This window comes from Orbicella faveolata, unplaced genomic scaffold (genome assembly GCF_042242905.1).
Source record: "Orbicella faveolata isolate gen_17 unplaced genomic scaffold, um_ofav_v1 contig_26, whole genome shotgun sequence".
Classification (NCBI taxonomy): Eukaryota; Metazoa; Cnidaria; class Anthozoa; order Scleractinia; family Merulinidae; genus Orbicella; species Orbicella faveolata.
The window spans coordinates 1700213-1808079 of record NW_028301554.1 but is presented as its reverse complement, the minus strand read 5'-3'; the positions used below and the strand labels follow the sequence as shown (position 1 = coordinate 1808079).

The window sequence follows — 107867 nt, the reverse complement described above, 5'->3', positions numbered from 1 at the left end:
AGAGTTTCTTAAACCTGGCGAAAACTCTTTCGATTAGTAATCTGAATCTAGCTGCAAATATAAGTCTGAAGCGAGCGACAGAAATAACTCTGAATATTGAGCGAAAATTAAACAACTCCCAACGAAAAGCAACAAGGTTAAATTTTTTGTCCGGCGACAAAACTATTTTGAACTCAGCGCAAAAAATAAATCGAGCTGTTCTAAGCGACAATTGCAAAAATATTGAGGAACCAATCAATTGTGAGGCCAGCGACAAATATAATTGGAAACTCACTGGCTAAAACTGTTATTCCATTATGAAATGAACGGCAAATAAAATTCTGAATAAAGCAAAATCCATTTAGTCTGATGGCGAGAAAACCTGAGTAATTTGTAATCTGGATTTAGAGCTATTAAACTGCTACAAGTTTTTGAGGCGCAAAAAAAAAAGGACCAGGCAGTAAAATCTGGAAGCACTTGTTTATCACTGAATCAAATTTAACTATTAAATGGAAACAATGTATTGAAATTCTTCTTGAACTTTGCAACTAAAATATAACTAGATTTATATTAGTTCTATTTGAGTTAAATGGTAAATAGAAGGTCTGGAGGAGGTTTAAATTATAGCAAAGGAGTGATTAAAATTTGAACTGTCAGCTAAGAAATGACGCGATTTTAAATCGATAGCTCAGACTTGTGACCTGCCAAATTCACTGATCGTTGAGAAATGGGCTGAAAAAAAAATTCCCCGAAAACGTGACTAATAACTGAAATTCCAGCACTTTCATCCAGACCTTTTAAATACAGATGAAGAAAATACAATGTCAGTTGTACTTACCACGCCAACGTAGAAACGCAATACTGAAGCTGATTCAAAAACTCGTATTCCTTGCATGGAGTAAATTACACTCAGTCAAGTTCATTTTATTCTGTTCTCTTTGGAAACTGAAAAGACCGGAAATCCGTGAATGTCAACGTCAGCCGTTCATCTGAGAAGTTTGAAAATGACATTTTCTAGGTGGATTTCTCTTTGTTTTCTACAAGAAGAATGAACAACAATGTGTTTCACTTTCCCCAAGGACAATGAAGCTTTAAAAAACCGACCTTTATAGCATATTTTATATAGCTTATTTTGTCGAGATTAGAAAATACAATTTTCCATGCCTCTAAATAAATTGAAGGCGTTGGTTGTGAATTTTTAGCGCCGGACTGCTGTACAGAGTAGGCAAATATGTTTACCCCAGTCTCGGTCAGTTTCAAATCAAGCTGAACAAATTTTCATCTCTCTTTAGAAAAGAGCAAGGATAAAATTAAAATAATATGGTCTATACGATGGGACTGAAGTCAAAAGCGAAATTTGCAATTGTCACGAGCAATATTTTGGGCGAATATACGTCAAAAATAAGATGAAAGCATTTGGAATAGTGTTATTAAGAAAAAAACAGCTATGCAAAATGATGGCGAGAGTATTTTTAGAAATCTACGGTGGCAAGGAGTGAGAGGGCGGTTTCAGAAGATTTTAAATTTCGTTACTGCCACAAAATTACTAAATTAGAAAGAGAAAAAAATACTAGATGATACAATGGTCTAAATAACAACACCGCAAGAACACCAAGTAGGTTGAAAACTAAAGGCCTCCCTGAGAGGTGGCATGTTGCCCTAAATATTGAGAAAATTTATATTTTCTTCCTAGTTCGCCATTAATAAACTCTTTTGTTCTTGGCAATGTTTTACAAAATCGCGGTGATTGAAAGAACATGTGTAAATAAGACTTAAAAACGTGTTTCCAAGCTAATAAATGAAAAATGATTTATACATGTATGTAAACCACGTTTGTTATTGATTTTATCAATGAATGACATTTTCCTAGCCCAGAGTAAATTAATATTGTAATGTAAATCTTATCATCCTATCATTGTATGTGGGTTTTTTATTTCGTCATCTCTTTACTTTTGTAATATTTTTTTGATATTTAGTGACAGGTCCACGTTGGCTATTTTTACCTCATGGTTAAACAAAGGATATATGTTCAGCCTTTCATTTCAAGAGGGAATGTTGAAAACTTTATTTTGGCGCATTTAAAAATGTTTAATTTTAATAACGACGTTATTAGTATGTTTCTTCTAAAATTAACAAAGGAGTATATATAATAATATGTAGATCGAAATGTTGTTTGATTGCCCTCTTTTGTGGGAAAATGAATGATTCCTATCACGTGACATTCCAAGGAAGCAGATTGTGATATCTTAGAAGGAAACCGAGAACAATGATTATTGCAGAGTGTTACAAAGGTTCTAATGAGAGTAAAACAATTTATTTGGATTTTTGTACGTTCGAATTACAACAATGAGACAGGCTTACACAAAAGTTGAAATTTTCATAAATACATTCTCATCTTCGGATTAAGAAAAAGAAAAGGTCAGCTAAGGCTGGCGTGTTTCAGAGAAATGTTTTGGTTTCGAAGCATTATTATTGTGCCTTTGTTTAGCCAGCGTATGGTTTTGGTGGAGGGATAGGGGGAGGGGGTGGGGCAGTGTTGGGTGGGTGGGGGAGAGTACCAGTGCGGGAGAAAAAGACTGCATGAAAAAACGGTAGAACGGCCGATAATGAAGTTGAAAATACTGTTCTTAGGTTTTTCTACCTACACCTGTATTATACCGCATCGTACTCTTTGATATTTCTTGCGACAACTGTACATAACACAAAACAAAAACTGTGCACTTTCTTATAGACAATGATAGCCTTTATTTTCACGGGGTTTAGAATTAGCGACATCGTCCAAAGGTGGCCGTTAAAATTTTCGTGATCACGTTTTCAGGTGCGCTCTTTTCTGTGAATCACGTTCAAAATCTGATAGAAGCACAAAGCCTCAGCTGGAAAAATAATATTAAAACTACAAAAAAACACGAATAACAACGGAAAGTGAATGTTATCGACTGTCATTATCTTTGCAATATGGCCAGCCTTTGTGTCACAGCAAGCTAGTGTAATAATAGAATCAAAACGGTGACATTCAGTGGATAAGTTTTGGCGGGTTAACTGTCGTAAACGTTTTTAAATGATTGCACGAAAATAATGAAAATATGCCAAACCCACGCCAAGATTTAACGAATTTGGCATTACGAGACAGAAAACCCTTAGGTCGGCTGAAAAGTCGTGTTGAACGTGGAAAAATACTTATTGGTTGTACAGCTTGCTACATTTTAGGGCAGAGAACTCGTTGTAATCTCTTCACTGTAAACTTACGATAACAGGGGAATGTTTGTTTACAATACTTGCCTCGTTAGCATAAGCGTTTCAGTTTTCAAACGAGCAAAAGTTTCAAAGATAAAGGCATGACGCGATTAACTTTGCCAAGGAATTGCTTAAAATACTTGCCGTAAATATTCGAAATTTTACAACGAGCTTATTGGCGCTTTACTTTTGCCGCCCAAAAATCTTACATTGTTTAAGCCAGTACCTCCTTCAATATAACACTCAAAAAACAAGAAATTACAACAATTACCAAGGTTTAAAAGCTATTTAAATATTTGGAGGCTTTTTATATCTGGCATGATGCCTTCACTAGCGAAGTCGTTTACCAGTGGTCGCCCTACAAACCCCCAAATCGCAGAAGAAAAAACCGTGGCATTAATAAACCCAACTTATGATAATATTATATTTAGATTTAACTCTCTAAGAAAGATAAAACTTTTACCGATTATAAACCTTCTATTGGAGAGGATGGTGGTATCTTACGTTCTTTAATACTCTCAAGGTCGACTTCAAAACGAGATGTTCATTTGTTTAAGGTAGAACTTGGCTTCATATCATTATTTTTAGAAAATCTTTCCACAAAATCTTGCACGCAACTTCAATTTTCAGACGCCATACCCATTTTAAGCATAAACCGAAACATTAATTTTTAAACGGAAAATTCTTTGTAGGTGTAAGCCTGCCCCCTCCCTTTACTGTTAAGCCCTCCCCCAAAAAAGAATCCCACCGTTAAAGCCCTTTGAACAAAATCACTGAGATATTAATACCCGGGGTTTATTCTCAGAATTTCACGGTATGCGAAAACCATTTAAGTTACTTTTATTTTACTCTAGTCTACCTCTTTGAGAACACTTACAAAATGTTGAAAACACTTGCTTACGATTGTACTTTCTACACTTGCCATGTTCCCTGAAAATGCTTTCCTTTATGAAAAAGAAATGCATTGTTCTTGTTTCTTTTTTTGTGGATATGGATTTTTGCCAATGTGACATGAATTCCCGGCCTTGATAATCCGTGATAAATAAGAAGTGCTGACATCGCTGGTTGTCTCCAGTTCCTCAGCATCTCTAACATTAGAACAACCTTTATTATTGAAACAAATTAGTTCCTTGCTTTTCTTTCCTGGGTGACCCTGTGGGTTTTCAAAATTAACCAGACTAACTTGTGAAAACTTTGTTACAATGCTTCATCTTCATCCAAGACCGGCTTTGAGCGAGTCTAAATGTTGTCAAAAAGATTTTCTTGGCTTTGCCTAGTGTTTTAAAGATCCCTTTTAAAATTTAACAAATTAAGATATTAATTTCTCGGAGGCAACTCGCTTACTTTTAGACCAAGACCGGTATTGAAAAGAGACTTATAACAATGAGTCTTATAACAATGAACAAAGCAAGTTATATGCAACATATGGAGACAGACTTCTCGCCTATGAACTTCTTTTTACATCATCAGTGTAGAGTTGTTGTGGTGTATTTTGTACTCTCGCCTCATAAGAGTCTGGGTACGTCAGTAGCCTCGTTTACGTTCTGTTACGTCAGATCTAGGCGCCCTTGGATTAGGTTCGCCATGTGCTCGATGTAGCGTTGTATTTGTTGTTTTCATTAAAGCTTCAGTACTTAACAGTTGTGAGGGTTTCTGGAGGATTTGGTCACTTGCATTTTAATCAATTTCCTTATTGTTGTGGATAACAAAGATAACAGACTACTGTGTTTTTAAACTTTTAAGATAAGTACACCAGACAAAAAGAATTGTGCTTTACACCATGGCGAATTTCACTTTGTAAAGTGAATCCACGAAACACTCGGCAAGGGACTTTCCCAGTACTGTCATATTTCGTCACGCAAACAGCACCTGCTACAACTGTTACGCCGGTTTTCCAGCCTCGCCTAAGAAAACGAACCGTTAGACTGAAGCTATCTAAATGTGGAGACACTTAATAAGTATTACACGATAAAATTGAAGTTTAACTTGTTTTCAAGATGCATATACACTGAACAAATAAAACTGTACTTTATACCATGAGGAAATTCTCTTTGAAAAGTGAAACCTCGAAAGTGTCGCTGGGGAATTTCCCAACGCTATATGTCACCATATTTTGTCACGCAAGTAGCATCTGTTATTACTGACTTCGGACATTTTCCGGTCTCGACTTGGAAAACAAACCTTTGCACTATTCTGGAGTTTTTTCATTACTTTTTTTCCTTAGAAAACAAATTTTGACACAGAAAACAAATTCCACGAACAGCTTACACTCTGTAATGCCAAGATATCTTTCTCTTTTGTGCAAAGTTCACATTTGTCATTCGCAATCTTCATGCATTTTGAGGGTTGTTGTTGTTGTTTTTTTTCCAAGCTATTTTTGCGTCTGCGTTAGTAAACAAACTGCAGTAAACAAACTAAATGTTAGAACGAAAACCATCAACTTATGAGTAAATAAGACTTAAAAACGTGTTTCCAAGCTAATAAATGAAAAATGACTTATACATGTATGTAAACCACGTTTGTTATTAATTTTATCAATGAATGACATTTTCCTAGCCCAGAGTGAATTAATATTGTAATGTAAATCTTATCATCTTATCATTGTATGTGGGTCTTTTATTTCGTTATCTCTTTACTTTTGTAATATTTTTTTGATATTTAGTGACAGGTCCACGTTGCCTATTTTTACCTGTATTGTTAAACAAAAGATGTATGAATGTTCCACCTTTCATTTCAAGAGGGAATGTTGAAAACTTTCTTTTGGCGCATTTAAAAATATTTAACGACGTTATTAGTATGTTTCCTCTAAAATTAACAAAGGAGTATATATAATAATATGTATATCGAAATGTTGTTTGATTGTTCACTTTCGTGGGAAAATGAATGACTCCTATCACGTGACATTCCAAGGAAGCAGATTGTGATATCCTAGAAGGAAACCGAGAACAATGATTATTGCAGAGTGTTACAAAGGTTCTAATGAGAGTAAAACAATTTATTTGGATTTTTGTACGTTCGAATTACAACAATGAGACAGGCTTACACAAAAGTTGGAAGTTTCATAAATACATTCTCATCTTCGGATTAAGAAAAAAAAATACCGAGATCAGCTAAGGCTGGCGTGTGTCAGTGAAATGTTTTGGTTTCGAAGCATTATTATTGCGCCTTTGTTTAGCCAGCGTATGGTTTTAGTGGAGGGAAAGGGGGAGGGGGTGGGGCAGTGTTGGGTGGGTGGGGGAGAGTACCAGTGCGGGAGAAAAAGACTGCACGAAAAAACAGTATGAACGGCCGATAATGAAATTGAAAATACTGTTCTTCGGTTTTTCTACCTACACCTGTATTATACTGCATCGCGCTCTTTCATATTTCTTGCGACAACTATACATAGCACAAAACAAAAACTGTGCACTTTCTTATAGACAATTTTCACGGGGTTTAGAATTAGCGACATCGTCCAAAGGTGGCCATTAAATTTTCGTGATTACGTTTTCAGGTGCGCTTTTTTCTGTGAATCACGTTCAAAATCTGATAAAAGCAGAAAGCCTCAGATGGAAAAATAATATAAAAAATATAAAAAAACACGAGTAACAACAGAAAGCGAATGTTATCGACTGCATGATCTTTGCAATATCGCCAGCCTTTGTGTCACAGCAAGCTAGTGTAATAATAGAATAATCAAAACGATGACATTCAGTGAATAAGTTTTGGCGGGTTAACTTTCATAAACGTTTTTAAATGATATGCTCGAAAATAATGAAAATATGCCAAACCCACGCCAAGATTTAACGAATTTGGCATTACGAGACAGAAAACCCTTAGGTCGGCTGAAAAGTCGTGTTGAACGTGGAAAAATATTTATTGGTTGTACAGCTTGCTACATTTTAGGGCAGAGAACTCGTTGTAATCTCTTCACTGTAAACTTACGATAACAGGAGAATGTTTGTTCACAATACTTGCCTCGTTAGCATAAGCGTTTCAGTTTTCAAACGTGCAAACGTTTCAAAGATAAAGGCATGACGCGATTAACTTTGCCAAGGAATTGCTTAAAATACTTGCCGTAAATATTCGAAATTTTACAAAGAGCTTATTGGCGCTTTACTTTTGCCACCCAAAACTCTCACATTGTTTAAGTCAGTACCTCCTTCAATATAACACTCAAAAAACAAGAAATTACAACAATTACCAAGATTTAAAAGCTATTTAAATATTTGGAGGCTTTTTATATCTGGCATGATGCCTTCACTAGCGAAGTCGTTTACCAGTGGTCGCCCTACAAGCCCCCAAATCGCAGAAGAAAAAACCGTGGCATTAATAAACACAACTGATGATAATATTATATTTAGATTTAACTCTCTAAGAAAGATAAAACTTTTTCCGATTATAAACCTTCTATTGGAGAGCATGGTTGTATCTTACGTTCTTTAATACTCTCAAGGTCGACTTCAAAACGAGATGTTCATTTGTTTCAGGTAGAACTTGGCTTCATATCATTATTTTTAGAAAATCTTTCCACAAAACCTTGCACGCAACTTCAATTTTCAGACGCCATACCCATTTTAAGCATAAACCGAAACATTAATTTTTAAACGGAAAATTCTTTGTAGGTGTAAGCCTGCCCCCTGCCTTTGCTGTTAAGCCCTCCCCCCGAAAAGAATCCCGCCATTAAAGCCCTTTGAACAAAATCAGATATTAATACCCGGCGTTTATTCTCAGAATTTCACGGTTTACGAAAACCGTTTAAGTTACTTTCATTTTACTCTGGTCTACCTCTTTGAGAACACTTACAAAATGTTGAAAACACTTGCTTACGATAGAACTTTCTACACTTGCCATGTTTCCTGAAAATGCTTTCCTTTATGAAAAAGAAATGCATGGTTCCCGCTTCCTTTTTTGTGGATGTGGATTTTTGCGAATGTGACATGAATTCCCGGCCTTGATAATCCGTGATAAATAAGAAGTGCTGACATTGCTGGCTCTCTCCAGTTCCTCAGCATCTCGAACATTAGAACAACCTTTATTACTGAAACAAATTAGTTCCTTGCTTTTCTTTCCTGGGTGACCCTGTGGGTTTTCAAAATTAACCAGACTAACTTGTGAAAACTTTGTTACAATGCTTCATCTTCATCCAAGACCGGCTTTGAGCGAGTCTAAATGTTGTCAAAAAGATTTTCTTGGCTTTGCCTAGTGTTTTAAAGATCCCTTTTAAAATTTAACAAATTAAGATGATTTCTCGGAGGCAACTCGCTTTTTTAGACCAAGACCGGTATTGAAAAGAGACTTATAACAATGAGTCTCATAAAAATGAACAAAACAAGTTATATGCAAAATATGGAGACAGACCTCTTGCCTATGAACTTCTTTTTACATCATCAGTGTAGAGTTGTTGTGGTTTATTTTGTACTCCCGCGTTATAAGAGTCTGGGTACGTCAGTAGCCTCGCTTACGTTCTGTTACGTCAGATCTAAGCGCCCTGGCCTTGGAGTAGGTTCGCCATGTGCTCGATGTAGCGTTGTATTTGTTGTTTTCATTAAAGCTTCAGTACTTAACAGTTGTGAGGGTTTCTGGAGGATTTGGTCAATTACATTTTAATCAATTTCCTCATTGTTGTGGATAACAAATATATCAGACTACTGTGTTTTTAAACTTTTAAGATAAGCACACCAGACAAAAGGAATCGTGACCAGACAAAAGGAATTTCACTTTGTAAAGTGAATCCACGAAACACTCGGCAAGGGACTTTCCCAATACTGTCATATTTTGTCACGGAAACAGAACCTGCTACAACTGTTACGCCGGTTTTCCAGCCTCGCCTAAGAAAACAAACCTTTAAACTGAAGCTATCTAAATGTGGAGACACTTAATAAGTATTACGCGATAGAATTGAAGCATAACTTGTTTTCAAGATGCATATACACTGAACAAATAAAACTGTACTTTATACCATGACGAAATTCTCTTTGGAAAGTGAAATCTCGAAAGTGTCGCTGGGGAATTTCCCAACGCTATATGTCACTATATTTTGTCACACAAATAGCATCTTTTGTTACTGGTTTTGAAGATTTTCCGGTCTCGTCTTGGAAAACAAATCTTTGCACTATTCTGGAGCTTTTTCATTATTTTTTTCCTTAGGAAACAAATTTTGACACAATAAACAAATTCCACGAACAGCTTACACTCTGTAATGCCAAGATATCTTTCTCTTTAGTGCAAAGTTCACATTTGTCATTCGCAATCTTTATGCATTTTGACGGGGGGTGGGATTAAATAGTGTCCCAGGGTACTTTGCGTTTTCAACTATATTATTAAAATTTGAAGTAATGTCTGTGACGTCTCTTTGCGTCTGCGTAAGTAAACAAACTGTAGTAAACAAACTAAATGTTAAAACGAAAACCATCAACTTATGTTTCCAAGTTCGCAATAATGGTGAAAAAGCTCCAGGGGCGGATCCTAGATTATTGTTAGGAGGGGCTGCACCACTAAGGAATGGGGTAACTGACTGATCAAGTAAACAGATTGTAAATTTTTTTTTTTGGCAGAATACCGTTTGTATTAGAAAGCAGCAGGTCATCTCAGGGGAGCGGGGGTGCGCACCCCTGCACCCTCCCCCTAGATCGGCCCTTAAGTTCTTAGTTCAGGGTTAGTTTCCCACTATATTTCTACGCGATCGCTTACTTCGATGTCAACGTCCGCTAAGTTCCTGCGTCCTACAATGTGCAAGTCCTTGACTGGTTCTAGTAATTCTCGGACGAAAGTGCTGGGTCGAGTTCGCGGACGCCATCTTGACGGAATCTTCTTTCATCCTAAACAAACTCAAAGATGAGCCAAAAACAAACCCCAAGTGACTTTCTGAAGCAAATTATAGGCCGCCCTGTGGTGGTGAAGCTTAATAACGGCGTTGATTATCGAGGTAAACAGCTTTCTTTGGCATGTACATGCAAACCAGCTGAGAATTGATCCATTCGTAAGTTGCTGTTTTCGTTTGACTGTTCATTCTATTTGTTATCAGCTGCAAACGTAAGCTTAAACAACAGGAAATTGTTGTTAGAAGTCTGAAAAAGAAAGGGCGTTCAAAATTCCCTTTAAGTTGTCTGCAATATCTTTGTAAGTTTTGTTGATATGAAAATAATCTTTAATATTTAGTCATTATTTGTACACGGTAAAAATTCATCAGGTACTATAAATTCCCATAAAATGTCCTAAACCTAAAATTCTAATCCTAATATTATATTAACTTACAGCAATATTCTACTTATAAACCTGATTTCCATGAATGCCATGTGTTTAAAAATTATGATAGAGAAAGCGTTTACAAAATTGATTTAATGAGTCAAACTCTCTAATGTTACAGGGTAAGCTGTTCCAAAGGTTTGCGCCGCTGTAACCAAAACTATTTTTCATGTAGTTAGTTCTTGGAAAGAGAACAACAAGCTTGTTAACCAAGTCCCTCAGAGCATAATTTGATTCATTTTGCATTACAAATTTAGAAGTGAGGTATGTGTTAAGTAATGCAGTAATTTCCAGTCTTTATCACATTTGAAGACTGAAAAATGCACCAGTCATTTGACCCCCCCCCCCCCCCCCCCCACCTCCTTATTGGAGGATACCTTTTCTTGTGAGGAAGAAATTCAGAGTGAACTCCCCTGTCCTCTCCATGGCTTCAAAAAAGCAGGATAATTTATGCGATTGAAATCATACAGTCTTCATCAGTTGTTCAGCCTCCATTTTTTCTGCAAACATGGAACTTGAACCCAGTCTTCTAAAAGAAGTTGCAAACCACAAGCGAAATCCCCGCCAAACCCCCACTCAGCCCCCGCATTGTATAGCAAGCTGGTGAAAAAAGGTGCGTTTCCCGACTACCAAGGAAATCAAGTGAAAACAAGGTGAAAAACCCCCCGGTTTTCCCCAGGTATCCCCCAGTGGTGGAGGGGGGAGGGGAGGGGGGTTCAAATGACTGGTGCATTAGTGGAAGTCCTCACTGTTGACCTTCCTTTCTCAGGAGTTCTTGCCTGCCTAGATGGTTACATGAATATTGCTTTAGAACAAACAGAAGAATATGCCAATGGCCAGGTTAGTTGAATTTTACTGAATCATTTCATTTAAAATAAAGTGCAAATATAACAAGCACTCTGATTGGCTTGCTTAACAGCATGCTATTTGGAGTATGTACTATACATGTACAAAGCACAGGGAGCAGCTCTAGGAGTCTTATTTGACCATATTTCCAGTTAAATTCACCATAGAATTGTGGCGCAAATCGATTTGTTGATTTGAATACATGCAAACTGTGTTATGCGTCTGTTAAAAATGGTCATCGCCCAAAGAGCAATGATTCCAGTAAGCGAAGCTTTGTGTATGAGGCATGAAATGGTGAGAGTAAAAAAAGAGATGTGCGCGGATAAAAGTGACCATCATGTGACTTGTTGCATGTGGACCGTAGCATACTTGTGTCCTGTGATCTGTACCACTCACTAAGAACATAAACCGATCATGACTGTCCAGTTGTCCATCCTGTGAGCGGAGTCTCTTTCATCACGAAAGACAGTGAGTCATGATCATGCGTTTTAAGGAATGATTTTTGCATAAATTACTTACAAAAATCACTTCCAATCCTATGTATAAAGTATGACGCTACCAAAGTGACTGATCTTGTGTTTCTGTCACCAGCATCCTCTGGCCCACTTTGTATGAATTAAAGCCAACAACTACACTAAAATTTGTTGCCTGAAAACTGGATATCAAAAGCTTTCTGGTAAATTTGTGTTTAAGACTGTGGAGATAACATTATTTCCACAACACTTGCTGGAAATGAGGCATTTTAATTTAAATTTTAGTGAATGTTGGGCTATCCAAAATTTGACTGAAATCAGTGTCATCCCTTGTCTCTTTCTGTAGTGTTAGTTGCCACGAGTGATAGCCACAGTCATTACTGTATGCAGCTTTTGTCTTGTGGATAGGATTTCAACAGATTTGTAACATTATCACCTTTATACAGCACTTGTGATCATGTACATTGATTTGAATCAACAAGGAATCAATACGTGCCACAACTGTATGGTAAATTTAATTGGAATACGGTCAAAAAGGACTCCTCCGCTCCCGGTGTACAAAGCATGTGACCTGCGAGTCACTATGAATGACACTCATCCTTGGTTCATGTTTCACCTTTCACTTCTTTTGTGCGTTTGTCACTTGCTTCTGTGCTTTATAACAAAACAAATATCAACCATGCCTTTTTCATCTGTTAATTCCATAGCAGTGCCAATAACACAAGTGCTCTCATTGGTTTAAACAGCATGTATACGGTCATTTATTATATGGCTGAACCAACTGTGATGAAAAGGCAAATTCTGATTGGTTCCCTTAGTGGTCCAAATTGTGCGATATGGACTGCTAAGATGGTCACTGTTCTCGAATTGATTTTACCAAATTACTTTTACCATTAATTGCTCAAAAATACAGTTCCTTGTTATATAGAAATCTTTTTACCTTCGTGTTTGGAGAACAACTTGAGTTAAATGGTCACAAGAGTAACATGAGAAACATAAATAAATGCTTACCTTTTGTATTCCATTAAGCTAAAATGGATTGCAGGGATTTACCAATTTATGGGCAGATTAAGAAATAGCCATTTATTATTAATAATAAGTTACTTTATTGAACTAGCTAATTTGGTCTGTTTTGGAGATTATCATTTTTTCCTTACTTTTTTTTGTAATTTTTGGACAACACCTGGTCCATAAACCTGTTTTAAAAAAAAATCTGTATGTGAAGCAAGTGGCCCATCAGGCTGAAGCTTATCCTGGTTTCTGTAGGATGAAGAGACTAGGAGTAGTGCAACTCCCCCCTGGATGGGATGCTAGTCCATCGCAGGGTTACCCCAGCATTAAGTTCGTTGGTACCCATTTATACACCTGGTTAGAGAGACGCACTGTGAGAGTAAAGTGTCTTGCCCAAGAACACAACACAATGTCCCCAGCCAGGGCTCAAACCCGGACTGATTGATCCGGAGATGAGTGCACTAACCACAAGGCCACGGCACCTCCCACTGAGAGCAATATTTCTCCATTTATGTACCTCACACCAGTTCTGAGAATTTGGTGGCACATCAAGGCAAGAGTGAGTGTAGATATAGGATGTTTTGTCAGCAACAAATTCAAGGCCAACAACAATGTCATTTTCGAAAAAAAATTAAAATGCTATTCAGTGTCAGTTACAAAACACAAGAATGTACAGACGATAAACCTAGAATTTGGTCATTTCATTTGTTGTATTGAATATTTTTAATACAGAATCTCAGCAAGATTTTCCTGAAGAATGTAGTACAAACTGGAAAAAATTTCCTTCAGTTGAGTGTCAAAGGCAGCAAGAGCACAAAAATTAGAAGATAATTGTGTACTAGAGCAGAGAAAGCATATTTAATTGACTTATTCAACTACACATTTGCACATAAAACATTTCTGTTTCCTCAGTTTTATCCATTAATCCTTAAGATTCTGAAAGTTTGCTAGACTTGTGTATTTTTCCAAAATTGTTATTTTTTTGCCTATTTATTGTCAGTTTTGTTACAGATATTTTTGTTTTCATATGTATGTAAAAAGAGTGTTAATGATTGGGCCAGATTCTTATCCCATGATGTTTCACAGACCTGTCCAAGGTTTCCAGAAAAGTCTACAATGTATGTTACTGTACACTCACAGTGCAAAGTTCTTTATCATAATTTATAATGTAGATAGGACCCTGCATGCACTCTGATTGGTCAAAAACCCATGTTTTATTAGTCAAGAGTATAATTTAAACAAACATGGAGAAAAAGCGTGTTTTATTGCTTTTTGCCACATGACCTCTATATCATAAAGCAAATCAAGAAGTCTAAGCCATGTATTACACTGTGATAAAACACTCTGGACATTTGAGAACACTTGAGAATTATTTGTAGAAAACACTCACTTGTAGCTCATGTTTTCTACATTTCCTTCGTGTTCTCAAATGCCCGTCGTATTTTATCACAGTGTAATACACGGCTTAGGCTTCTTTATTTGTTAATTATAATTAGCAATGCATCAGCCAGAATTTCTGAAAAAAATCACTGTCAGTGATACTTTCAATGAATCAATCACCATGAGTACACTTGTCATGTTTTGCCCTCACAATACAACCGAACATACATGTACTCAAGGTTACGAGGCTTGCAGTCCTCTGTTTTGTGCCGGCAATAATAATATTAATTTTATGTCAAACTGATTATTACAAATTACATTTTGTAATGAAGCCAAGCGTGATGAAATTTTCTTGCTTACTGTGTTTTTTTTTTTTTTTTTGCATTTATTAAATATGAGCATTTTAGCACAGTGAATTAAGGTTACTTCAAACCTTCGCGGGACTACATTGGTCAATTTTTTTTTGGTCAAGAAAATTAAAGTCCGCAATGCTCAAGATTTCATACTGTGAACGCTAGGGGTTCTGTTATTTCGTTGGCTCGCGGCTTTTCAAGTTGACACTCGCACTCGTTTTTCGAGAGAATCCCTTCTCTTTAAATGAATTAATAGGGTATGCAGATTTGAAGGTTTTCCACGAAATTTGGTCAGAACATTCACAGATAGATATGGAACAAAAAAGTGTCGGCGAATTCCTTTATTTTAAATACTTTCTTCGTGACGGCCTTTAATGCAACAGGTTACGCGAATTTTTCGATAGTCGAACTTGACAGATCTATAAAAAGATAACCAATAGAAATAAAAGAAAATGCTGACACGTTTTTGGAGTTTCAGGCTTTGTGGTTAACACTGCACAGTTATTTTGCATGAACGATCGCATTTGCCCCCGAATAATTCGCTGGAATGTCAGTCGGTCATTTTGGAGTTGACGGCCTCTGCCACCTTTAAAAAACAAAATCCAAAACAAAACATAATTTTATCGAATTCTACAGTTTATAACCTTTCTGTTGATATGTAGTTTCTGGGGGTTTCCCTGAAAACAGCACGCATACGAATTTTTTTCTGGAGGACACCCGCTAAGGATTGAAGTAACCTTAACTAAATTTTCCATCTTGATTACTGACATCTTGAACCCTGTAGTCTTTTGATCTTAACCAAACTCTTTTTTCCTTGGCTTCTGTTTTATCATTGTATTATTCAGTGTTTACATACCCATCTTTTCTCTCCTTCAGCTCAAAAACAAATGTGGAGATGCTTTCTTGAGAGGAAACAATGGTAAGCTGTATTAACAATGTTAGTCTTTTTAATATGACTTTGTCCGTTGTCATAAAAATTGTAAGCTTATGTATTTGGTTAAAAACAACAACAACAAGCCTTAAGATGGGGATCAAGTTGGTATTTATGCCAATGTCATAATCACATCCCATTTCATGTAATCACACTACCAGAGGTGGATATAGGGTAGAGGGGGTGGGGGTGCTGGCATAAAGTTGAAAAAAAAATGGGAATAATAAATTAGCAGAAATGAAGGGAAACTCACTGGACATTCATCTCACTGTAATTTCTACTCTGTGGTATTGCTAGTAATTGTGGTGAAGAAGTTTTAGATTCTAGTTCTCAAATTGAAATATTTTGGGGCATGCCAATCATTAAGTCTACAATCCCAAAGTACCCTCCACCCCCCTTAAAAAATCCTGGATTTGCCCTTGCACTACAGTGTTTTGATTTTTAAATACTCCCCCCCTTGGATATGCTCTCTTCCTCTAAACATCGCTCCCCTTATTGTATGCCTTCTTTGGTGCAGATATGTTTTTAAAATGATTGAGCTTGTCCCTCAAAATGTTACATTTAGGTGCAATTACGACAACAAATTTAATTTCTTGACTTATCTGTATTTTGTACATGTAGCTGCCCGACTAAGTGCTGAGCCACTTCTTACTTTACAGGCTACCATTCTGCTATCAACTGATGCTTTCATCTTTCTCTTACAGTGTTATATATCAGCACACAAAAGACAAGCCGAAGATAAAGGCAACAAGAGCTGGACAGAAACTTAACTAAAAACAACCAAAATATTGTTTGTTGGTGATAACTATGTGTACATAGAGTTGTTTTTGTATTTTCCTGTAAAAAAAACTCATTCATCTGCTATTCACAACTTGCTGATAGATTTTTGCTTTTTCTTGAACATGTAGTTACATTAGTTTCTGTATATGTACATGTATAGGCAGATAGGCAGGGAAGAGGAGGGAAGTAGTACAGTAGCTAGGTTTGAAGCCAGAGTTGTAAAATAATTTAGTTAAGTCCCGTGTCAAGATCTATATCCCTGGCACTAGCCGGATCTGTGACTGCATTCAAACCTAGTGCTCCCCTAAGGGAGGAGGGGGGTGGGGGGGGGGGGTATTCTGAGAAAAATTGGGTGGAAGTGAGCGGCCAGCTTCCCAAAGCCCCTACCCTAATTATGATAAAAATCTGTGATTGTCAATAGCCTGTTTATGACCTGACCCTAAATCAATAGCCTGTTTTAGACCTGCCTTATACTTAGTTCCCTAGTTTAGGCCGATGTTAAAGACTTTTGAAGGGCTTTTGACGATCGGTGTTATCATCACTGATGAAAAAGTAGCTTCTTGTAAAAAAATGTCCAATTTAAGAACAAAAAATAGACCCTATTAAAATGATCAAAATCGCTAAAATCGATACCCTATTTGTGACCAAAACGGCTGCAAAACCATATCCTTTGGGGCCGCACATACCCATATGGGTCATACAAGGGATTACACTTCCGGGCTAGTGCCCCGTCACGCCAGGGAATTATCTCCGGCTTTCAGAGCATAAAGTGACTGGTCCATCACAAGGCTACTACTAATTTCATTTACGGGTCAGTATCCATTTATCAACCTGGGTGAAGAGGCAAAGCAAGAGTTTGTGTCTTCATTGTTTTGCCCAAGAACACAACACAATGACCCCGCTCAGCTTTCGGACTCAATGTGGGGTCCGTTGCCTAAAGCATCAGGACATTTCCCTGCACAAAGATTTGTGATTCGTGGTTCCAAATTCAGTCCATCCTCACTTTGCACATGTAAATAGCCAACTGGTCAAAGGTTGTTATAAAGTTTTCTGTGTTTGAGATGTCAGGGGATTATTTTGGAGAAGTAGAGAGGGCTTGTCATCTGAATTTTACAGCTGCAGTAGCTGTTACCTCTGCATGTTCTGTTCCAATGGATATACTAAACAACAGTAAGGACGTTCGCGCTAATTGCTTCTGCGCATCCTTACTGCGCACGCAATTTCACACGCCACGTCATGCATCGAGCGCGCACTAAGTAATAAAAGGAACAATGATGGGACAGACGGCCAATTGGCTGTTGTTATAGCTTTGCCCGGATTTAACGATCTTGGACATTCGATGACCCCTGTTTTTCTTTTCATGGATTATTTTCTCTACCGATTTTCTACGTTTAGCGAGAAAAGGAAGGACGTCTATCGATCAGAAGTTTTAATTTTTTGCAAATTCTTTTTAGCTCTTCGTTTATCTGCTGTGCGGCGGTGTCAAATGCCTCTTGAAGGGTTACGTTTTGTGAAAACGTTGGAAACGTTTGGGATTTTTAATGCAATGGATTAACTAATACGAAATATCATTAGGATAGTTTGTCTCCGTTGATTCATCACTGATATTTTAAGCTAAAAACCCTGGAGACCACTGCTGATTTACGCACGCCAGTTTTTCAAAATCATTTGGTTTTCCACAAGCTTTATTTCTGAAACGAAGTCCGTGACCCCCCTTTTTTTTATTTGTGAAACAAGTAATTCATTATCTGTCCGTAGAAGAAGTTTGAAGAAGGGCATTTTCCCACGAATGTCCTTAAGGGGGTAGCCTGCGAACGCAGACGTATTTCCGGCTGTCACTTGGTTCCGCCGAAAAATAACGTCTGCGAACCCGAGCCAGGAAACGATTTCTGTTACGTAATGACTTTTGTTTCTCCGTGGCCAATCAGATTCCATGATAGAATGAAACTCGAGTGCTCCTCACAGCGAATACCTCGCGCAGTAGTTCTGGGGTTATCTGAGCTAAACTGTGACTGGCTTCGAATTCCTACGTCACAGAAATCGTTTTCTTGCTCGGGTTCGCAGACGTTATTTTTCGGCGGAACCAAGTGACTGCCGGAAATACGTCTGCGTTGGCAGGCTATTAAGGGGGGGGGGGGTCCTTCTTAACTACCAATTGGTCAGGAATCTGTTGCTAAAGAAGGTTTCTAACAGTCATATGTTGAAAACCAGACCTCCTAATTTGCACAGGTTTGATCCATCGAAGGGTCCTGCAAAAGTTTCAAACCACAGCCATATTTGACCAGTCACGTGACCAGAATAAAAAACCCTAAAAATTAAGAGGCATCTAAATCCGAAAATTCAAATCAGTGTCAATACATTAAGATCGTCCAAGTGCTTAATGCTACGTATGGGTTTCATGAAACTACAATGTAGCGTTATCATAAAAGTTATGAGGTAATAAAAACCTGTAGTAACAGACTTTCTACCGTAACTTTCTTGTTTTACGTGTAAACAGCAATTCCATACGTACGATTATCAAGAAGGCTTACTTATTTCTGATTCATAAGAAAAATCGGAACTCTTACTCTTTTCTTCAAGTTTTAGTGATTTAAAATTCAAACGCGCGGTTTGGGACTGGCACTAGTTAAGCAGGCGAAATCATTTTTTTTTTCAAAGCAAACGTTCCCTCACGTAAAATTCACCATTTAGCACTGCAAAACGTTCCAAAATAGCTTTCTTTTAAATATAACTTTCAGCAATCTGTCAGCAGCTGCTCTAGATCTGTAGTTAAGAAGGCAAAAAGTTCAAAATTTTACCTAAAATTTTTTATTGCTTCAAAGGTCCACATTTCACTTGGTATTGACGCCACCGTTAAATTTTTCATAAAAATGTTCTTTTTTGTCCAGTATTTACTCGTTTTTGAGACCAGGCCTTTGGTTGCTAGGGGCAAAGGGTTTGTTTTTTATCTTGGTTACAGTGAAGAAACAATCCCGCAATGGTTGATTTCGCCCGCGCCGGAAAACGATCGCTGGGTGACAAGGAACTTTCTGTTCTGAAAATTTCACTGACACGAGTAATCTATTAGACAACGCATAAGTGAAATCTTTATTTATTATTTTAACACTATTTTGGGAATGGTCCGTAGAGGGGGTCCGCAGGAGTAATCCATGGACCGGTCCGTAGGGTAGTCCGCGGACAGCTCTCGATAGAAAGGCGACAAACTAGGTTCGATTTCCGCCGCTTTCTCGAGTCCGGTCTCCTTTCCCGAACAGCGGCTGGTAATCTAGACTGCAAAACAGTCGTTTTCGGACGTTTTTGGAAGGCGCGATCCTCGCGTGTGAAGCACGCGAGCCTCGCACGCCCGTCTCTCCCCATTCTCCCTCGCCGTTTTTACACTCGCGTTCGCAAAAAATACGACTGTTTTGCAGCCTACTGGTAATCGAGGCTAGCGATAAACGCGCATTGAAAAACCGAAACATGTGACTATCTTATGACGATCCCGTAATACTGAAGGTACTCGCGTTGGGTTACCTCTTTTCATGTTGTACAACTATGGCCGTAATACGAATTGTACTTCTTGTGTGCCTGTTGCAAGGAACATGGGCACTTGTTTCTGTCAATTCAAAGATGAAGTCTTTCTCCTATGCCATAAAGAACGGTTTTATACACCCAAACGTAGAGAAAACGCTCTACGAACACGACACTGGGGAACCGGGTGTGATTACGGAGCAATGGTTTACCGGTCTCACGATGAATCAAGATACAAGAATAAGAATCTACATCGACAGTGAAGTGGAGGCAAGTTTGGATTTTAATCTCTTCCTCGCTCATGGATTAGGATTCTCCGAGAGAGACGACCTCGCAAACATTCCATGGGGGACACGGCGAATCGCTCATTCGGCTGATGGTGGAATCTACAACACTTTTCGCATACCGTTCAGTAAATCATTCCGAGTGACTGCCACCACAACCGATTCTGGTCACTTTTGGTACATCATCCGAGGGGTGGAGAATTATCCTTTGGTGTTGGGTGATCTGATTCTGCCGTCACATACAAGGCTGAGGCTCTATAAGAACGAAGACGTGCACCTGAAACCGTTGGAGTTCCTTCGTTTGGCATACGTCAATAACTCTGCAGGCGCATTGTTCATGGTGACGTTAGTTGCTAGTAGTTCTAATCTTGTTTTTCTAGAGGGCTGTATGCGATCGTATATCGATGGAAGTAACAAAACAACTTGGCTATCCTCTGGCACTGAAGACTTCTTCCTGTCTGCATATTACTTCGATAAAGGACTATACCATCTCGACAATGCTGGCTTGACTCATTTAGACAAAGACGGACTTGTGAGCGCTTACAAGTTTTTCGAACACGATCCATTGCTGTTTACAAAATCCTTCGAACTTTGGTGGAGGTGCAGTGATATGGACATTAGCAAAGATAAGTGTGGCTGTCCTAACACCTGGCCAGATCCCACCCCTCCCAGAAATGAGCAGTTTTTCACCAAATATTCTTCCATGAAAGAAAAACTGTACAGCAAAGAAGAGCCCTCCATCAAGGGAAAACCATCCAGTAAAACAAAGTTCGCTGGGAACGAAGGGTTCTTCACCAATGACAGTCGTACACTTAAAGAGAAAATTGCAATGACTGGAAACTCCTTTCTATTAGACAGGGGAATTATGCAGCCTGCTATTGTGACCACATACACCTGGGTGTATGAATGGTGAAGATTTGCTAGGCTGCATTAGGTGAACAAAAATTCAGATAGACCTCTTTCACTCATGCATTTTGTTTTCATCATGTACATCATGTGTCAATACTAAAGAGATTATTGTCTTTGAAAACAGGTAGCCCGAAAAAACTGACCCCCGGTCTGCGGACCCCCACTACGGACAAGGTCCGCGGACTAGCCATGGACCAGTCCACAGACTCCCCCTACTGACCACCCCCCAAAATATAATAGAATTAATAAATAAATATTTCAGTTACGGGTTGTCCAATGGATTACTCGTGACGGCGAAATTTTGAACGTTACATTGTGCAAACATAACAGACCTGGATTCAGGCTCGGGTGCAATTTAAATCATTACACATTGCCATTTCCTTCGCTGTGGCCATACAGTATATGAAAGACGCGTACGGGGAAGCCCCCGGAAGCCTCAAAATTTGTGTTCTTTCTCCTCTGCCATTTTGTTCAGCCCATTCTCCCGTGGATTCATGAACTCGTTCCAGGCTTCACAATTTGCTCAGTGGAATAACAGATACAAACAACAATTGACAGCCTAAAAATATATCTTCCATAGCCAGATTGAGCCACGAATGGAAGGTAAGAACTTTCCTTCTTACCATCGGCATCTCCTTACGCTGAAAACAGCTTTTAGGCATTTTTTGGGGGAGGGAGGGTGGGGTGTTAAAAACCCAAGTCTGTTACATTTGCACAGTGTAACACTCGAAAAATCACCAGCACGAGTCTGAATCTATTAGACAACCCATAAGTGAAATCTTTATTATTTTTACACTAATTTAGGGTGGTCCGTAGGGAGAGTCCGTAGGGGTAGTCCATGGACCGGTCCGTAGGGTAGTCCACGGACCCGGTCCGTTGTGGGGGTCCGCGGACCAAGGGTCAGTGTTTTCAGGTTACCCTTTGAAAACTGTTCACAATCATGCTGGTATGCATTCATTTCAGTAACCGAGACAAAAGCTCAAATCACCTGCGAGTAATGTCACGCGGTCTACAGTGAGGAAACAAAATGTACAAGTGAAAGAGGTCTCACATTGATTGGTGTTTGTCTAACATGTAAATACATTACATTGTAATGCGACTGCACTGCTTCAATATCCACAGGTTTATTCAGGCTGAGGGGAGGGGGGGAGGGTGCTAGGTTAGCAGGTGCAAGGGGACAACTGTTACTCCTAATTCTAGTGTTCTTTTGTAATGAATTGCGCAAAGCATTTTATTCTAATGCTCATGAGTGAGGTCATATTTAAGGCCCGCTTGTGTTGGGATGAACTGTTTTCAGCTGGTTGTTGTTGTTGTTGTTGTTGTTTTTTCGTACTTTGTTGGGGGAAAAAAAAAACTGTTTTTGCTTGCCGTTTGGTTGATTGTCCATTTCAACCGGCTCAGAAGTATGTTGAAATGGTTGAAGATGATAGGAACCATCTGCTGTTGATCTCAAATGTTGAGAGATGCCTTGGGTTGACTGCTAATGAGATACATAAACCTCATGTAGAACACAAATCCATATTACTAAGCTGTTATGCACAGAATTGTTTTAAAAAGGAAGGGACATGAAATTGCCAAATCTCTCAGTGAAATATCAAGTACCCAATTAAAAATATCTGCACTGAGTCAGTTCTGGGCATGAGTGGAGAAAGGAACTAGAAGTGTTCCGGTGACTGACAAAAACTGAATTGTTCTCTATCTTGGTTATTACAGCAGTTGTGGATACATCTGTCTGTCAAAAAAGGTCCATCTTGGAACTTGAGAAAAGCTAGTTTCCTTTCCTGTCCTTTTGTTTACATTTCATATGCCTTAATTTGACTTAATTAATGCAGTAGATTATTAGTGCATTTCAAATGTATCCAGAAGGGTGTTCTTGAAAACACTTGTTTTGGTCACCACAATAATGGTTTGAAATTGTATGGTACGAAACTATTTGTTTAGAACATAGGTTTTACATGTAATGAAAATAGTAGTCATTTCTTTTGATAATTAGAAGTTTTGTAACAACAATTTTCATGGAATATTACACCAAAGAATGTAAAATGGCCTTTTGTATCAAATGTTCTCCACGTTAGTAGAGTTCACAGAGTTTGCCTGCTTTTGTAGCCTCCTACACAGACATTCTCTTGGCTCGTCACGCAATCTTTCTTCTCCAACGATTGCATGATGAGCCAAAAGAATGTCTGCATAGGAGCCTATGCTCTTTTGGGCTTTTCAAAATTCCATGACTTTCCCCGACCCTTCCCAGTTTTCCATGAGCTACACACACCCTGTAATCAATGGCAGTGGTGGATAACTCCTTTAATATCCCTAGCAACACAAGATCGTGACACTTTTTTTACGATTCTCTTAACCTGCTTTTGACTCATCCTTTTTTCAACCCTGAACATAAACAGGACAAAATCGAGTTTATTCGTTAACTAATACAGGATTCAACAAAATATCAAATCTATATTAGCAATGACATTAATTTAGTGTTGATTATTGGCAGTTATTGGGCATCACAGACAATAATTACAGTACAAATACTAAACATTTTTCTCTCGTCTCTCCTCGTGTAAACAACAAAATATGAACTGACTAACATATAAAAGAAGATCGACTCTTAAGCGGTACCTAAGAGGACTTAATGACCAAAGGGTGTAGACTTTCTAGGATAAATAAAATTTAGTTTACTTTTACCTCATCTAATAGATCGTTTTCACGTGACGTCATCACTTTCTAAAATCCAAAACTAAAGAGTCACCAAAGTTTTTATCTTCATCAGGCATAAGAGGCGGTATATTTATATCTGTTTACAATTTTACAGCTCAACAGCGTGCTTCGTTTAGAATCCAGAGCATTTTGAATTTCAGGGTTGTGGAGGTGCGTGACACAAGGCTATGATCGAGTTTGTCGAAAAATATATACTTATCTCATGATTTTGAGCCTTTTTAGAAGTTAGAGCATTAGGAAAAGTGCTTATGTAAATGCTTGTTTGATCAGTACTGATAATCAGTCGCCTAGATAGCCAAAGTAAGTTCCAGATGTTTACACTATTTTCCAGCCGCCATATTCGTGTACCACGGAGGTACACCAACATGGCGTTTTCATACTGGACTTTGTAAATATCTGCGAAACATTTCGACGAATATCTGAAGTTTCGGGAAACGCACAGGCCTAAAACTTGGAGAAGTGTCTTATTTAGCTATCTTCTATACCATCATAATTTCATAGCTTTTTCCAATGGATGGTTTTCGATTTATTTTTTTATTGCGTGACAGCAAAAACGATCTATACTTAGGAGACTTTTTGTACCCTCTATTACATACAATCATACATACATACATACATACATACATCATTTATTTGTTTACGCAAATAATATATATATTTTTTAAGTGTTCTTTTGTTTACCTTCAAATTACCGTTTGTTGCCTCGTTCTTAAACTCGAAAGTCAAAAGAATATTTGTTTATTTATTTCGTACGTTGCATGTCCTGTTGGAGATTGCACGACTTCCCTTATTCGGGAGCTTTTTCCACTGGATGGTTTTCGATTTGTTTTTTTATTGCGTGACAGTGAAAACGATCTATACTTTGGAGACTTTTTGCACCCTCTCTTTCGTATGTTGCGTGTCCTGTTGGAGATTGCATGACTTCCCTTATTCGGTCTCGTTTCGTCACACGCTCCGAGCCTGCGCTCTGCCTGCGGTTTTAGTTACCAGTCCAGGCTTACTTTGCAACATTAAAGGAGACCATCTACAGCTCTCTACAGCTCATAAAAGTCATAAAATCATATGAATTAACTGACTAATCTCTTTTGTTGCTGTTGACTGACTAAATCCATTTTTTGTAACAGTTCACTGACTAGAGCCATACCCTATACACCTTATTCCAAAATGACCGCCATTTAAGTGTTCTTTTGTTTACCTTCAAATTACCCTTTGTTGCCTCGTTCTTAAACTCGAAATTCAAAAGAATATTTTCCCTTGAATGAGGCAACAAGGGCTAATTTGAAAGCAAACAAAGGAACACTGAAATGGGGCCATTTTGGAATAAGGTGTATTGACACCCTCCTTTATTGTGCCAAATTTGGCTCCATTTTTCCACATAACCAAACGCAACCCCCCCTCTAAAAAAAAGTCACTTTGGGCATCTTTGCTTGGAGCCCTTCAATAAACTGCCTTGCAAATTCAATGTTTTCGAGACATGAAAACTCCCAGCTAAAGTTACATTGTTTTGAATGACTTGGTCATCACTCAGAGCTGTATCCACGTTTTCAAATTTGGGGGTCGAGGGTCCTTTTCAAAATTCTGAGGACCCATTTAATGTTTTTGAGGAGCAGCTAATTAATGTTGCAAATATTTGTGACAGTATCATTCCTTTGTTCTCCAGTCTGTTATGCATAAGTGTTTCTCAGTAAATGATAGTAGAGATGCTTCTTTCTTGTGGCGAATTGATTAGTTTACCAACAGTTCATTTTCACATGTTGAACAGTTAAGCATAACTCTGCAAAATCACATTTATGTTTCATTTGCATAAACATTCAATTTATTTTTCTGTGTTCAACTGGACCCTTGTCCCATATTTTGTGTGGCCAACTGGTAAATAAGTGCATTCCAGGATGCAGGAGTTATGACGCACTGGATACATCTCTGGTCACATAAGCATTACAGGAGTACAGACACAAAGCCAAATGGAATCAATTTGTAAGGCAATTTGTGACATAAATCAGTTTGTGCTTACATAGTGTAGTGAATTATGCTGTACAGTGTAAGGAAGATCTTTACAATCCATGCATTGAAGTACATGGATAGTGTTCTTTTAGCCCAGATATAAATGCAATTTGCATATGATTAATCAGCCAAGCAAGTCTTCGCCATTCACCCATGTATACGAGTTAACAGTAGCAGGCTGCATTTCACTTCCTAGTAGAAAGGATTGTCCTGCTATTGCAATTTTCTCTTTCAATAGGACATAAAGCATTGCTCTGTAATCACACCCGGTTGCCCAGTATCGTGTTCGTACAGCGTGGTCTCTACGTTTGCGTGTATGAAACCGTTCTTTATGGCATAGGAGAACGACTTCCTGTTTGAATTAACACAAGCCAGTGCCCGTGTTTCTTGCAACAGGCACACTAGAAGTAAAATTCGTATTATGGCCATAGTTGTACTACATCAAAAGTGGTAATCAACTCGAGTATGGGATTGTCATAAGATAGTCACACGTCTCTGTTTTCAGCCGGTGCGCGTTTGTCCTTTTTCCAGCGACAGCCAATAATATTTAAGGAAAATTACCACGTTGTAAATATTTTTTTGGGTCTAGTTCCAGTTCGTTCCGATGCCTCCTGCAACAGGCACGCAAGAAGGAGAATTCGTATTGCAGCCATCTTCTTAGTTCGCGTTAGACATGCTCCAAGCCGCCCTCTCGAAACTCTCCGATTGAGAAATTAAAGCGAGCTTGAAGTGAGGTCGCGCAGCGACCGAACGAGCGACGAAAGACTTTGAGAAAGTCTAAGTTCTCGTGCAATCATGAAATAAAACCGAAATGGAGCTTATACCAGTATGTCAAGTGATTATTCTAATTGTTACTTGGGCGGAGGAGCCCAAGTTATGGTTTCCGACAGGGCTACGGCCATTATAAGTGGTTCCAAAGTAGATCCATCTTCACTTTGAATTGTGCATATAAAATGCCAACAATACTTAGTGCTGACGAAGCCTAAAGATCGCTGTCTTCAGAGCTCACAATAAACCTTCCTCTGATTGGCTACGATAACTTAATTCGGAATCGAACCTTCTCTGACCTCTGAAAGGCAATTGCAACGCACGTTACCGAGTCTCGGAAAAAGTTAAAATTAAGAGTGCTTCGTCATTTGAACCTCATTCTGGCAGTGTGCGGTTGTTAAGAGAAAGGCGGCTGCCTTTTTGCGTTTTTGAAGTGTCTGTGAAGAGGATTTAGATAAAGTTTTGAACGACTGGTAGATATTCGCTCTTGATTTCTGTGCGGGATATTTGGCTCAGAATGCGCCTTTCCCTCGGATTGCCCTCGTCAACTGTCAAATAGTTTTCCGCACCTCGCAGGAGGAAAATATCCGCTACTTTTTCATCTATAAAACTTTAAGCGGTAGAACCGTCCGAATGATGAATTCTGCTACATTAACCAAAATGGGGAACTGAAGTGCACTTTAAAATATTGAAGTACAATACTGCTCAGTTCCCTTCCCCAGGTCTTTCCTCTCACCCCTACCCCCACCTCCCTCACTTTAGTTTTCTTTCTCGTTTCCAGACTCCTAGTGCCAGAGTCAATTATAATTCCTTTGAAAAAAAGTCATTCTTTCCAATGGTGTTTTTCCAGTTTCAACCTGCACTCAACTTTTCTTACTCCATTGGCTGTTATTACAGTGGACAGTGTTCCTGATGATGTAGTGGTTAGCTTTGCTGGAAGAGCAAACAGTCACGACGGACACGACTTTTGAAAGCGAGAATTTTAACATTTCGTCGTCAATTGAACCTCATTCCGGAACTGAGAGAAGAATTTTGAAGACACTCTTTACCCTGAGGAAATAAGAAGACCAGCTTCATTCACTAAACCGCTACAAAATGATACTCTGCAAGTTTGTCTGGACAATTAACGAAGACCTCAGTAAGGTATGAATTCTACACTCGGCATCGACCTTCGATTCACAAGAACTGAATCAGAGTGACATTTTCAAAGGAAGCTCGGTTGCTGCTTTACTTTCAAACTGAGATCACTGTATTTTTACTTGATAATTATGATTTTAAAGTTGCTGAAGAGAGTGAGTTTTTTTCATTGTTCTTGATTTTAGCAATCTTGCACCATCAGTCTGAGACAAATGTTCTACGCGTTAGCTTACTTGCAAATGCGAAGGTTCACATTCATAGTAACGAAAATTTCGCTCGCTACGTCGTAAAACAGTTACCTTAATCCAATTATTTCTCTCTAAATTTTGCTACAAGGCTAGTTTCAATGCGTTTGTAAATTTAGATCCCCAAATTTCTGAAATTTGGACGGAAAGGAGTTTAGTGTCACAGTGCGCGAGCAATCGAAAATGCCAGCGTTGTTTATGACGAAAAACTCGACTACGGTTTCCATGGATTCAGGTGAAAAATCTAAATCATTTGCTTCGGCTATCGGTGCGGTTAGTATCGAGTTTTGGAGCGAGAGAATTGCGACATTTTTCGTAGTGAAATTGAAGAGAAATTTTTACAAAAGACAAAAAAACAAAACAAAACAAAAAATATAATATACAAAAAAAAAAAATACATTTTAAGTTTTCGTTAAGACCGGTGTAAATAGCCGAGGATAAAAAATGGCTTCGTGGCTAAGCCGCGAAATTAGTGGTGGTGGCAATCATCTTCCTCCACTGAAACAAAAGTCTAAAATACCAGTCAGAGTGACTCGGTTGAGTGGTGACAGCGACAAAAGCTCTTCATCAGAAGACGAAGGCAATAAAAAGCCGAGCTTGTCGAAGGATTCAGTGGAAAAACTTCAAAGTCAGCGACCATCAAGGATTCCGATTAAGGTCGGTCAGAAAAAGAACAAGATCGAAAAGGACAAACTCCCAGAGAAGAATGTGCGAGCCGTAATGGGAGAAAAACCTTTAGGAAGAGACTCAGGTATTGTGTTCAATTTGATCTTTTTCTTTGGACATAAGCTTAAACCATGACAATGTAGATTGTATGTAGTAAGCTTATAAGAACCATGTTAGCTTCTGACCGAATTTTATTGCAGTGTTTATTCCAGTTAAATTATTTTTGTACTGTTTCATCATTTAGTAATCGTATCGTAATGTGCGATTTTTAATTTGCCATTAGAGGGAAAATTAAACCTAAAACAGTTTTATTTTAGAATCAGCTTTGGAATCTATACAAAGTTGGAGCTTACATTAGGTCCATTAGAAAAAAAAAAACAAGACTTAGAGTGGACGGTTGGAATCAGGGGAATGCTAGAACTGAAAACTGGAGAGAGCAAAACAGTTGTTTTGCTCAAATGAAACACTTTTCTTAGTACCATTCCTGTGTATGGAACAAAAAATTTAGTTTCCAAAACACTCCTTCCTTTGTTCGTGAAGGGGAGAATGTCTCCCCGATTTGCGATTGTAGCAGATTTTTCTTGTTTAACTAGCGAAGGGCAAGCAAAAGATGAAAACAAAAAACACCTAAAATTAAACACAACTCGATAATCCGCAGTAAGTTCTAAAGTGTTTATTACATTTCAGTCAAATAGTAAAAAAAAAGAACTACAATAAAAGGTTAAGATAGCCACTCAAAGCAAATTAATTCCGCTACATTGTAAAATGATAAAATGAGGTTCCCAAAGTTTCTGCAGCCTAAATTTACGATTAGAAGCTACTTCTCTGCAAGTAACCAAAGCTCTAAAGCTTTTTGAAACTATTTAGTTGACATGCTCATTCGTTTTTGTGTGTGTTCTGGGGTTTAATGATTAGAAATTCCCACCATCGAGATAACACGGCAAGGAACGGCAAGTATTTACGTTGCTATGGAGACTATTCAGCCCCAAGCCTCACGCTTATTTGACTCCAAAAACGCGAGAAGAATGGGGAGGGGAGTAATGTTTCTTTGTCATTTGTGGTTAGTTTTCGTCGTGCAATTGAGCTTTGCAGTTTTGTGGCATTGATAAATTTTGTCTTTTTTAATACTCTGTCAAGAACATAGGAAGACTGAAAGGAAACTAATGGTTAAAATTGCTAATAGGTATTAATCTAAGAGAAAGGCGAGGAAAACAAGCTAAGGCTAAATTCAGTACCAGTCCTCCAAGAGCTGCGAAACGTAGCAGTCGTAAACCTGCCAAAGAACCGACACCACAAGTGAGGCGACGAATACCAAGACAACTTACTCCGATAGAAACAATACAGGTAAATGACACGCTCTTGTTGCCGAAATGATGTAAAATAAACCTTTTCTTTTTCATACCCAACTCAAACTTTAATAAAGCGAATCAGAACAAAAGTATTCAAGGAATTCAACCAATGTTAGGGAGGTCCGTCTTGTTAATCTCACTAGATCCCTGCGGCTACTCCTTGGGACTTTTGGCGAGGATATGACACCCTGGGGAGGCATTATTTTAAAGCGTCTAAGAGTTACTTTTTTTCTTATTTTCAAAAAAAAAAAACATGCAATTTTAGGGAACAACGATAAATCTTATTCCTGCTATCAGCAATGCATTACTTAGGTGCGTGGTAATTTGTTTGGTGAGTGATGGAGTCAAGAAGGAGCTCCTTAACTTTGCAAAGGAACATTGTGTTGATATTCTGTTGGTCAAATCCTAGTCAAGTTTGTCACCAAGCGTTTATAAATCTTATTGTATTAACAAACAGGTCTCCAAGGATGAAAAAGAACCGCGCAATGAAACCTCGGCCAGTGATTCATCATCTGCAGCTAGGACAGATGAGATTACGCCAGATTTTGAGTGTAACATTCCGCGCGTGGAAGATGAAGATCTCATGAGAGGAGCAGAATCAAACATGAGTGGAAGTGAATATGGAGACGACTTTGAACGATATTCAGTCTCCAGCGATGAACAAACACTGCCCAATGTACCGCCATGGTTAAGAGAAGCAGTCGAGTAAGATTTAAGTCTGCAAACTAAGTTATTATAAGAAATTTAAGGCGTTCTTGTACATTTGATGTGCTTTGCGTTGTGCTAACGTTCACATCAAGGTCGATAGCGTCCATGCGCCCTGCAAAGTGATACAATCATGATCCAACCACAAACAAACACTCGTAACGATCCTGAACATCGTGTCGATAGACAGGTCAACAAGAGCAGAGAATTCCTCTCCCTCCCCTCAAAAGCAAAAGTTCTTACTTACGAAATCTACTTTTCAATTGTTGCAGGGAACAAAATGCGGCAAAACTGGCCGAAAAAGACAAGTAAGCATTCCTGTTTAGTAGCCGTCAAAGAACTGAAAAATGAAAACGATATCTGTATCTCTGAAACTTTCAACTCTTATCTTTAATGTTTTAAAATTTTCAGGATTTTTTTGGTTTAGAATTGATTTTAAAATCGACGATTCGACAAATTTAACTGGCATTCTCCAGGAATAAGAATTAAAATTAATATTAACCTTGCGGAAAGAATCGCGAAAAACATAAACAACTTTTCATTCAAAAAATGTTACGAGCAATTTTTACAGGTTAAGATTTACGTAAACTTCAGAAGCGACACATGTACTAACAAGTAGAATTTATTTTCAATTAAGGAACGCCTCAGAAAGTGCCAATGATGCCACAAGTGAGCTTGGTACTGGCCATAAAGACATCCGTGAAGACCTAACGGTTACTTCGTATCCGGCTCCAAAAGATATCTGCACTGACTTCGTGGCGGACGAGTTGGACAAAATAATTGCCGACCTGAGTGTCATGAACGCTGACATGACAGACGAGGAGCATGCTGATGCAATGGCGTCTTTGTTGTTGCTACGCGAAGAGGCCAGGTATGTCCTGAGTAATGTGTCCAATTATTTTACGTTAGCGCAAGAATTCAATGTGAGGCTTGTGAAATGGTTAAAGATGTTTTAAAATGTGTTTGATGTTAAACGTCTTTACCAGAGACTAAGAGTATAGGGCTTCTGCTATAATGTACATTAAAGGCTAGTTCTAAATTCCTCCTTCCAACGTTGATGGATTTTCTGACACTGGTGTATATATCGTATAGTGTGCGTAGCGGGCTGAAAGAGCTTCAGGCACTAGTGCTTAGTTTCAGCGGCTAAGGACTCTCCTCGTGACTTCGCGGCCAAACAAAGCGCGTGCACGTCACGCAAGCTTAATAATATAAGATATTTCTAAACTTTTCTTTTAAAGTTGCTTCTTTCAATGCATTTTTGTATTTCATCGACATATTTTAACTTCAACGATTTCACTGTATATGTGGTATACTTTCCAAAATACGCCTTCAGGCTAAACTTAGACCTCTAGGGTTCGGCAAATCACTGCAGGGAAGAGGGGCGTGAAAGACTCCTATGCAATCTCATGAAGCTGTCTGTTTGAAGTTGATAAAGGTTAATTAACCGCCATAGTGAATTTGTAAGAGCTGACGTGTTGAACGCTAGCCCTTTTGCTGCTGTGAAACTCAGAGGAAGACCTGCCGTTAGTAACCTCAGATTCGTCAAATTCTCCAGGGGGTGGGAGGGGGGATATTCGTTTATTAATTTCTAAGTGTTTCACTGCACTGCCGATGCTAACCTGCAATCATACCCTCCCTCCCTTATATTCAGACGTGGGGAAGGAGGGCATGATACATTTACTTGTCGGATCATATGTTAAAAAACCAGATTCTGGTTTTTTCTCTGATTGGTGAAAACGAACTTATGAAACGATGCGTTCTTATTGGCTTTCATATTTCAACCTCACTTCCGGTCAAAAAGCTGGCCTGGCTAGAAGAAAACAAAATGGCAGAGACAGAGCGAGATTTTAGCGAGGACGAGTTTCCTGCTGCGTTAGTTGAAGCCCTGAGAAATTTTCACTATGATTCCCTGAAAGTAGAGCAGATAGAGTGCTTACGGCGAGTAATTTGTTTACGTGAAGATGTTTTGGCAGTTCCGCCTACGAGTGTCGGTGTAAAATAGGGTTGACTAGCCTACACGACTTCTACGGTTCGTGACATTTGTACATTTGCCGTTTTCTGTTCGGTCACTGGACCTTTTTTTGTAGCTTCACTCGTGTTTATGAAAGGCACTTCATGTTGTGTTATAAGGAAGAATTTTAAGTAGAGTTGAGCCGTTAGATTGTGCTATGGCAAATTATAGGTCTGCATGATTTCCGCTGTTATCTGCATGTTGCTTCGTCGAGTTTGACACCTTTGTAATTTGCCATGTGTTTATGCATTGTTTTGGCTCGTTTCTATTGCAAGCTATGTTTTTAAGTCTCCAAGTATTCGCTTTCAAGGGACAAAATTCAAAATTTACCGTGAACATGTTGCTTACTTGTATTCTATATTGCAAGCTGCTGGAGGACTCGAACATGCATTTGCATCTAAGCTTATGTGTAATCCTACGCTCTTGGGCAATTCTGCCAACACGATGCCATCAGCAGTGAAACAGCTCTTGCCAGTGAATTCCTTGTTTTTAGTTACCGTAAATAAAGGAATGACAGCTCCTACTGGTAAATTATTATCGCAGAAATAGCAGCACTTGTTTGTTTTTATCGTGAGCGCCATCTCACCTTGTTTCGAAACGCATTTAAAGTGCACCTAACCCCAAAATTTTTTTTTCGCTAAAACAAATCTAGACTTTATTTGAAGCATTTGGCCGAAGAAATTTTTGAATTTGGTTGAATCCTCGATTTTCTATGCCCTTTCAAAGTCGCGATTAAGTGTTTCACGACCGCGTTTTAGGGAGTCTGGGGCGGCGGTACCTGATGACGTCTACCCAGGAACCAAACACAATAGCGCCTCAGTCAACTCTCTGTATTTGCTCGAGAAAATAGAACGCAAAACTAATCGTTCCGATGTATTTTGGGACTAAAACGTCCAAGTTTTGTCTCAGAATCATTTCTTTTTCGTCACTGGAGTCAGAGTTAAGTTTCGATTCGGAAGGCTCCGAAATAAACTTCGATCGAGCAAGTTCGACAACTGTGAACTCACTGCTTAGAGCTTTGAGAGCAATTTACAATATTTCAAGCGACGACGGGGAAGACGTCTTTGCGGACGAGCTGCTTGTATATTAGGAATGGAAAGCTAGATACGAAGTGGAGGAGCAGGCAAACGAAAAGCAGGAAAGAAAACTCAAGGACTGCTTTGGATGGTAATTTCGTCAACTAAACGTAAGATTCCCACGCGTGTTTATAGCCCGTTTACATTTGTCCTTACCGAGAATGTATTTTGTCAAGGTTCTGTTAAATCCAGTTTGTGTTTTACTTTCAGTTGAATGCTTCATGTTTATAAGAACGACGTACGTGTTGCAGTTTTCGAGACTTGATGACCTCCAAAACATTGGCTTCGATCGATTGAAAATCGTATTGTTTGGACCTGTATTTTTGAAGCTGCGGGAAGCAAGGCGGAAGGAAACATTTCATACAGTTACCGATTTCACATTGCCACACGTTTTAAGTCGTAACTCCAAATAACCAATGTAAATTGTTCTCAAAGTTTGCAGTGAAATTCGTCGGATAAGCGAAAAGGATGTGTTCCCTAAGCGGTCCGCAGATAATGTTACGCGGTCATATTTTCGACGCTATTGCACAGAATCTTTGTCGCACTGCTGATTTCCAAACCTTCGAAAAACTTTGTGAGTCTAACAATTTTGTTATCATGTAATTCTAGAGGATTAATCTTCGACTTTCATCTAAATCGAAAGAGAAATAAGTGTTGGTTAGCGGCGTACAGTTGCGACTATTTACATATCAGTATAACGCTTCTTGATCATGACCGGATCACACAACTTTGCCGGTTATGTTATAAATATTGCGGGATTGGAAGATATAGGTTGTAGGTAGTATTTCTACAAATTTCTGGTTAGCTTTAAGCAGAAAATTTATGAAAATAGCGTTCGAAAGTCTGCGGAACAAATTCCAGCGAGAGTTTTTCAGTGGTTCTCACAGATTCAGTTCGCTTGTTTCGGTTCGACAAAATCAACCATCGTTTACGTCTTTATTGCACCATTAGCCAATCATCGTCAGTAAATTGTACAGTATATCTTTCTTTAAATCTGGAATATTGCTGCAACAGCCGATAGCACCTCTGGAAGGCGTTTTCTGCGCACTTTTCGAATGTGTATTGCACCATCCTGAAGGAAATGAGAGGAAATGAGATATCCAATCTTCCTGGGTAGACGTCACAAGAGCCGCTGGACCCATTCTCCTCAAACTCGGTCGTGAAACAAAATGGCGGTGTTTTGGAGCTATTTTCGAGATTTCGTCGTGGCACAGCAAATCGAGGATTTAACGGAATTCAAAAATTTTTTCGCAGAACTATTTCAAATAATAAGTAGATTCGTTCTAGCGAAAAAAAATTTTTGGGGTTAGGTGCACTTTAAGTTATAATTTCACATGGCGGAGTTTGCAAAGCTGATCTGCAGACTATTTTAGAAATCCGAGTCTCGAATTCCCGCCAACTACAAATAAGTTTGACTTCCGGTGAATGCTGACTGGCTCATAAAATGACAGTTTGACCACACCTTAGTTTATTTAAATGAGGGGGCGGTTGGTGGCTGGTTAAATAAATGTATCAGGCGTTTTTCTTTTTCCTTTCTCCCTTTTCCCTTCTTCTTTCAAAAAAAAAAAAAACGCCTGATCGCAGGTTATGCCGATGCAGCACAGAAGGTTTTCTAGAGCCCTTATGTTTCGTTTGTTAATGGAACAATTATGCATTAATCTTTTACAGGGACAGAGAGGAACCCATGAAAGATACAAAATATAACATCAGTGAAGATAAAAAAGTCGGCAAAGATGATGCTACCATTACAAGTTTTGTCGACGATGCCGTGAAACTAGTGTTTGAAGAAGAAAACAACTTGGAGGAGAAAGCAACAAGTGACGAAGAGTTCGATTGTAGCTCTGTAACGGTATCGAGCGAAGGGGAAAGAAAAATTGCCGCACTGGATGAAAAATCAAGACGGCTTAAAGCTCAGTTTGCCGAGGAAAACAGACTAGCTATCGAATCTATGGACAAGATACGAGAAGAGATCAAACAGAGTCAGGAGAGAGAAGACGCCATAACCAATGATATAGAGGAGATGAGACACAGACAGGATGAAATCAAACAAGACCTGACACGCTTAGATGAGATATCTAAAAGACGAGAGCGCGAGGAGGAAAAGTGGAAAGCGAAGATCGATAAAAAGAAGAAGAAAATTGCACGAAGACTGGAGAAGGTACGGGCCCATCGGCTTGAGTATCAACAGGAGACAGAAGCTGAAAACGAGAACCCAGAAGACCAGAAGGGAGCAGGACGTCAAGTGGAACAGGAGTGTAAAGATGCAACTGAAGCAACCACTTGTTGTCTCGAGGAGGACGCGTCCAATATCATTTTATATGAGTCCCATGAGGTTAAGGAATATAGCAGCGTAAAACAGCTGGAAAAGAAGCGAAAACAACTTCGACGTCTGGAGAAAATGGAGAAAAAAGCTATCAAAAGAGAGAAGTTGGAACAAAGAGAGCGAAAAAAGATCGAAAAAGAGAAACGAAAAGTTGCTCGTAAACTTGAAAAACTAAGAGTTAAGAATTCAGCAGTGACTGAGAAAAGCCTGGTGTCCTCCCAGTGTGTAAATAATCAAGTTCAAGAAGTTTCTAGTGCCAGTTTACTGCAGGAAAATTCTGAAGAACCCCAAACAGTTAATCAGACTGAATATCAAACCACTCACTTCACTTCGGCTTGCGACGTTGACCAAAAAGAACAGGATGCCTCAAATGAAGCACCTGATCGAGATCCAACAGAGGGACATTTGTCGTTACACGCACTTGAAGTCCGACCCAATGTGTCTAACGGGGTAATACAGGCATTTGGAGATTCAGAGCTCGACATATCTGAAGATATGAAAGAGCCAGTTTTGGACAGCATCAGTTGTGAAACAGAAGTGGCAGAACTTGCTCCAGAAGAGGTGGAGACTTGTATGTTTAAAAGATCATTAAAACTTCAAAATGACAAGTGCGTGGCTACTGAAGGTTCTGTTGGAGAAGAAGTGAAAACGAAACCATACAACGAATTTGTTATGGAAAATTCAAAGGAATCCAGCCGCTCAGGTGGTAATCAAATGGACAACGAGGATGCCTCGGAAGACGTTGAGATCGATTGTCTAGAGAAAGAAGACACGTTGAAAGACATATCAGTGGAACTCTTCAGTATCGAAGAAGAGTTGGGTCTGATTGAACCCCACAACAACCCTAAATGTGGTGGGGAACTAGAGAAGAATTTCAAGTCAGAGGAATGTGCATCGAAAACAGCTGGCATGGAATATGATGAGTTATCTTCCTTACAAGGAGAGATTCTTGTAAACAATTCCTTTGAGAGGGAGATCGTTTCAACAGCTATTGTTAGGGCTAGTGGGAAGCTCGAAAAAATGTCTGGCTTTTTCGCAACAAATATCCGCACATTGGGGCCAGCCGCAGAACGTTTGGATGATATATCTGTCTGCAGTGTGATGGCTCGCGACGAAATCCCTCCCCTATGTTTTGACGGTAAAGAAACATTGGCAAAAAGCGATGCTTTTGATCAAATTGATGGCGGGGACCAACATAATGACGGCCCGCTGCAGTGTTTGGATGATAGAGACGTGGAACTGTCCACTCGTTCCAATAAAAACAAGTGGACCGGAGATTTACTTGAAAAGAGTGTACCACGGCCTGAATATGTCAAAGAAGATAGCAATGATGAATTTTTGAATGATGGAAATGATGATACCATCGATATGACATTGAGTGATGAAGGCTTTGACCATGGCGATCCCAGTCGTACAGGGAACCGGAGGATTATAGCTAATGAACCTTCTCCATTAATGCGAAAAGTCTGTGGTAGGTTTGCACCAGGTGGAATACAACCTCTTTTCAACTCACATGGAACTGGAGAGTTCAACTCAATATTTGAAGATACAGTTCCTTCAGAAGAGGAAGTGGAAGACAAAGTACGGGGTGAAGATGGCCAATTTACCTCGGAAGAAAATTCCTCTCTCGACCATTTGGAAACAGGAACTCTTGAAGATGAAACGTTGAGCCACGACCACGGCATAAGCTTCAAAGATTTACCTAAGGAAATGCAAGAGGCGCTTTTACAGCGATACGCTGCTTACACTGATGTAGAGGGGGCTGAAAACGTACAAGTGGATATCGTCTATGAAGAAGTGAGTCGTCGCTCATCTGACCCAAACTCATTCTCTATCGCCTGCGAAGAGGCCAGTGTCCAAACTTGCGACCAGGAGAGCTGGATGGAACAAGATATCGTTCAAGAAATAGATGATGCATTTATTAAGGAACCATCTTTAAGTGAGGAACGCCCGTTAGCCTTCCTTAAATGTGATGAGATGAAAATGAAACAAGAGTCAGTAGATGATATTGAGACAAGATCTGAAGTAGAGCTGGATGGAGTTGGATGTGATCATCATGATCTACGAGACAGCATTGACGAGCGCGGAGTAAAGGAGTTTTTACAACAACCATTAACAGCAAGCGAAGCTTCATCTGTTAAATCTTCGTCTGTGCATTTACCAGACCTTCAAAGCTCAACAGCTGGACGTTATAACAAAGCTGCACTTCCTGAAGAAATGAAACCCATTCCGATGAAAGCAGCTTCCACGTCAAACACTTTAGAAAATTTGCCCGTCGGTCATTTCCATGAGTGTTCAGACCGTTTCTCTTCACACGAAAAACCGTACAATTCACAGTCAACTGCAAAGCGTAATTTTCAAGAAGACGATTTCATTGCCGAATTTGACGACTTTTTAGACGAAGTTGAAGAAGCCTTGCAAGTGGCGGAAAACCAAGGTGATGCAAAGACAATTGACGCACAATCTACAGTGGAGTCTCCTGATAGGAAAACGCAGGAAGTGCTTCCAGATCATGGTAATAACAAATCTATGGAGAAGTTGAGAGGGTCGAAAGAAGACACATCTTCACATAGAGACATTTACCAGGATTTTAACATTCCACTGCTTATTTCAGACAGGGATACAAACAACAAACCTCTTGCAGAGTACAAGGAAGCATTCCGTTATAGCCATTCACACCAGTCTGGTAATGGAGAAGATGTAAAGAAAGCCTCCCTGGATAGAAATTTTCATCCAGTTATTGATACACCCAAAGAACTGGATTCCTCAGCTCTATTTAATGATGCACTTCAATCTGACTACTCCGGTGATAGGGATGACTATACCTCGGAAAGTAGAGCTTCCAGCGTTGGGAAAACTGTGCTGGAAAAAACGAACGACCAAAATCTGTTTCTAATGTCAGAAAATAAAGACGTGCATAACAGAGGTGAAGTTTCTGGCTTTGCACATTGCATGGAAGGACCTCTCGCTGAGACAAAAGTGCAAGATGAGCAACACCTTTTAATGGATCTGGATGCTACGAATAAGAAAAACCAACAACTGATGAAGGAAAACGCACAAAATGACGAAGGTTCTTTTGATGAAAAGGCAGGTTATGATTCCTCTAAAAATACAGTTGAAGTCGGTAGTATCACAACTGATACTTCCCGAGCAGATGGTGCCGTGGCAAGAGCTGACGACGAATCTACTGTCAGCGAAATTCAAGAACTGCTTCGTGAGGAAGATTCAAAAGTTGAGAAATCACATTCTATGTGTGATACCGGTGATGAACTTGATTCTTGGGGCTCAATAGATGATATGCCACCAAGTGATTCTCATTGTGTTATTGGTGGCATGGAAGAATCTGTCTGTGGCGCTCCATACTTATCTGATGTTGTTAATAAAGGACCTAACCAAAAGAATAAAGAAGAAGACAGGGAAACTCTTGAACTTAAGACTAGCCCAGCATCAGCTTTAAAGTCTACAGCAGCATCACCAGGACGTCATAGAGACAGTTTACTTTCCCCGCGCAAAGACGAAAATATCTCTGTTGTTGGTGAACGTGTCAAATCAACAAATAATGAAGTATGTGCTCTTGAAATAGAAAAACGTGCAAAATTGGATTCAGTGGGTGATTTGACTCTCCCCAGGGTCAATGGCGTCATGAAAGGGGTATCCTCTGCTCATCAAGATATTTCAGTTTCCCGCATTGATGACGAGGCCTTGGCGGTTGGCGAAGAGTTTCAAAGGATAGAATATCACGAACAGTCTGTTCTACAGGTAGCTCCTGGAATGGGCAGAAACTGCCAGAAAGACAATAAGGCGGCTGCTAGTGACGTTAAAGCTAATGGTGGTGATGGATTTGTGGCAGTTGACTCAATTATGGATGAAAGGTTAGAAGCTTCACTGGAAGATAAATTTTCTCAAGTTGATACACCATCTAAAGAGGTCAGTCAGCGTCCCCATACTACCAAAAGGCTTTTATCAGGAGGAGGAAAAGTGACGAAGTCTAAGCTCAAAGAGGATGAGTTCATAGACGACTTTGACCGTTTACTTGACGAAGTTGAAGAAGATATACGAACTGAAGAAAGCATGTCGTCTCCTAAAAGCAATTCTCGTTCTTCAGAAACTAAAAAGGCAGTTGAGGAAATTGAATATCAATCAATTATTGATGTAGAAACTCTGGATGAATCTGTCACGTGGCTGACTGATATTGACAACGATGAGTCATTGTTGTCGTCGTGTGACGAGGAAGTGGCAGCTATCAACGATAGCATTTTAGAGGTGATTTCAGAAAACGAAGAAGAACCAGATTCCTGGGACGCTTTGGACGAGCTTGTTGACAGACGATTTCAAAGTCGCGATTCTAGCTTTGTCAGTTTAACCGACGGAGAAAACAGAGTGACAGATGAACGCAGGCGAGCTAACTACCAGCGAAGGATAGCAGCTGTAGTAAACATCTCGGAACATCTTCTGCATCAAGAGTTACTGGCAGCTGTTAAAGCAGCGGCGTGTGAAGTTACTGAGATTGACGTCTTGGAAGATGAGGTAAAGCAAAACGTAACGAAACATCATGTACACCAGGATGATATAAAGAGCCCAACGGAAGACAAAATGCAAGCACTTGTGACCAACAAAGAAAAAGGTGTTACTGTCAGTGGAAAAAAGGCAACAGTTGGAGACGCTATTGAACAATTGAACAAACTGCATTCAATGGTCACTGACATACGACAGCAGCTAAGTGGAAGGAATGGAACTAAGGGACAGAGATTTGCTGTAAAAAGAGAGGTTAATACAGTCCCAGTTCTGCTGAACAGCATTAGTGTTCTTGATGATAACATCGGAGAAATGGCAGAAGAATTAAAACAGGCAACTGGAAAGAGTAACAAGGGCTCAGTCAAAAGCGACGAGCATGTTGGGACGGAGATGTTAGAGGAAAGCAGAAAAGAAAACGCAAAAATGTTGGTTGAGATCACTATAATGCAGGAGGAGGTCGAGGCGTTTAAGAAGAAGAACGAATCTTTGCATTCTGAGCTTGAAACGACAAACGCTGAGTTAAAATGTCTTCAATCCAGGGATGAGTACAAGCAAAGAGAGTTGACAAATTTAAAAAATGATTTTGAAAGAAAGGAGAAAAAGTGTGATGAAGCAGAAGAGAGCCTGGAAAATGCTCTGAAGGACAAGCTAGAGTTATTGGATGATGTTGAGTATTTGGAGGACAGCTTGAGGTTTAGTCGGGAAAACAATGAGAAGTTGAACAATAGAGTTGACGAGTTAAATGAGACCATCAAAGAATTCAAGAAGCGGGCTAAGATGGATAATAAACGACACGAGTACGAACATTTACGCGAGGAGGTAGAGTTATTGAAGGGATCCCTGGAATTGTCTAATCAACGAGAAACGTTGTTGAGATGCCAAGTGGATGATTTGGAAGGACAAGTATCTCACTTTAAACATTGTGAGCAAACCTTGAAAAGCAACTTGGACACTGTAAAAAACGAGAAGTCGAGGATAATAGAGCAACTTGAGGAACAGCTGAGTACGGCTGAGAATGAAAATACCAGAATGATCGCAGAGCTGTCAAGGGCATCAGATAAGGAGAATCTGCTGAGCGAACTTAAAAAAGAAAACATGAAGGTTATAAAACAACTTGAAGATCAGTTAAATAAGCTTACGAAAGAAAACTCCACGCTTGATGCCGAATTGTCCAAGGTATCAGAGAAGGATAATCAAATGACTGAGCTCAAAAGTGAAACGACGAAGGTCATAAAACGTCTTGAAGATCAGCTAGCGAACCTTAAGAAGGAAAATCACAACCTGGCCACAGAATTGTCCAAGGTATCGGAGAAGGATAATCAAATGACTGAGCTCGAAAGTGAAACGACGAAGGTCATAAAACGTCTTGAAGATCAGCTAGCGAACCTTAAGAAGGAAAATCACAACCTGGCCACAGAATTGTCCAAGGTATCGGAGAAGGATAATCAAATGACTGAGCTCGAAAGTGAAACGACGAAGGTCATAAAACGTCTTGAAGATCAGCTAGCGAACCTTAAGAAGGAAAATCACAACCTGGCCACAGAATTGTCCAAGGTATCGGAGAAGGATAATCAAATGACTGAGCTCAAAAGTGAAACGACGAAGGTCATAAAACATCTTGAAGATCAGCTAGCGAACCTTAAGAAGGAAAATCACAACCTGGCCACAGAATTGTCCAAGGTATCAGAGAAGGATAATGAGATGATTGAATTAAAAGGTGAAACGTCCAAGTTCATCAATAAACTTGAGGATCAACTAGCGGCACTTAAAACGGAAAATTTCATGCTGGCCACAGAATTGTCCAAGGTATCGGAGAAGGATAATCAAATGACTGAGCTTAAAAGTGAAACGACGAAGGTCATAAAACATCTTGAAGATCAGCTAGTGAACCTTAAGGAGGAAAACCACAATCTGGAAACAGAGAGGGACAATGAGATGAATGAATTTAAAGGTGAAACGTTCAAGTTCATCAATAAACTTGAGGATCAACTAGCGGCACTTAATAAGGAAAATTCCACGCTGGCCAGTAAATTGTACAAGGCATCAGAGAAGGATAACCAAATGCATGAACTAAAACGTGAAACGTCGAAAGTCATAAATAAACTTGAAGATCAGCTCGCGACTCTTAAGAAGGAAAATTCCATGCTGGTCACAGAATTGTCCAAGGCATCAAAGAAGGATAACCAAATGATTGAACTAAAACGTGAAACGTCGACAGTCATAAATAAACTTGAAGATCAGCTCGCGACTCTTAAGAAGGAAAATTCCACCCTGGCCACAGAATTGTCCAAGGCATCAAAGAAGGATAACCAGATGAGTGAACTACAAAGCGAAGCGTCGAACGTCATAAAACAACTCGAAGATCAGCTAGCAAGGCTTAGGAAAGAAAATTCCACGCTGGCCATAGAACTGTCTAAAGTCTCGGGAAAAGATAAACAATTGACAGAACTCTGCAACCAAGTAGAAAACTTGACGACTCAGAACAAGTTATTGCAAGATCAAGCCGTGGAAGCCAAAAAGCAGTCTTTTGATGAATTGAAATGTCCGCAGGAAGAAACCAGTGAACTTGAAGAAGACAGCATGCGTTCGAGGAGGAGTCGCAGAAGTAAAAGCTCCGATATTAAAAAGTTAAGGAAACGCATTCGCCAGAATGAGCAAGAACTTGAGTTCTTAGGTAGATTTATTCGACAGAGAGGTCTTGAGTTTGGGAGAAGACCACAATACCACATTGATCAGGATCCAACAGACGGGCCTGATAAACTGCCGAACGTAAAAGACACCTTAAACCACGAGCAAGAATATGGAAAAGATAACCAGGACACAAGCCAAGTGCAAGAAATGGAAAATATCATCGAGGGCATCAGAAAATCTCTTCGACAGACGGAAAATGAATTGCAGCAAACAAAGGATGCGTTAACACTGAAGACAGACAGGACTGAATTTCTGGAGCGTCGAGTTGAAGAGACAGAAAGGTTACTTGAGGAGACAAGCAGGCGTCTAAGACAGAACCAATACAATTTAGAACAGACTGATGCAACTTTGAGACAGCAGCTAGAAAGATCAGCAACACTTGAAAATCAGTTACAAGGAATGGAAAATGCCAGAAACACTGCAATAACATCCATCATGAAAAAAGATCAGGAATTGAAGGAGGCCTTCCGCAGGATATACCAAAAAGATCAAAGGATTTATGATATAATTGATGAGTTAAAGCAAGAAAGATTTGATAAAGAGTGTCTTAAAAGAGCCATTGAAGTGAAAGAATCTAATGCTGTTAGAGAGAGAGGACTATTAGTAAGACTAAGAGAACTTGCGAATCAGTTACAGCTGACGGAGTAGCTGAAAGAAACGACATCAGCCTCTCTTATGGACAAACAGCAGGAATTGGAGCATTTGTACCGCAGCGTAAGCACCAAAGATTCACAAATTGATGACTTAACACTAGAGCTGAAACAAGAAAGGTTGGACAAAGACTTTTTGAAAAGGACCATCGTCGTTGCGGAGTGTAATGTTGATAAAGAGAAGGGACTTCTCGAGAGATCAACACAACTCGAAAAGAAGTTACAGGAGACACAAGAGCTGAGAGAGAAAACGCTAGAGTCACTTAAGAATAACAAGGAGGCATTAGAGCAAGCCAGTGATAAGATTGATGAACTAAATCAAAGGTTAAAACAGGAAATATCGGATAAGGAATGTTTGAGAAGGGCCGTTGAAGTTCCGGAATGTAACGCGAAAAGAGAGAAAGGACTGTCGGAGAAACGAAGAACCGAGCTTGAGATTCGGCTACAAGAAATGGAAAAGCTACAAGAAAGGACCCAATTATCTCTCAAAGACAAAGAGACTGAGTTACAGCAGGTTTACACCAAGCTAAGCAGAAAGGACGATACATTTGACGAGCTAAAGCAGGAACTAAAACAAGAACGGTCTGAAAAAAGAGAATTGAGAAAGGCCATGGAGAGAAAAAAATCTAATGTTCAGCGACAAAAAATACTCCTGGATGGTAGAGAAGAAGAAGTGGAAAGTTTGAAGGAGCAGCTTTGTGACTACGAGAAGAAAGTTGAAAAGCTAAACGTTAACTTGAAGCAAATGAGAACGGAGCTAGAAGTAGCTGAAGACATCTTGACTTACAGACAAGACAATGTTGGTAATGCGGGTATCTCATCGCGAATACAATACGATCACTTGCAAGTCTTTCCCACAAAGCAAAGCAGGCATACCAAGGGGAGCTTCAGAGAAATCGGATCGTTAATGGTACATGTGGCAGAACGGCTTAGTAAGCTACTGCAAAGGCAGAAAGAATTAGATTCATCAGCTGTGTTACTGAAACAGAGAGAAGCTGAGGCAAAGCGTGTCGTGGAAAGGTTAAGAGGAGAATTGAATCAACGAGATGATGAAATAGAAAGCTTGAAAAGTTCTCTTTTAAAGAGTGTGACCGAAGCAGAATGCATGAGAGGTCGCCTAAGAGAAGTCGAGTATGAAAATATTGATCTCAAGAAAACTCTTGCAGACGAGAGTGACCAAGTGAAGAAGCTAGAGATACTTGTCAAACAACTTGAAGGAGATGTCCAAAGAGCGCACAAGTCTTTAAAGGACAAAGACACCACACTGGAGGAAACTAAAGAGATTTTACAATTAAAAAGGTCGCTTTTAACAAGCATGGAGACCAAATTGTGTCTAAAAGACAATGAAATTGAGGAATTGAGGGTAGTAAATAAGGAAGGAGGTTTGGAGTTGGAGCGTGTGCAGACATCTCTTAAAGAAGTAAAGAAAGAGTTGGAGATTTCTTCATCCATTATCAGAAAGCAAAATGAGGAGTTTGTTCATCTTAGATCGAGTGTAAACAGAAAAAACTGGGAAGCAGACAAAATGAAGTTTCAGGTGGAACCGACACAAAATGAGGTAAAATTGTTGTCAATTCAACTTGAATGTGCCAAGAAAGACAAAGAAAGTCTTTCACGAGAACTGGCGGCTGCTACCGTGCGTTTGGAAAACGAGCAAGTATTGGCAGATCGACAGAAGAAGGCTCTTCAGGAGCAAGTGAAGTCTGGATTAGGAGATCTGAAAGGTAAAACCAAACTTATTTGGGACATGAAGATGAGCCTTCAGGAGTCCACAGCTCGGATCTCAAGACTTGAGGCAGAAAAATTAGAACAAGAGGAATGTTTTAAAGACTACAATAGAAAATCTGTGCGTGGAGTCAAGCAGCTGAAACAGTCTTTAAACATGGCAAATGAAAATGAAGGTTTGCTTCAGTCCGGAATAGGATCAGCAGAACGCGAGATATCTAAACTGAGAAAAGAAAACCAAAGGCTAAAGTTTGAATTGTTGCTAAAGGAAACTGGTGAATTCCCTCAAGATGTGATAGATGACACATTTTCTGGATTATTTAAGGTAGGACTTACCTTTGTTGTAACTTGTTCTTTCGGCGTTGAACGTTCACATTTGACACCCAGAGAAACGAGCTGATGGAAGAATGTTTAGCTCGCTCTTTACACCATGATTTCGAAAGAACATTTACTTTCCTGTTCTGTTAAACCAGTTTATTAGCTGGCTCAGTCAATTATTTTCTGTGAAATGTTTGTTTTTTATGGAAAGGTCTATCGGTTACTTGAGATATCTGGATCAGATTTGAATCGTCCATTTGAACCATTTTGGGCAGCTTCTGTATGTTTTACTGTTTTACCAGCTCGTTTAAAAACTGTAGGATATTTTACAGTGGTTTCTTGTTATTAACCGGCTCTCATTGCCCTATGGTTCCACCAGCTGTATATGCTGGTTTGTGACACAGCGTTTTAGTTTAGTTTTCATTTTTGCCGTTTAAATTACCAGCAGACCGACTTGGACGCCAAAAGACAAGAAGTGATCACCAAGCTGAAGCAATTGGAGACTGAGGTTAAAGGAGACATGACAACTGGTTGTCATGGAGAGATGCATGAGCCGCAGGAGTCAAGTGATACGCGGTCAGTAAAACTCAGTTAAAAGTTCCGTTGATACTAAGTGTCAGATGCTGCGTTCATTCTAGGGAGGGGATTGGATCTTTGTACAGTCTCTACTTATTTTTAAGCAGTTAACCTTTTTTGAAGCCTCACATACAGAGCCCGGTAAGGTAAGAATACGACAGGACTTACGGCTTTTTCCAGAATGAGCCTGAGATAAACACTTTCCCAGGGAAGAAAGGTTGTCTTATCTTAAGATATCGATCAGGGAAAGGTTTCATTCCACTCCACTGATCAACTCTTTTTCGATTTGATCATTTATTATTTTTGACTGTTAGCTCATTTTATCATAGTAGGTGAAAAGAATGCGCAAAATATGCCATCCATATATGCACGTTATGTCCCCGCGTATTTTATGTCAAAACATCCAATATGGGATTTATTGTTAGTCCACCATTTCCCTATGTAAGGTCAAGAGAACGCGCAAAATATGAGCCGTATTGTACGGTAGAGTAGTATTCTGTTTTTGTCATTCGCACGCACCTTATTTGATCGGTACGATTTTCATATGATTTATGATTGAGGAAGTATTTCAAAAATTATAAGGCGAAATACTAGAAAATGGTATAATAGTGAAAAAAGAAATCTCTTCTTGGCTCGGAAAAATACAACGTAACTCTCAAAGTATCCGCGTGTGTTATATGTTAAACCCCGGGTGGGGGAACTCCCACATGAAAAGCTCGGGGATGCTAATCGTCTCGCTTAGAGATATAAATCATGGAGTCTGGTCTCACTTAGGGCGTTCGGTGCCAAACGCCACTATTTTTAGCCGTCAAAGAATGTTTTAGGGTGTACTTGAAGAAATGTTAACGAAAACGCTGTCATGTCCTTTTAAATTGATATATTTTAGGAGTTGAATAAAGTTGGAGCCACGCCCAGTTTGGTCTCCTTAAGCTTTAGGAGATTTATTAAAATTTTCCGAAGAGCATCGCTAACCTATTCAGAAGAGGTGTCACCCCTTCCCGGGTTAAACTATCGAATAAGGTATATCTATTAAACTAATATTTTTTATAGGATGGAGATTGGACATTTGGACAAGCGTTTCTCATCGCAAGGAGTTGAAACTTCCAACAACAGTGCTGTTCTGTCCACAAGGGATCGAATCATGACAGATCCAACGGCACCAAGATCAGCTAAAAAACTCTCAGTTTTTGTATGCACTGCTTAATTACCATACAGCTGAAAGAAAACTTTATTTCCAACGTAAGAACAGTTCTTTAAATGTTTTTATAGTGTAATAAAGCGAAATTGTTTAAGCCGCCGAAAAAAAGAAATTGTGAATATGAATATCGTTTTCCGTTTGTTTGCTCATAAATGGATTAACAGAGAATTTTCCACAACAGAGCAATTGATCTGATGTGTTTTTTTTTTTTTTTTTTTTGAATTTAATTTCAATAAATTATATGAAAGCATTCGTGATGTTTTAGTGTTTTTTTCGTAGCCTTCTGGGAAGGAACTCTAGATTTAGAAGACAATAAGGAGAATATTCCAAGGTTGTGACAATCGGCCAGCAAAAGCAAGTAATCTTAGTCTCATTTTGTACAAGTTAGTCCGTCTACAAACGTTAAGTTTTTTGCTACGTCTTACGATGCGAGAGCGGCCACGTTTGTGGCTCAAAAACTTTCCCCAGTGCCCCACCCCTTTGCGTTCGAGCTTTTTCAAATGCCTTTTTGCTTGCAATCTTGACGAACTCAAGACACAAATATCGATGATGCGTCAGGCAAAGGTTTTAAACTTCTAAATCCAAAATTCTGCCTAGTAATCCCTTCCAGTTCAATGCCTAATTATCCTAAATTGTTTCAAGGACAGACCAGTAATTCCTGAAAAAGAAAAATGTCCGTGAGGACACTGAGTTCTAATCTCGCCTTTCTCGTGTCCAGTGCTTTCTCAGCATTCAATAACCCAATTGGCGGAAGCACGTGTATTAGCCTCATCTCGATGTCTTCCGATGATTCCCTGAATACTTCCGGTGTACCATATTAGGTCAAGATCGTAGTGTTTGGATCCGCGGTATATATTAGACAGGCGCAATGAAATTTTCTTAGCGGATGTTGCTCGCGGATGGAGTAGGAGTTTATTAGGTTTCGGGAAAAGAAAATGCGATGGCCATTGTTTTAGAACCAAAAACTTCGTACAACCTCATATCCCGAACGGAGTCAAGCAATAACAAGCTTCTAGTACACGTGAAATTAACGGATTCTTGTTTACGAGCGCTTGAAGAGTATCAACTTGTTGAGGTAATTTGTAGACAGCGCGAGTCAGCAAACTTGTGTCTGTGTCCACATACTGTAGAACGAAAGGCAATGATTCTGTGGTGTTTCTTTGAAAAGTACTTACCGATTCACTTCATTGTTTGACCTTAACTCTCCTCTCACAGGTATCGTCAAGACGGAAGCCAAGTATTAAATTTTCAGGATTACAAGGGGTACGTTCTTTAGTTGAAATTTTCATGTGTCTTAAACTTATATTCCCCGTTGATGGTCAGCTGGGGAGATATTATTTGTTCCTGGTATCGTCGACTATAATTAAAAGTGAGCCAGGTTGAAAATGAATAAATCATAGCACCAGATGTTAATTCAGGCATGATAAAAATTCACTCGTACTTGACTGCAATGCTAAGTTTGTATGTACAGCCGGGCGCCGTGTTGATCAATTTGTAGTTCGAACCTTCGCTTAGATTATTTATAGATTCTTACAGTTTGTGTGCTGTTCAGGGCTTAATATTAAGCGTAAGTCCTCTTTGACGCAAATTATATAGTTTATTGTCTATTGAAAGCCTCTGAGTACTGAGATCTTTTTGTCCGCCCTTTACGAGCATGAAAAAAAGGAGACAATTGATTGAACTATATCTAAGCTGGAACAAGAATTAACTTGGTTTTTACTGATATTTCAGACGGAATATTTTACATGTAAACCGTGAATTGTGTATATAATTTAAAATGGTAAATTCAGCCTTTGTTCTTGAAGAAAATATTATTTAGTCACGAACCTGGAGTCATAAAAAAAATGCCCTTTTGTGCTTTTCATTGAATGTGTATGTAAAGGAGAGGCTGTTTGGTGTAAATTTCAGTTTGTTCACAATATTTACAAATGGGCGAACAGAAAGATTCCAGAAAAAACACAGTTGTAGGTTGTTAAGCATTATGCCAAGTAGAGTATGGCAAATACATCATAATTTGTAACAATATTCAACAACAGTTTTTACTATTAAACAGAAATTGCAATCAGCTGATCAATTTTTTGTTCTGGCCAAACAGTTGAAACCTTTTATGTCATCCTGATCAGTAGATATGCATGTTGTGGTAATTGTGGGTTAAGATCATATTTACAAGGTGATAAATTACAGTGGAATCCCATTGTCGTTTTATTCACAGCATACAATTATCTTGTACCCTTTTTCAAACCAATGTCTGTTTCCCACGGTGATTCGAAAAATCCAGATTCCATTGTACATACCTTGCACCTGCTCCATGGCTGTTGATTCTGACTAGAAGATGCCTATTCCTTCAAAGCAATGTGGCTTTGTGCGTGTAACTGTCTTCCCCTGAAGTTGACCCCTGGGGTAAACAAGAGGATTGTAAAAACAGGGAGTGCCAAGACCATTATAAGGCAGTAGTGCTAAAGAATCTGTGCTAGACAATCAAGAATTAAGGGTCACTGTTCGGCCATTTTACTACTTTCAAGTGGTAAAATTCATACATTATCCATGTCACCTGGAGTACTGAGAAATCAGCTCAAGCAAAGATGTGAGTCCTACCAGTCCCCCCACTGCAGTTCCTGGTAAAGAGCCTTAGCTTGTGTGAACTAGTTCTTTTCACTTTGAAAAGTGATGTCTGTGAAGTGCCACCACTTATCACACACCAGTATCCGGCTGGTTACTCCAGAGTAAGGGGGCTGTGCTCTAAATGGTTGCTTTACAATAGCTGTTGTTAAATGTGATTAAAGAGTAGACTCTGTTTGGCTAGATTAACAAAGATGCTTGGCATAATTCAGTTGGTACTACATGGCGTGTGGAGGCTTGGTGACATCATGGTTAGTGTGCTTGACTCCGGATTGAGCGGTCCGGGTTTGAGCCTTGACAAGGGACATTGTGTTGTGTCATGAGGCCATACAATTTACTCTCACAGTGTCTCTCTCCACCCAGGTGTATAAATGGGTACCAGCGACCTATAATGCTGGGGATAACCCTGCGATGGACTGGCATCCCATCCAGGGGGGAGTACAATGCAAAAATACTCCTAGTCGCTTCATGCTACAGAAACCGGGATAAGCTCTGGCCTGATGGGCCCCTTGGCTTGTATGCAGATTTGACCTTTTTTACTATGTGGTGTATTCAGAGTGTTTTTATTGCTGTGCAATGTGTAATATGTTCAATTGTGAGAATTTGCATGTAGTTGATCCATCATGCAGGAGAAATAATCTTAAACAAACTGTACTTAGCAAAATATTTGGTAAATTAGAGAGGTTTCAAATCTTTCCAGGGTCATGTAAATTTAACAGCAGAACAACGCAGACCTCAAAACATTTTGTTGTCACTGTGCATATGTACTAATTCAAACCCCTCATAACTGGGCATATAGACAACAGTGCCTTTTAGAAGCAAGTGTGAAGCTAAATTTATAGTTAAGAGGAACAAAATTAAAAGAGAATGGGAAACGTCATGCAACATGCTTGTCACTACAGTGTGACTCGTTACCATGATTTGAGCAAAATTAAGACGGGAACAGCACGATGCCGGAACACTGTTATTAACACCGGTTCCTAGACATCACTTTTTCAGTATGAAAGGCAATAGTACACATCTACAGGCAGGCAAAGTGCCTTTGTATTGATTTCGATTTCCTCCGGCCAAGGGAATTCTTTCCATTAAATTTCAGTGGTTGGCATTTCATTATCAGTCATTTCACTTTTATTGTTAATTCCCAGTTATGTACATTTACTCTTCCCTTAAAAATTAATTCAAATCTCCCTGTATTTTCTATTATTATAATATAATAATAGAAAATACAGCTATATTATAACTGTGTCTCACAAGGGCTGGGAACTACCAAATTCACGAATTTGAGTGGCTGAAATTGACATTGACCATGGTCTAGATTTTCCCATCTAGATTGCTTACATTTTGCGGTGAAAAAGTTGCAAACTTAAACACAAAAATGTTGACTATTTTCTTCTAAAATTAATGGAAGAGCTAAAAAGGCTGATGAGAAAGAAAAGAGTAAAGAGGACGAGCAAACTTTGGTAGATTTAAGTTCAGCTCATCACCATTCACAAGCAAAATGTCAGCTAGTACAAACCAGTTACATTAAGACAATTAAATTTTTCTTGTTTACTACACAAACATCTTGTTAACCAAGCTTAGTCGGTCTTGACCTTGGTCATGTGTGCAGACAGGTCTCACTGCATTCGGTCTGTACTCACAACCTTGGTCAAGGTTCTGCCATACAGACCTCCTGCTTGGTTAATAATCTGAGCTAAATATGAAAGTGTCTTTATCAAAAACACAACCCAATGACCTCAGCCAGCGCTGAACCTGGATCTTTCAATCTGTAATCCAATAACATGTACCTAGAATTTACATCCACATGTATCTATGACAAATAAAATCTACTTTGGAAACTTTTTTTATTATTGCAGTCAATATCAATACCACTAAGAAAAGCTGATTCAGGAGATGACAACACAGCACAGTTTCAGCTGGATTGCTCCGCAATTCAGTCTGGTGGACGGCAAGGTGTTATGGACTGTATTCAGCAGCCTGGAGGCAGCAGCGACATCAGAACTGTTGGAACAATCACTCATAAAATCAATGTCAAAGCTACCGACGACAGTTATCAGATGACTCAACAAAGGATGAAAGAGGCAGAGGAAGAAAGAAAGGGAGTTAGGTATGGTAGAAGTAAAGTAAGGTAATCTTACAGTGCAACCACTTGAACCAGGCCACACGGAAGAAAACTAACCAATCAAAATGGAAACTGAGAACAAAGGACTGGTAGCTTCTTGTGACGGCAAGTAATGGTCTGTTTGATGTGAAAACATTATTTAACACTATTGACTCCTCTGTGTTATATTTAATCTCTTAGAGATTCAATCCTTGGCAGCAAATTATCATTATAATTGTAAATCTCACTCGATAAATTTAGCTTGAAAACTCATTTTGCGACAACTAAACCAAAACTGCTGAAAAGCGTACAAAGATTAGGATCAAAACAATTTCAATTTTGTTAAGATCTATTGTTAATTTCGTATTCTTCAATGTTATTGGTTTATTTGAGAAAAAGATTGCTATCCTAAGTTGTTTTCAAGTACTGTTCTCTTTTCCAAGTGGCCCAGTTAGAGTAGACGCAGATTCCCCGCCATACCAGTCTTTGAACGTCTCTGACTCAAACAAGGGCACCATTTCTGGTTACAGACTTTCTCCCAGTTTTCATGTGAAATACATGTAGCCCAGAATGATAAGCCACACATCCATATTAGCCCTAAAATTGGTTGCTACATGTATGTGCCATAGCAACTAGGAAAGGGCTTATTAAATTTCACTAAACTAAGAAACTAGGATTGCAAGGTTCAACACTTTTCCAGCTCTGTGTCTGGGGGTCATGAGAAAAGATCAATAAAGAAAGATTTTGTGTGTAAAAGTTAATACCTTTTTGCTCATGAATGAAACTGGAACTAAAAGTAACAATTAAAACAAGGAGGGAGATCTTGCCTTATATATACAGCACTGTTCAGACATACATGTAAGGGAAGCTAAAATTTGCATTTATTTAATAGTGTGTTAAAAATGTGTGTGTATTACCCTATGCAGGTTTTGCTGTGTTAGACCGCATTTTGAATCGCCTTAGAGCACATTTAAGTAAATGCATTTAGTATGTACGAGCTTGATTATTTTTGAATGCTTTTGTTACTTTGTGAAAGGAAGTTAATGGCATTTTCTTAAGATATCCTTACAAGTAGGTATAAAAGTCTGGTATTTAAAGGTTTCTAATTCCTAAGGTTTCTAATTTCTAATTCTTTCTTGCTGGCTGAATGTTGCAGTCGTTTAATCATTACATACATAATTTATACATTTTGTTTTGGTTCATTCAACCCTGACTAAAATGATTTGTGTTTCAAGAAATTAGCTTATAAATAAAGATAGAGGACTTTCAACAGGCACAGAATTTTAGCAACACTACATGTACATGTACACTGTGGAAAAGACTACACACAACACTGTGAAATTTCTAATTTTTTGTACTGAATCATCATTCAGCCTAGAAGATAATTTAAAGTATCGTTAAAAGTATTAGTATTGCTACCTACCATTTTGTTTTATTTCATCCATTTAATACAAAAATATGTCCTGTGGCCTGTTTCAAATAAAATGATACTATCAGAAATAGCGCTTCCAAATGGTGCGGTAGGATGAAACTTTTTTACCTACAGTACATGCTAGATAAAAGCTTGGTGCATCATTAAAAGCAACACAACAATCATTGCTTTTACTGAAAAAAGCATGTTGCCATTTCAAGCAACTTTTTAAATAAAACATAAAATTTGCTATTTTATTTGCTGGGTCAAGTCACTGTCACTTTTGTTTCATTGACCTGAGATATGGCTCTTACATACATATACATGTAGAACACTAACAAATTTTCTTTAATTTTCAGCACAAAAGTGTTAAATACAGCCCCTAAGAAAGGTATACTCATGCTAAATTTGTCAATATCACAGAGATTTTAATTCAATTTGGTATTTTTCCCATAAAATTAATTCATTGGTACATGTAAGTGTTTTTTCTTGTTTTTCAGGAAGTAAAAAAATTTTCAAAAAGCATGACAGTGTATTGGCTCAAATTAGATCTGGTTCAAGGGCCAAGGTTTCCAGTGGACCAAGCAAAACTCTCAGGTACATCTCTCCTCCCCTCACCTTTTCTGTCCTGTCCTCCCCTTCCCTTTCCTCCCCACTCCTACACTCCCCACTCCTCCTGTATGCACTCCTCCCCACTCAGATTCCCTTCTGCTGTCATCCCCTCCCCTCCCCTCTTATCCCTTCCCACCCTCCCTTCATCTACCCTCCCCTCCCGTCTTCTTTCCTCTTCTCTCCTCCCCTTTCTTCTTTTCTTTTCTTCTCTTACACTTAACTATTCCTGTCCATGTATAAGTTCTAATAATTTTGCAAGCCCATAGGTCACGGAGGGCATCAAAACTTAGACAAAATGACTCGTAACAGATTATTTATTTTTTGAGGTGATGATGTCATTTGTCATCACTCAATTCTGTTGCGCAATGCCAGAGGATGTCCAGCGTGATTTATTTTATCCAGCAACTGTCTCACTCAAAAACCAGACATTGACCTTTGTTTTATGTGATGTTTAGTCAGAAGAAAACTAAGTGAACTACAAAATTAGTGTTCAGTTGCGGAATAATGATTTTTCAAACCTCCTGTATACAAAGTAATAGGGGAATAGAAATTGGTAAAAAAAATCAGGAGGCTGGAATGAGTGAGCAGAATTTTTTCCAATGGTTTTGCCATAGGAGAGAAACATTGTTTCAAATACACTGTAATCAGGAAATTCAGAAAAATTAACTAAGGTTTTTTAAAATCAGGATTTGTCTGTTATGTGATTACATGTATTTTTACTTAGTGAACCTGTTTAATGGCCAGTTCCTGTGGTGCAAATATCATTCATGTAGTACTTAGTACAAATATCATACGATATTTGTACCTTTTCAAGTAAAAGAACTTTGTCAGTATTATTGTACTTGACATTGAAGCTGAATGATGTATAAAACAAAATATTAATAAGAAGATGTTGAAATTTCTGCTTTTCACTTGTATTTACATGTGCATGTGTTAATTGATACTGAATGACAGTCACTGTAATTTTTGCATCGCCCCTTTGGACCTGTGGTAAGCTAGGAATATTTAGTGACTTGTATTTTCGTGTGTACACAGGGACAGGGTGATACATTTGTTAGCAGTTAAACCTTTCAAGAAACCAGAATTGATATCTAAGCTTACTAAAGGTAAGACATGCTTTTTACAAGATCTCTTGAATTACTGGATTTCTAGTGACTCCAGATTTCAAAGATTGATTATTTTCTGTGCATGTGCATGTCTGTATTTGTATTATTTTATTGTATGTAGCATACTGTAAGTTAGTTGTATGTAATGTGTAGATTGTAACGCATAGAATGATACATACTCCTTAGACTGTTTTTTTTAAATTTTTTTTTGGTAACTGTAGTGTAAGTTTAATTGTAATTCTTGTAATTGTTTGAGCAAATTTAAAAAAAAAAAACTTACAATGATTGCAAATTGGCTTGTTTTGCTTTTTGCATGCATCAGTCATTTAAAACCATTCCATGTGAATAGAAAGCGTTTCTTGAACCCATCAGACATGGACAGTAGCTTTATAATGATCTTAAGCACTAACCATGTCTTCTTGAACTGTACTGTAAGTTACAGATCCTTTTGTTTTCCCCTTTGATTCACGGTCCGTGTGCTTTATGTGTGGGCCATAAATTTCAAGAATGAAAAACTTGGTTTGTAACTCACAGTATGGACCTAAAACTTGGTTAGTAAGAGGTGCGTGTATTTATGCACACTTGACTGTACTGTAATGTTCATCACGCTACGTAACAGTGATGTAACAACAGTGCCAGCATGCCAACACAAGTGATGGTGACAATATTTCAGCAGACAGCCTTCACATTGCTCGTTCTTGTCAAGTTACTGTAGCTACATGTAGTATATAATTATAAGAAAAACTGAAAAGAAGTACAGGCAGTACCTAAGTACTTTTATACCAGACCTTTCTAGAAAGTCTGTTTGATGGTACATGTACATAAAATCCTGCTTTTGCTGATTTTACAGATGGAGTAAGTTTAAAGGACCGGAATTCATTGACATCAATATTACAACAGGTACACTGTAAATGTATAGTCAGTGTATGGTGTAGAATTTATCCATGTTTTTCAGCTTTTACTACTCTACATGTTTAATGTAATATAATGTTCATTGATTTAGCCACTTTAGAAACAAGTCTCATCTCACAGTCCCTTGTGGGACCTGGTACTAGGGGCAATGACTTCTCGTCATTTGTTGTTTCCTCAGTAACAGTCCCACAAGTGACTGCAAGATGTCTCTAAAGTGTGAATGTGTTCAGTTCATACACTGAATGCAAATATGGTGGACCATTCAGTTGGCTTGGGACGAGTTACATGAAAGTGAGGCTGGTAAGACCTGGGTGTGTTGTTTTAACAATGTGTCCCCAGAAAATTCTTGCCTCGTCATCTTCTAGTCTATTTGGCTATGCCTGCAAGTTGCTGTGTTTCTGAACACCACCAGAAGGGAGTGAAATCTAGTCCCGCATTCGTGCAACTTGCCTCAAGCCGACCGATTGGTCTGCTATATTGCATTCGGTGTGTACATGTAGTATCCAAAGACAACTAGATGTCACTATCACCTAGGCTGTGGTCTAAAACAAATTATGAGGAGCCCAAAAGCACCTAACCATGGAATCCTGAGAGCCCAGCACTTACAGTGTAAGCTTACAGAATTTGAAAAAGTAAGTTTTCCTAGTCACCCAAAGACAAAAGTTAGTCGCCCATGGCACCCGGGTGCTTCTAGAGAACAGCCCTGATCACTAATAATTATTCATGTCAGTTTACCAAACAATCCCACAAATCTTTATTCTGGTGCTTGCTGGTGGTTGCTACGTAGCACTCTACATGTACATGTGCCTTCAACTATTTTGTCCTGCAACTTATGTAAGGGGGATCTGTTATTGTAGGGAAATAGTGACATTGAGTCGGACATTTAACATATTCAATCAGTGATCTCAGGGCTCAACTTTCAGGAAAAAACTTTGAGACCAACTGGCCCCTAAGTTTTCAGATTTAGTCACCAGCAAAAGTTTTGCGGTGAAATGTTAGTCACCAGTGAAAAAAATTTGGTCACATTGGCTTCCCCAATGGTCACAACGCCGAGCTCAGGATCTGAGCTACATTACTTGGAAAAAAGTTTCATACAACTGGAGTGAAACCCATGGCACTGGGTGGATACTCTACTTGTTAGCATATCCAGCATCAACTCTGGTTATCAGGAAGCTTATGGGAGTTTGGACTTTTTTTGATATCAGTGACAAACCTAACTTAGCACATCGTAAGATCAATGATTTTAGTTGATACAGTATGTACTAAGAAATGTTAGGACCTGATGACTATATACATTTTCACGGCACAGGGCTGGGCTCTAGAAGTACCTGGGTGCCACAGGCAACTAACTTTTGACTTTGGGCAACTGGAACAACTTACTCTTTTCATATAAGCTTAAGTGCTGGGCAACCAGGATTTCGTGGTGAGGAACTTTTGGGCTCCTTGTAATTTTTCTTAGACCACAGCCTTGGGGTAGGAAAAAAAAATTGAAATCCAGTTCCCCAGTGGGCAAGTACAGTTGCACATTTCAGTTTGCAGTTGCCCCCACTAATATATTACTTGCTCAATAGGCATTTTTCGTAGCCATCTTGAATATACAGTTGTACCATGTGCGTTATTAGTAGTTCCAAACTCCTGTTGTGCATGGCATCCAACATGGCAGCCAATATGGCAGCCTATATAGTAATCAGAGGACGAATGCGAAAGTATACTTGGATTTAAAATTAATCCATGCTTTCAACATATTGTTTTGCTCATCTTGCAGTCTTAAGTTTTAAAATTGTTTTTGATTGGAAATTATCACTAATAAGACTACTGAGGCTAATTTCACTTGCCCACCGTACCGACAAACTTCCATTTTCACTTGCCGAGAGCAAAATTAACTAGCCCCAGGCAACTGGAACTGTGGTTTTTCCTGCCCTTATTTTAAGCATAACACAACAGTCATGTACATATACAGGACTTCAGACACACCACTTGTTGTCATTTCTTTCCACAACACTGACATTTAGCCTATTGGATGCCACTGAATATATTGATACCTTTTCACCCTTGTGGATCGCTTTTACGCCAATAGCATGACTTAAATAAATTGTGGTATAAATTGTTTTTCTTACAGGTTGCTGTTATGACAGATAATCAATACAGATTGTTAAAACATTTGTATTCAGAGGTTCAGGTAAGAAATGTTGAACAATCCTAGAAGTTACACGACTGTACTCTTTATGTTGTGTTGTTAAACTTCTTTCTTTTCTTGAATACGAAGGTAATAAGACATATATGCACATGTATCTGCATTCCATCCTATAGACCAAAAAGGAAAACACTTTAAAAAAAAAAACATTTGTCAAAAAGAGAGGTCTCAATATTTAAAAGGAAGATTTTATGACCAGGTATTTTGTAAGTGCATTGTACACATGTATATTTGTACAAAAGTGTTCAAAACTTAATGTTCAAATGTCGTTGTTTATAGTGGTCAATGCGTTTAGCTACACCTAGCTACTTCACAAATGTGCCACTTAAACTGAAAGAAACAAATTTATCAACTAAACATACAAAGTAGTAGGCTTAAAAATCCCAATTGGTGGGAGGCAGACCAGTTGGCTATATTTACAAGCATGACCAAGGAGTTGAACTAGGGTCTACCGAGAAACAACTCGGGCTTAGTTGTTAGAGTGGGACTTCAACCCACAACCTCCGGATTACAATTCCGGTGCCCTAACCACTCAGCCACACTGCCTCTCCCAAGTAAACACTGGATCTTTCTTTGGGAGAAACTTATTCCAGAGAAGAGGCTACATACGACTAGTGTGGGCAAAAAAGGCATTTGTCTTGCTTGACACATGACTGTACTAATAATTGTTAATGTTTGTGACATTAATGTTGTTGTTTGTGCTGTGTTTTTGTCAGGTTGAAACATGGCCAAACTACAGTGAAGCTGAAAAACAACTTGTGCGCAGGTGAGAATGCTAAAACTGTAGCTACCGACTCTCATGACGTAGGCATGGCTCACACCAGAGGTCAAAAACTACTATCTAGAGCTCAGTCATGCCTACTGACCAATTTCCCATGCCTACATGTAGCTGGAAAAATAAGAGCTTCAATACTGCAGCCTTAACTGACTCATTTTCCAAAAATACATTTACAGTGTATATAAACTTGAACCAATGAGATTTCATGTAAATTATGGTATACATCCCTCTCCCTCCCCTTCTTCCCCCAATTAGTGATTTTCAAGGGAAAATTTTGTGATATTTAAAATCAGAAAATGTTGGAAATATCTTTGAAAATCTTTAGAACACCCTTGGAAATCAGCAGACATCTTTGTACATGTTCATGTGGTCATTGGAAATCCTTGCACTCCTAGGCTAAAAATCTCATGTCTGTGACTTGCAAAAAAAATTGGCAGGAATATAAATGACATGTCAAGAAAACTCCTTTTCCTCTTATTGTATTAGGGCAATGAAAAACATTTCATGTGTGCAAAATGTACATGGTACCAATGTTATGTGTACCTTCTGTTGGTTCATGTACCTGACACTTGAACAACATAAAGAATTGAATGATTGTACAAGCTGCGCATTTGTGGGATGTTTCATGATCAAAAACATTAAATGTACAGTCTTCCTGTCTTTGCCACAGCCAGGCGTGCCAAAATGTTTTAAGAATGTTCATGTCCAAAATGTTGCCACCTACAGATATTTTTAAAAAACTAACTTTTGCCAAAAATGCAATAAAAATGGGGAATTCACACTGGGCTAGGTTTTGGGCACATTGAAGACCATGTGTCGTTAAAAGCTTTCTGGCTTTCTAATGATCTTTTGAGACAGTATGTACGGTAATGAACCAATGTAATGATCAAATTATTGACTGTTTGTTTCCATGTTTGTGAAAAATAACATTTACACAGTATTGTAACTGTTGATGCACGTTAATAACACAAAATAATAATTTGTTGATCCAGTTAGAAGCATAATGTTACATGTATGTCCGTGCTTCAATGCTGCACATTAATTGGGAAGATAATATCTTATATTATAATAATTACTTTGATGAAGCATTGAGGATCAAAGGAAGGCTAATGTTTTGCCTTTGGTGTCCTGTGGGGCTAAATGGGGGATGAGAGATGTCATCTTGGGGACTAAAACTTCTCTCACTTCCTCATTGAAGCATGAAATAGTCCTTCCTTACTACCTCCCCCCCCCCCCCCTCCCTCCTTGCCCCTTGTCGCATTGTAAGCCGCTCTGGACCTGCTACTGTTAAGGGCCCACTTTCCTTCCCCCTCCTCCTGTAAATTGAATAAGTGGAGTGAGAACTGACGTTGCATCAGCCCCTTTATGGCCCAAGTGATACCACAGACTGTATATTACAGCCAAAGCTTATACAATCATGTAACAAAGTACTTTTAGAGTTAAAAACTGTCCCAACACTAAAACTTCACAAAACAATGTGTGCTTCCAGAAAATATCCACACCCACACCATGGAGGGAATGGGAAATTCTGAAGGGGGGAGGGGGGAGGGGTTCAAGAGATTCCAGAGGGGAGGGGTGTTGAATGGTCAATTTAGTTTCCAGATATCCTTAGCTGTTCAAAAATCCTTTGTTACCTACTAAGTGGAGCTTTCACTTGAAAAATAGTAACTTGAATGAATACTGTGATTCGAAATGCATTACATGTACAGTGTATAGATGTATATTTGAAGTAAATTTTGTTTCTTCAAAAAAAAACACTTTGGACGCTGACAAGTGCGAAGAACATGCTGTTTTGTGGACATGGCCACCATTACTTGTTACCAATCTACATGAAGTCACCTCATGGACCGAAAAGCACTGGTGACTAGCCTAGTTTGTTTTTCACTTCGATCTTTTACGTCCAGAAAATGGAAATTCCGGGAAGGTGGAGTATCTCACGTGAAATTCCCTCTGTGGTGGGGGTATGGATATTTTCTGTAACTACACAGTCTATTTAAAATCAAGGAGACATCTAGTTACAGAACATTTCTTAAACATTTCAGTATTAAGACGTGGGACCTGGTAAGGATGCGACCAATCGTGTAGGGCCCTCTTCTTATGTGTGGGAGAAGATCCTGCAAGGGATGCAAAGGAGTGCCCACAAGACTATTCCACAGCCTCAAATCCCTTTCTTCAACAATCTGTTGGATTGGTGTTACTTGTTAACTTGATGTTATTGTTACATTTTGTACGTTGTATTGTTGCAGGAAAAAGAAGTCGGAAATGAATGATAGCTCTTTAGTGACGTCGTCGTCATCATCTCCACCTAAAAGTATTGAGGTAGGTTAGTTCTCCTATTAAAACTGAATCAGGCCTTTTGTGTTTGCAAAATAATTTATGTTTTGATTCCAAAATTCACCTCTAACTCATCGACGATTCATCAAGTTGAAAGGAAGGAATCCATAATCGTGATGGTGTTTGGATGTCTGATCTTAACTAGCATAGTTTTTTTTTTAATTTCTGTTTTCTCCTTGGCTTTAGATTTTACTTAGAAGTTATATCAAACACTCAAAACACTGTGCTACTACATTTCCAAACACTTTGACATTCGTTCAAAATGCTCTGGTGGGCATCTTGTGTTCAACTGTCTTCTTGATGTTTGGTAACGTGATACTATGATTATCAGTTGAGTAAGGCACAATGAAAATTTGGTGACTAGGTTTTAACGTTCAACTTGTGTTGTCAGGGAAAACTGCTCTGTCTCAGTCAGTGGCAGAAAAGTGTGCAAAATTACAGGTGACAGCATTGTTACCATTGGAAACAAGGAAAGTTGCCCGTGGCAACACCATAATAGTAAGTCCAAAACTTTGTCAACAAAGCTCTGTCATGCCTTACTCAACTGATGGTAAAAAAGGTCTCTTGCATTTGATATATTACATGAAGAGGGAATTACCTAGTACATGTAAATTCTGAAGTACATGTATGACAACATAAGCATGAGAAGTGACTTCACAATGTAGCCAAATGGTGTACAGTGATGACTTGTATTCATCAATCATGTGTCCAGAATAGATCTCGTTCGATCCCCAATTAGCCACCTACAGCAGCTAAATAACCCCAACACTTAGATAACTTTGATGATGATGATGATGATGATGATGACGACGATCTTGCTAATTTGTGTCATTCTAACTTATTTCCAGGCAACTAAGCAAAAAAACAAAAGAATTTGTCCCAGTGAAGCTGAAAGATCTTCCAAGAGACAGCGCATTTCTCATATCAAAAACAACAACAATATAATCAAAGATCCTGACCAGAAAAGTCCCAATAGTGCCGATAAATCTAAATTGTCAAAGACAAGCTTAACTGAAAGTACAGAACCTGTCTCATTACCGGACAGACAAGTTGTGGAATCCAGTACAACAGGTAACCTTGACAGGTTTTTTGCTAAAGCACATGATCATAGCCATGATGGTTTTGTAATCGTAGAATTCCGAGAAAACACGTCACTCATCTGATGACTTAGTGTGAGTGTAGATAAAAGAATTTTTTTCTGTGTAGTAAAACACCAAATGGTAATTGTAGTTGTCAAGGAAAGGAGGAAAAGGGGAATTTTATGCCCTTCGAGTGTAATTTCGTTTTGATGCTACAGCTTATTGAAGCTACAGATATGTTAGTCCAAACGTTTGAAGTGATTTTTTGTGGTGTACAAAAATAAATACTTTCGATGCTCTGATCTGAAGTATACTGATTTTTCACTGGCTGAGTGAAACAAAATAAGTGAAGCATGGATGGGGAGCTGGGATGGTGCAGTGGTCAGAGTGCTCGCCCCCTGCCATCGTGGCCCGGGTTCGAATCCTGGCCCCGGCGTCATAAGTGGGTTGAGTTTTTTGTTAGTTCTCATCCTTCTCCAAGGGTTTTTTCTCTGGGATCTCTGGTTTTCCTTCCTCCACAAAAACCAACACTTCTAAATTCCAATTTGATCTGGAAATCATCGATGAAGAGCCCCTCCATGGGACATCCTACCCCAAATTCCTATTTGTTTATTATTTCATTTTTTTATAAGGGGAAAATGTTTTTCTCTTGCACCACTGAGGCCTGGTCATGTGACCTTGCACAGGGTGTTGTTTTTGTTGCATATGCCACTACTGACCTTTTCCCACCCACCCCAAGTTTTAATTTTGGTACTTTAATAAACCCTCTGATCTGAAGCCCACCTACTTCATTTCAGAGCATAGGCCACTATCTACAAACCTTGCTATTTGTGTAATGCCGATGTTTTCAGTAACTTTATACTGTTTTGTTGAGTTTGAAATAAAGTCAGGTTGTGGTGGTTAGCCTAGCATGGCTGCCAGTGGCAACCAAAATGGTTAAGACTGGGGAAGATTTGCACGGATTGCAAACTAAGATCTTAATAAACTTTGGCTCTGTGCCTCACACTTAAGCTTTTCTTTTACTATTGGTGATTTCTTGGTGTCGAGTGTTTTCACGTGACGCCACGGCAGCCAAGTTAGTGTCCCGAAACATTGAAGGGGCGACCCACTCTATTTACAAGTTTCTTTACAATTGGCCAAACGAAACAATAGATAAAGAACAAACGCAATGCCCTTAGGCCTGAGAACAAAAGAGGTGTAGATTAACAAGAACGAATCAAAGTAGAGGTTTTAAAGTTTTGCAGGGCAACAGACAATGAAACGGCGGCCATGTTGGTGTTCCAAACCGATCTTGTCGGAGTTGAACTCTTTTGTTGTGTAAAGAATTTTTTTGTTGCAATAAATTTGCATGGCTGCTGGTCACGCGAGTGAAGACGGTCTGTCTATAGTCTTAAAGGATGCATGGAGGTGAAATACTAAACATTTAGATTACACTGAATATTCCTTGTTTTCACATTGCTTTGACAGAAAAATCATTAAACGGTGTAAATGGTTTGGACTCTCCTGAATTTATGAGGTACGGTATCTGCTTTTGATCAATAATTATTTAGAGAAAAATGGACAAATTCACTCAGTCCAGGGAATTTTAATTTGTGACAGCGCTGAAGTCACAGCACAGAAAAAACGTAAAAGAAAGAAAGAAAGAAAGCGCGGGAAAAGTCACGTGAGCTTAGTCTCGCGCCTGACTGGATAACATTCTCTTGCTTGGTTATTTTAAAACACAGAAATCACAGCAAGCACACATTTCTTTTCAGCAGTCACTCCCTTAGTCTTTGTGAACAATTCTTATGCTCACTTTGCCACAACCAGCAAAATCTTGTGAAGCCAACTGGTCTGTCCACAAACCCTCTGTTTTGTCTTGAGTATGTCAAGACCGCACGCAAAATTATTAACCGCAGGGCAATTGAAGAAGCTGGAACTCAAGGGGGTATCCGTCGGGAAAGATTACTATTCTCGCTCCACGCTTTCTCACGCGCATGCGCATCGTTCGCGCTCTCGAAGAAAACACGCGTAGGAAAAACTAACCATCTGTGGACAGACTAGAAGCCAAGTGTCCTTTTTTCTTTTTAGAAAGTACAAGCCAATTACAAGTTACGAACAGCGTTGCTTGTACAAGAAGGATTTCCAAGAGGAGTATGAAGAGTACATAGGTCTGAAAGAGAAAACAGAACCTATCTCCATAAAGTTTACAGACCTTCAAAGCAAACGACTTCAGTTTCCTGAAAAAAGCACAGAAAGACAGGTTTGCTTGTCCACTTTTGTTGTCTTTGTTGACATTTGTGATTACCAACTGGTTGGGCGTGGTTTGTTTCCAACTTGCATAGGGTACCCCTTATATGCGCAGCCGCACTGTACACTGTAGAATTCCGGAAGTAACAGCCACCGCTACTTTCGGAGGTGGTTCTCTTGTAATGGGGCTCCGGGAGCATCCTTCCCGAATCCTCCGAAAATGGGATTTCCAGCAGTCAGCGTGTTATAATGTCTCAATTTTTTTCAATTTAGGGGGTTCGACCGAAACCCCTTCCCTCGCTAGATCCGCCCGGGCGGGCCGTTACTTTCGCGTAGCCGTCCCTTTGGACGGTCTAGAAACGTTTGTAAGGTAATCCACAGTCGTTTCAGACAAAGCGGACTTGTAACACACGAAATTTAAAGTTCCGTTTATGCATGTTACTAACTACCCAAATGATGGTACTGTAGGGCGAAAGTAAAATTATGTTCGCCTAAAATCGCAATGCAACTAATTATACTGTATCATTTGACTCTGCTGCCAGACAAATACAGCTTCTAAATCATAGTTTCAAGAATTTGGCTTATTTCCGGGGAAGATAGGGAGCACGGACCTGGTCTGGAGGAAAGAGTATTTCTGTTTGCGTTTGCGTTTCTGTGTAGTTGGGGTCCCTTACCATGGGATCGTGATTTACTTTGTCCCCCCTCCCCCCTCCTTTGAACAACTTTATCGAGAGTTTTGCTTGTGTAGCCACAGTCACTCAAGATTTTAGTGTGTGACGGAAGATTCTTGCATGTCGGTTGGGGTAATCACCGTAATGCAGTAAGGCGGTCATTGTATAGTACATGCCTCCCTTCTGTCACGGGTAGCTACTGTATGTTGTTCGAGGGCGCCCGTATGGATGGGGCGCTGCAATCCCAGTTGTCAGTTTAACAAATCAAATATGGTTTGGCGTTGTCTGTACTCTTATGGACAACAATATGCATCATCACAGTGGTCAAAATGTTGTGGAGTCTCTCGGCTACGCCTCGTGAGTCCACAACAAATTTTGACCACTGTGATGACGCATATCGTTGTCGATAAGAGTACAGACAACGCTAAACCACATTCGATTTATTTTTTACCACAATATCAACGCCAAAGAAAATGTTTTTTTAGAGCGTGACCAAGAGCTTGACACATTGACGCGAGCAGCGTTGTCTGGACCCTTATCGACAACGGCAAATTAGCCAATTAGATTGCGAGATTAGTAATAATTGTGGTGAAATATAGTTTCGACGACTCCCCAGCTGTCAGTGAATTTGGCAGATCTCAGATCGCAGCTATCAATTCAAAATTGCGTCTTTTCTCAGCTCACAGTTCAAAGTTTGATCAATTCTCCGGCAACTGTCATTTTGAACCCCGTACGTACAGACCCTCGTATTTGACTCTTACATTTTAGGTTTTACTCTCATCATTTTGTTCTTCTCTTATTAAGGCCATAGACAAAGAAATTCAAGAGCTTTATGTCAAGGTTAAGAAGGTGAGAATGTAGTACGAACTAATGCTTTATCGGTGTGTAATGCTTTATCGGTGTTTAATGCATTATCAGCGTTTATTGTATTAAAATTTAGTGGTATACCTAGTGCAAGTGGTAGTAAATCGATAAAAGCAATCCCCCACATGTGAGGATATCATTTTTATCCACTTGTGTTATATAATTTTTGATATCATGTTTGTCCCTGAACTGTACTTAAATTTGTTGATGTATGCTGATCGAAACATCTTCGGATCTTTTTCGGAACTCTTCGGCAATCTTTGGAAATTGTCGGAAAATGTTCGGAAGCATTCGTTTGGCCTTCGGACAACTTTTGAGAACACACTCAAGAGAAATTTCGTATCTCCCCGCGACCATGTAATATCCTCTACATCTTTTGGTTTTTGTTCTTCAACCTACCGGTCTGTCCCAGGTGTTGTGTTAGTTAAGGAGGAGGACGAAAAAACGAGCGAGAAACCACAGACCAAAGATCGTCGGGTCTCCTTCGCATCCCAAACTTTTGGAATACGAATAACAGCTTGGTTGTTCACATTATGGTAGCATGGTTTTCCGCAGAGTAGCGAGCAAAGCTCTCTAAATGTTATGCTAGGATAATAAATAAACAGTGACCCATTTAATGGAGAGAGCTCGAAGTGTATACTTTATGTCTACTTTTTTGTAGGTTTCGGGGAGGATTTGAAGGTTCAAATGGGAGCAACTTTCTTGCTCTTTGTTTTTCTGCGGTTGTCAATCGGTTCGCTTTAATATCAAGCTGTACGATCATTTGTTGTCTGCGCTGATAATACAGAATTTTTGATTGGTGAACTCCACGAATTTTAGTGCCTTTCGGTCCTGATATATGGAACCGGGGCTGCCATTGGTCGAATTTGATACTAGGAGAGCCTAACGATTGAGTTAGAGACTAAGAAAGCAGATGCGAGGCGTCAGGTGAGCTGGCTTGATATTGAGTAAGTTCTTTTTCTTTTTGCGTGTCTATGGACCGAGACGAAGTCGAAGTCCATAAACACGCAAAAGGCTCAATATCTAGCCATCTTGACGGAACAAGCTCGGCTAATAAACAATTATTTTATGGAAAAAGGACACCATTTTCTTGCGGGACACGGCGGGTAATCCCGAACGGGCAAGATAGTGCCATCTTGCCAGCTTGGGTAGCCAATCACAGCGCAGGATTCGGTTCCTGTTGCTTGCTCACGGAGCTTGCAATATAATAGTCTTCGTGACATCTGTTATGTGCGTCGTCACGCAACGCTTCTCCCCAGTAACGGCTGCAAAGACTAAGAAATCAAAAGAGCTTCCAGAACTGACCATCAACTTATTTCTTTTTACTAGGATCCTTTGTGGCAACAGACGAAGGCACGATGTCTCGAGCTACATACTAAACTGTCTTACATCAAAGGACTCATCACCGCTTATGACAAAAGCGCTGCAAACACGTGACAATCGCCTGACTATCACGTGAACAGAGAACCATTCTCGCGCGCGCGTTGCTATGTCGTCCCTCCAGCATGTTGGTTGAAAACTAAGTAAGCTAGCAAATTGAATGGGACAAGCCAAATGCTATCGTTGTTTGCCTGTTTTTGGGAAAGGAGGAAGTGGTTAGAGAAGAATTCTCCGAGATTCGTCCTGTGTGGAAACTCGTGGGCAATTTTAAAATCTCCAATCACGAGGAATAAAACAAACTACCGTAACATAAATTAAATATTGCCCTGTATATTGCCACAATTGCGGGCTAGATAATATTGCAAATTTCTCTATTTGATAAGTTAAACTTACTAAATTACTTAGTTGAGTTACTATTCCATTATTAGACTTCCATGTGTCGTGGAATTAAATTCTGCTGTCTGTCACCTTTTACTGACTTTTTTCTTGCTAAAGGCTTTCAGAAGCTTATTAATGAACGAAATAAAACTCTAGAATTGACCTCAGCGACTATGTTTTTTTGCAAGAAAAAGTTTTAAATGTGCAAAGCCGCTGATATAAAACGATAGGAAACCCCGAGGGGGGGGGATATTCTCATGTCAAATAGATGGGGCTGCTCGTCGGAAATTTTGAAAAGAACTCCTAGGAGGTACCGAGATCCTGTTTTGTGGGCGTGGCTTGAAATTTTTATCTTACCTAACTGGAACCAATTCTTACATAACACATCACCTGTCTTTTTTTTTTTTTTCGGCTCAATACCCTAAAAGGAACCTGGAAAGCTCCCGCTGGGAACCTTTTGAGGCGCAACACCCTAAGAGGTACCAAAACCGCGTTTTTACCGCGTTTTTGCCCATGAAAGGTACAACGGGCACCCCATGATTTTTACATGGTAGTTCCTTGCCCACTCCCCCCCCCCCACCCCCTGGGTAGGAAACGGTCAATTGTAGAGGAAAACTACCTACTGTATGCTGTATCAGGCTTGATTACCAGCCGCGGTGGAAATCGAGCCTAGTTTTGTTTATTTGTTTTGTTTTTGCTTTTTTGTGTGTTTTCTTGGATCTTTTTGCTAGAGTGAATGGCCTTCGATATTTTGGAATGTCAAGCGCAAATACTCCTTCAGTTAATTTATATAGGATCTTTCTAAACGTGTTGCAACCGTGTATTTGGAAAGGGATAACAGTTGTTTATGTTAGTCTTATTCTAAGTGACGTGTGTCTCGCAGAGCAAACTGAATAGCCAAGGAACCCGTGGCGACTGGACTTAATGTTTTATCTGTTCAAAGTGATATCTGCATATTATGTGTGGCCTGTAGCTAAGAAATTATTAGCAGAGAGCGAGATTTTGCGTCAATGCCGCGAACGGAACACGAACCACTTGTTGCAGTCCTTGGAACTCGCGACAATTGTGACGGCTCTGTCACATCGAGGGAGGCTAACGGATCTGTGTCTTGTTTGCCGGCAGGAGTTCTAAGCGATGGAATCGCGCCATCGAAGTCGCCAAATTGGAAAAAATCTGGTATGAGATTGACAATGGTTCTTTTCGTTTCATGGTTTAATTTAGTATTGCAAGGTATTGCGCCTTGCCTTATATTGTTTATTTTGCAACACAATGGTTATCGCCTTTTCTCGACGCCCTGAAATCACAGCTATTCCTGACCTATACCGATATTGTATCAGTAAAGAGAGTGCTTGGAACTTGGGAGACGTACGAAGTTGTGGAGGCGGGGGGGGCGGTAGGAGTGGGGCGGAAGAGACGCCTCCTTCTTAATGGAGAATATTTTTATGTATCAGAATGGCTTTTCGAAGCTATAGCTAAGCGAAATTAACAATCCTTTATGAATACGATTCACAAGAGCCCGGGTTACGTAATTTTCTATTTCGAGGCGCTCCTGTCGGCGGCGTTAGAGAGAGTCGCGCTCTGATGACCGATGACAAAATTTGAAATCAAAAAGAGGGGAAGGATCACTCGAACATGAACCAAAATGTACTTTTGATGCAACCAAAATCTATAATTCAGGCTTAACTACAAGCCGGACCACGCACACTTTCAATTGCAAGATTTTTCCCTACCCTCCCACCCTCACACCCAAAAATACACCCGACGTCCGAAAAAAACCCTTGATATGAAATATATAAGCCAAATATTTATTTTCGTATCTTGCGATTTAAAATTCGACACCTAGAACGATGTTCTCGATGTGCCAGACGAGGAAAGTTCATTTGTAGAATCTTATAATGAAAAAGTAGGGTCGATCCTTTACAAAGGACTATAAAGGTCCCTTTCCCTCCCCCCTCAATATACTCCACCTCCTAGGGGGCTAGGAATGAATTATGAGTTTATGACTGACAAGCAACGATAAAATCAAACAATAAACAGACGTCAGTGCAATAATAAACATCGGATTCTATCTACAAGTGTAAATTATCCCTCTTTGATTGTGTAATAAACCTATCTCAAATCAAGCAGACTCTGCTAGCAGCGGATACTAAGATTTTCAAGATTGAATATGGAGACGGTGAAATGCGCGGGTGAAATGTACCTCGAAATGAACGGTCTGGGTCTGGCTATCTTTCAAATGGATTTTCAATTTTCTTTACGTGATTGGACATTCGACCGGTCAATTGACACCGACTGTCAATTGAAGACAATGAAAATTCGGAGAGATCTTTTACCGAAACAAACACGAGTAGACACCCCTTCAGTTTAGGTCCTGAACGTGAGATAGCGTATTTGTGAAATACAAATTTTGATTTCTTGTTGGAAAGCGAAGAACGATGGCTGGGATACGAGACCGCTCGGAAAGCAATATCAAGTATGAGCCAGCAAGTAAGTGAAAAACTGTTGCTATGATTGCAATAGAAGATTGTTTGAGTACTAGCCGGCAAGTGCAGGGTACGTCTCCAAATGCACTGGGGTTATTTTACATCTTTCCTCTCCTTTTCGTTAGTCGGTTACCGTTTACTCCTCGTTCTGTCCGTCTTAAAGTAGCAATTTGTGTCCCAGCTCAGTGCGCAAACCTGTGCAATCTACAACAGTTGGAATTCGCGGGCAAGTTTCTTAAAAGCTTTTCACAACTGTTCGGCTGCGCCTAGCGTGATCATATCGAACAATATTGATCATAAAAGATTTCGGATCGCGCGCTCACTTTTATAGATTGTTTTAATAACAACAACAGCAATCTTCCTGGAAATATCCTGCCTGGTTGAATACAGGAGCTACCCAGTTCAGTTCACGGGCGCGCCGAATCCCTTTTGATGTTACAGCTGCCGATGTTCTGTCAGACATTTGTATAATAAAATTTAGTATACAAACGGTCCGCTATTTTCAAAGATGCCGTCTTTGGTAGCAGAGCTGCACAACGAAACTATTTTCACCAAATTTGTTTTTTTAGAGAGTACATTGACGCTTTTGTCTCTCAATTGCAATTAAAAAAATTGCGACCCTGTTAAAGGTTAGGTCATTAAATGTCGCTTCTTTGCAAACCTTTTGGAAACTGCGGTTGTATTTTTTCGCTTATTGTTATACTTAATATTTCGTTTGCTTTGTTTTTGAATAGAAATACACCTGATTTCACCAAAGAGCCATGTTTGAACAAACCAATTATTAAACCACGGTTAACATTTTTGATTCTAAATTTGCACTGAGCCGGTAACAACAAGGTTAGGTAGTCAAGCCAAATTTCAGTGTTGCAAGGTGACCCTAAAATGTATAAACATGATCCAGTCTTGTTTGTTTTGTCTTTTGTCGCAATCTTAGGGCCTTTGTCATTTTATTTTGACTCTATTTTCGTTGGTTTTAGTTTCTTAGGCTGAGATTTACACCGTTCCCGGTACAACCTTGTACAACAATCAGTCAGTAATTAACACAATGACCTCTCGCGCCCGGCCCATTAAAGCTTTCTTCTTTTCATATGTTGAAAAGACGAAACAATTTATGCCAATAGCAGCAATAAAAGGCGAAATGGTATGAAGAAGGCATAGCCTCTTTAGGGGAGTTTGGTTATTTTGAGACGTGATGTTGGGAGAACCTGAAAAATATTTATCAGAGACGGTATGCCTTTCATCCCAACATTACCTATCAAATGTCATCAAGTTTCTATCCTTCAATCCTATCTCGAGCGGAAATGTTTAATTGAAAGTCATGACCTTAATAGATCTCTCTTTTGTTTATTAGATACCCGAACGCAAAAGCAATGTTCTCCATAGAGATTAAACTAAACAAGATTTCTGTCGAAATCGAACCTGTAGTCCCCGCAGCTTGCGGGATCTCGCGCGCGAGCGAGCCGGGGTTTACCAAAACACAGCACTCACACGGCGCGTAATCCCGCCAGCTAAGAAGGCTCTTATCCCACTCGTTCTTTGCATATTTGTAAAATTTTGGGCTTCATGCTTTTTATACTTGCAAGGATGTCGACAGCTGCGCTGCAGAAATTTGTCGAAAATGAAATATCTGCTAGCAGGCTAAGGAGAATGGTGCACGGCCCAGAATAAAAACATCTTCTTTTACTTTTCGTTCATAAGTGTTTCTAATTCCTTTTTTCATTCTTAGGGATTCGACACCAAAGTGTGAAATTTTTGTCATACCGCCAACGCTTAGGACCTTCTTGACTTGTCACACAACAATTGCTAACCTTGTAACGCGCGGAAACCATTAGGAAAATTTTTTCCTGTGTATATTCTTGTTTTTACAAGATTCCACGGTAACGTATCTACGATCAAATTAGTTGTCTGGAAAAACACTTTTACAGCTGCACTTTTGACTGCCGCTGTTTGATTAGCGTTGGCCAGTGGATTCCCCTGTAGGGGGTACGTGGGGCATCGTCCCGGGGGAAATGGTTAAAGGTCCTCAGAAACGGGATTTGCAGCGTTCTGAGGCCAAGTCAACGTGTTATGATGTCTCATTTTTGTTTAATTTAGGGGGTCAGCCCGAACCCCACGAAGTCCTCTCCCCATAGTCTGGCGGAATTTGCAGTAACGTTAGTTTCCTTTGCACTCTTTATTATTACACGAATGAGAATACTTTACTGTAGAGACACGCAATGCAGGATTAGGTACCCCTTGCCTAAGGTATGGGAAGGGCAGGGTTTTAAAGGGGTTGAATGGCCTGTCATTCACTGGGAAACTGATAAGTTTTAGTGGGAAACTACTCCGCTAGACCAGGACTTCGCACAAAAGTGGAAATACCAAACGTGACGTCAAAGATGATTTCCAGTCCGCACTGCGCAGTCTCGAGAGTTTTCTTACCGTTTTTGGTTTAATTTATTAAAAGACCTCACAAATTTTTTGTAACATTTCGAAACCACTTACACGAAGTCCTCAGAAACGAAGAAGTCCTTAATGTTTCATATCAACCGCTAAAAAAGGTGCGAAGCTCTATGCTTCGTTCTTTCTCAGATCACTCGATTCTAGCTGCAGAAATCAAAAAAGCTGTTGGAGAAACAATTCAGATTGCCTCATAGATAAGGTAAGCGGTTCGTAACGAATGATTCGCAGTCCATCGTGTGAGACTCACGAACATCGGGGTGCTGAGCCTGCGAAGTGCACGGACTGGAAATTATCTTTTAACTTTAATAGCAGCTCACTGGCTGCAATAGTGACGACCTCGACGCAGGCTCTCTCTCCTTTGCCTTCCTTGACTGAACAACAAGGGAGGCAAAGGAGAGAGAAAGCCTGGGATCAAACTGCCTCTGTCGCTCCCGTCTAATTTGACGCTTTGCAATAGAGGGCCAAACGAGACGCCAAACCGTGCAGGGGAGGTACGAGAGGCGGCTGTATTCACAGGTTAGTCTGGGATGGGTCACTAGCGAATTTTATTGGCTAGTCTAGGTTAAGGTCTCTTTCTTACCGTCACGAAAGAAGTTACCGGCAGCTGCTGAGCTGTTTTCCAGTCTCGCTGCTGTCAGATTTGGCAGGGAAATAGAGAAAAGCTCTGAGACTAGAACACAGTGGACAACTAGAATATGCTATCAACGTATGGATGTTAGTAACATCGTAAATACTTTTTTCTACGTTATTTTTTTCAGTTGCCGAAGATGAGGATCATGCGGGAAATTGCTGCACTAAAACCAAGGTTCTATTTAGTTTCTTTAGTTTCGTACTCAGTTCCCTCGCCACGTATGCTGATATTTTTATATAACAACAAGAATACCTTGCAATTCAATTCTACTCAGCCAGACAGCTTCAAATTTCTGAAGAACATCGGATGATCCCAAACCTTTCAGGTCGTAGTAAACTCGTTCCCAGATCTCTCTTCTTGCCGCCCCTCTCCACAGCAACCAGAGAGAAGAAAAGAGAGAGTGCAGCCTCTGTTGGAAGAGAGATTGTAGTCATTTTTTGTACTTGCTTTTCTTGTAACAGACAATCATCATGATGAAAATAACGAAATACCAACGTAAAAGTTTAAATTCAACCGTGGTATAACCCGCTGTTTAATTAAGTTGTTACCACAACTGCTACAGCCTTTTTTCTAATTCGCCCCTTGGTGACCCCCCTGTTTTTGATTGCTTTCTCATGACACTAAACTAGTCTTTTCTTTTTTCTGCTCAGAACTGGTTCACTAAATTCCCCAACGCAACTTGGCCGATTCTGATAACTGAATTTGGTGAACGTTTCTCTTATTATGGAATCAAAAGTAAGTAATTGCACTTAGTAAGCCTTACTGGGATATTCCAACAAGCAGTAGTGAATGACGTTTTACACTGTCAGTCGCATGGGCGAGCGCACGTGCGCGATAATCACCGAGATCGTGAACGAGAAATCCAGGGAGGAGAATAATGGGGACACGAGGCGCAACGCGTCGACTTGTTCGAAATTCTTTCGCTCGCCGTCGTGAGCTCGCGCGACCCCTACCTCTTCCCCTCGTCTTCCCATGCACCCCTCCTTATCAATGTTCTCCCTTTGAATATATTTCTATGTCATCTTTGATTTTTTTTAAGCTATGGACAGCCCCTTATTGTTCAAAATCGTCGCACGCGAGAACAAAACTGACCGCGAGAATTTTGGGGGTCAAAAGACCCAAGATTTCGGGCGGGTTTCTTTCTCCATTCTATGTGTTTTTTTGTTTCTGTTCCTCAATCCACTCCCTACCGTAGCGTTTCCACTAACTACGAAACTCATTAGTATCTCCCTGGAACCTGAAATCAAACAATACTTCACCAAACAGGGTCTTTAATCGAAAGAATCTCATGGAACTCGCTGTTTCCATTCCCACCCTACATTGAACAAAGTTTCGCTCAAGAGAATGTTCCACATATTTTCTTTTTCTTAGCGGTGCTGGTGCTGTATTTGACCAAAGACCTCATGTTCAACAAAGCAAACGGCAAGAGTATATATCATGCTTTTAGCATGACTAGTTACTTTACCGGAGTTATCGGGGCCATGATTGCTGACAGTTGGCTAGGAAAGTATCGGTAAGTCAATAAGTCATAGAAATTTTCACTCCAATAGTCAACCTTTTACTGTCTATTAAGGTATAATATGTGGTTCTTAACTTTCAGTCTGTGGATCAAACCCTAGAGTGTGACCATTCAAATGAAAGCTATTGAGCAGTACTTTCATGTGGTACTGTTTATTTTGCCGTGCAACATGGTTCTAACTTTTAAGTCTGTGGATGAAGCCCTACTGTGTGACCATTCAAATGAAAGCTATTGAGCAGTACTTTCATGTGGTACTGGTTATAATGCTGTACAAGATGCGTGACTAACCCTATTGAGCAGTACAATTAAGTGGTACTGGTTCTAACTTAAATTAAACTTATGCTGATCTTGTGTTCCATAACGAACTGAAGTCGATACGTAGTTTTCAGTCCTTTCTCGTTTGTTTATCTTGCTTTTTGTACGCTGATTTAGTTGTAAGCCTGCTTTTGTCGTCGCGTGTGCTTTACAGTTTTCACACCTTTAGTTTTGTCGTATCATTGCTTTGTAGAACCATCGCCTACACATTGTTCCTTTATTCCATTTCTGAGGTCCTCCTTACACTGACCAGTGTAGACACTATTGGTCAAAGGAATGCGTAAGTCATTTTTTCTTGGGTTCTTTCAGTCGGTTATTCGTTCGTTCGTTCGTCCGTCCACCTGTCCATTTCGTTCAATCAGTCAGTCAATCAGCCAGTCAGTCACTCAGTCAGGCAGTCAGTCAGTTAGTCAGGCAGTCAGTCAGTTAGTCAGCCAGACAGACAGACAGACAGACAGACAGACAGACGATGAGTGCGCCAGTCAGTAAGTCAGTCAGTCAACCTCCGATACCGAAATATTCATCTATTTATCCATCCGTCCGTCCGTTCGCTTGTTCATTCGTTATGTTAATTATCCAATTTTCTCTTGCCAATCTAACATCTGTGATCTACCAGTTCGATCCTCGCGGTAAATTTAATAATAACGGAGTCGTTCGCCGTCTTCCCTATTCATGGAGTTTAATTCATCATTCGTCTTTCAGGGTTGGACCTCTAATATCTTTGTTTGCCATGGCCATTGCTTGTGGTAACATCAAGCCTTGTCTCGCAGCGTTTGGTGGCGATCAGTTCCGCAAAGATCAGGTTAGTCCAGTCTTAAATCAACACAAAGAAGTTGATATCTTTTTCTGCTCATTCTAGCCCCATGCGGTTCTCTATCTCTCGTGCGCGAGTGCCTGTGAATGATTAAGATTTCAGGAAGTCCCAAACCTTACGAACCCAAATCGAGTGAACCGGAAGGAAGCGCATCTTTTGATCTACACAAGTTAAGATCAGAAGGAGCCAAGCAAATACACTGTTTCGGGGGTACTACCTGTTCTCCACGACCACCTTTATATTGATTGTCGCGCAACGTCTTTATTTGGGTCATCACCCAAACATCTTCATTTAGGTCGTCACGCAAACATCTTCGTTTGGGTCGTGACAGGATGACGTTTTCAAAGTCATCACGCAACGCTTACCTTTCTTTCTTACTACAATACTCAAACGTTTGTTTGTAACTATTTTATTTCCACAGGAACACATGTTGGAGCTGTTTTTTGCCATGTTTTATGCCTCGGTCAATGTAGGCGCCGTGCTCTGCATGTGGTTTATTCCAATGGTCCGAAGTGAGTCTTCGTTTTATGGTGATTTGTTTCAATGCAGTAGCATATATTAGGGTTTTTTAAATTGTGAGGGTAAACTGAGTTTTTTCATGAGCTTTCGAGGGTAGATAACGGAGCGCGGATTACTCGCGAGTATCTCACGTTTCACCCTCGTATCTCGCCCATCGCACTTCAACTGACTAAGGCCAATTGCAAGCAAATCGTCGTTAGATTTTTTTCAATACCAATAATGATGATCTTTATTGACTCCTAATAGAAAACGATTTCCAAAAACAGTTAAGCAAGAAAAATATCGAAAGCAAAGCAACATGACGTTTCGTCGACTTCATGTTATCATTGTCGAATTAAGAAGTTAAAAATAATGGCGAGGCATGTTTATGGACTTTGTGGGTAAATAAATTAGCAAAGATGACCTGAAAGCATTCAGATTAACCTCAAAAGCTGACCAGGATCACAAATAGGATGCATGACTTTTTGCCTGACTTTTTTGTCGCTTTATCTACTGCAGATTTTTTTTTTATAATTGCCTAACCCCTCCTTCCCATAAAAAACATAATGGTCCATCCCTTACGTTTTTCAGACAATTACGTTGATGGACAGAAAATTAAAGGTATTGATAATTTACGGACTTTACGATAGTCGTTTTAGCAGTAACAAATCTTTCTTTCTGTTTCTTTGCAGCTGATGTGCAGTGTTTTGGAAGGGACTGTTATCCAGCAGTGTTTGCAATTAACACTATTCTTATCATTGGGGCAACCAGTAAGTTTGTTGTGGAAAAGTGCCATTGTTATCACTGTATTGGACGCGAACGGACTGTAAGTTCGCTCCAGACCCCTTTCGGTAGAACGCAAGTTTCTAGTCTCGAACTAAACGGTTTTACGTGTAACCTTTGCTGTAATGTTTTTCTTTGTTTACAGTTTCTCTTGTTGCGGGAAAGCGGCTGTACACGCTAAAAGATCCATCTGGTAACGTGATGATCCGTGTTTTCAAAATTATGGGGGTAAGATGTAGTCTAAGGCTTTTCAATTTGGGGCGTAGCGGTAGCTTGGCTTGTTACACAATACTTTCCAGATTTAGTGTTGCGTGACCATCTAAATTATCGTACATGCCACGCTTATAGTGTTCATGGTGCAATTCATTGAGAGTTGTCACGCTTTCGCCTGGTACTTGCTTTAAGAAAGCAAGTTAACGGATTTTTTTAATCTTTTCGTAGCACGCAGTTTCAAACAAGGTCAGTGGTTCTGGACCTGCGCAGTGTAACCATTGGTTGGACAACGCTTCTGATGAATATGAGGTAAACATGGAGTTTGTTTTGAAGACAGCTCATTATCAAACTAACGTAAATTGGATGTTTTGATCAGATGTGTAACGGTCGCTTATGAAAAAATTCCCTTGACATCACAGCCACCTCTCCACCCGTGACAGTTGCTTAACCACACGTGCCCTCCCCGGTATTTTATTCCATTCCCGACCAAGAGGCCGCACTTTCTTTGGCAAGCAGTCTGTCCGGATACGATTTTCTGAGCAAGCGCAGAGTCTTCGTTTCGTATCCTAAGCCAATCAGGCTTTCAGATTTGACGGAAGTCCGTGAATCGGTGCTTACCAAAAGAAGCGCAGGCTCTAGGGATGAGAATGATTCTAAAAAAATGAATCGGCTGCTTAACTGGCTGAGTGAATATTTCCACAGGCTTTCGAAGAAAATTTCTTTAAATTTGCCAGTATATTAACTTAAGCCAGGTGGGAGTGCAAACTACCTTGTCTGTGGAGAGGATATATCGGCGTTAAATCCAATTTTTAACAGTGCACGAGCAGTTTTTCTGGTGGGGATTTAGAGGCCGAAAAAATGGGGAAATTAGCTCTTTACTTGTCTTTATCCTTTGTCCATTTTATTTTTCCATTCTTACAATGTTCGCTCCTTTTTTGCGCAGCACAAAGAAATCAACGACATCAAACTTTTACTCCGTGTATTGAAGATGTACATACCTCTGCCTGTGTTTTGGGCCCTTTTCCATCAACAGGTAAAATATTTTATTTGTTAGACCAATGTTGCATCAACATAACCGCAACTCGAACCGTCACGCAACACGTGTCTCTGTTAGAAGAGCCGGAGAGGGGTTACCGTGACAGCTCAATTAACGGCAGCGAAAGGAAACAAGAATCAGTTGCGTTACTAGAAACAGGATTTCTATGGTAACTTCTGCAATAGTTTTCAGGTAGTTTTTAGCGAGACCAAACTGCCTACAAAGCTGTGTCATAAATCAAGTGACGTAAACGTAGGAGATTTAAAACCTATCAAAGCTAGCTTGTTCAGAAGATGTCAGGACCTAATTTATTTCTAGGTGAATCGCGAAAAAGGAATATTAGAAGGTTGAAGAATACAATTGCAGACCTCGTTGTTTCGCAGGCTTGCTCTTAACGTTATCAGTCTCCAAAACAAAACAACACTATTGATCAAGGTTCTCTATTTCAAAAACCAATATCGTCACCGGTTGTTGCGTCTTTGCTTTCTCCCTGAGCAGCAAAGTTCGTCTTTAATTTTGCTTCAAATCACGTTCTTACGTATTTTCAGGGTTCAAGCTGGACTCTTCAAGCTGAGCAGATGGACGGCGACTTGGTGAGTTGTTGAACCCAGTCAAAGCTTTAATCTGATGGCGCAATGGTGAGAGAGCTCAATTCCGGCACGGTGCCATATGTGGGTTGAGTTTGTTGCTGGCTCTCGCCTTGCTCCGAGGGTTTTTTTCTGGGTAGCCCGGCTTTCCTCCGTTTACAAAAGCTAACCTCTCCAAGTTCCAATTCGACCAGGATAGAGGACCCTCGTCAGCTACGTCTGATGTGGTTTGCTTTCTAAATATTAAAAACTGTTGTAATTTGTATTTTAAAGTTTTTTTGTATGTTGATTTTATTCTCCAATTTAGGGTGGCTTCACGTTACGTTCCGACCAGATTCAAGTAAGTAAACTCCTAAAATATGTTTATACTTTTAAAGCAATGCGTCCCTTTCAAAAGAACAACGATTAGTTGACTGAATTTGGAGCTACCGTAAATGATCAAAATAAACGCCCGGGGCGTTTATTAAATGTTTGTGGTGTAAGGGGGGCGTTAAATAGATAAATAGGTATGAGGCGTTTATTAAAGAGAGGCTTTTATTTCAAGTGAGCCGTAACAACTACTGACAAAATACAAATAAAAGTTCATAGTTCTCTATCAACGCGGCGAAAATAGCAAGTTCATGGTTCTATATCAATTTCCTCGTCGTCATCTGGGTCAACAGTGGTCAATCGGCTTCGTCGACATCCGACTCAGTGATGACCTGAAGAGGGTTTGGGAGGCCGGGCTCATCCGGTACAGAGAGCTGTGCTTGTGCTTGGGTCGGACGATAGCCTTTCCTTGTGACGTTCATTGTCGCAGTTTGTGGAAAACGAAAACGTGAAGTGGGCCTTGTTGTTCTGTGCGCTATCGAGCCAGATCAAACCGAAAGAAAATTGACCGACATTCTGAGCGCAGAAAGTAAGAAAATAAAGAGCGATATCCGTACTTTGGACTTGAGATCGAACAGGATACAGTTCTTAAGCCATTGCTGTCTAAGCAACCAAGGTGTTAAATAAATCGCATGATTTTGCTTTACAGAGCGTTTTCTTGACTTTCAGACGATTTTCTTTTTGGGGGGGGGGGTGGGGGGGGCGCCTCTGTTAGAAAAGGGGCGATTATTAGAGAGCGGGCATTTAATGGATAGGAGGCGTTTATAAGAGAGGGGGCGTTTGTTAGATCTTTCACAGTAATTCTCTTTTCACTTTATTTCTCTTACAGGCTTTGAATCCAATTCTGGTCTTGATCCTTATACCTCTATACGATGGAGTTATTTATCCTATGTTTGAGCGATGTCAAATGCCTCTCAGGTAGATGGTTGTGGTTGAATGAATGATTGATTGATTGATTGATTGGTTGATTGATTGATTGATTGACCAACCGCCCGATCGTCCAACCGTATTTCGCCCGAAAGCCCCTTTCGTCGGCAAATGTTAAATCCAATCAATCAGAGTATTCTAGTAATTTTTAATTTCACCCAGAATTAATTCACTAAGCCAGTGGCTTGCATCACAAGTTGATCAGCAGCTTGAACAACCTCTTCAACACGGTCTTCGAGGCAAATCCAAAATGGCAGACATCTTGAATTTAAATGCTTTAAGATCCTTGGCATTACATTGCAGCATGGCATATCATGACAATGGCGAGAAGCATTCATTTCAATTACCGAAGCACTAGTCCTTTTGCTGATTAATTACTCAAGAACGTTCGGAAATTCTTCGTGTTCCTCGCCCTTTCCGTCCTTTCCATTCAGTGGATAAAGACAAGAAATTGTGATATTATAGACGATAAATAAAGAAGACAGTTCTCCAAGTCTAAGGTGTGGGCGTTGTCCCAAAGTTGAGCTATTCGTTGAAATGTTCCGCGCAAAATTATAGAGCCTAGTATGGAGCCGCCATGCATGTTGAAGGACCCCCTTGACTATCTAGGCGACTGATTATCTGAACCAATCCAAAAATAATTTACACAAGCACATTTCTTAATATTTTAACTCCTACAATGGCAAAAATCACGAGATAAGTGTATATTTTTTGACGAACGCGATCTTAGCTTTATGTCAGGCACCGCCATAACTCCGCACTCTGGTTTCCAAACGAAGGACGCTATTGAGCTGGAAAGTTGTAAACAGATATAAATTTAGTACCCCTTATGTCTGATGAGGATAAAACCTTTAGTGGGTCTTTAGTTTTGGATTTGAGAATTTAATGACTTCACTTGAACACACTCTATACGAGAAAGAGAAATTGCTCTTTCATAAACCTTGTTTGTTAATCTTGTTTTAGTTTTTTTTTTTTTTTTTTTTTTGATAACCTTGTCAGTGTAATCGCTTTATTTGCTATTCCTTCTGATGATTCAATCCATTCCAAACTAGTTATCGCGACTCAATTTCTTCCCCCAAGAATTAATGCGAAATCGTGTATACTGGATGTACGAATATAGCAATATTGGACAGCAAAGTAATTTGTTTTGATACGCGACTGATGAGTAAGCAAATTCTCCTTTCTAGTATGACTTAAAATGTACGAAGATCAGTAAAAGGAATTAGCATGTTACTATGAAGTTTTTACTCCTGGCATTGAAATATAAATCACGCGTCTTTCTGCGATTTTGCTATTCCATACCACAGTGCCCTGAAGAAGATGTCTGGAGGCCTGGTGCTCGCCGCGGTAGCTTTTGTTATCTGTGCTTTTGTGCAGATTCAGATCCAAGTAAGTTGACTAAACGCTCCCCTTCCTTGCACGAGTAGAAATGGGTACGAACAAATAACCATGGTAACCTGATAAATTGAACCCCATCCAGGGGGACAGTCTTGCAATATTCCTACTGGGGAAGGTTGCCTACCTTTTCAGATACAGTAGAACCTCGATATGGCGAAGGGCCAAGGGACTGGCAAAATATGAATGACTGAATGAATGAATGAATGAATGAATACCTTTATTTAAGTGCCAAACTAAAATAGCAGTAAATAACCACTAAATGGGGACACTATAAATAAAATTAATAAAACTATGTACAATTGATAAAACGAGTATGAAATTATTGAGATTATTTACATGTGCATGATTGTTGAGTGTGGCTTAGAACTATATAACGAGGTTTCGTTGTATCGAGGTTCCTTTCCATATATTTTACCATTACTGGGGCCAGGAAAATCGTTCGTTATGCCACGGACTTCGTTACATAGAGGTTTGTTAAACCCAGGTTCCACTGTACTAGACTTCAAAAAAACAATTAACTGCTTAATTTTATTTGCCCTACTCTGCTTAAGTTTTCTTAACAACAAGTTAACTTTTATACTTGTCACATGCATGTTGTTCTTTAGACTATAGGCGAGGGGCCTTCGGCGCCAGAAGCAGGCAAAACCACTGTGGAATTCATTAACAGTGTTCCATGTCCAATCTCTATCGACCGAGAATCCTTCTTTAGGGTGGACCTTGATTACGGAGAGGTATTTAACTGTTCTACTAGTGTTCAATGTTTAAGTTCAACATAGTGCAACATAACACAAGAGAGACAACATAGCACAACATAGCGCGAAATAGAACAACATAGAACAACATAACGCAATATAATTGACACAAAAGAGGCAACATAGCACAACATTGCGCGAAGTAGAGCAACATGGCACAACATGGCACAACATGGCACAACATGGCACAACATGGCACAACATGGCACAACTTAGCACAACATAGCACAATAAAGCGCAACATACCAAAACATGTGGGAGGCGCGGTGGCCTCATGGTTAGTGCGCTCGTCTCCGGATTGAGCGGTCCGGGTTCGAGCCCTGGCCGGGGATATTGTGTTGTGTTCTTGAGCAAGACACTTTACTCTCACAGTGCCTCTCTCCACCCAGGTGTATAAATGGGTACCGGCGAACTTAATGCTGGGGGTAACCCTGCGATGGACTAGCATCCCATCCAGGGGGGAATAGAAATACTCCCAGTCGCTTCATGCTACAGAAACCGGGATAAGCTCCGGCCTGATGGGCCACTTGGCTCGCATGCAGACTTACCTGCCTACCTACCTACCTACCAAAACATAACACAGTAAAGTACAACATAGCAGAGCATAGTAGAATAATGGGCAACAGATCGCCAATGCTTTCTTTAAGCAATATTTAAGTTCAGATCAGAGTAAGTATGACTTCTGTGGAGCAATTAAAAAAAGTGCGATTACCGCAGTACAAAGCACGGTCGACTTTTCTCGACAGGCGTGTGACAGGGAACAGAAAAGTCCTGAAAGAAGAGTGTTTGATACTTTATTTATTTTTTCTTTTTTTGTGGTTCATTTACCAACGCAGAAGTCACCAGTGTTTGTCGGTCAGTCGGGATTGATGAATTTTACACTCAAAGCCCGTGGCGATGGCTGTAATGTCAAAGAGAAGCGCGTTAGCTTGCAACTCGACGACAGGAAAGTTTTCAGTGCCGTGGTAGAAATCTCCAACAATGAGTTCATTTTGAACAAGGTAAAGTAAAGAATGTACGTTTATCTGTTTTTGTTCAGTTTTTCGGTTGAACGATGCAAGCTCGGTCCCAGGTTACACCGACTATCTTCTCACCACACTAGAGCGAAAGAAATAAAATACTGGGAACTACATGTAGAAACAATAAAACTTTGAGGTCATATCATTTCCTTTGGAAGCGTTCTGAGAACTTTGTTTCTTTGTCTTTTTTTAGTTTACAATGAAACTGCCTGATATTGACATCAATAAAGCTGAAACCCGAGTGAGGTATGTCTCTATTGATATTACCTGGAGACCTTACTTTCTTCTTAAGCTAGTTAACAGAAGGACTACTTACATAATGATGGTAAATTGTGTTGTGTTCGTTTGGGTCAGCGATAGAGCAAGTGAATTCCATCTGAATCCACGTTTTCTATGACAGTTGCTTTTGTATCGTCGAGCTGACGAAGTAAGTGTTCGGAAGTGCTCGTATTAACCTCTGATTGGTTGATAAGTATCGGAAATTCTTCGGTTCCATCTTCGTGAATACGCCTACGTGAGGCTCTTTTAAGGGCAATCCTGTCTTCGTGTAAACCTTAGAATATCTGAGGTTGTTAGAAGTACATTGCTTTCATTTTCTTTTCGCTTCTTTAGAGTGATTTACTCTGGTGGAGACAAGCTGCCTGAGAGAGTGGACGTGGAATTTAAGTCAATATTCAGTAATGTCAAACCAACAGTTCTGGAGAACATTGGGCCGGAAAACTCTTCCTATAGTCTGATAGGAACTGGCGAGTAAGTACTGGTGCCCGCCCTTAAAGTAGCTCAGACACGGTATTTTGACTTATTTTTGGCCAGGTACAAAATTTCTGAATAAAAACTAGCGATAAAAAGCGACGTTTCGATCTCCCTGATATCATTTTCAAGTTGTAGAAAAAGCGAATGAAATATATATGGGTTACTGACCGAACAAACTTGGTCAATAAAGGATTTATTATATGGCTTTCGGGGAAATTTTTTCTTGCGGGACACGGCGGGTAGTCCCGAGCGGGCAAGATAGCTTCACCTTGCCCGCTCGGGTAGCCAATCAACACGCAGGATTTGATTCATCTTCCCCGCTCACGGAGCTGGTCATATAATAAACATATATAAGTACAAATTAGGGCGTGAGAATGTCCAACGATAAAATATGTGAACAAATACAAGCGCTAAAATGTAAGTATTAAAATAACAAGATGATATACGAAACTTTAAAAAAAACTTTGCACGCATTGAACAGACTCTTTGTTTAAAGTTAGCTTAAGCTCCTTTATAAAGAGCATTTCGTAGGTCAGGCAATCAAATTTACTTTGGCACTTTCTCAAGATCTTAAAATCATGATATGTCACTTGGGACTGTTCCATGTTGTTCTTTAATGTGATTCCCGATTGAAGACGATCCTTTGTGTTCCTCAACCCGCTGATAGAGGTGTCGGCACGTATACCTGACATAGTTTGCATCGCACAAACCACACTTGTAGTAGAGTAAACAACGCGTTACTGCGTACAAAATTACCTTTAAATTGGAGGAAACCTGAAAATGATAGTTTATCAAGCGGTCAGTATAAAACGCAAACTGCGGACTGCAGATAGTGACTGCTGTCCAGGGGTAATGCAGACTGCAGACTACAGACTTTTTAAGTATGTATCGTGTTATTTCCATGATCGAGTGCCAGCCACGGTAAACAGAGTCATTCAGGCTAATCGTAGTGAAAATCTGCACTCTGGTTGGATTGAATATCACTCCGGTTAGGTTGGATATCACTCGGGTTAGCCAAGACAGCGCTCCGGTTAGCCTGTTTACGCTTGGTTCTCAATGATGTAAACGGTAACACGAATCAGTCAAGAATGCTACAAAATGCAGTCTGCAGTCCTCAGTTTATCCCCGGTCCGCAGTCTGCAGTCCGCAGTCAGCGTTTTACACTGACCGGTTTATTAAGATAGAAAAACACCAAAGAGAATAATTAACAATTATTCACCGAAGTGGAGGAAAATATCCAACACTTTCACTGACACCGAGGTGAATAATTGTTTTAGTATTTACCACACAAGCTGAATAATTAGCGGACCTAAACGTTATTTTATGTGTGACAAGCGGTCGGAAATTTTAAAAGCGTTCGCGCCGGCTGCTCGGAGGTGAATAGTACTTGCTAATCACCTCCGAGTTAACCAATCAGAGCGCGCGAAAAGCACTATTCACTTGTGTGGTATATACTAATAAACCATATAGGAACAAGGGTGGTTAAGGATGGAGAAGATTGACACGGATTACAAACGACGAACTTGAAAAATGTAGGCTAAACTTTTCAATATGCGCAAACCGTGTCGTAGCTCCTTCAATACAGCTCGTCACGCTCTGTTCTCTTCCCTTTGCTATGACGACGAGCTTACGCTCAAAATATGAGCTTTACAAAACTGAGGCTGGTTTACACTAGCGCCTTAGCATAAGAAGGAGATACTTAAATGTAGAAATACTCCTAGTCACTTCATGCTACAGAAACCGGGATAAGCTTCGCCTGATGGGCCACTTAGCTCGTATGCAGACTTTACCTACTTAGACTGAGCTAGTAATTGTTTTGCTATTTTCCCCGCCAGGTACTATATAGACACTATCATGCATGCGACTAATGGAACAAAGTTTCACTCTGTGGTGAGTATTTGCGCAAGCTAGGTCAGTGTAAAACAGAAAAGATGTTTTTTATTTCTCTTTTCCTTCCTCTGATGGTCGCTGTCTTAACCTAATATGAGCTAATTAAACTTATTTTTAACCAATTACTTTGTCTGAAGGCAGTGTAATTAAGAGCCAATCGGAACTCATGGAAAAAACTCGCGTGGGAAAACATGTAACTGGTTGAAGCGCGAGAAAATACGTTGGCCACATGGAAAGAGTGTAAGCTCTCGCAAGCGCGGGAAAAAGTGGTCTAGTCTTAACAGTTGATTTTCATTGGCTCAGTAGATAATGTCGTAGCCCTGATTGGCTGCAGCACGTTGCACGGGTTTCCTTAACTCGTGGATCGATGCGTAGTGAACTAGTTACTGAAACTTGAAAACGCAACATAGTTGAAACACAGTTTCAGTCGTTGGAAACACACGTCTTCGTACCTAACGCTCAGTCTTCACAGTGTTTCTTCCCTTGAGTAGCAAAGTACGTTAAATCTCTTTCCTTCTAGGAGCAAAACAGGAAAATCAAGTTTGGTAATTTTGGAGGTTACACTGTGGTTATTCACCCGCCTAAGGGTGATCCCGACTCTGGCAAGGTAAATACTAATGCTAATATGTGTTTTTTGAAAGGAATAAGTTGAAAACAAATTGACATATGTGAAAAAAAACAGGGTATGCGAGAACTGCTCCGGGTGTTCAAGGATGGCTGAAGCTAACCAGTCGGCAAAGCATTATCCGCTGGATAGCATAGTTTGTTTTATAAACACTTCAATGGATAACGATTTAGTTATCCAGTGCATGGATAGCACCCTTTGAAACACAGTTGATGAAGGAGAATGGTTATAAATCCCTATAGAGTTCTTTGTTGTACATTTTCACTCGTTGTTTTAGCCTTAACCGTGCACAAAACACAATAGTTGTTTATTTCCGACCGAGGAACAAATGAAAGAAACGTTACGGTTATTGTAATTCACGTATACTGTATGCGCGAAAAACAAAAAAGATTGTGCACGGTCGTGGACCTTCCAACATAAATCTTGGCATCTTTTTTGCTGCTTTGAAGTTTTCCGGGCTTCATAGCCATTCCCCTCTATTAACTATGCTTTCAACGTCTGGGCGCTGGACGATAACTGCAGCTAACTATATATTTAGTCACTTTCCTTTCCTCTCTTTTACCAGTTTGATTCATTCATGTACGAGGATGCTCCGGGTACGACCGTGTCTCGTGTGTTACAAGTTCCACAGTATGTTGTGCTGACTGCATCTGAGGTCATGTTCTCTGTGACTGGCTTGGGATTTGCATACTCGCAGGTGAGTAATTACAGCCCGTCCACACCACGTGTTTAAAGGAGTACGTCACGGTTTGCATATCTTGAGGAGTTTAGCCTGAATTTGTCAAGTTCTTCGTTTGTAATCCGTGTTAATCTTCCCCATCCTTAACCATCTTTGTTCCTTTACAATTTATTAGTATCTCTTTGGTGTTTATCTATCTTAGTAAAGTACTATTTTCAGGTTTCTTTCCATGTTAAGGTAATTTTGTACATGACCAAACTATACCTTAAAGTGCCTACGAAGTATAAAATAATTACTGCTTATTTGAAAGGCTTTTCAAAGTAAAGAAGAATGGCGTTTTCCTTTTTGGAATATCTTTTTTCGTTTCAGAGATATTCACGTTTTTGTACTATGCAAATGAGGAAAGTGATGACGTCATAGGTGGTGCCAATAAAACAGCACAACACAATCGAGAATAACTCTGGAAATATTAAAGCAGTGTACGTTTAAACATGGCACCAGAAATGTAAATCACAAAAGAAACATAATGACACCCGTCGTGTCGTTGCCATGACAACAGTTATGCCGCTGGTTCTGTTTTAATTAAGACTAAAATTACCAGATTTTATCTTAAACAAGGATCATCCACTCCCAACAATCTATCGGGAAGAGTTAAGACAATATGGGAGCCTTGTGTGTTCCGAGCAAGACCCTCTGTCCCATTTTAAAAAGTTGCAAATGGGGATAATTGGTTTTTCACAGAAAGAGACTGGAGCCAAGAGTGTTGCCACTTTGACTCTACATCCCACGAGCTCGGTTCCTTAACTCATAAGATATCCAGTTTTTTGACGTTTATAGAGGTACCGTTCATAACTATGATGTCCTTTCTATTTCAGGCTCCTACCTCTATGAAGTCTGTCCTTCAGTCTTTTTGGCTGTTAACAGTTGCTTTTGGTGATCTTATTGTGGTTATATTGGCCTCAGTGTTGCCTGCAATGGGAGTGGTAAGTTATGCGAGTCACCGGACTGACTGTAAGTGCCTTCTGTCTGTTAGATGGGGTGGCCTCATGGTTAGTGCGCTCAACTCCGGATCGAGCGGTTCGGGTTCAAGCCCTGGCTGGAGACATTGTGTTGTGTTCTTGGGCAAGACACTTTACTCTCACAGTGCCTCTGCCCGCCCAGGTGTATAAATGGGTACCGGCAAATTTAATGCAGGGGGTAACCCTGCGATGGACTAGCATCTCATCCAGAGGGAAGTAGAAATAATTCTTAGTCGCTTCATGCCACAGAAACCACGATAAACTTCGGCCTGATAGGCTGCTTGGCTCGTATGCAGACTTTACCTTACCTTCTGTCTGTATGAAAAAATGTGTTCTTAAACCTACACGGAAAAAGTCCTCAATTGTTTAAATAGCGTACACTGTATTGTTACTGTGTTTTATTCTTGGTGGTGCAAATGCGAAAGACACGGAACAAAATGGCGGGCTTACAATGTGCCTCCAGTCTAATCTGGTACCCAGTTCTCACTCTGTTTGACTCCATTCAGCTTGGTTGGGGGAGATCTGGGCTCGATATTTCCTACGGTGAAGGAAGGAAAATGGTTTTCACGTGCATTTTTTGTTTTTCGCAGGATAAAGAGATGTTCCTGTACGGAGGTCTAATGGGCGTGATCGCCATTATCTTTGGAATCATGTCCTACTTCTACAAGTATGTCACTCCGGAGGAACTTGGAGAAATCGCCAAGGATGAAGAAAAGGAGAACCTCGACTTAAACGGGATCCCGATGGAGGATCGTTCACCAGATAGCAACGGAGATGACACTAAAGTGTAACGTAACTGTACACTTAAATGTAACGCAACTTAACACTAAAGTGTAACATATATACCTTTACTTTGTAGAGAACTTGAGACCGTTTTACTCTTCAGTCCTTCTCTTTATAGATCGTTTTACTACTCAGTTCTTTGAGTTACAAGCCTCTTTGTAATCATTTCCAAATAGTTCTGAGAAAACTTTGATGTTAAAAGCTTTTATTTCGTGTCCTCTTCACAGCAGTCAAATGCACTGCGAACGTAATTCCCGTTTAACTAACGCGTGTAAACAGCTCAGGTCTTTGAAATCCTTGGCCAGTGTGCAGAGAATAGTAAACGTCTGCTAAGGTTTGTTATTTTGGAAATCCACGAATCTGATTGGTTCTCTCATTCTCTATTCTCTGATAGACAATGATCCCTTCTAGAGTCTACTGAAACAGTTCTTTTTGGCAATTGGACTACGAGCCCGAGTTCTGTATGAGCCATAACCAACTCGGTTAAGTTCCCCTCGTTTACTCGTTCTATTCACTCATAGAAAACTGGGGCTCGTAGTCCATGTTGCCGTATGTTGTGTTTTGCTATTGTATGTTATGCTTCGTCACGTTACATTACGTTATTTTATCCACCATCAACTCGTAATCTGGTTAACAACTGCTTTTGCTTCAAACTCTTTCAAACTGCCCCGTGGGAACGAAAAACCGAATCAGCGCTAAATTTTCGCATTGCATTTGACCGCTGCTCAAGGGGATGAATGGTGGGAGCTGAGGAATGACGCGTTTTTGACTGATTCCTGCGATCTGAGATCTGCAAACTATACGGATAGCTAAAGAATGGGTAGCCTCCTTCGCAGACGCCCTTTGGTCTCGTCACGCGATCTTCCTCCCCCACGAAGAGGGGAAGATTGCGTGACAAGCCCAAAGAGCGTCTGTGTAGGAGGGTAAAGAATGGGCTGAGACTGCTACTTAAAGCTGAGAAATCGCCAAACATTTAATTAACTAGGATAAGACTATCATCTACTCAGTTTTTAGAAGAGGCAAAATAGCTAGTGTAAGCTATGTGTAGATAGGTGTTCACAGTCCGAACAGTGTGCGGTTTCCTCTGCCTAATGAAAAACATGCGCAGTCAAATTGAAAGTGATCACGCGAGAATGACGCTGTCACGACACGTTGCGTGTCTTAGTAACCCCTCTGACCAAGACTGCGGGCCCAAACTCATCCCCAGAACCACTCGTCCCTCCTAGCTAGCAGGGCACTAGCGCGAGGAAAAGCGAGGTGGCTCTGGAGAGAAATGATTTGATATGCTACACTCTTGGACTAAGATTTTCACTTATTCGTCTATTTCTGCTAGTTGGTCTGTATCTTAAATTGTTCGACCAAATCACCTACAGATCTCTCGGCATTTAAAATTGGCTTACGGGAAACATTTTCAGTGACGTTTTCCACAAGAGATCAACTAGTGGATGCTTCCGAGAAGGAAATCAGCGCTGAATCCAGGAACATTTGAATCTACAAATCCAGCCGAGCAAATCATGTGTGTCAAGAGCCTCCTTTTCCTCGTGTCAGGGCTCCACTGGAAGCCGAAGAGGAACAGGTGACTGGGGACGAGAATTCGAGCTACAAACTAACTTTTCACCAAACCGGTCAACTAAGCATGTTTGGTTCAGATAGGCTGTGAATAAATGAAGGACGAGAAAGATAGATGATTATCACCAGAATCAATCAAATTATTTTTTTATTCATATGTATCTTTAAAATAAAAGAGGTAACTATTGGCTGTCTGGTGAATTCTCTTGTCCTTCCGGGGGCTCTTGTCTTGTGGGTGATAAAGGAAATAAGGCCGAGCAGAAACTGGACGCCAGGTGCACGAAACAAGTATCCTTCCTCAGGCCCAGTTTCTCACTCGACCATTTCTATGTCGCTTCTTTCACTCCTCATTCGGTAAGGCCTGGTTCACACTAGCGAAATAACGACATAATCGCTTATTTCGGCAATGCGAACATCGACATAAAGACATAAGTTAAGTGAAAAGAAAACTTTAAAAATGGAGGAAGAACAACTTGTTACATTTGCGATAATAGACGATATTCGTGTTCTTAATATTGGACTGGAACTAGCTTACAATTGAGGCTAATGCGAGGAGTCTTCAACCTCGTTCCCAGGGTCTCTCATCTTACCACCCCCTGGAGCTCCAGGGGGCGGTAAGATGAGAGACCCTGGGAACGAGGTTGGGGAGTCTTTTCAAATGCAGGAAAGGCTGACGCGTTCATAAGTAGCTCATTTCCATAGTGCGAGTCGGTGTTTTCAATTGTCAACAAATCTTGACAAAGATTTCTTTTGTTGTCCTTTTTGCTGAGATACTGCAACAATTTTCACCAACGCCAAAAGGCTACTAACATAATGTGTGTTTCTTTAACACAGTGAAATTTTACACTGCGAAAATAACACAGACAAGGAGTTTTGATAATTCAACTAACAAAATCGAAATCGTTCATTCGAGTTGATTAAAGAACGCGTCATCGTAACTTTGCTGATTATTTCTGCTGTATTCACATAATTTCAGCTTAACTTTTAATATGTTCTCAAACATTTATCAACCTTAAACATATTTAATAACTATAGATATATAGCATGAGTTGGATGAACGTTTTCACACGAAATTGCGGAAGTCCAATTTGTCATGTTTTACTGACTGTACAAAATACGCATCGGCGGGCGTTCTTATTCATCGACAATAGACACTTTATTGGATTTTTACACAAACAAAACTGAGCAGCATCTACAGACATAAACTTTATTGTCACTTATTGGGCCTTGATAAAACATCAAGCGTTGCTTACAATTCACGCGAAACTCAAACTTGCAATTATTTTGTTTTTACTTTTCGGTCGAGATAGACTCTGGCGAAATCCTCGCAAGCGTGTGGCAAGAGGAGGGAAACTTTGGAGTCCTAAAACAGTGCTATATCTAAATATATCCAACTGTTTTTTTGCTGGGTTATGGAAAAGCTGTTAATCTTCAACATTTGTGAAACTTAAAGTGGAGTAATGTGGAGCCCTTGTTAAAGAAGCAGCGAAACGGGACAAAACTAAATTCGACACTGTCTTACTTCACTCAGACTGGGGCAGCTTACGACGAAAATACTGAAGCAAAATTCCAACAGACATGAACGTATTGATTTGTGGACCAAAAGCATCAAACATTTCGGGAACATTTTCGGACGCCATTTCCCCTCGCTATGTCCGCAAAAATCCACGCATTATGTACGCGCGTGTGCCGCACATGATGGCGTAATTTGTTCTAAAAATAGAGAAATTGTCCCATATCATAGGGACAACCCCAATACTAGAAATAGCGCGCGCTTACGGTCTCCGTCCCCGATTATGGCTCCTGTTAAGATAAAAAAAACATTAAGGTTTTCCGAATAAACCGCCCTATCTCCTAAAGTACAGAAGTTCACTAATCAAGTTCGTTTCCGGTCGGATTTGAGCGGGATGACGCGATCAACATCGCTATGTCTTCTTGACACCTTTCTCAAAAAAACAGCGTCAGGAAATTTTGATTACTTGTCTGGGTTGTTTTTGACACGCAGTTAAACATTGAGAGTTGATAAAGCATGCATTCTCGTCGCTAAAATAGGCATAACTTTTGAAAGAAGCAAAAATAGAAATTCCCCGACACCGTTTTTCTCCCTGATTACCGGGCAACAAAGAAAGAAAAAAACAAAGTGCTCTATGAGCAAACTCTTGAATTTCACTATGAATGACATGAGGCAGTCTGCTTTGCGTCCTTTGAAATAATTTTGCTCTTTTCATAAAATTAACATTTTTCTTTAAAAAGGAAAAGTCACAATGATCAACATGACAACCAAGGCTTCATTAACTGAAAATAACTATTCTGACGATAAACTTTCGCAAAATGTTTTGTCAGGACTTCGCGCCCACAACAGAGAGCGTGTACTAATGTGCCATTCTGAGTATAAGGACTGACAAGTCGGGTAAACGGTGCTGTTGAGCTGCACAATAAGCATTCATAGCATTGCTTTCATATATTAATCATTCAGCGATAATTAGCTCTTATTAACCGAGCAGGAGGTCTGTATGGGAGAATCTTGACCGAGGTCGTGAGTACAGACCGAACGCAGTGAGGTCTGTACACACGACCGAGGTCAAGATTCTCCCATACAGACCGACTTAGCTCGGTTAATAAGATGTTTATTATACGGCAAAGAAGAAAACTTTAATCCGTTTAATGTAACTGGTTTGCTGACATTTTGCTTGCAAACGGAGATGAGCTGAACTTAAACCTGCCAAAATTTCCTCGTCCTCTTTACTTTTTTTTGTCATCAGGCTTTTTGGCACTTCCGTAAATCATCGAGAAGAAAATAAAAGAAAACGGTGGACATTTTTGTATTTGAGTTTGCTACTTTTTTAACGCAAAATGAAACTGGTCTAGATGCCGGTCTAGGTGGGAAAATCTAGACCGCGGTCAATATCGATTTCAGCCAATCAAATTCGTGAATTCGGTAGTTCCCAGTCCTTGTGAGACAAAGCCATATAATAATTCCCAGTAATATTTTTTTGTCAGTTTAGCATAGAAGTTTCTTTGAAGTTTCCAAGTATATCGGCTTAAAAGACATTATTTTTCCAAGTGTGCCGCATTTTCTTAAGTGTGGCGCATTTTTCCTAGTGTGCCGCATTTTCTTAAGTGTGGGCATTTTTCCAAGTTTGCCGCATTTTCTTAAGCTTGGGGCATTTTTCCAACTGTGCCGCATTTTCTTCAGCGTGGTGCATTTTTCCAAATGTGCCGCATTTCCTTAAGTTTAGCGTATTTTTCCAAATGTACCGCAGTTTCTTAAGAGTGACGCATTTTTTCAAGTGTGCCGCATTTTCTTACGTGTGGCACATTTTTGTAGTTTGCCTGAATTTTTTTAACGTAGCCCATTTTTCCAAGTGTGTCGCATTTTCTTAAGTGTGCCGCATTTTTCCAAGTGTGCCGCATTTTTTTAAGTGTGGCGAATTTTTCCAAGTGTGCTGCATTTTCTAAAGTGCAGCGCAGTTTTTAAAGTGTGCCGCATTTTTTTAAAAGTGGCCCATTTTTTCAAGTTTCCCGCATTTTCTTAAGCGTCGCGCATATTTCCAAGTGTGCCGCATTAAGTGTGGCGACTTTATCCAAGTGTGCCCCATTTTTCCATGTGAGACGCATTTATCCAAGTGTGGCATATTTTTCCAAGTGTGCCGCATTTTCTTAAGTGTGGTGCATTTTTCCAAGTGTGCCACATTTTCTTAAGTGTGCCGCATTTTTCGTAGTGTGCTGCATTTTCCTAAGTGTGGGCATTTCTCGAAGTTTGCCGAATTTTCTTAAGTTTGGGGCATTTTTCCAAGTGTACCGCATTTTCTTAAATGTAGCGCATTTTTCAAAATATGCCGCATTTTCTTTAGTGTGGCGCAATTTTCCAAGTGCACTTCCTGCTCTTTTACAAAGCAAGAATTGACTGTCAAATAAGCATATCATGTAAGTTTCTGTTTTGTTCTGTGATATGAACCTAAGTTTTGACAGTTAACTCTTATTTTCAGTGCTTTTCACAGCTTTATTTGGAAATAACGTTATTTTTTACCACACCCAGTGGACAAATCATTTCATGTCACGTGACAGACCTTAAAATGTTACGATTTTTTGGTTTATATCATCACGACACTATTGGTCTTTGATGAACCCAAGTTTCAGAAATTCTACTTAAAAACCTTGGAAAGTAGAAATGTTGGCGCGAAGTCAGTCGGTACAAAAGTAAACTTTTGAGAAAAATGCACTTTAAGAGGCCCTGGGCCTAAGAAACGGCCGATGATTTCCGGCTAAAAAATAAAATCGGCCGATTTTTATCTCCCAAGCAGAGGTTACCGAATACTATTTAAAAATGAATTTCTTTTGTTTCAGTTTCGCTTTAAACCAAAAATATCGAGCCACAAACTTTTTCCGTCTGATAGCAGCAAAATCAGGCCGAAAATAAGCCTCCGCAAAAAACTGTTCAGAAATTGCTATCGCAACGCAAAATAATGAGAAAACTACAAGGTGTTGATAAAAAAGGCCTTTTAATGCAATATCATTCGATAAACATCAAAAAACTTCCGAAGCGATTAAAAAATAAAGTTTCAAATAATGCATACTAAATTAGATGGAGCGTTGGAGCTGATTTTAAAATAATTATTTCTCAAAAGTTCAACGCTTTTGAAAGCAATCACAGTGATGAATTAGACATTGGAGGAATATACATCACGTTTCTGGAAAAAGATTTTTCGGCCAAAGTATATTGACTTTGTACAAAGCGTTCAAAGTTACCGTGTTTACAGTTATCCTGTTACTTCGGGGAAGCACTTCTCTTTTGCCAATACGGCCGTGGATAGCGTGGTAAATGCTACCTTAAACCTTGCTAGGCAAGTTAAGTTTCTTACACGAAGTATTAAACATTTAACGAGCCACAAATAGTCGGGGGGGGGTGCAGATTGGATCTCGGGGGAGCGGGTGCAATGGTTGTTCTATTTGGTAAAAAGTTACCTCAGTTGTGGGAAATATTCCTTGTCATAAGGGAAATGAATGAGCCTGTGATGGAAATTCGAGGCAAAGCTTTTCACAAATAATTATACCAATCGAGTTGTACATGTCTTAAAAGTTTTTTTTAAATAGTTTCGTTCATATAAGTTAAAAATAATCTATATTTTTGGTCACGTTCTTACAGTAAACAGTCGTTGCTATGGCCGTTGCCACGTGAAAAAACTTATACCACTGTGTACTTTCCTTAAATTTCACACTCATCTGGAAGGAAATTCGGCAAGATCGTTTCAAAATGTTTTTGACAAGTCCTCAAGGGTCTTAAGTCTTGTATTTCCAAGAAATTGAATTTTTCATGAACATCGCCATATTTTAGGGTACCATACCCCCTTAAGTGTGGCGCATTTTTCCAAGAGTGCCACATTTTCTTAAGTGTGGCGCATTTTCTTAAGTGTGGCCCATTTATCCAAGTGTGCGCAATTTTTTTAAGTGTGGTGCATTTTTTTAAGTGTGCCGCATTTTCTTTAGTTTTGTGCGTTTTTGCAAGGTTCCCGCATTTTCTTAAGTGTGGCGCATTTTTCCAAGTGTGCCGCATTTTCTTATGTGTGGTGTATTTTTCCAAGTGTGCCGCATTTTCTTAAGTTTGGCGCATTTTTCCAACTGTGGCGCATTTTCTTAAGTGTGGCACAATTTTCCAAGTGTGCGGCATTTTCTTAAGTATGGCGCATTTTTTCACGTGTGCCACATTTTCTTAATTGTGGCGGATTTTTTTAAGTGTGCTGCATTTTCTTAATTGTGGGAATTTTTTAAAGTTTGCCGCATTTTCTTAAGTTTGGGGCATTTTTCCAACTGTGCCGCATTTTCTTAAATGTGGCGCATTTTTCCAAATGTGCGGCATTTTTCTAAGTGTGGCTAATTTTTCTAAGCGTGTCGCACTTTCTTAAGTGTGGCGCATTTTTTCAAGTGTGCCACATTTTCTTAAGTGTAGCGCATTTTCTTAAGTGTGGCGCATTTATCCAAGTGTGCGGAATTTGTTTAAGTGTGGTGCATTTTTTTAAGTGTGCCACATTATCTTTAGTTTTGTGCGTTTTTCCAAGTGTGCCGCATTTTCTTAAATGTGGCGCATTTTTCCAAATGTGCGGCATTTTTCTGAGTGTGGCTAATTTTTCTAAGCGTGTCGCAGTTTCTTAAATGTGCCGCATTTTTTCAAGTGTGCCGCATTTTCTTAAGTGTAGCGCATTTTCTTAAGTGTGGTGCATTTTTTTAAGTGTGCCACATTATCTTTAGTTTTGTGCGTTTTCCCAAGTGTGCCGCATTTTCTTATGTGTGGCGACTTTATCCAAGTGTGCCCCAATTTTCCAACTAAGGTGCATTTCTCCAAGTGCGACGCATTTTTCCAACTGTGGCGCATTTTCTTAAGTGTGGCACAATTTTCCAGGTGTGCGGCATTTTCTTAGGTATGGCGCATTTTTTTCACGTGTGCTGCATTTTCTTAAGTGTGGCGGATTTTTTTTAAGTGTGCTGCATTTTCTTAATTGTGGGAATTTTTTAAAGTTTGCCGCATTTTCTTAAGTTTGGGGCATTTTTCCAACTGTGCCGCATTTTCTTAAATGTGGCGCATTTTTCCAAATGTGCGGCATTTTTCTGAGTGTGGCGCATTTTTCCAAGTCTGCCGAATTTTCTTAAGTGTGGCGCATTTTTCCAAGTCTGCCGCTTTTTTTTAAGTTTGGCGACTTTATCCCAGTGTGCCCCATTTTTCCAACTAAGGCGCATTTCTCCAAGTGTGGCACATTTTTTGCAACATTAACTGTGCCGCATTTTCTTAAGTGTGGCACAATTTTCCTACTGTCCGGCATTTTCTTAATTGTGGCGCATTTATCTAAGTGTACCGTATTTTCTTAAGTGTAGCGCATTTTTTCAACCTTGCCGCATTTTCTTAAGTTTGGCGCATCTTTTTAAGTGTGCTGCAGTTTTTTAAGTGTGGCGCATTTATTCAAGTGTGCCGCAGTTTCTTAAGTGTGGTGAATTTTTTTTTAAGTGTGCCGCATTTTTTTTTAGTTTGATGCATTTTTGCAAGTGTTTCACAATTTTTTAGGTGTGGCGCATTTTTGCGAATGTGCCGGATTTTTTTAAGTGTGGCGCATTTTTTTCAAGTGTGCCGCATTTTCTTAAGTTTGGTGCATTTTTCTAAGCGTGCCGCATTTTCGTAAGTTTGGCGCATTTTTCCAAGTGTGCCACATTACTTTTAGTGTGGCGCATTTTCTTAAGTTTGGTGCATTTTTCCAAGCGTGCCGCATTTTCTTAAGTTTGGCGCATTTTTCCAAGTGTGCCACATTACTTTTAGTGTGGCGCATTTTTTCAAGTGTGCCGAGTTTTCTTAAGTGTTGCGCATTTTTCCAAGCGTGGCGCATTTTCTAAAGTGTGGCGCAGTTATCCAAGCGTGTCCCATTTTTCCAAGTAAGATGCATTTATCCAAGTGTGGCGCATTTTTCCAAGTGTGCCGCGTTGTCTTAACTGTGGCACATTTTTGCAAGAGTGCCGCATCTACTTAAGTGTGGCGGATTTTTCCAAGCATGCCGCATATTCTTAAGTGTGGTGCAATTCTCGAAGTGTGCCGCATTTTCTTAATTGTAGCGCATTTTTTCAAGTATGGCGCATTTTCTTAAGTGTGCGCATTTTTCCAAGTGTGCCCCATTTTCTTAAGTGTAGCGACTTTTTTTATGTGTGCGGTATTTTCTTATGTGTGGCACATTTTTTCAAGTGTGCGGTATTTTCTTAAGTGTGGCACACTTTTCCAAATGTGCCGCATTTTTTTAACTGTGGCGCATTTTTCCAAGTGTGCCGCATTTTCTTAAGTGTGGCACATTTTTCTAAGTGTTCCCATTTCCTTAAGTGTAGCGCATTTTTCCAATTGTGCCGCATTATTTTTAGTTTGTCGCATTTTTTCAAGTGTGCCGCATTTTTTTAAGTGTGGCGCATTTTTCCAAGCGTGGCGCATTTTCTAAAGTGTCGCGCAGTTATTCAAGTGTGCGCCATTTTTCCAAGTAAGATGCATTTATCTAAGTGTGGCGCATTTTTCGAAGTCTTCCGCATTTTCTTAAGTGTAGCGCATTTTTCCAAATTTGCCGCATTTTCTTAAGTGTGGCGCATTTTTTCAAGTGTGCCGCATTTTCATAAGTGTGGCATATTTTTCCAAGTGTGCCGAATTTTCTTAAGTGTGGCGGATTTTTCCAAGTGTGCGGCATTTTCTTAAACGTGGCGCATTTTTCCAAGTGTGCCCCATTTTCTTCAGTGTGGCATATTTTTCCAAGTGTTCCACATTTTTTTAAGTGTGCCACATTTTCTTAAGTGTGGCGCATTTTTTCAAGTGTGTACCATTTTCTCAAGAGTGGCGCATTTTTCCAAGTGTGCCGCATTTTCTTAAATGTAGCTAATTTTTTCAAGTGTGCCTCTTTTTCTTAAGTGTAGCGCATTTTTCTAAGTGTGCCGCATTTTCTTATGTGTGGCACATTTTTTGAAGTGTGCGGCATTTTCTTAAGTGTGGCACATCTTTCCAAGTGTGCCGCATTTTCTTAAGTGCGGCACATTTTTCTAAGTGTGCCGCATTTTCTTATGTGTGGCACATTTTTTGAAGTGTGCGGCATTTTCTTATGTGTGGCACATCTTTCCAAGTGTGCCGCATTTTCTTAAGTGCGGCACATTTTTCGAAGTGTGCCGCATTTTTTTAAGTGTGGCGCATTTTTTCAAGTGTGCCGCATTCTATTAAGTGTGGCACATTTTTCCAAGTGTGTAGCATTTTCTTAAGTGTGGCGCATTTTTCCAAGTGTGCCGCATTTTCTTAAATGTGGCTAATTTTTCCAAGTGTGGCGCGTTTTCTTAAGTGTGCGCATTTTTCCAAGTGTGCCTCTTTTTCTTAAGTGTAGCGCATTTTTCTAAGTGTGCCGCATTTTCTTATGTGTGGCACATTTTTTGAAGTGTGCGGCATTTTTTTAAGTGCGGCACATTTTTCGAAGTGTGCCGCATTTTTTTAAGTGCGGCGCATTTTTTCAAGTGTGCCGCATTCTATTAAGTGTGGCACATTTTTCCAAGTGTGTAGCATTTTCTTAAGTGTGGCGCATTTTTCCAAGTGTGCCGCATTTTCTTAAATGTGGCTAATTTTTCCAAGTGTGGCGCGTTTTCTTAAGTGTGCGCATTTTTCCAAGTGTGCCTCTTTTTCTTAAGTGCAGCGCGTTTTTCTAAGTGTGCCGCATTTTCTTATGTGTGGCACATTTTTTGAAGTGTGCGGCATTTTCTTAAGTGTGGCACATCTTTCCAAGTGTGCCGCATTTTCTTAAGTGTGGCGCATTTTTCCAAGTTTGGCGCATTTTTTTAAGTTTGCCGTATTTTCTTAAGTGTGGCGCATTTTTCTAAGTGTGCCTTATTTTCTTAAGTGTGGCGCTTTTTTTCAAGTTTGCCTCATTTTCTTAAGTGTGCCGTATTTCTCCAAGTGTGCCCCATTTTTCCAAGTAAGGCGCATATATCCAAGTGTGGCACATTTTTCTAAGTGTGCCGCATTTTTTAGGAGTGGCACATTTTTTTAAGTGTGCGGCATTTTGTTAAGTGTGGCGCATTTATCCAAGTGTGCCTTATTTTTCCAAGTAAGGTGCGTTTAGCCAAGTTTGGCGCCTTTTTCCAAGTATGGCGCGTTTTTTAGTGTGCCGCGTTTTCTTAAGTGTAGCAGATTTTTCCAAGTGTGCCGCATTTTCTTAAGAGTGGCGGATTTTTCCAATTGTGGCGCATTCGCTTAAGTGTGGCGCATTTTTCCAAGTGTGCCTTATTTTTCCAAGTAAGGCGCATTTGTCCAAGTGTGGTTCATTTTTCCAACCAATGCTTACCTAACTTTGTAAAGATGCTACTTTTAGCCCTCCCCCAAATCTACACAAGTGTATTTTACTTGTGAGAGTTTATCGATTTGGACAGTGCTTAAATTCGATTAGACCGGGCTACGCGCAGCGTGGTTTTGACCAACTTTGGGTCGAATTCTAGGAACTTGGGCAATATTTCTGAGTCCTAGGGACTCTAAACTAATTCGAGAAAACACGCGAATGAAAAAAAGATATAAAGGGGAGAGAATCTTTAACGCAGGCATTGTCCAAAGTGACAGACTTCCACAAGTGAAATGCACGTGTGTAAATTTGAGAAAGGGCCAAATCTAACATCTTTAAAAAGTGCAGAAATTATAGTATAATTATATAATTATAGATCCCGACACCAAAACCGCGATTGTGGCGCATCTCTAAACGCGAGAGAACTTACTAGCTAAAAGAAAGTTTATATAGGCGAGAATCTCAAGCACTGCCCAAATCAATAGAACTTACCACAGAAAAGAAAGTTGATATGGGCAAACATCTCCAACCCAAATACTGTGCACATCGATATTTTTCCACAAGTAAAATACAAGTGTGTACATTTAGGGGAAGGCAAAAAGTAGCACTCTTTAAAATGTTAGGTAAGCATTGGTTGGAGTCCCCGCACCTAAAACGCGAGTCTGGCGCATCTCTAAACGCGCGAGAACTTACGAGAGGAAAGAAAGTTTATAGTGGCGAGAATTTCTCACCCAAGCACTCTCCGAAAGATAGACTTGCACAAATGAAATACACGTGTAGATTTGAGGGAGGGCTAAAAGTAGCATCTTTACAAAGTTATGTAAGCATTGGTTGAGATCCCCGCACCTAAAACGCGAGTATGGCGCATCTCTAAACGCGCGAGAACTTACGAGAGAAAAGAAAGTTAATAGAGGCGAGAATCTCTCACCCAAGCAATGTCCAAATCGATAGACTTCCACAAGTGAAATACACGTGTGTAGATTTGGGGGAGGGCTAAAAGTAGCATCTTTACAAAGTTAGGTAAGCATTGGTTGGAATCCCCGTACCTAAAATGCGAGTGTGGCGCCTCTCTTAAGTCGCGAGAACACGCGGGAGAAAAGAAAATTGACATGGGAAAGAATATCTGATCCAAGCACTGTCCAAATCGATAGACTTCCACAAGTGAAATACACTTGTGAAGATTTGGGGGAGGGCCAAAATTAGCATGTTTAAAGAGCCATGTAACCATAGTTTGGGATCCCCACACAAAAAAGGCGAGAGTGCCGCATCGCTAAACGCGGAAAAACACGCGAGTGAAAAACAGATTTAAAAGGGCGAGAATCTTTAACCCAAGCATTGTCCAAAACGACAGACTTCCACAAGTAAAATACACGTGTGTAGATTTGGGGGAGGGCTAAAAGTAGCATTTTTAAAAAGTTAGGTAAGATCCCCCCACCTAAAACGCGAGTGTGGCGCATCTCTAAGCGCACGAGAACTTACGAGAGAAAAGAAAGTTGATATGGGCGAGAATCCATCACCCAAGCACTGTCCAAATCGATAGACTTCCACAAGTGAAATACTCGTGTGTAGCTATAAATTTGGGGAGGGATGAAAGTAGCGACTTTAAAATGTTAGGTAAGCATTGGTTGGGATCCCCGCACCTAAAACGCGAGTGTGGCGTATCTCCAAACAAGCGAGAACTTACGAGAGAAAAGAAAGTTGATAGAGGCGAGAATCTCTCACCCAAGCACTGTCCAAATCGATAGACTTCCACAAGTGATATACACGTTTGTAGATTTGGGGGAGGGCTAAAAGTACCATCTTTAAAACGTTAGGTAAGCATTGGTTGGGATCCATTGGTAGCCGTGCATGGGCACCTAAAGCACTGACAATCTAGCTTAACTCCATGTACTAAGTTTCTCCTCGCGCTTTTTTTTTTTTTTTTTTTTTGCCCTCGGTTGTGTAATTGTGCGATATTTTCTACACAATAACTTCAATTGCCGAGCATGATAATACTGCACGTGGCTCCCACTGCCAACGACATACTCAGACAAGTATTCCAGATCATCTGGCTTTTTATTCCTTAAGATCTGTGTTAAATTGATTAATCAAACGCTCCTTTACGCCCGGACAAGTATCTCGATGCAAGCTTAGAGTTTATTGTGATGGCTTTCATTGGGTAAACAAGACATTCACGTCTGCTCGCCGCGCTCAACATCCATTCGTAGGCACTTTGGTATCTTTAAGTTCAGTTCGTAGATCTGAACTTGGTTCAGGGGGAGAAGCAGAGGAAGGTTCAAGTTGTGTAATTCGTTCATCATTGCGGGATTACTTGATTTATCGGCATTGCCCGGTTTTGTCCGCTCGCTTTTTTTCCTGCCCAAGTCTTTGTTCACGTGTGTTTAGACGTGATCCGATATATAATGACCTTGTTTTGCTGCAGATTATTGGCGTCGGTGTAGTCCGCCATCATTTGAAAGCATCGGGAATGACTCGAACGCACTATTTACTTTAAAAGCACTATTAATATCGTGACTTCATTTAAAAGCTTGTTTCATATTCCATCGGCCCTTTCTGGTTTATTTTTTTTATTTAATGTCATCGACATGTCACTGAAACAGATTATGACGCCTTCCCTGGCCGCAAGACGAAGAACCCTAGTGAGAGTATGTAAGGAATGCTAGGCAAATTTCCTACCATTTCTCTGCGGTACTTACAGTAGAAGTTCCGTGCGTCCCGTCATGGTCCCTAACACTGATCTTCTGTCCCTAGCACTGATCGTCTGTCCCTAGTACTAATCATCTGTTCCCAATACTGATTTTCTGTCCCTAGCACTGATCTTCTGTCTCTAACACTGATCTTCTGTCCTTAGTACTGATCATCTCTCCCTAGTACTGCGTTTCTGTCCCTAGTACTGATCTTCTGTCCCTAGCACGGATCTTCTGTCTCTAGTACTAATCCTCTGTCCACAATACTGATTTTCTGTCCCTAGTACTGATCATCTGTCCCTAGCACGGATCTTCTGTCCCTAGCACTGATCGTCTGTCCCTAGTACTCATCTGCTGTCCCTAGCACTGATCATCTGTCCCCAATACTGATCTGCTGTCCCTAGCACTGATCATCTGTCCGTAGTACTGATCTTCTGTCCCTAGCACGGATGATGATTAGTACTAATCATCTGTCCCTAGTACTGATCTTCTGTCCCTAGCACTGATCTTCTGTCCCTTGTAATGATCTTCTGTCCCTAGTACTGATCATCTGTCCCTAGCACTGATCATCTGTCCCTAGTACTGATCTTCTGTCCCTAGTACTGATCTTCTCTCCCTAGCACTGATCTTCTGTCCCTAGTACTCATATTCTGTCCCTAGTACTGATCATCTGTCCCTAGTACTGATATTCTGTCCCTAGTACTGATCTTCTGTCCCTAGTACTGATCTTCTGTCCCTAGTACTGATCTTCTGTCCCTTGTACTGATCTTCTGTCCCTAGTACTGATCTTCTGTCCCTAGTACTGATCTTCTCTCCCTAGTACTGATCTTCTCTCCCTAGCACTGATCTTTTGTCCCTAGCACTGATCATCTGTCCGTAGTACTAATATACTGTCCCTAGTACTGATCTTCTGTCCCTAGTACTGATCATCTGTCCGTAGTACTGATCTTCTGTCCCTAGTACTGATCTTCTGTCCCTAGTACTGATGTTCTGTCCCTAGTACTGATCTTCTGTCCGTAGTACTGATGTTCTGTCCCTAGTACTGATCTTCTGTCCCTAGTACTGATCTTCTGTCCCTAGTACTGATATTCTGTCCCTAGTACTGATCTTCTGTCCCTAGTACTGATCATCTGTCCCTAGTACTGATCATCTGTCCCTAGTACTGATCTTCTGTCCCTAGTACTGATCTTCTGTCCATAGTACTGATCTTCTCTCCCTAGTACTGATCTTCTGTCCCTAATAATGATCTTCTGTCCCTAGTACTGATCATCTTTCCCTAGTACTGATCTTCTGTCCCTAGCACGGATCTTCTGTCTCTAGTACTAATCCTCTGTCCACAATACTGATTTTCTGTCCCTAGTACTGATCATCTGTCCCTAGCACGGATCTTCTGTCCCTAGCACTGATCGTCTGTCCCTAGTACTCATCTGCTGTCCCTAGCACTGATCATCTGTCCCCAATACTGATCTGCTGTCCCTAGCACTGATCATCTGTCCGTAGTACTGATCTTCTGTCCCTAGCACGGATGATGATTAGTACTAATCATCTGTCCCTAGTACTGATCTTCTGTCCCTAGCACTGATCTTCTGTCCCTTGTAATGATCTTCTGTCCCTAGTACTGATCATCTGTCCCTAGCACTGATCATCTGTCGCTAGTACTGATCTTCTGTCCCTAGTACTGATCTTCTCTCCCTAGCACTGATCTTCTGTCCCTAGTACTCATATTCTGTCCCTAGTACTGATCATCTGTCCCTAGTACTGATATTCTGTCCCTAGTACTGATCTTCTGTCCCTAGTACTGATCTTCTGTCCCTAGTACTGATCTTCTGTCCCTTGTACTGATCTTCTGTCCCTAGTACTGATCTTCTGTCCCTAGTACTGATCTTCTCTCCCTAGTACTGATCTTCTCTCCCTAGCACTGATCTTTTGTCCCTAGCACTGATCATCTGTCCGTAGTACTAATATACTGTCCCTAGTACTGATCTTCTGTCCCTAGTACTGATCATCTGTCCGTAGTACTGATCTTCTGTCCCTAGTACTGATCTTCTGTCCCTAGTACTGATGTTCTGTCCCTAGTACTGATCTTCTGTCCGTAGTACTGATGTTCTGTCCCTAGTACTGATCTTCTGTCCCTAGTACTGATCTTCTGTCCCTAGTACTGATATTCTGTCCCTAGTACTGATCTTCTGTCCCTAGTACTGATCATCTGTCCCTAGTACTGATCATCTGTCCCTAGTACTGATCTTCTGTCCCTAGTACTGATCTTCTGTCCATAGTACTGATCTTCTCTCCCTAGTACTGATCTTCTGTCCCTAATAATGATCTTCTGTCCCTAGTACTGATCATCTTTCCCTAGTACTGATATTCTGTCCTTAGTACTGATCTTCTGTCCCTAGTACTGATCTTCTGTCCCTAGTACTGATCTTCTGTCCCTAGTACTGATATTATGTCCCTAGTACTGATCTTCTGTCCCTAGTACTGATCTTCTGTCCCTAGTACTGATATTCTGTCCCTAGTACTGATCTTCTGTCCCTAGTACTAATCTTCTGTCCCTAGTACTGATCTTCTGTCCCTAGTACTGCTCTTCTGTCCCTAGTACTGATCTTCTGTCCCTAGTACTGATCTTCTGTCCCTAGTACTCATCATCTGTCCCTAGTACTGATATTCTGTCCCTAGTACTGATCTTCTGTCCCTAGAACTGATCTTCTGTCCGTAGTACTGATCTTCTGTCCCTAGTACTGATCTTCTGTCCCTAGTACTGATCTTCTGTCCCTAGTACTGATATTCTGTCCCTAGTACTGATCTTCTGTCCCTAGTACTGATCTTCTGTCCCTAGTACTGATATTCTGTCCCTAGAACTGATCATCTGTCCGTAGAACTGATCTTCTGTCCCTAGTACTGGTCTTCTGTCCCTAGTACTGATATTCTGTCCCTAGTACTGATCTTCTGTCCCTAGTACTGATCTTCTGTCCCTAGTACTGATATTCTGTCCCTAGTACTGATATTCTGTCCCTAGTACTGATATTCTGTCCGTACTACTGATCTTCTGTCCCTACTACTGATGTTCTGTCCCTAGTACTGATCTTCTGTCTTTAGTACTGATATTCTGTCCCTAGTACTGATCTTCTGTCCCTAGTACTGATCTTCTGTCCCTAGTACTGATCTTCTGTCCCTAGTACTGATCTTCTGTCCCTAGTACTGATCTTCTGTCCGTAGTACTGATCTTCTGTCCCTAGTACTGATCATCTGTCCGTAGTACTGATCTTCTGTCCCTAGTACTGATCTTCTGTCCCTAGTACTGATCTTCTGTCCCTAGTACTGCTCTTCTCTCCCTAGTACTGATCTTCTGTCCCTAGTACTGATCTTCTGTCCCTAGTATTGTTCATCTGTCCCTAGTACTGATCTTCTGTCCCTAGTACTGATCATCTCTCCGTAGTACTGATCTTCTGTCCCTAGTACTGATCTTCTGTCCCTAGTACTGATCTTCTGTCCCTAGTACTGATCTTCTGTCCCTAGTACTGATCTTCTGTCCCTAGTACTGATATTCTGTCCCTAGAACTGATCATCTGTCCGTAGTACTGATATTCTGTCCCTAGTACTGATCTTCTGTCCCTGGTACTGATATTCTGTCCCTAGTACTGATCTTCTGTCCCTAGAACTGATCTTCTGTCCGTAGTACTGATCTTCTGTCCCTAGTACTGATCTTCTGTCCCTAGTACTGATATTCTGTCCCTCGTACTGATATTCTGTCCCTAGTACTGATCTTCTGTCCCTAGAACTGATCTTCTGTCCGTAGTCCTGATCTTCTGTCCCTAGAACTGATCTTCTGTCCCTAGTACTGATCTTCTGTCCCTAGTACTGATCTTCTGTCCCTAGTACTGATCTTCTGTCCCTAGTACTGATCTTCTGTCCCTAGTACTGCTCTTCTGTCCCTAGTACTGATCTTCTGTCCCTAGTACTGATCTTCTGTCCCTAGTACTGATCTTCTGTCCCTAGTA

The 107867-nt window shown here is 40.0% G+C and overlaps 5 protein-coding genes, 1 long non-coding RNA gene and 1 pseudogene across 8 annotated transcripts; all 7 read left to right on the top strand.

Annotated features, from left to right (window-relative positions):
• The first annotated feature begins 9931 nt into the window (after positions 1–9931).
• On the top strand, positions 9932–17274 carry LOC149107566 (U6 snRNA-associated Sm-like protein LSm6). Of its 2 annotated transcripts, XM_089295438.1 has the most exons (4): positions 9937–10120; positions 11210–11280; positions 15380–15422; positions 16139–17274. In XM_089295438.1, the coding sequence occupies exons 1-4, from the start codon at positions 10030–10032 to the stop codon at positions 16174–16176; spliced, it is 243 nt and encodes an 80-aa protein (XP_089151564.1). In that variant the 5' UTR covers positions 9937–10029; the 3' UTR covers positions 16177–17274. The 2 variants fall into 2 exon arrangements, with proteins under 2 accessions (XP_089151565.1, XP_089151564.1); XM_089295439.1 differs by lacking the exons at positions 15380–15422; positions 16139–17274 and adding an exon at positions 13026–13407 and having other exon boundaries at positions 9932–10120.
• A 2354-nt stretch (positions 17275–19628) lies between these two features.
• LOC149107565 (uncharacterized) lies at positions 19629–22962 on the top strand. The gene has a single exon (XM_089295806.1). It carries the CDS (start codon positions 19749–19751, stop codon positions 20919–20921), a length of 1173 nt encoding a protein of 390 aa, XP_089151932.1. The 5' UTR covers positions 19629–19748; the 3' UTR covers positions 20922–22962.
• A 5247-nt stretch (positions 22963–28209) lies between these two features.
• Positions 28210–28810, top strand: LOC149107564 (uncharacterized). Its single transcript, XM_089296193.1, has one exon. It carries the CDS (start codon positions 28228–28230, stop codon positions 28582–28584), a length of 357 nt encoding a protein of 118 aa, XP_089152319.1. The 5' UTR covers positions 28210–28227; the 3' UTR covers positions 28585–28810.
• Positions 28811–29222: 412 nt separating this feature from the next.
• Positions 29223–45894, top strand: LOC149107563 (uncharacterized; annotated as a pseudogene).
• Positions 45895–46139: 245 nt separating this feature from the next.
• Positions 46140–48522, top strand: LOC149107562 (uncharacterized). The gene is made up of 2 exons (XR_016208935.1): positions 46140–46388; positions 47439–48522. It is a non-coding gene; the product is annotated as an uncharacterized LOC149107562 (long non-coding RNA).
• LOC110040738 (RNA polymerase II elongation factor ELL2-like) lies at positions 48438–68416 on the top strand. Its single transcript, XM_020746004.2, has 15 exons — positions 48438–48661; positions 48802–48849; positions 52062–52312; positions 54077–54108; positions 54218–54314; positions 55365–55435; positions 56286–56335; positions 58467–58526; positions 59258–59307; positions 61566–61638; positions 62502–62724; positions 64200–64248; positions 64803–64974; positions 66437–66481; positions 67826–68416. The coding sequence occupies exons 1-15, from the start codon at positions 48527–48529 to the stop codon at positions 67931–67933; spliced, it is 1464 nt and encodes a 487-aa protein (XP_020601663.1). The 5' UTR covers positions 48438–48526; the 3' UTR covers positions 67934–68416.
• A 214-nt stretch (positions 68417–68630) lies between these two features.
• Positions 68631–91548, top strand: LOC110040739 (solute carrier family 15 member 2-like). Of its 2 annotated transcripts, none has more exons than XM_089295298.1 (24): positions 68631–69430; positions 73938–73984; positions 74461–74545; positions 75182–75323; positions 75838–75924; positions 76347–76446; positions 76880–76970; positions 77649–77726; positions 77885–77967; positions 78181–78261; positions 78896–78985; positions 79537–79581; positions 79883–79915; positions 80774–80862; positions 82179–82260; positions 82875–83000; positions 83858–84022; positions 84234–84286; positions 84653–84790; positions 86629–86683; positions 87204–87290; positions 87874–88005; positions 88863–88970; positions 89597–91548. In XM_089295298.1, the coding sequence occupies exons 1-24, from the start codon at positions 69265–69267 to the stop codon at positions 89795–89797; spliced, it is 2364 nt and encodes a 787-aa protein (XP_089151424.1). In that variant the 5' UTR covers positions 68631–69264; the 3' UTR covers positions 89798–91548. The 2 variants fall into 2 exon arrangements, with proteins under 2 accessions (XP_089151424.1, XP_089151425.1); XM_089295299.1 differs by lacking the exon at positions 68631–69430 and adding an exon at positions 70413–70741.
• Positions 91549–107867: the final 16319 nt, after the last annotated feature.

Coding starts and splice junctions, on each gene's coding strand:
- LOC149107566 (XM_089295438.1), top strand. CDS start 10,030: ATGAGCCAAAAACAAACCCCAAGTGACTTTCTGAAGCAAATTATAGGC. Junction 10,121..11,209: donor TAACGGCGTTGATTATCGAG/GTAAACAGCTTT, acceptor TTCCTTTCTCAG/GAGTTCTTGCCTGCCTAGAT. Junction 15,423..16,138: donor TTTCTTGAGAGGAAACAATG/GTAAGCTGTATT, acceptor TTTCTCTTACAG/TGTTATATATCAGCACACAA.
- LOC149107565 (XM_089295806.1), top strand. CDS start 19,749: ATGGCCGTAATACGAATTGTACTTCTTGTGTGCCTGTTGCAAGGAACA.
- LOC149107564 (XM_089296193.1), top strand. CDS start 28,228: ATGGCTTCGTGGCTAAGCCGCGAAATTAGTGGTGGTGGCAATCATCTT.
- LOC110040738 (XM_020746004.2), top strand. CDS start 48,527: ATGGCCATTGTTTTAGAACCAAAAACTTCGTACAACCTCATATCCCGA. Junction 52,313..54,076: donor GAAGAAAGAAAGGGAGTTAG/GTATGGTAGAAG, acceptor TTTAATTTTCAG/CACAAAAGTGTTAAATACAG. Junction 55,436..56,285: donor GATATCTAAGCTTACTAAAG/GTAAGACATGCT, acceptor CTGATTTTACAG/ATGGAGTAAGTTTAAAGGAC.
- LOC110040739 (XM_089295298.1), top strand. CDS start 69,265: ATGCCGCGAACGGAACACGAACCACTTGTTGCAGTCCTTGGAACTCGC. Junction 74,546..75,181: donor CTCTTATTATGGAATCAAAA/GTAAGTAATTGC, acceptor TCTTTTTCTTAG/CGGTGCTGGTGCTGTATTTG. Junction 84,791..86,628: donor AGTCTGATAGGAACTGGCGA/GTAAGTACTGGT, acceptor TTTCCCCGCCAG/GTACTATATAGACACTATCA.